Below are 144,179 nucleotides of genomic sequence, written 5' to 3'. Positions count from 1 at the left end.
CGCTAAGCATGATACCTTCTAGTTCCAAGAACTGAGATTTCTAAATGAGTCTTCTTTAAAAGTCACCACAGGAAATGACACCCCCCCACACCCTTCTAACAAGGGTGCCACTGATCAGAAGGTTTCGTTAGGGGCGCCTGGGTGGCTCAGTCGGTTAAGCAACTGATTCTTGGTTTTGGCTCAGGTCATGATCTCAGGGTCCTGGGATTGAGCCCTGCATAGGGCTGTGCTGAGTGGGGAGCCTGCTTGAGATTTTCTATCTCTTCCTCTGCCTCTACTCCTGCTCCAGCTCTCTCTCTGTCTCTCTCGAATAAATATAAATAAGTCTTTCTTTTTTTTAAGAGGTTTTGTTTGGTTCAGCTTGTTTTTCAGCTTTTTATAAGGAATAGCTTTTAGAGCCTTTGGAACATTCTTTGAATAGCCTCAGTGGTGGCCAAGCTGGGAGTGACATGCCGCAGATCTGACTTTCAGAAATAGGTAGGAGACACTCAGCGTGAAGTCTGGCTGGTAACTGGCATGATAAAGCTAGGTAATAACACACTGCAGGTAGAAAAATAAAAAAATAAATGTGACTCTCTGGAAACTGATTCTTGTCAGGCTCAAAAACTGTGTCTGGAAGCCAAGTCCGGAACTGGAAAGCCAAGAATGGTTGGAATCACAACAGCGTCACTGTGTGGTCTTCAAGAGTAAAAAGGGCAATACTCACCCGGGTGTGAAGTTGCAAAGAATGGCTAGGTTGTTAGACTCCACAACCTTTTTAGTCCTTGTGAACTGGAGAACCTCTGGTTTTATTTTTGTATAAAATGCAATCTTCTCACTTTGTAGTTGTGAACTCCCAAGAGGAGAAGGGCCCTGAAGCACAATCTTCCCAACCCCTAGCCTGCAGGTCATGATCTTGGAGTTGGGAGATCCTGCCCTGTACTGGGCTCTGAGCTCAGCATGGAGTCTGCTTGAGATTCTCTCTCTCCTTCTCCCTCTGCCCCTCCCCCAGCTCTCTCTCTCTCCAACCCCCAGTCTGTGCCAACCACACTGAGGATAGTTTAGCACCAGGATGACGGTCCAGCCTCGGGTACCTGCGTCTGGATTCAAACCCCAGCTCTGTCCCTCACTAGCTGTGACCTAGGTCTCTCTCTGCCTCAGTGTCTTCATCTTTAGAACAGGAATCATAATTGTGATTGTACCTGCTTCAAAGGACAGTTGTGAAAATCAAATGAGTTAGGGCACTGGAAGGCCTTGAGAATGGTGCCCAGCACAAGGTCAAGCTCAGTGAGTGAGTAACTTTCCCATGACATTGTTAGTTCTCCAGGAGCAGAGACCAGAGCTGTTTTTTCATGCTTCACAGTTCCTCACGTGGATCTTTTGACATGGTCCACCCTCAGTAAAACATTTTATTTTAACGTTAAAAACGTGTTAAAAATTGTTTTTATCTGTATCATTATATAGCTAAGGTTTGATTGTAGAGAAAAGATTTTATTGTAATAAAAATCTCTCTGGATTTAGAAACCTTTTTTTAAATTCTAAGATAAAGCACACACACATATACCTCTTAGAGCTCCGTGTCCCAGCACACAGGTATGCCTCCCCAGACAGCAGCCTTTTGCCCACATCCTTCCTTTTGGGTACTTTCACTGTGCTGCTGTCCACCCTTCCACCTTGGTTCCCCCTGGTATGAACAAAGGGAAGACTCAGAGGCTGTTCTCTGCTCTCTGGAAGGCAGAGTGAGCCAGGGCTGGAGTGGGAACAGAGGGCCCTCGATTTCAAGTACTTGCTTCAGCCTTTCCATGGGGACCATCTTACCACAATTTAAAATAGAGCCCCTCCCTCAAGCACCTGGGTAGCCCAGTTGGTTAAGGTTCCGACTCTTGGGGTGCCTGGGTGGCTCAGTCGTTAAGCATCTGCCTTCGGCTCAGGTCATGATCCCAGGGTCCTGTGTTTGAGCCCAGCATCAGGCTCCCTGCTTGGCAGGAAGCCTGCTTCTCCCTCTCCCACTGCCCTTGCTTGTGTTCTCTCTCTTGCTGTCTCTCTCTCTGTCAAATAAATAAATAAAATGTTTGAAAAAAAAAAAGGGTCCAACTCTTCAGCTCAGGTCTTGATCTCAGAGTCATGAGTTCAAGCCCTGTGTTGGGCGCCAGGCTGAGTATCGAGCCTACTTATAAATAAGGAAATAAATAAATATTAAACATTAAGTAAGATAAAATAGAGTCCTCCTGGTGGCCAGGGCAGGCTCAGAATGCCCACTGGGACCCCGCTGACCCTACACGGCAGTGGCGCTGACCCTGCAGCCTGCTCCAGGGAAGAGTGGCTCTGTTTCTGGGTCAAGGGGGCAGCTACTTACACAGTGGGAGCAGCCAGGGGCGGTGCTGAAAAGAACACTCTGGCTTCTAGAGGGCCACAATGCCTCAGAGGCCTCTCTTCACCCAGGAAGGTCTCAGGATCCCTAACCAGCTGGCTTCTTGCTGGCTTGGCTCTATTTTTAGACACTTGCCGCCGGTTGCATAATCTCCAGTCCTTGAAAACTCCCAAGCTACCAGCAGCATTTTCAGCAACTCAGACCAGCCCTTTTCCCTCCTTAGGACTGACCAGAAAGCAGAAAATGTGAAGGTCAGAGTAAAGGGTAGGAGGTCAAAGGTCAAAGGTTGGAGAAGCTAGGTCTGGGCCTGAGGTGATCTCTAGCTCTTCATGCTCCATGTGGTTCAAACACCCCCCAGGCCCAATTGCACCTAAATAGAAAGGTGGCCACAGTGTCAAGTCTCCAAGCCTTCTGCTCCTCACAGGCCTTACTCAAGCTTCCCTCACAGCCTGAGGCCTTCGAGCTGCCAAGTCCCCTCCCTTCCCAGCCCTCCTCAGTTCAGACTCCTCCTTCCTGGTCTCTTCCTTCCAGGCAGGTCTCAAAACATAGGTGGCTTATTAAAAATCACCTGGAGGGCTTGTTAAAAATACAGATGCCTGGGCCCCACTTTAAACTCATTTAATCAGAGTCCATGTGGCAGAGCCAGGCGTCTGAATGATTTACACCAGTTTCCAGGTGATTCTGATTCACGCCAACCTCAGAGTCAATGCCCTTACCAGTCACGTTCTCTTTGAAGCTCACTTCCTTGTTGGATTGGAACCGGAAATCCCCAAAGCTCAGATTGGAGCCAGACATCATTTGTAGCCTGCTAAAAAGTAAAGCTTCTGTTGAAATTATGCAGACACCAGATCTCCACAATAAAGAATTTCCTATTTGCCTAGGAAATTGTGACCCGAGTGGAAGTCAGACACGTAACGGACTGAGCTACCCCGGCACCCCTGTTAAGTCGGCTCTTGAAGTTCCAGTCAACCCACTCAGGACAAAATTCTCTGGAAGGATAGTGGGAATGTTTCATGCCATGTTTCTCCTTTTCAGAAAATAAAAGAGGATTTCCCAGGAGCCCCCAGCCCCCCATAGGTTTCCCTCATATTTCATTGGTTAGGATGTCATCCCATACCCAATTCCAAACTGAGCACTGGCAAAGGGACTGGGAGCCTCATAATTGGCTTAGACTAATTATGGTTCACTCCTGAGGTGAGTGGGGGTGGGAACAGTCACCTGAACAAAATCGGGGTTCTGTCAGCAAGGCTGAAGGGGAATGGCCTTTGGGGAGGCAGGCAACAGCGTCTGCTATGACGTGCTCTGTAGGAAATGAGAGCACATGGTGAAGAGTGATGGAGGGGGGTGAAGGCAACCATGTCAGACAAGGAGGCTGGGAAGGCCTGGCTGAGAAGGTGATATGTCAGCTGATCCCTGACTGACAGGAAGGACACAGTGAGAAAAACCAGGCATAAAGCATTCCAGGCTGTGGTACTTCAAAGGCCCCAGGAACCAGAACAAGCTGGCTGTAATCCAGCCTCGGGAAGCTCTAGAACCTCACCTTCCCTAGCAAAACCTACCCTGAGCTCCTCTCTTTTCTCCTCTAGTCCTCTCCTCCCTCTCTGCCTCAGTCTACCTCCCCGGAAATAAGGCTTAATGACAGCTCAGTCACCCCTGTGGGCCTGAGTCATCACCAGGGGTGGACACCAGTCTGTCTGGTCATAAGAGCAGAAACCCCTGAAACAATCATACACCTGAGGCATATGCCTTCTTCGTAGCCTCCTCTTTCTCAGACTGAATCCTTCCCCAGTAGGAAAGTGCAAAGCTCTATGACACCCCGTACCTGCTCACCAGGACACCTGGATTTTTCCCATCCTTCTGGATACTTTGGGAAATGTGTGCCTGGTCCTCCAGGGAAGGTAAGTTTCACGGGCCAGCTGTCTACACCTCTCCCCATCTCATTCCCGTCATCTCTGCCTGGGCAGGGAGCCGGGGAGAGTGTAGGGAGCAGACCCCGGTCTCTCAGGAGAGCTCTGGGGTATGTGTCCGGCATCAAGGAAGAGGCATGGCCCTGCTGAATGTCAGGCTCAAGGTCGTCTGTCCCGCCATTTCGTCTATCATTGTTCTTTTTTCACGTAGAAAATATTTCTTGATACTCTCATTATTTTTTAAAAGATTTTATTTATTTATTTGACAGAGAGACACAGTGAGAGAGGGAGCACAAGCAGGGGAGTGGGAGAGGGAGAAGCAGGCTTCCCGAGGAACAGGAAGCCCAATGCAGGGCTTGATCTCAGGCCCCCAGGATCATGACCTGAGCTGAAGGCAGATGTTTAATGACTGAGCCACCCAGGCACCCCAATACTCTCCTTATTAAAATGTGAGCAAATCGGTTAAGCATCTGCCTTCAGGTCAGATCATGATCTCAGGGTCCTGGGATCGAGCCCTGTGTCAGGCTCTCCGCTCAGCAAGGAGTCTGCCTCTCCTTCTCACTCTCCCTCTGTGCTCACTCTCTTGCTCACTTTCTCTCTCTCAAATAAATAAATAAAAATATTTAATAATAATAATAATAAAACATGAGCAGAAAGCCATCATAAATAGAGCTGAAAAGGTGCAGTACCTTTGGTCACATTGGTACAGCCACTCCAGAAGGTAACCTCACCTCATCAAGATGAACACGTCCTTAGCCCATGGCCAAGCAACCCCACTCCGAGGTGTGTACCCAGAGAAAGTTGTACACACTTGCAGCAGAAGAGGCACGCAAGGGGTGCCTAGGTGGCTCAGTCGGTGAAGTGTCTGCCTTCGGCTCAGGTCATGGTCCCGGGGTCCTGAGATCGAGCCCCACATTGGGTTCCCTGCTTGGCGGGAAGCCTGCTTCTCCCTCTCCCAATCTCCCTGCTTGTGTTCCCTCTCTCATTGTCTCTCTCTCTGTCAAATAAATTTTTAAAAAATTTTAAGAAAAAAAGAATACTCATGGTGGCATCGTTTCAGAAGCATAAAACTGGCGACCATGCCCACACCATCAAAGACAGAGTACCTGTGGGAACTGTCGTATATTCCTACAATGGATTCTTATAAGGCAATGAAGAAATGAGAGAGCGCTGCACTCACCAGCACTGGTGAACCTTACCATTCACTACTGAGTGAAGAAGGCTGGCCGGATCCCAATGATATAAGGTTTAAAAAATAATCAATTATTGGTTAAGCATACATGCATGTGTGGGAAACTATAAAGAAAGTGGAGGAAAGAGGTTTTCACGGGGACCCACCAGAGAAGGGGCAACCAGAGGCACTGAAGATGTGTCCTTTTCAGGCTAAGCAGAATGTAAATGGTGGTCATTTTGTAAAATTGTTCTTTGAAGGATTTTTGCTTCTCAGAAGATGTAGTAGACAAACCTTTCCCTGTTCTTCCCACTGCTGTAACTGAAAGCCCCAGACATTAAACAGGAAATAAATATAAGAAGACTTTGGAAGGTGGGTGGAAGTCAAGCCAGAAAGCGACTTCAGGTCCCAGAGAAGGACACTCGGGTGAGTTCCCTGGATCTCCTTTTTCCTCATGTATCCCAGAGGCAGGGCTGAAGAAGCCAGAAACCAGACAGGCGAATGGGCACAGATGAAAAATAAAAGTCCCCCCAAACAGCTGCTCTCTCTGACCAGAGAAGGGACCGCCTAGCAAGACAGAAAACTCTCAGACCATAAACACCAACTCCGGGGCAACACTGTGGGAAAAGCTGAAGCTCTCATAGTCTGGGGGAGAATATTTCAGGCTCTTTTGGTTACAAGGGACAGAGATTCCTCCAAGAGAAAAGAAGGAGGAGTGTTGTGAGAAGAGAAACCTAGGAGAAGCCCAATAGAGGACACAAGAGCCAGAAACTGGGGAGCCTTGTTTTCCCCCCAGATCTCATGGCCTTTCTCAGCCAGACTTTTCCTTCTTGCCCCACTCGCAGCCCTGTGCCCCCTGCCTTGGCGTGGTCCGGTCTTGAACACGAGCCCCAAGGCTTCCCTGACTCTGTAGCTGCTAGTCTTTCTTTCAGCTTCTGTCCCTGTTGCTAACTGGCTCAGTCTCTCAATTTTCTCATTGCAAATTCCCAGCAAAGGTATCTGATTGCCTGGGTTTATCTTTTTGAGGCGGCTGCAAGTCACAGATTCATGGGTAGCCTACAGATTGCCGTGCTGGGCTCGGGATCCAGCTCTGGCCCAATTAATCGTGCACTTAGGTAGCAGAGTCTCATCTGAAATATGGTTCCTTCCATGCCTGGGAGAGCAGGCGTTGTTCCAAAAGGGGAGACAAAAGGGTGTGTCCATAAAATATACCAACTTAAGAGGGAAACAAGCAAACACATAAATTATGGTAGACATGGTTGGTGCCAAACAATGAGTCAAGGTTTAAGTGAGTCTAGCTCTGGGGGGCTAAGGGAAAGCTTCACAGAGGAAAAGGTCATTTGAAGGAGGAGCAGGCGTTTGTTTGCCCAGGAAATACGAAAGGAGGGCGTTCCGGGGGGAGGAATGTATGGGCACATGGAAGTTGTCGTAGAAAGTCATGGGCTGTTCAGCACAGAGAGAAGTTCAGGCAGGCTGGAGTGAGACAGCTTGGGTGGCAGAGAGAGGAGGGAAGCAGGGAAGAGAAAGTGAGATCATACTACAAATGACTTTGTATACTGAGCAAGAGGGTTGGGGTTTTATCCCATAGGCAGTAGGGGCCAGCCTATGTGTATTAAGCAAGGAGGTGACATAACTGTTTTCTAGAATCTTCCTCCACATCCCGCATAGAATCATCACTTCCTGCCACAGCTGGGCTTTGCTACTATATCATAGCTACCACACCAGGCTTTTTGTCCTGTCAGGGAGGTCTTTCTTTTGGGATGGGGGACTTCTATCCTCCTCCCCTCAAGCCCATCAGAAATCCCTTTCCATGTCCTCCAGAAAGAGAGTTTCACAGGACTTTAGACCCAGGGGCTAGGCACCCATCTTTAGGGAGCCAATGAGCTTGGCAGCTGTACAAAAGGTGAATGAGAAGGGAGTATGGAAGAAGAGGGGTCAGGCAGCTGCTCTAATGGGGGAGATCGGGGCAGGAGGTAAAGACCTGACTCAGGCCAGCAGGAGAGAGGGCTGGAAGACCTTCTCCAGGGGGAATCCACCGCGCTTGATTACGGGTGGGGTGAGATGAGGCAGGGGGCAGAGGCATCTAAGCGGGGTGAGTAGGAAGATAAGACTGCTCTGAATACACATCGGGGACACTAAGGGAGCAGGACTGAGAGAAAGACAGTGGATGGGGTTTGGAGCATGTTGTTTGGAGATTTCCAACAAGCAGGGAGAAGTGTGCAGGGGGCTCGTGAGAGAAGCCTCCTCTTTCACCCCCATTTCAATCTACTCTGCATGGTCAGCAGAGATGTTCTCATTCATTTGCTCTGTGTATATAACTGCGGCTAGACCCTGCAATGCCTTCCAGGCTTTGACATCGCTTCAGATCATGCACTCAAGCTGATGTCTGGTCCTGGAACTGTGGCCTCTGTCTCTGCTGGTGGTGGTTCTGTACTTTTATTTTTTAAGATTTTTAAATTTGGGGCGCCTAGGGAGCTCAGATGGTTAGGTGTCTGCTGCGTTCGTTCAGGTCATGATCTCTGGGTCCTGGGATCCAGCCCTGTGTTGGACTCCCCACTCAGTGGGGAGTCTGCTGCTCCCCCTCCTTCTGACCCTCCACTCAGTCACGTGCTCTCTCTCGAATGACTAAATAAAATCTTTAAAAAATATTTTTTAATGTATTTATTTATTTGATGGGGGTGGAGGGGCAGAGAGAGAGACGAAGAATCCCAAGCAGGCTCTGTACCACACACGGAGGCCAACATGGGGCTCAATCCCACTACCCTGAGGTCACGCTGAGCTGAAACCAAGAGCAGAACATGCAGCCGAATGAGCCGCCCAGGCATCCCTGTTGTTCTGTATATTTTCTTTTCAATATCTACCCCCAGTTTTGAGTTTTTCCTGTTCAATCAACTCACAGCACTAGCACGTAGGCTCCCACATTGCCTGAGTGACTCCCCTTTCTGTGCCCCTCTTCTTTGGTAATAGCCCTGTCGTCTAAGTGAGGAGCTCTTCCTTTCACCAAAAAGATGAGTCTTTCTCAACCTTGGGAAGAAAGGAAAGGAAGGAGCAGGTGTAGAGCTCAGGTGTGGGAATGGCTGGGGCTCTTGCTTACTCTTCTTCTAGCTGGTCTGGAAATCCGCTGGTGGATCCATTCACATTCTTTTTTTTTTCCTTTTTTTTTTAAGATTTTATTTATTTATTTGACAGACTGAGATCACAAGTAGGCAGAGAGGCAGGCAGAGAGAGAGGGGGAAGCAGGCTCCCTGCCAAGCAGAGAGCCCGATGTGGGGCTTGATCCTAGGACCCTGAGATCATGACCTGAGCCGAAGGCAGAGGCTTAACCCACTGAGCCACCCAGGAACCCTTCCCTTCACATTCCTGAAGTCCATCAGGGCAGAAGCCCACCTTGAAAGCCTCTACTCTGTGACCTCCCCTGTCTCCAAGAAATTCATAGACACACAGACACACAGACACACACACAGACACACACACACACACCTGGGACCTGGTAGGAGTTAAACCAGGTTCTGTAGTCAAGGTTGGGGGATGGAAATAAGCATCTCACCCTCCACCATAGGCTACCTATGAAGTCTCCGTGCCTCTATTGCTTCTACCTTCATGCTTTCCTGTGGTAGAGATATTGCCCCGATCTCCCAGTCCTACCCCCTCCCCATGCCTTCTCTAAACTTCTTCCAGCCCTAGAGCTTCCCCCAACACGACTGATTCTGAGGAGGCTCAGGGTCTTAGCGTGGGTGGCTATAACAAAATACCATAGACTGGATTGCTTAAACAACATTTATTTCTCACCATTGTGGAAGCTGGAAGTCCAAGATCAAGTGCTGGCAGATTCTGTGTCTGGTAAGGCCCCTCTTCCTTGTTTGCAGTTGTCTGCCTTTTTGCTATCTCCTCATACGCTGGAGAGAGGGCACACTGGTCTTTTCCTTTTATAAGGATACTCATCCCATCATAAGGGGCCATTCTCATGACCTCATCCAAATCAAATTACCTTCCAAAGGTCCCATATGGATTTGGGGTGGATGCAAACATTCAGTCCATAGCATTCAGGCTCTTAGGATGAACGTGGGAGGAGAGCAAAGTTCTGAATACTTGTTCTCTAATACTTTTGACCTTGTCATGTTCTCTTTCAGAATTTTCTTATCTCTGCATATGTCTAAAACCATATATTGACTTGCTTTTGTTTTTTCATTACTGGATTGAAAAATCCTTAAGCACAGGTAATCCACCTAAATTAAACACATTTGAAGAGCCTGGCACATAGTCATCTCTCTATGGGAATCTCGACATCTAAGTGGATAGAGATGTGGACCATGACCTCTCTTGCCCTTGCAGAATCAGGAGTGGCCAGAATGAGAAGATCAAGGCTCAGCCCTGGAGGAGCAGTGCCACTTACAGGATGTGGTAGGCGATCCAACGTCTCCTCATCTAAAAAATTAGGGTAAATAACACCTGTACTGCTACACTACAGGATTCCTATGAAAAATTAAATATGGAAACATTTGTAAAAACCCTTTGTAAAGGGTTTGTGAGACACTGTGATCATTATCTGGGACACCAGCCCTGGGAGGTAAGGGTTGGACAGCCTCTTATCTATTTAGGTTTCTATGTCTACTTTGTGTGACTTAGCTCCTGGATATGTCCAGTGTGTCCATATTCTTGGCTTGCTAATGATCCAAAGCCATACCAGCTGGAGCCCGAGACAGAGAGAGATGGACAGAGAGACAAACAGGGAGAATGAGAGACAGAAACAAAGATAAAAGGACAGACTTCACCCAATGTCAGGGCTGAGATTTTGCGGGGTGGCTATTGGTACTCTCTGGGACTTGCTTACTCTTTGTCCAACAAAGAACAACTGTCATGGTTTGGGTTTGAGCTCATAGAGAGAGCACGTAGTTAGCTCTAAGATGTTTATCAGAAATCCATGGCAAAAAAAAAAAAAAAAAAAGAAATCCATGGTAAGATATCACAAAAGCACTTAGGACCATGGGGTTCATCATACTATTCTCTTGATTTTCTATAGATTTGAAAGAAAGGAAGGAAGAAAGGGAGAAAGAAAAGAAAGAATGATGGTGTATGAGCCAGGAACCCCAGGAAGACGCTGGGTTAGAGGTGTAAACTTGGAGGTGGTCTGAGTACACTTGATGTTAAAGTCATGGGCGTGGAGGAAGTCCCCTGGGAGAATCAAGGAACAGAGCTCTGGGAACCCTGATATTTAAAAGCCAAGAAGATAAGAAGTGGAGGGACACAGGACATGGAAGGATGTGTCCTGAAAGACAAGTGATGAAGCAGTTTTCAGGAGGAGATGATCACTGGGTCGACTAAGCTGAGGGCTGGGAATTGACTGTGACCTTGGTAAGCTGGAGGCTGTGGTTTCAGTGCAGTGGTGTGGGCAAGTCTGGATCAGGTGGAGAAAGAGACCAATAGGGGGTGTGTGTATGCGTGAACGATGACAGATACAGATAACACCATTGATGGGCTTTTGCTTGGAAGAGAATGGGAGTGGTAACTAGAAGAACAGTTTGCTTCTTTGTGTTGCAAGAGAAAAGCTATTAGTGAGGGTCTTTATGCTGATGGGAATGATCCAGTGATGGTGAACAGTGCTGATAAGAGACAGAGAGAAGGTTAACTGCAGAAGCACGGTGTTTGAGTAGAAAAAGAGGGAATGATACCAAGGGCAAAAAGATGTTGGAGATGGTACTAGGAACAAAGATGATTCATCCCTCACTCAGGAGAAGACAAAATATGTGTATCAGTCAGGGCTTAGTTTCAGGAAAGAGGAGTCACTCCAGCAGTTTCCAGCAGAATATGATTTAACATGGAGACCTGAAGGCTTATAAACTCATTGACACGTTTCCCAAGAGCTTCCAAGTAGATATCAAAGAACCAATCTTCCAGGGCCTCTGTGGCCTCTGCTATGAGCAGGAGAAGTAGGAGACATGTGAGCTCAAGAATATACCATGTAGTTAGGCAAAGATGCTTTACATATTAGACCAAAAGCACAATCCATAGAAGGAAAAATGAATAGCCCCATCCAGAAGCCATGTGTAGGCACTCTGGTGGCAGTCCTCATTTCTGAGTCATTGTCATCCTAACCCTGGCTCAAACATGCAAGGCAAGAGGAGGATTCCAGCTCCGAGTCAGCTGTCAATTCACTCCTGGCCTCTGGGTCTTTCTAGCTCAGTCTCCAGACATCATGGAGCAGAGACAACCATCCTCACCAGATCTGAACTCCTGACCCATGGAATCCATCCGTACAAGAAAATGTTGGAAGGAAGAAAGGGAATTAGTTCACTATATGAGTCTGTACCTCCAGGAAGGAAGAGGTTGGGTCAGAGATATCAAATTGAAGGTTGTCTTGTAAGGACCTATTTAGGGGACCCAACAGTCTGAGAACATTGGATGGTTTTAAACCACTAAATTTTAGGTTAGTTATGCTGCGCTAGTGACCATGATGGAGAGCGTGATCAGTGAAGTTCTCCGACGGAGGGGGAGGGTAAACACACCGCCTGGGTATACTGAAATTGTCAAAATTTTAAAGTGAATCTAATCAACATGATTTTGGGTTTTGCTTCAGTGACATTAGACTGAGCAAATGCAGAGTCACTGGACAGTCGGTGTGCTCATTTCCTAGAACTGCTATAACAAGTTATCGCAAACCAAGTGTCTTAAAACAACAGAAATGTATTCCTTCTCAGTGTTAGAAGCTAGAAGTCTGAAAAGGTATCAGCTGGGCTCTGCCCCCTTGAAGGCTCCAGGGCAGGATCCTTCCTTGCCTCTCCATAGCTTCTGGGGGCTGCTGGCCATCCTTGGCATTGCCTGGCTGGGAGGCTATCACTTCAGTCTCTGTCTCTGTGGTCACCTGGCATTCTCCCCTCCTGGGTCTGTGTCCAAATTTCCATGTTTCTATCAGGATATCGGTCATTGGATCAGGACCCATACTGATCTAGGGTCACTTCTTCTGAACTTGAATACACCTATTTCCAAATAAGGTCACATCCATGTATTCATTTCAGTATGTTTTTCAGTGGGATACAGTTCAGCCCATGACAGTTGGATTTGAACCAGAGTGGAAGAGACAGCAAGGGAATGTGTGGTGTGGTGCATGTTGTAATCCCTATAGTGATGGCAATGGGTGGAATTACATTCCCCAAATCCATATTTTTTATTATTTTTTAAACAGTTTTTTTTTTTAAGATTTTATTTATTTATCTGATAGAGACACAGCGAGAGAGGGAATACAAGCAGGGGGAGTGGGAGAGGGAGAAGCAGGCTTCCCACTGAGCAGGGAGCCTGATGCGGGGCTCGATCCCAGGACCCTGGGATCATGACCTGAGCTGAAGGCAGATGCTTAACAACTGAGCCGCCCAGGCACCCCCCCAAATCCATTTTTTAAAATTTTATCTATTTAAGTAATCTCTACACCAATATGGGGCTGGGACTCAGAACCCCGAGATCAAGTCACATGCTCTTCCGACTGAGCTAGCCAGATATCAACCCCCCAACTCATGTTTTGAAGTCCCAATCCCCAGTCCCTCAAAGTGTAACTGTATTTGGGGCTAACGTCTTTAAAGAGGTGGTTAAGTTAAAATGAGACCCTTAGGATGGAGCCCTGGCCCACCCCCACTGGTGTTTGTCTAAGAGGGAGACACACAAAGGCCACAGAGAGATGACTAGGTGAAGCAGCAGCAAGAGGGTGACCCTCTACAAACCCAGGAGAACGGCCTCAGATGAAACCAACCATGCTGACACCTTGACCTTGGCCTTCTAGCCTCCCGAACTATGAGAAAATAAATTTCTATTGTTTCAGCTACCCAGTCTCTGATATTTTGTTACAGCAGTCCTAGCAGACAAATACAGTGATGGACCATGGACTTTAAGGGAATCAGAAGCCGGAAGGACTCGAACAGGGCGTGACGGTGACACTGTAGTGTTACTCTGAGGAGGTTGAACAATTAATGCCGTGAAGGTCCCAGACCACAGAGCTAGCAAAGTAGGAAGTGAAGGTCAGAGTGACAGATTCTTGGATCCTCAATGTGTCAGGCCACCTCTTGGCTGGCTTCTCAAAGGGCCCCCGAGACAGCTGACCCAGCCCCCAAGTCACATGCAGACCCGCCAACGTGTCACAAAAGAGGAGGCACTATTTCTTCCACTGTGTTTTATTTTATTTTTTTTTTAAGATTTTATTTATTTGACAGAGAGAGATCACAACTAGGCAGAGAGGCAGGCAGAGAGAGAGAGGAGAAAGCAGGCTCCCTCCTGAGCAGAGAGCCCGATGCGGGTCTCGATCCCAGAGCCCTGAGATCATGACCTGAGCCGAAGGCAGAGGCTCTAACCCACTAAGCCACCCAGGCACCCCTTACACTGTGTTTTAGAACAAAGAAATCTTTCCCAGAAGGCCTGCCCTTGTCTCCTGTTTATGTCTCAGAGGCCAGAAATTGTAGCGTCTTCCATCCTGAAATCTCTAGCATGGGAAGAAGATAATTATTATTGGTTTAGCGAAGCACACATCTGTGTGAAGGAAGATGGAGTTCCCAAACAAAATCAGAGTTATCCTAGCTAGAAGGAAAGGGAGACTGCGTGCTCAGTACTTTCTGCTACCAAGGGATGGCAGCTGTCATAGCCTGATGGCTTATGCTTTGAGGAGATGGGGGTTCCAAGCAAGGAGAGAGAAGTGGTTTGGGAGCAATCCTGAGGTTACCTGACCTACCTCTAGACCTTATGGTATAGAGAATACGGAACTTCTTCTTTCTTTCCTCCCTCCCTGAATTCCTGCCACCCTGAACCACAAGAGCCCATCTAACATGTCACCCCGTACTCCAAGTACACCACTGTCTTCCCTCATGCCCTTTAATTGTGCTTCTCCTTCTTCCCTAAATTCCTCTTTTTCCCTATCCCAAATCCCTCCTTAGCCTAGCTCATTTAGATGTTCTAGCTCTCAGCTAAAGGATCACCTCCTCCAGGAAGCCTTCCCTGATTTCCTCGCTTTGGGCTGCATGTCCAGACTGAGCATCCCACACATGTAGCAGATATGAACTGTTCAACAACGCCGAGGGTGTCAGTTATGTTATTTTTTTGAAATGTGTTTGGCATTAATTAGAACCACCCCAAGCCAACCCACTTGGATTGAAAAGGAGTCTGATATCAACTGTTTCAGAGATGGGTTCCACCCTTTTAGATCACTGCTCAACCCTGGAGTGCTTATAAGGGATCCCCCAGACTCCTGGTCCTCCAGCAGAAAGAGGCCCTGATGTTTCTGCTGAGGCCCTCTGCTGTTTCTATTCTGTTTGTCACTGACCTTACAGGAGATCCCGCTGCTTCCTGGTTCAGCTTCCTGCTCAGAATAGGAGCATCTCCAACCCTCCTTCACGCCCAACAACTTTAACCAACCTAATTCAGTCCTCGAGGCTCTCCGGGAATCTAGCTTCAACCCCTTTCCAACTCCTTGAATATCCCACCCCTTTCTTGGACAATAAAATCTAATCTCGCTGATAGGAGATTACACCACCTCCTATTATCACCTCCTGAAGGTAAAGATTTCCTGGGAATCGCAATAGAGGCCTGCTTTACCATACTGGGAGGGGAACAGGTCTTTCATGCCCTGTAAGGCATCCACAGCAGCAAAAGGAAACAAGTTGATTTGTAGTAGACGACTTTGCTGCATATGTCATGAATTTACATCTTGTCCTAAAATCCCCCCCCAAAAAAAGGGAGGGAGAAAAAAAAAGAAAAAGATTTACCTGTCCTATAATTATGTATGTTTCAGTCTCCCTGATAGCCTTAGAAATAAATACCTAAGGACAGATATCTCATATCACAAATCTTTGAACTCCCCAAATGGGTGCTTAATAAATGTTGGGGGAATGAATACGTTGCCCATGAAATTCAGAACTCTTAAGACAATATTGTACTTAGTGGCTATGTTGCAAGGCATAAATACCAACATTTAACCAACAGAGTGCTCCTGATTTTCACAGCGTGACAAGCAGCTTATCTTCCTAGACTGGGGACAGGTTTGCAAACAGCTGCAAGTTTGTTCTGGAATTTTCTATCCTATCTGGCCAAGTCGTCGCCAGCTTAGGAAGATCAGTTCCATGTTGAGTCAGTAGACTGATGTTCCTGATTCCAGGCAGCTAATAGTCCATGTATTAATAATTTAACAAATACAGTCTCGTTTGAGGAAATTTTCATCCAAGGAAAACACTGGAAGACCATTTACATGATTGGGCAGGTTTTTGTTTGCTTGCTTGTTTCCTTGTATATATGGAGAATAATTGTTTTGTTTTTGTTTTGTTTGGGGCTTACTCCATCAAAACCCTGGCTTCGAGGTATTAATAAGACAGACCAAGTAATAAACAACTGAATCAGCCCTACCCCAGAAATCAAGTTACCATGGGATGAAGTGTTTCCACCCTGTGCTATAAATGAACATTATTAGCACAACTGACCACCACAAGTCTGGTTATTTCATCCCAGAAGGCAGACAGCCAAAGGAGGGCTCCTTGGCATAATATTCTGACTCAGTAGCTCCTTCCTTTCCCCTAGAAACAGAGGAGGGCTTGGAAACGCACTCAGTTATCTTAAGAGCAGATACATTGTTATCCCTCAGTGAGAGAAATTTAATGCCAGCAATCTGGTGTGGGAGCTCAAGGGACACCAATCAAAACCCAGCAGGGTTTGAGGGAAAGGTATCTAATAACCAACAAATATTTATTTTTCCAAAAGAAGTCGTACCAAACACATTTATAGGTTCTTTTCTTTTCTCTCCCTGACATAAATACTGATCTGGTAGATAGCCAGAATGCAGCGGGAAGCAAATTTGAACACTGAAGTATTCTCCTCCCTGTGACAGCACGCTCATGCTCAGGTTAGACGTAAGGTCGTCCTACTTGGGTGACAAGGGAGGGTGAGCGCTGGTGGGCCTGGCAGCAGAGGTCTCCTCATGAAAGGATGTGATGTGAGAAATCAGTGCCTCATGGGGACAGACAGAATGCAGCAGTGAGGGAATACAACAGAATAGGGAAAGGAAAAAGGATGGGAACTAATATTGTTGGATTGGATGGCTCTGCGGGAAATTTCAGGGCCTTCATCCTTAGATGGCGAGGAAGGCTGGCACAGAAATTCTCCACAGAAATGGGCCATGGCCACCTGAGATAGAAATCTATAAAGGGGCTTTAGTGAAATGAAAAGGGAGGTGAGGAACTCCATCCAAGAGTTTATGTAGTAAGTCCTTACTGAGCACTTGACCACATACACGAGTTGACTCTGAGGGGAATCTACCAGAAGAGAGACGGGTTTTTACCCTTCTGGAGCGTCTAGCTTTGCAAAAGAAATGGATATGACCTATCACATCCACAAAAACAATCAATGACATTCCACAAATATTCTAGTCTCTTGAACTGGCCACAGCTGTGCCTCAGGCCACAGAGTGTGGCCTGGAACTGTGGCCAAAGACCAATTTAGCTCCGGTATGACATTTTGAAGATCTCAGAGGATGGCTCCTTTCTTCCCTCAGCATCCCGGAGAGGCAAACTTATTAATGAACCAAGTTAAGTTCAGGGGCACTTGGGTGGCTCAGTTGGTTAAGGTTCTTCCTTTAGCTCAGGTCGCAGTCCTGGATTCCTGGGATTGAGCCCCATATAGGGCTCCCTGCTCAGTGGGGAGCGGGCTTCTCCCTCTCACTCTGCCTGCTGCTCCCCCTGCTTGTACTCTCTCTCTCTGGCAAATGAATAAATGAAATCTTAAAAAAAAAAAAAATTAGGGCACCTGGGTGGCTCAGTGGGTTAAGCCGCTGCCTTCAGCTCAGGTCATGATCTCGGAGTCCTGGGATCGAGTGCCGTATCGGGCTCTCTGCTCAGCAGGGAGCCTGCTTCCTCCTGTCTCTCTGCCTGCCTCTCTGCCTGCTTGTGATCTCTCTCTGTCAAATAAATAAATAAAATCTTTAAAAAAAAATTAGAATGTGATATACAATTACGTATATTAGATATACAATTAGTTACACATATTAGATATACAATACACATGTTAGAATGTGATATACACGCAGTAATAATTGAAACAAGAAAAAAAGGGAGGCAGCGAGTATCCACAGATCGATCAACAGTTAAACACATGATGGTACATCCAAATGATGGGATAATTTGCATCAGCTAAACACAGTGATAGGAGCAGGTGCACATGATTTAGTAAGTGAGAAAAATTGATACAAACTCATATACACAGTATACTTCAATTATGCAAAACCATGTAAACATAAAAATGAACTGTGCCAAATATCAAGGTATTTTTCTCTGGGACGTGGAATTATGGGTGACTGTAATTTTCTTTACCTGTTCTTTACATGTTCTAAGTTTTTCCCACTGGGAAGATACTTCATCTATCTATCTATCTATCTACATATCTATCTTTAAAGTAATCTCTTCAGCTAGAGATTGGGTCTAGAACATCTAGTGGGGCTAGAACTCATGACCCTGAGATCGAGAGTCACATGCTCTCCCAACGGAGGCAGCTGGGCACCCCAGAAGATACTACTTTCAAATAAATCAGAAAAGGATTATTAAAAATGAAAAATAATAATTTCAGGTGTCTAAGTAGCTATGGTTGAGTTTTAGAATTCTAAATTTTTCTTCCATTTTCCTGCCCAGTCCCCTTTTTTCTTTGTTCCCATTTGAGGAACTGTGGGCCTGCAAGGTAGAGGTGGATATTTGGTTAACCAAACTTTGAGGGGCCCCCTGGCACCCCTTGAAAAGAACTGCTCCCATTGGGCTCTTGGGTGGCTCAGTGGATTAAGCCTCTGCCTTCTGCTCAGGAGGTCATGATCTCCAGCTCCCACATCTGCACCCAGCTCTCTGCTCAATGGGGACCCCGCTTCCCCCTCTCTCTCTGCCTGACTCTCTGCCTGCTTGTGATCTCTCTCTCTGTCAAATAAATAAATAAAAATCTTAAAAAAAAAAAAAAAAAGAACTGCTCCCCTAGCCTTGGTCTCCCTCATCTTCCCTCTGAGGGAGTGAGGGAGTGGCAGGCCCCAGATGAACACCTTGCAGGCCTAGCAAGAGGCCTTGTTTTGGGGCCTCAAGAGGAAGCAAATAGCTCTGAGAGGAGTTGGGAAGTGGGGGAGGGAAGCTGCCCTGGGGGAACGAAGTGGGGAGGGGCAGAGCAATCGGAGAGGCCTCTGGGGACTTTCTGGCAGCTCCCCTGTGCTAAAGACAGGCATTCCCAGCAGCTGATGCACACCTCTCCTCCTTTGCAAGGTGAGGGATGGGTATTTGAGATATTTGAGATCACCTAGATGTCAAGAATGTAAAAAGGGAACGGAGATGATAGACCAGGCCTGGCTGGGTCTGGACTGGGCAATGTGCTGTGCCCAGCTGCTAACCGGTCTTGTTTGTAGGAAGAGGCCAGCCAGGCCGGTGGGTCTGAGCCCCTTACTGTGTTTCAGAAGCTCGGGGTAGCAGATGTCAGAGGTTTAGCCCTCTCTGGGAGCTGGTCAAAAATCCTGGGCAAGGAGGTACTTTAGATAATATATCACATACTGGGATGCTTGCTCTGCTGCAAGAGTGTTTCCTGTCTTTATTTAGTGACAAGGAATACCAAAAAGAGTTTCCTTTTCAGGAGTTCAAAATTCAAACATCGCAGAGGTGAACACAGCAGCAAACAAAGGCATAGGCACCTGTGTGCTCTGCGCAGCCACTGTCCGAGAGGAGGGGAGGAGTTCTGGGGGCCTCCTCGGGCAGCTGGGCTAATCTCTTTAGAGACGGGAGGAGAAGGAAAATGGCCTCAGAGGACCAGGAAGTCCACCGTGAACTTCAGAGGAGGCAGAGCCTGTGTGTTACTTCTGGGGCAGAAGATACAAATGATGAGAGAAATGACATAGATCTCTTAGGGACTGGAGTGGGGAGGTCTGAGGAAAAAACTTGGGACATTCGGTGGTCCTCTCATTCTCCCTTGTCCCCCTGTGCCAAATGATCTCTCTACTCAGATAAATCAGATTTATTTTCTACCTATTTCTCCACTAAGACACAGGAGGACACAGGGTGTCTTCAGCTCATTTCATCGATTCACTAATTTGTTCGACAAATATTTCTCAGATACGCTTCTTACATCCATAATCCCCAAACATTCTCGATTAGTGGGCCACTTCAGGGGGAGCAAAATATCCCTTATTGCAAGCATGATTTAGGGACACCTGGGTGGCTTAGTCGGTTAAGTGTCTGCCTTCAGCTCAGACATGATCCCAGAGTGCTGGGATCGAGTCTTGTATCGGGCTCTTTGCTTATCGGGGAGCCTGCTTCTCCCTCTGCCTGCTGCTCCTCCTGCTTGCGCGCTCTCTCTCTCTGACAAATAAACAAATGAAATCTTAAAAGACAAAAACAAAAACAAAAAAAATCATGGCGCGCCTGGGTGGCTCAGTGGGTTAAGCGGCTGCCTTCAGCTCAGGTCATGATTCCAGGGTCTTAGCATCCAGTCCACATCAGGCTCCTTGCTCAGCAGGGAGCCTGATTCTCCCTCTCCCTCTGCCACTCCCCCTGCTTGTGCACTCTCTCCCCCTCTCTCTCTGACAAATAAATAAATAAAATCTTAAAAAAATAAAATAAAATAGGGGTGCCCGGGTGACTTAGTGGGTTAAACCTCTGCCTTTGGCTCAGGTCATGATCTCAGGGTCCTGGGATCGAGCCCCGCATCAGGCTCTCTGCTCAGCAGGGAGCCTGCTTCCTCCTCTCTCTCTGTCTGCCTCTCTGACTACTTGTGATCTCTGTCTGTCAAATAAATAAATAAAATCTTTAAAAAAAATAAAAATTTTAAAAAGCATGATTTATTTCAATACTTCTCAGACTTTTTCATGTCATGGCACATGTCGCAATTCATGTCACAGTAGGCCTACCATAGGAAATAGTTTATGACATAAAGGATAAACTGATTTTGTGAGGCCAGAGGCAGTCATCAGGAGCCAGCTACTCCAGGGCTGTGGGAGCCATCTTTCCTCCACATACCTCTAACCCACATCTTGGCATACCATTGGGAATCTTCAGTCTAGCACTTGGAGCTTAGCCACTAAAAATTACAATAATAATAATAAAAATACCGAGAACTAATCAACTGAAGGCAAGCCTTTCAGTAACACAATGATGACTTGAGCTATGTATCTTAAATACTGGGAATGCATATTTATTTATTTATTTATTTATTTATTTATTTGATTATTATTTTAAAATTTTATTTATTTATTTGACAGAGAGAGAGAGAGAAAGCACAAGCAGACAGAGTAGCAGGCAGAGGGAGAGGGAGAAGCAGGCTCTCCATTGAGCAAGGAGCCCAATGTGGGACTCAATCCCAGGACCTTGGGATCTGACCCTAGCCGAAGGCAGTCCCTTAATCAACTGAGCCACCCAGGCGCCCCCTGGGAAGACATTTTAAATTTATGCCACAAACATGGAGCACCTGGGTGGCTCAGTGAGTTAAGCCTCTGTCTTCCGCTTGGGTCATGATCTCAAGGTCCTGGAATCGAGCCCCGAATCGAGCTCTCTACTAAGCAGGGAGCCTGCTTTCCCCTCTCTCTCTGCCTAGCTCTCTGTTTACTTGTGATCTCTCTCTCTCTGTCAAATAAATAAATAAAATCTTTAAAAAATAATAAATAAAAAAATAAAAATAAATTTATGCCCCAAACAAAATATGAACATTGTATCTTATTTTAAAGATTTTTTTATTTGAGAGAGAGCGGGCGCATACATGGGCATGAGGAGGGGGAGGGGCAGAGAGAGAAGCAGACTTCCAGCTGAGCAAGGAGCCTGATGTAGGACTCAATTCCAGTACCCTGGGATCATGACCTGAGCTGAAGGCAATGCTTAATCGGCTGAGCCACCCAGGAGACCCAAATATGAACATTTTAATATGACACTAGCATCCCTATTACCAGCGTCATTCCTACGAGGTCCCTGCCTGCCTGCTACAGCTGCACTATCTGGGAGAGCCACTGGCTAGAGGCAACCTGCTTGGGGCCCTGTCAATACCCCCCCCCCACCGGCTACCATAGGTTCTGAACTGAGAACAGGGTTTGGGAGTCAGACAAATTGAGATGAAAATATAGCTTTAGGGGCACCTGCAGGGCTCTGTCCGTTGAGCAACCTATTCCTGATCTCAGTGCAGGTCTTGATCTCAGGGTCATGAGTTCAAGCTTTGGGTTGGGCTCCATGATGGGCATGGATCCTACTTAAAAAAAAAAAAAAAAAAGAAAGGAAAAGGGCTGGATTGGAAGAAATATAACAGGTTCCTACATCCAAATGGGTAAATGGGTTTTCTGTTTTTCATTCCCTCAACTAAGCTAACACAGTCTTCAGCAAAGCAGCTGATAACTACAGGGCAAACACCCCCATCCTTCCTACCAACAACTGATGGCTCACCCAGTGGAGTGCAGGAGTTCAGAAGGATTAACGGTATTTTCCCAGTACCATTCCCTCCCAGAGAAGCAAGCAGAACTCTCCACTTCATGGGGCAAGGTAGGACGCAGAGTGATGATAACAGCCTTTATAAACCCTTTACTCACAAGTAAATGCATAGTTTATCTGCCTTGGCTTTCTGGAAAACAGAGCTTGAGGCAAAGCTTTAGGGTTAATGTTTCACTGGGGACGTTGCAAGCCCAAGGCAGCCAGTGTGGGGAAGAAAGATGAAATAAGGAAGGGAAGCAAATAATGAGGTCACGTGTTATCAAGCTGGCTGGGGCCTCCCAAGAAAATACACGTGGTTCATGGTTGTTGCTTAGTCACTTGGGATATCTCGAAAGATTGGAAGAGTGCGGTGAGGAGAGAGAAGGAGGGCAAGCCATGGGCCTGCAGAGGAAGAAGGAGAAGCAGGCTCCTTCTAGAGCTGGGAGCCCGACTCAGGGCTCCATCTCCAGACGCAGGGATCATGACCTAAGCCAGAGGCAGACACTTGAACGACTGAGCCACCTAGGTGCTCCAGCACAATACATTTCAGAACATCATTACCCCCAAAAGAAATCCCATTACCCATTAGTAAGTCACTTACCATTTCCCCTACCCCCAGCCCAGGAAACAACAAATCTACTTTTTGTCTCTGTAAATTTGCCTGTTCTGGACCTTTTGGGTAAGTGGAATCAGCATGTGGCACATTGTGATTGGCTGCTTTCACTTAGCCTGTGTTCAGGGTTCATCCATGTTGTTGTGTGTGTTAGAATTTCGTTCCTTTTTATGGTTAATATTCCATTGTATGGATATAGCACGTTAATTTTTCCATTCTTCGGTTAATGGACATTTGGGTTGTTTCGACTCTGGCTATTACAAATACTCCTATGAACGTGCGTGTACAAGTTGCATGTTTTCATTTCTCTTGGGGACACATCTGGGAATAGAACTGCTAGGTGATACATTAACTCTATGTTTAACATTTTGAGGAACTGCCAGACCGTTTGTTCCAAAGAGGACACACCATTGACTTTCCCAGCAGCTGTGAATGAGCATTCTAATTTTTACCTATCCTCACCAACCCTATTGTCTGTCTTTTTGATTACAGGCAACTTAGTGGGTGAGATGTGGTAGGGAACTCAGCGTGATTTGATGTGCATTTCCCTTATGACAAATGACATTGAGCATCTTTTCATGGGCTTATTGGCCACGGAGAAATTTCCCTTCTAATCCTCTGGCCATTTTTTAAAATTGGGTTATTTCTCTCTATATTTTTATTTATTTTTTTTAAAAGATTTTATTTATTTGACAAACAGAGATCACAAGTAGGCAGAGAGGCAGGCAGAGAGAGAGGAAGAAGCAGGGTCCCTGCTAAGCAGAGAGCCCCATACGGGGCTTGATCCCAGGACCCTGGATCATGACCTGAGCAGAAGGCAGAGGCTTTATTTTTAAGGCACCCTTTTATTTTTTAAATTGTAAGAATTCTTTACATATTCCAGGTAGTAGAACCGTGTCAGATATGTGTTTGCAAATACTTTTCTGCATTCTGTGGCTTGTCTTTTTCTTGTTGGGTCCTTTCAAGTATAAAACTTCTCTTTTAAAAAAAATATTTTAAACTTTTCAACTTATTTATTTAAAGAATTTATTTATTAGAGAGAGAGAGAGAGAGAGAGCACAAGCAAGGGGAGCAGCAGGCAGAGGGAGAGGAAGAAGTGGGCTCCCCCACTGAGCAGGGAGCCTGACATGACAGGGATCCCGGACACTGGGATCATGACCTGGCCCGAAGACAAATGCTTAACCATCTGAGACACCCAGGCGCCCCTCAACTTTTTAAAAGTTTATTTATTTCAGAGCGAGTACAAATGGGAGGGGCAGCGGGAGAGGGAGAGAGAGAATCTCAAGTAGACTCTAGGCTGAGCGCAGGGCCCGCTTCAGGGCTCTATCTTACCACCATGAGATCCCAAGTTGAACTGAAACCAAGAGTTGGACGTTCAACTGACTGCTCCACTCAGGTGCCCCTAAACTTCCCAATTAAAAAAAAAAAATGTATCTGATGCATATCTTTTTATCCTTTTATACATGCGTATATTGATGTGTATCTTTTTGAGATATAATTGATGTATAACATTTTATCAATTTCAGATGTACAACATAGTGATTTGATATATGTACAAACTGCAAAATGGTCACTTTTAACCAAGTAGAGTGAGACTGAATCACACCAATCATGGCATAGTTTTTTCTTTTTTTTTTTTTTTAAAGATTTTATTTATTTGACAGAGAGAGATCACAAGTAGACAAAGAGGCAGGCGGAGAGGGAGAGAGGGAAGCAGGCTCCCTGCTGAGCAAAGAGCCCGACGTGGGACTCGATCCCAGGACCCTGAGATCATGACCCGAGCCGAAGGCAGTGGCTTAACCCACTGAGCCACCCAGGCGCCCAGTTTTTTCTTTTTTGAAAGATTTATTTCATTTATCTTAGAGAGAGAGGAAGAGCATGCATGAGTTGGAGGGGAGGGACGGAAGGAGCGGGAGAGATTCTTGAGCAGATTCCCTGCTGAGTGAGGACCCACCACAGGGCTGACAGGGGGCCAACAAGGGGCTTGATCCCACGACCCTGAGATCGTGACCCGAAATCAAAAGTTGGATGCTTAACTGACTGAGCCACCCAGGCACCCCAGTCATGGTATAGTTTGGTAATAATCCTCTCTCCTTCCCCTTCCTGCCATCATGGGCCAGTCAGCTGAGGGCACATTTCCGGGACCCTTTGCCCTGTGACCACTGGAGGAAGGCCAAGGTAGCCAAAAAGCCCTGAGGGAAACTTCACTGACTCTTGAGACATTGGCAGAAATCCGAGAAGACAAATTTAGGGAGGTAAAGGGACTGGGAGTCCGGGTTTCTCGTGTTAGCTTTTTTCTTTGGTCAACTGAGCAAATTCATACATCTCACTTTCCCCAATGCAACTGCACCTCTCTAGCAAAATTAGCAGAGGATACCTGGCCAGCACTGAGAGGACTAAGAAGAATTTGGTTAAGTCCCATAACAAAAATGTTTTTTTTTTTAAGTTCCTGGTTCAATGTAAACTCTCCTTAAGTGTAACCTTCCTGGTATTAGCCAGTGCCTTCCACCCCTCCCCCCATAGTCCCTCAGGGGTAAGCAGATGAATTCCCCGGGGAAGCTGGGATTGGAACTCAGAACCCCAGATTTTGAGGCCATTTCCCTCAGGGTCAGTGCTTCCCCATTCCTTCCCAGAGGGCCAGATTGGAGCAGTGGGTGTGGAAACCCTGACTCCACTCATGCTGCCTTTTAAATGCAAACGTCTGTTGTTGGCACAGAAAATACAAAGATGAACAAGACCATGCACAGCGCAGCAGGGAACCTGGACTGGAACCGATAGCCACTCTGACCACATGACACCCACAAAATACAAGTGCTTTGTACACATGGAACCTGGCAATGGTGACCTGGACTCCAATAGATGGTCTCAAATGGGCGGCCATGTTTGCGCTCGACCTCCAGTAGCCCAACAGTCTGGGGAAAAGGGCTGGTCCCTCATCTGGTGGGACCATAGTCCCTCATCTGGTGGGACCAGACGGGACTTTCTCTCTCTCTCTCTCATAGCACCTTTCTTGAAAAGAAAAGTTGAAGTTCTTCTCAGTCAACAGACTAGAAGATAAAGGACCCTTCCACCATAGCAGGTGAAGCTTCCATTTCTCCAATCTGCCACACCTCTGCCATGTTCAAAAGGAAGGAGAGTCCAGAGGAGGCAAGATGGGAGAAGAGGAAGGAGGATGTTTGGTCAACATCCGTTCCTGCGGTGATCTGGAACAACCAGAAAGAACAGGACTGATTTGTTTTGTTTTTGTTTTTAAATAATACCCTTATTTACTTTTTTAGATTTTATTTATTCGTTTTGAGAGACAGAGAGGGAGCGTGAGCAGGGGGTGGGGCAGAGGAAGAGGGAGAGAATCCCCAACAGACTCCACACCAAGGGCAGAGCCTGACGCTGGGCTCAATCCCATGACCCTGAGACCATGATCTGAGCTGAAATCAAGAGTAAGATGCTTAACTGACAGAGCCACCCAGATGCCCCGAAGTAATACCTCTATTGAGCTAATTCACATACCATACAATTCACTCGAAGTGTATAATTTAATGGTGGTTTTTATTTTATTTTATTTATATATTTCTCAGAGATGGAGAGAGAGAGCACAAGCAGGGGAGCGGCAGGCAGAGGGAGAAGCAGGGTCCCCACTGAGCAGAGAGTCTGATGCGGGACTTATCCCAGGACCCTGGGATGATGACCTGAGCCAAAGGCAGAGTCTTAACCGACTGAGTCACCCAGGTGTCCCAATTTAATGGTTTTTAATACAGTCACAGAATTGTGCAATTATCACCACAATCAATTTCAGAACGTTCTCATCTCCTCAAAAAGAAACACTTGCACTCCCTGGCAGTCACCTTCCATTCTTTTTATTCTCCCCAGCCCTAGGCAACTATCAGTGTATTTTCTTTCTCTACAGATAGGCCTGTTCTAGACATTTGGTATAAAAGGAATCACACAATATGAGGTCCCTTGTGACTGGCTTCTCTTTGCAAAATATCTTCAAGGCTCATCCACGCTGGAGTGTATAGCAGTGTTTCATTTTCATCTCATTCATCGGTTTTAGGGCCGAATAATATTCCATATCCCATTGTATGGACAGACCACGTTTTGTTCATCCATTTATCAACTGACAGACATTTGGGTTGTTTCTGCTTCTTGGTATTAAGAATAATGCTGCTTATGAACATGTACGTACAAACTTTTGTATGGAGGAGTAGGACTTTTCAGTTAGTTATTATCAGTCATTTATTAACTGCCTATTGTAAACATAGCACAGAGATGGGAGTAAGGATGAGGGAGGGGATGGAGGAGGGCTGAGACCCCGAAGAGCTGTAAATGTAAAATATAATTCCCCAACTATCCTCTGACTAAAGAGATATAAAACCAAAATATATGAATCTTAAAGGATTCCAGCTCAAAAAGAAGAACTGGCATAGAGGGGACAGTAAAGAACATCGGGTTATCAGATGGTCATTACCTTTGCCATGGTGAGCACTTCGTAGTGGATGTAATTATTGAATCACTATGTTGCATACTTGACACTAATAGAATACTGTATATCGTGGCTCAGTGGGTTAAGCCTCTGCCTTCTGCTCAGGTCATGATGCCAGGGTCCTGGGATGAGTCCCGCATCAGGCTCTCCGCTCAGCAGGGAGCCTGCTTCCCCTTCTCTCTCTCTGCCTGCCTCTCTGCCTACTTGTGATCTCGGTCAAATAAATAAATGAAATATTAAAAAAAAAAAGGAATACTATATGTCAACTACACTTCAGTAAAAAAGAGATTTATTAAAAAACTCTGATTATGGACTAGAAACTAGATGGTGTTAGGGAATCATTGCTCATTTTCTTATGTGTGATAATGATATGGTTATCAAGGAAAATGTCCTTATTTGTAGGGTATGCACATTGAAGTATATAGGCCCGAAGTGTTGTAGTGTCTAAAAGTTACTTGCAGAAGGTTTAGGGAAAAAAAAAAAAAAAAAAAAGACACATTTTACACACACATGCCTGTAGGCAGATAAAGCAAATATAGCCAATGTGAACAGTTGTTAAATCTGGATGGTGGGTATTTGGGTGATCATTGTATTATTCCCTCAAATCTTCAGCATCTTTGAACATTTCCAAAATGCAAATCTGAAAAGATTACCGAAAAACTAAAGCGAAGGAAGGAAATAAAAGTAAGGGGTATACCTTTTAAGGCAGGGTGGTCAGGAAAGGGCTTTTTGAAGAAAGGACATCTGAATAAAGACCTCAGCATAGAAAGGAGGGAGTTGGCCCTGAGGATGTAGGGGAGGAGGATTCCAGGAAATGTCATAGCAGGTCAGAGGTCCTGAAGTGGAAATGAGCTTGGTGTGTTCAGGAATTCAAGAATTCAAGAACTAGAATGTCTGAGGGGATATGGGGCAGGTAGGAAATGAGGTTGAGAATGGAACCTAAACTGAGATTACACGCCATCTCTGAGACCATAGACTTGAGTTTATTCTGAGTTTCAGGATGACCCCCGGAAGGACATCAGGGAGTGGGGAGTGACTTGGGAGGAATTATATTTTATTTTATTTTTTTAAAGATTTTATTTATTTATTTGAAAGAGACAGAGAGAGAACACAAGCAGTGAGGAGCAGCAGAAGAAGAGGGAGAAGCAGGCTCCCTGAGGATCAAGGAGCCCGATGTGGGGCTCGATCCCAGGACTCCGGGATCACGACCTAAGCCGAAGTCAGAGGCTTAAACCACTGAGTCACCCAGGCGCCCCGGGATGAATTATATTTTAAAACACCTGTCTGGGGGTGCCTGGGTGGCTCAGTGGATTAAGCCTCTGCCTTTGGCTCAGGTCATGACCCCAGGGTCCAGGGATGGAGCCCCTCATTGGGCTCTCTGCTCAGTGGGGAGCCTGCTTCCTCCTCCCCCTCTGCCTGCTTCTCTGACTACTTGTGGTCTTTCTTTCTCTCTGTCAAATAAATAAATAAAATATTTAAAAAAAAAAAAAAAAAAACAGCTGTCTGGCTCCTGGGTGGAGAACAGACAGGGATGTGAGGGTGAGGGTCATGGGGGCTACGAGTGGCCAATAAATTGATTTATTGCAGGGAGGGTGGTACTTCAGATGAGGAGACAGACACGAGGAGAAGGAGTTGGGTTTGGCAGACACGTGGAGGTGAGCTTTTGGGGAGTTTGCTCATGGACTGGGTGTGAGGGTGAGGAACAGGACAGTTGAATAGTAATGCCATCTGGTGAAATGGGGAACACCTGAGACTTTTTCTTTTCAGAGGAACATTCATTTGGTTTAGAATGGCCTGGAAGTTAGTTAGTTAGTTAGTTAGTTAATTTATTCATTTAGCCTGGAAGTCTTCTGGTCAGAAAGGAGGTGAAATTTGGGTTGGGCCTTCAAAGGAATGAATTCAGTGTCAACAAATTACATTTTCCATTTGAATTCACTAACAGGGTGGCACAGCTGACTGCAAATGGCATGGGCTTTGAAGTTGAGGACCTGGACTTGAATCCTGATGCTGCCATTTACTGGCTAAGTGACCTTAGGCAAATTACATAACTTCCTGGAGCCTGAGGTGTTTCATAGGCAAATAACATCAGTCCTGCCAGGTTGTTGGGTCCTAAGTAACATACCTTGGCACCGTGCCTGGCACAGAGGAGGTGCTCAGTATATAGTGTTTCCTGACACTCTTCAGAGACCATTAGGAAAAACTAACTTTGTGGGGCACCTGGGTGGTCTCAGTTGGTCAAGTGCCTACCTTTGGCTCAGGTCAAGATCTCAGGGTCTTGGGATCAAGCCCGGCACTGGGCTTGCGGCTGAGAGGGGAACCTGCTACTCCCTCTCCTCTGCTCCTCCCCCTCATCTGTTTTCTCTTTCTCTCAAATCAATAAATAAAATCTAAAAAAAAAAAGGAACTAAGTTTGTGAGTTTCCAATGAACTGCTCTAAGCTGTTAAGGTTTTGTTGCCTTCTCAGCTAGAGCCTTCCCTTTTTCCTTTTATTCATTCAGTATTTGAACATTTACTGTGTACCACATGCTCTTGTAGGCGTTGGCCACAGAGCAGTAAGTGCAACAGACAAAATCCTTGTCTTCACAGAGCTTACATTCTGGTGGGGAGAGAAGATACACAGAGAGCTAAGTAAACTACAGTATGTGGCACGTGAGATGTTGGTAAGTCCTAGGGAGAAAAGCTAAACAGAGAAGGAGAAATGGTACTGGGATGGAGTTGGGACTGCAGTTTGAAATGGGGTGCTCAGGGAATGCTCTGCAGAGAAGGTGACATTTCTGTAGAGACCTAAAGGTGACGAGGCAGTAAGCCATGTATTTATCTAAGTGGAGACTGTTTTTGATTGGAAGAGTGGCAAGTGCAAAGGCTCTGGGGCAGGAACATGTGGGATGTGTTTGAGGAACAGCAAGAAAGCCATTGTGGCTAGACAGAAGTGAAGGAAAAGGGTAGGGGCAGCTCACGTAAGGCCTGGGAAGCCTGTGATGGCTTTGTCTTTGAACGAGTGAAACAGGAGTGAGAAGACAAGAACTGATTTGTGGTTTAAAAGGATCACTGGCTTCTATATGAATGAATTTGGAGGTTGAAGAGAGGAGGTCAGCTGGGAAACGATTATAGTAATGATGATGGCTTGGTAGAGACAGTGGGAAAATATATTCTGGATATATTTCATAGTAGAGCCAACAGGATTTTCAGGTAGATTGGATGTAGGGTGTTAGAGAAAGAGAGGGGTCGGGAATGGTAGCCCCAACTCTGACCTGAGCAACTGGCAGGATGCATTAGGTTGAACCAAATGAAGTGGCCAATATTTGACCGTTCTTAACTTCAGAAATGACAGTTTCTTATATTTCAACTTAATGTCTGCCATTTATGGACCAGGGAAAACTATATGAGAAAGAGGTGGGGATGGTGTCAGAAGTTTATTCTGGGACTTGAGCAGATAGCAAAGAGGTAACTGTGTATATGTGTCTGGAGTTCAGGGGCAAGGCTCCAATCAGAAACATACACTGGGGGGGTGCCTGGGTGGCTCAGTGAGTTAAGCCTTTGCCTTCGGCTCAGTTCATCATCTTAGGGTCCTGGGATTGAGCCGGCATTAGGTTCTCTGCTCAGCAGGGAGCCTGCTTCCCCCTCTCTCTGCCTGCCTCCCTGCCTACTTGTGATCTCTGTCTGTCAAATAAATAAATAAAATCTTTAAAAAAAAAAGAAAGAAAGAAAGAAACGTACACTGGGGAGTCAGATCATGCTTGGAAATTTAAACTGAGACTGGATGAGGTCCTCCAGGGATTAAATGTGGATAAAGAAGGACAGAGACTAGGACTGAGTCTGGGGCCTCCAGGGCTTCCAGATCAGGGAGGTAAGGAAGGGCAGGAGCCTATAGCTGGCAAAACAAAGACTCCCCACAGGGCAGCTGGCCCAGGTGAGTGCTCCCCCACCCCCATGGAGTAGTGGATCATCTCTCCAATCTTGCTCCCTCCTTGAGCCTTGGCACTGGGGTGTGTGGGTGTTTGTGTGTATGTATGGGGGAGGGGCATGATAATATCTTATATATGACTGGCACTTCGGAGGATGCAACATCTCTTCTATTGATCTAGGAAAGGTATGAGAGTACTCTCATCCCATTTTACAGATGAGTAGACTGAAATACAAAGGTTAGGTTCCTTGCCCAAATGACTGGAAAGGGTTGTCTATCTCTAAGTTCCATGCTCTCTCTGAATCATGCCGCTTTGGGGGGCTTCCTGTTTGTCCAAGGAGGACAGGTAGCAAGCAAAACAACCTGGGTGGGAGATGAAATCCTTCTGTCCTTGCTGCGTCTGACCTGCATGTTCCTGAGCTCCCCCTGCTACCTCTGCGGGGACAGATTGTAACAGGGTTACACAGAGATGGCTTGAAATGATTACATTTTTTTCTTTCCTTCTTCTTAAGTAGTCTCTACACCCAGTATGGGGCTCGAACTCACAATCCCGAGATCAAGAGATTGAGCCAGTCAAGCACCCCTTGAGGTGTTCTTTTCAGCCTTTATTTCCATAGCAGCAAGGAAACTGCTGTTACTTGGCTTCTAGAGGGGTCTGGACTTGTGATCTCAGATGCTGAGAGTGAGAGCTTGAAACGAACCTATTTCAGGGCACCTGGGTGGCTCGGTTGTGAAATGTCTGTCTTTGGCTCTGGTCATGATCCCAGGGTCCTGGGCTTGAGCCCCGCAGTGGGCTCCCTGCTCGGCGGGAAGCCTGCTTCTCCCTCTCCCACTCCTCCTGCTTGTGTTCCCGCTCTCACTGTGTCTCTTTCTGTCAAATAAATAAATAAAAATCTTAAAAAAAAAAAAAAGAAAAGAAAAAAGAAAGAAAAGAAACCTATTTCCCTGATAGAAAATGGAATCAGGAGGCCTTATTTGAGGCATCTTGGCCTTTGGTGGGGACGGTGATAAATTCATTTTGGCTTTAGAGCTCCTGTGTGAAACAGGTACCTTCAGAGGGAGGGCGGCTTTTACGCTACTTAGGCTGTTTGGGCGGGGGTCTTCCACTCACTCCATTACATGATGGCTTTCCTCTTGCTCCCTCTTAGTGTCTTGCCCAAAGCATCATATTCTCTCCCAACTTGTTTGCTTGCCTTTGGGAAGCAGCTCCTGAGATCGGAGGATCCATTGGTCAAGCCCGGCCCTGCCCTGGGGAGAGATAAACAGGCCTGAATACATTTCCCAGATTGCAACACTGGTGACTCAGGCTGACTGGACAGCTGTTCCCTCACAGCACCCTGGTTGTACCTGATAAGGAAAAACATGGTTCATTCCAGCACATTGCCATGTGTGTGCACACATATAAACAGACACTCCCAGGCTCCAGTGTTGTCTTAGAGTAAATTATAGACCTTCTGAATGGCTAAAACTTTGGATAAAAAAGGTGAGTAAAAAAAAAAAAAAAAAAAAGGTGGGCTCAAACTTAACATTGTTCGAGAGGAGCTCCAGGTTTTGTAAGCCAAAAAAAAAAAAAGAAGTCAAACAAAGACTGTCATTTGGCACCACTTTGAAGTCACCTTTTGAACCTACCTGGTCAAGGGCAGATTCAGGAATCTCCTGAGGCTCTGGGAAGGGGAGGGGAGGGCTTGCAGTGGAGGAGAGGGGACCAAGTCAGATTAGAGGAAATGGATTTACGAAGGAGCAAATGGCAAAGTGTCATAAAAACGTGAAGATACTTTAACCACAAAGAGAAAGAATTGACACTATGACATCTTAAAAAAAAATACAAAACCCCCACCTGAAGACCTTTCTCCTTAAATGATAGACAGTGCATAAGAAGTGGGTAAATGGGAGTTTGAGATTAATAATAAAATAATAATACCACCACCAATAATATATTGCATCTTGTAATCAACACTTCATGTTACCTTTATGAAAAGCAATTTATAGTTTATGAGGGGCTTTCACATTCATCCTTTCCATTTATTCCATCAACCCACTCAAGTGGGTAGGGCATTATGGGTCACATTTTACAGATGAGAACACTGAGGCTCTGGGAGGATATTTGCAATTAGCTGAGGCATAATTAAGGGCTGGGGAAGGGCAGGTTTGTCCTGAGTAACCCAGAGCTAAGATTCTTTCTAGACAATAACTCTTCTCTAGGTGATTGCTTTTCAGTGATGTCTCAGAGGGCTAAATCTCCATTGCATTTCTAGGTATAACAGCCCCACCTTCTCCAGTGTTGTCTGGAACAAGTTTCTCTAAACACCTCTCTGGTTATTTTTGCTTAGAGCTTAGATCACAGCAGCATAGCATCTGTAAAAATTAAAGCCCACCAGGGATCATTTCTAGATCCTCCCTATTCCCTTTTTTCTCGAGACCCATCCTTGAACTGTTCTTTCTGTTCTGGAAACACCTTTGGGTCCTCTGAGCCTGCCACCTTGCTCTCACGTGGGGAGGAAACATCCTTATTTGCACAGGATATTATGAAAACACAAGACTCACCTGGAGAGGTCAGGCAGGCATTTGGAAAGTGCTGAGGCCTATTGGCATCTTCAGACAGTGGTTCTCAAATTTTGACCTGCATCAGAATCATCTGGGGAACTTGTTAAAGATGTGGACATCCAAGCCTTGCCCCAGACCTTCTGAATCAAAATCCTCAGTGGCGGGGTCCCTGGACCTTTGTGAACTTAACAAGCTCCCCAGATGATTCTGAAGCACACCGAAGGTTGAGCATCATTGTCTTAACACTCGAATGGGGATTACTCAGGTGAAGGAGAGTGAGGAGCAGAGGAGGTAATAGCAACAGGAACCTGGAGAGCCTAGAGGAGACAGTCAAGAACAATTTTCTGCTCCATCCTGATCTCCCTTGAACAAAGTGGTCACATAAAAGGGTTTAGAAATCTCCTCGGGTCTTCCTTCTGACAGAATTGCTATGTGCAGTAGGAAAGACCAATGTACCCCTTTTAGGAGCAGTTAAAATAGCCTTTTTCTTAGGGGCACCTGGGTGGCTCAGTGGGTTAAGCCTCTGCCTTCTGCTTGGGTCATGATCTCAGGGTCCTGGGATCGAGCCCCGCATCAGGCTCTCTGCTAAGCGGGGAGCCTGCTTCCCCCTCTCTCTCTCTGCCTGCCGCTCTGCCTACTTGTGATCTCTCTGTCAAATGAATACATAAAATCTTTTAAAAAAATTGTCTTTTTCATAAAGTGGAGTAGAGGTTATCAGGGGCTTGGGGAGCAGGTGGAGAATGATTGAGGAATTATTGTCTAAAGGGTATGGAGTTTCTGCTTGGGATGATGAAAAAGTTCTTGAAAGGGAGAGTAGTGATGGTTGTACAACATTGCGAATGTATTGAATACACTGAATTGTGCACTTAAAATGGCTGAAATGGCAAATTTTAGTTTATGTATATTAAACACAGGCACAAATGACTAGTCCTTTGGAGGGATGGAATGGTAGGAGTAAAGACTCCTCAATCTTAGTTGATTGCTGCTGCCTCAGGTGTGTGTCGAGGCGGGTGGGGGGTTAATACAAAGGGACCCATCTCACAGCACATGGTCCGACAAAGCACAAGTGTATTCATAGGAAAGAGGAAACAGATAAAAATTTTGACAGCAAAAATGTGACATAAACATCAGGAGATGTCTAGATCACTCTTTCCTGCGCCCTTTGCCTGGTTGACTCCTTTGTCCCATACCACTTCTCATGGAGTGCTTTGTAGAGCAGTGACTCTCAAACTTCACTGCACATAAGAACCACCCCGGGATCTTGTTAAATTGCAGATTCTAATGCAGTAGGTCTGTGGTGAAGCTCTGGCCTGCATTTTTAACCAGTTCCCAGGTGATGCTGACACTTTAGATCCACAGACCATATTGAAAGGGCTGTGTATATTTAAAGTCTTCGTTCACCACGATATCCTCATGTCCAGCAGAGTGATTCACACACAGTAGGTGCTCAATAAATGTTTATGGAATTAATGATGGAGTATATAGCATTGGTACAGGAGTGTGGAGGACAGAACAATCTTTGTCCTTTGAACTACAGCATATTTGGGGTGTTTCTGCTTCTATCAGTCATTCGCTTTGTGAAATTACCTCATACTCTGTGGGGTAAGGATGCTAGTACCAAATTATTTCTGGTCTTGCCAACTTGCTGCTTCAAGTCTAATCCTTGAAATAGTGGGCCTCTCTATATATGGAGGGTGATGAATACTGGTTTGCAAGCTCTGAGGAAGCCTTGCTATAGTCTACTATCGCTGCAAACAATTCTCTCCATCCAAGGAGGGGTCAGGGTGCAGGGAACCCGCTCCTGTGGGAATTTTCTGATTTTGGTGCCTATCCTAGTAATTGCCACCTCAAATCAAATAAACAGCATTTTTCACAGTGTATATGAGAAGGTGGTTCATTACCCCAAAACACACAAATGTAATATTGCCATTATTTACTATTATCGTTTATGATGATGATAACGACACTGGCAGTTGAGCGATTAAGTGTGCGGAGGGAGTTGGGGGAGGGGGCACAGGGCTGGGAGGGCAAGAGAAAGAGGAACTACATCTCCCAGAATCACCCGGGAAAGGCCACGCCGCCACTGCGGCGCCCCACCCCCTTCGCCAGCTGGGCCCGCCCCGCCGATGACGTCACAGAGGTGACGTCACGGCGCCCAGAGCGAGGCTGGGGTAGAGAGGCCGACTGAGCAGGAGTCGTCCGCTTGTCGTGGAGGCTGCTAGGGAGTCGGCGAGAGGGTGAGCGGGCGAGCAGACAAGCGAGCTAGAGCAGGCAGGAGGGAGCGACGCGCGGCGCAGACTAGCGCCGGGGCCAGGCCGCGGAGGAACCCACAGCCGGAGAGGGGCAGCCCGAGCCGGGCGCCGCGGGGTCCCCACCCCCACTCGGCCGGACAGTGCCCGGTGTTCCCCCGTGCGGGGGGCGGCGGCAGCGGCTGACGGGACCCGACAGGACCGCGGGGGTGTTGCCACCTCCCCCGAGGAGCCGGCGCGGCCGCGGGCTCCTCAGAGCCGGGGCCCGGGGCCCGTGATAGACGGGCCGAGGAAAGGAGAGAGGCGGCGGCGCAGGCGACGGGGAGGCAGCGGCGACACCATGTCATCCCCCAGTCCGGGCAAGAGGCGGATGGACACGGACGTGGTCAAGCTGTATCCTTCGTGGAGGGGGGATTCGGGCTGTGAGTGGGGGCGGTGTGATGATTCCCAGGGCACCCCTGAAACCCAGCCAGGGGCCCTGGGGCACTCCCGGCCACTGTCCGAGGCTCCCTTCCTCGCCTCCCTCCCCCCAGTGCCTACGGCGGCTCCTTGGCACCTCCCAGGAGCCTAGAGCCTTTTCAGCTCCCCCTTTATCTGCAGCACCCCGAAATGTGCGTTGTTCCTCCCTCTTCTGCACCCTCATTGCCTGCGACTTTCCTCCACGACGTTTGGATTCCCAAGACGGCCTTTTTTTTTTTTTTTTTTTTTTTTTTTTTTTTTTTTGCAGGACCATCCACCTCTCTTGACCACCGTGCCCACCTCAGGGTCTCTCCTGTTCCCTCGCTCTGAATTTAGGGACTCCTGATAGAAATTCCAGAGAGTGAAGCCTTTCTTCCTTTCTTGAGATGCCTCCATTCCCTCCATTCACTATGCTTCTTGAACTGGGGTAACTCAAGTGACCTCCTTTATCCCTAATTCCTTTCTATATTAGGAAGAGTAGTCTGCTCCGTGCCCCCTGTTGTAATAAAGAGCTCTGAGTGTTTTAAATCAGAGACTCTTGTTAAGCTTTCTGGTGCCTAAAAGAACCCCACCGGCTTTTTTTTGTTTTGTTTTGGTTTTCACTGACAAAGCCTGTCCCACCCATAGTTGGATGCGGTGAGGACCCCCAGGCCCTCTAGCAAGCCACCCTCCATATTGTGGATATGACAGCTGGGGGAGGGAGAGAAAGAAGATCTCTCCTTGACAAAATAGCCCCTATACTGGCCAGTTAATCAAACTCCCTCTGTGAGGGTAAGGTTCTTGGGGAATAACTGCCCTGATTTTACCAAGTGACATCCTTTATTTCCACCCCCCCCCCCCCCAACTTTATGTACTCAGGAGGTAGCAGTGGGAAAGCTGTAACTGATAAGGGCCCTTCAGGCCGTGGTTTTGGTTGGAGTCCAGACTGATTATTGCCATGACCAGCTTGAGAAATTCGCGAAGGCTCCTGTGACAAATCTAGAAAATTTTTGAGGGGTAATTTAGAGCGTTGGGGGGGCTGGGTGGGAGAGGAAATGAGTCCAGTGTTCTGAACAGCTAATCCCTGGGGAGAAGGGGAACCGGGGATGGGGAGTGGTGGTGTGTGAAACGCAGTTAAAAAGTCCTGTCTCCTGCTTCTCTTTCTCCCTCACCCCCATCCCCCCACCATTTCCCCCTGTTGCAGGGTTTTGTTTATATAACTCAAGTTGTTTGGCTAGATTCTTCAGGTGAATTCCTTCTTTCTTCCTTTTATTTGGTACTGTTTTTGATAGGACGTTTTTCTTCTTTTTAGAGGTTGATGATTATTGTTAAATACTCAGTTATGGAATTCTCCGAAGTTTTAAAAAAGTAGTTTTTGTATTTGGTTTGGAAGTGGGGGATGGGAGGGAAGTTGCCTGGGCAAGAGATTTTTTTTTTTCTCTTTTCAGGAATAAGGTGTTTTTCTCCTTAGGAAAACTTAGCTAGAAATTAGGAACAGTAGTAGACTTCTAAGTTTTAGGGTTTGAAGTTTAGAGTTTTTGGGAGGTGGGAGGAGGCATTACAGAAAGGAGCAAATAATAAAAAACATGTTCCAAATATGTCTGGGCACAAGTGAAATTGATTCTTAGGAGCTGTTTGTGACTGTGATTGAGTTTTGTAAATGTGTGAATGATGCCAGTGATGTTGGCTTTTCATAAGGTTGCAGGAAAACTTGTAACTATGGTTGTGTGTACATTTTACACAAAGCAGTTTCGGGTTTTATTTTTGTTTAGAAACTAGGAAATGACATGGTGGCAGAATCTGAGTTATTTTTATCCTGAATTGAGAGTTACTGTCACACCTAATGCAAATTTCTACCTAATGTTTAATTGGGATGGAGGTGGAGAGAGAATTCCAGCTGTTTTTGATCAATGTCAGAGTCTCAAATTATATACATATATATTTTTAGAAGATTGAGGATAAAGGGTGAGGCCTAACTTGACCTGATGCCTTTTCCATACACTGCCTTTTGTTCATTTAGTAGTTGTGGCATCTAGAATGATTACCGCATTTAGGAGTCGGGGTGTGGGGGGTGGAGAGGGAGAGGAAAACAGACAAAGAACAGCAGGGTGTCTTTCTCTTTTTTCTTCCCCTAAGTGGCTTATTTCATAGCTTATTTTTAGTAGAATATGAAGAAAGGCAAAGATGCATTGGCCTTCTGTTCTTTCCCCACCTTCCTCCTTTCTGACAAAAGAAAGCAGAGGCCCTTTAAAATCATAGATTTCTGAGATAGGAGGACAACAGTCTCAGGACGTAAAAGCCAGAGGTTATCTTTGTTTCGTATTTGTTATTTTCTGGTCTCCCGCAGTTTGGAAGTTAAAATTTTTGTATTTCCTTTTGTGTGTGCCTGTGTGTTGTGGGGATGGGAGATTTTGTGGCCTCTTTTCTCTGTTGAATTCCTATTAGTAGGCCCAAATGGAGCCAATAATTTTTGAACAAGATATATTTAACAAAAAATTGAAGGACAAATTTTGCAGCCCACTATTAAAATTAGTACAATTGTGTGAAAGGGCCGGGGGTTGAAAATGAAAGATGGTGGAGAGGAAGTAGAGAAGGTCTGAAGGAATGTACTTGCTTTTGCCCCTCGGTGCCCCTTGACGATTTCTTTGGTTTGGAGGCCGATAGCTGGTTTCATTGCAGTCTCCAGCCCATTTTTGGATGTCTCCTGAGTGTAATTATGCGACCACGATTTACAGCTTGGCAGGGAACCTATATAGTAGGAAAGTAGCGGTGTGGGGGTAGGGAAAGAAGGGGATGTGTAACTAATTGGCCGCTGCTCTCCACCAGCTCGCTAGGTTCTTTTGGAGACCCTCTCTGTGGTGGTTGTTGGGAGTCGGTGATATTTCTTTTGTGACGGGTTGGTAGGAGGAGAGCTGACTCTCAAGTTATGCAGGGAGTGAGTGTTTTGCACCGATGCACTTAATAATCTGCTGGGCGATTATGTTCTGAAACTCTGACTCATTCATTGTTTCTGTTCTGAATCCTTTGCTGAGGGTTGTGCAAAGCTCTCCAGGAGCCTGGAGACTGATGTACTGACTTTGGGGCCCTGTAGGAATGTGTCCCAGTCAAAAAAAACTTGGTTTGCCCAAATCCTGTGGAATGGTTGTGAATGGTGTGGCCATTTGTTTTCAAAGTCAGGTTATACTGTGCCGTTCCTAGCCTGGCAAGCGTTGAGGTTTCCATCTCTGATTATTTTGATTGTCTGAGAACTGGGACTCTGGTGACCTTAAAGCGTGATTTGCCCTAAAGGAATATCGGTTTGAATTCTCCCTGGGTGGAGGAACAAACAGCTCAGATTACACGGGTTTCCTTGTTGGTGGGGGTTACTCGTCTCACCCTGTTGCACAGCCTGGTGATCCTTTTATCTGCGAACCACTGGCCCCTGCTGAAGGCTGGAGCTGCTTGTTTTGGAAAAGCGTATGCAGGCAAAAGGCCTCAGGCACAGCTCCTCACAGCTCATTGGCTGCTCTGTTACTACCCGGAAAAGGAGGAGGGGCGGAGCTACCAAACAGCTGATGGGAGTGTGTGACCGGAGTGTGTTTATATACAAAAGAAGTAGGGGCTGGGAGGCCTTGTGAGTAGTGTTACAGGATCAAGTATATTTTCAAGGAGTAGAAAGAGGAAAACCTGATTTTAGATTACAAGAAATAAATGTTCAAGGTTAAATCAGAAAAGTGAACCTGATAATAATGGGGACTTGGCATATGCTGTATTTGTTATTGGTGAGATTTTGGAATTTCATAATACTGAGTTTTCAAAGATTTCCCTTTTTCAGAGGGAGTTGCAGTAACTTAAAATAGGGTATGCTGCCACTTTAAATGTACTTCCATGACTCACGCAGGGTTTCAAAAAGTATGGTAGAAATGTAAATTTTCCCTGCAAAAGCTTGAAGAGTGCTAGAAAGGGGCATTGACCTCTACTAAATTCATTAACTGCGTTAGTGAAGTCTTAGAGAATCCTGGGTGTCTGTCTTAGGGTTTCAGAAGTTTTCAATAAGAAGTTCATCCCCATAAAACATCTGAGCACCCTCTTTTATGCCAGGCTTGGTGCTGGGGGTTTAGTAGTGAAAAATTTCAGTGTGGGTGGTCATGATGCTTATGTAACTAGTTAAACAATTAAAAAAAAAATCAAAGAAGAAGCTGTTTATAGTAGGTCAACTCTCTATGTAGCAGCTTTTTGAATAACTTGTATTTACTTTCAGAATTGACTTTTCAAGGAGTAGAAAGGTTAAAAAGTGAATTTTATGCAATGGGACAGACGTATGGGGATCTGTATTCCTAGTATTTTAAAGATAGATGTTAAAAAATGGAAACAAAAACATAGCTGTTTGTCTTTCACATCAACTTTGGTATTTTGTTGTTAATCAGTTATTCTATCCCCAAATCAGTAGTCTTTGTTACTCTTTAATTTGTCCTCAAAGTGTAGACAATTCTGTAATCTTTTAACTAGCTCCAGTGTCAATTGAGAGAACCTGTGTTTTGCTTTTATTTCCTGTGGCCTCTGTTTTTGTGAGATGAGATAGAAGGTGGAACCGTTTTATGGTCTTCAAGCTAGAAGTTAAAGCTTTGGCAACTCTCAGTGTTCTGAATTTGTCTTTTCTGCCTAGATTTTGGTGACAAATATAACATGCTGATACTTTGTTGAGCAGGAACCTACATGAGTAAGCATTCACAGCTTCAGAACAGGAGAGTCCTGCAGTGCAGGTCTAGTAAATTACACACAAGCCTAAAAATTCATCTTTTAGGGAAAAAATCTTTTGCAAATGTGACCCATAAAAGTCTCTTAACCCTGTTTGTGTGCATGTGTTAGAAAAACCTGGATTGTTGGTTTCCTAGTGTTGTGCAATTTCCGTAGCACCTTGACCTGTTTTAGATGTGTGTGTACACATGGATTTGTGTGTGTGTGTATATATATATACACACAAATATATATGAAATTAGTATGTTGTTTACCTTTTTTTTTTTTTCTTAAGATTTTATTTATTTGAGAGAGAACCAGAGAGCCCAGGCAGGGAGAGTGGGAGAGGGAGGAGCAGGGAGCTGGACAGGAGGCCAATCCCAGGGCCCTGAAATCATGACCTGAGACACCTAGACACCCCTTGTTCACTCTTAATAGATTTGATGATTCCAAGAATCATTGCATTTTTAGGCATGCAGTTCAGACTCATAAAAGTGCTTATGGTATAATAGCTTCTTGACTATAGACCCATAGTATACCTTTTAGTAAAATACTTTAATGAAGAAACTTAATTGAATTATATAAGTAGTAAGATAATTGAGCAAAGTATAGGTTACAAAAAGGGAAAGAAAACAGTCACCCATAATCCTGTCCTTTAAACAGTGGTTCTCAAACTTTAGTGTGATCTTAATTACCTGGAGGGTTTGTTAAAACAAGTTGCTGGGGTACCAGCTCTGGAGTTGTCTTGATTCAGTGGGTCTAGAGAACTTGCATTTCTCGCAGGTTCCCAGATGATGCTGATAGTGTTGGTCCAGGGACTGCAGTTCAAGAACCACTGTCCTCAAATATTAACATTATAGTGTTTTTTCTTATCAGTCTCCTACACCCCATATATTATTTTCAACCTGTTGATCATACTGTATGTGCCCTGTTTTGCTTACTACTCCTTGCAGCTTGTTTTCCTGATTAAAAGTATGAAACATAACGAAGAGGTCATGTAATAGGTCATTTCATGCCCTTGCCATTGATTTAATTCTTCACTATTTCTGTGATACGATTGAAATTAACATCTTGTGCATACAACTTTTCTTGTGTTTTTGGGTTATTTTGTTTTCTACTAGATTAAAGAAAATAACCATATGGATTAAAATATTTAATTTCTTTTTTCTGTCTTCTACATCAAAGAAAGTAACCATTGAATTAAAATATTTAATTAAAAATCGTGGGGCCCCACACTCAGTGTGCTCTCATTTTGTTCTGTTGTGTTTTAGTTGGTGTGATTTCAGCAGTGAAGCAATCAACCTGTCATAATGATGACAAATGAGTTCTGATCTCTTTGTTTTAAACTGTGTGTGTGTGTGTGAGAGAGAGAGAGAATGGTGATCCTTAAATTAAGGACGCTTTTGTACTTCTCAGAGTGCCTACTGTGAGTTGGTAGGTTAAATATATCACATTTGTGATGAGCTCTGACTGGCAAGAGCTATAGAACTAGTTTTGGTATCTGGAAATTTTTTTTTTTTTTTTTTTTTTTTTACTGAGGTATAATTGACATAACTATAAAATGATAAATTAGATAAGTTTTGACATAAATACCATCCATGAAGCCTATCAACACAACCATTGATTTCTGTCATTGTAGATTATTTGCATTTTCTGAAATTTTACATAAATGTAACTATACATATGTACTTTTATGTGAATTCTTTCATCAGATTTTGAGGTTCACCATGATATTTTTCTGCTGAGTAGTCTGACATTGTATTTGTAAATCACTATGCATTTACTTCTTTATGGGTGTTTGGGTTATTTCTAATTTGGAGCTATTACAAATGAAGCTGCTTGGATGGATGTTTTCATTAGTGTAAATACATAGGAGTGGAATAGCTAAATCGTGGAATAGGTATAAACTTAACTTTTTAACAGGTATCCTGAATTTAATTTGACTGATGATTGTATTTCACACACAATTAAATTGTGACATTAAACTATTTTTGTTCTGTATTTTAAAGGAATCCCGTTAAATAACATTATAGAGCACTGATTTCTAATCTGTCGAAACTAGTTTTGTAACTGTTTCTCCCTCTCTATTCAAAATTAGTGAATTAAATTTTCATTGTAAAATATTTTTTGCTTTGTGGCCCTTTGACATGGTAGTTCAGGAATTATGGTCACAAATAACTTTCATTTTTTTCATTTGTTAGGACTATCCTTTTCTGAAAAGATAAACACGCTTTTCGTTGATGGTTCCCTTTTATTGTAAAATATTGATAAGGGTTTTTGTTGTTGTTGTTGTTTTTTAACATGTTAGTTTTACTTAGCACATCCAGTTACATTTATAGCTGTTTACACATATTGACGTAGGACTCTTTTCAGGTCTTAATAGTATCTTCAGTTTTCATATGGACTAAATTCAGGAACCAATGGCCCCTCTTGCAGAACCAGAAACAGATTATATGTTTCTGTAATGTTTTCCTGAAAATTTTTTAAAGTTAATTTTTAACAAAACAGGATTTTTTTGATTATTTATTTGTTTGCTTTTTCACTTTTTGGCATTTGGTGTAAGTTATTTGATGGGTTGATAGACATTGCCATAAGAAAAAAAGACATTGTAGTAGTTGGTGTTGTCAAATTCTCATACGCGTACATGACAGACATTTGAATTTATGTGTAGGTGTATGCATGCAGGTTGCTTTAACAGTTCACAAATTACTGGCAGCTGGAACTTCTAACTTGGCTGACAAGAAAAAAGACAACCTCCTGGTTTCAGGAGGGGTTTCAGGTTGTAGTCAGTGACGTTTTATTTGGTGGGGAGACTTTGGTTCAGTCATCAGACACAAGGATGATGCTTTGAGCATGTTTATTAAGAGTGTTATTTTCAGATTGCCAAAACGTAATTAAAGTGCAATATAGGAAAACACGGAAAAGTCAGTGTGTACTTTGGAGAGACTGTTGTTACATTAGTGATTCTCAGGTGGGGTGGAGATATCCTGGTTTAGAAGAACTGTTAATATTTTTATGTGCAGGTACTATTGTCGTTTCTTCTCTGTACCTCACCAGATGCTTGCAAAGGGTGTCTCGTGGTTTGCAGGCTGGTGCTTGTGCAAACTGCTATGCCTGGCAGGACCCAAATCCTGAAGAGCCAGGTGGTGGAAAGCCCCACAGGGCAGCTGTATGCCGATGAAGGATCCTCCTTGCCTTCCCCTGCTTTTTAGGCATCTAGGGTGTTTAAAGGTAGGTGGTTTATATAGGTACCGCTGATCTTTTGATCTGGCCCTGGAGAGAAGTCAGGGAGGAGTAGGAAACCTGTGTGAAGAGGGGAGGCTTGGCTGGACCTTGTCATCCTCTGAAAGACAGGGCTGGTGGGTCTGTCTCTGGGCCCACCACAGGTACACTTGGAGGGACCATATTTAGGGATTTAGAATATTGCTTAATTGGTTGCGAATGGAATCTTTTTTTGACGGGGGAGATGGAATCTTAGGTCTTACCTTCAATTTTTTGGTCTCTAACTTGTAGACACTTTTAGGGAGGTGTATAAAAGTAAGAGATATTCCCTATGTGTGAAATTGTTACTGATATTTTAAGTTAAAAGTTTTCTGTTTAACATTAAGCAAAACCTTTATTTTTCCATGTATTATGTTTTTATCATGTACACTTTCCAAGGTTTCTTGGATTATGAAATCTTAGTTGAGGTAATATAAATAGAAAAGTAGATACAGTGTGTGCCTGGTTCGTGTTACCTCAGAAGCAGATGGGTTACTACTCAGCTTAGTGAAAATAAATTTAGTTATTTTGTTCTCATGGTCCCAGTATCACTGGTTATCTGGGTATTGCTCTTCAATCAGTTGATTTTATGTTGCATAGTTTCAGAAAGGTTGATTAATAATTTAAAAATTCAAAAATTTGGGTAAACCTTTGCATTGTGGTTACCTATAGGAAGGTGATTCAGTTAGAATTGTGTTCATAACAGAGATCACTGGGTGTAATATAGTTGGTTATATTGTTTTATGATCTTACAGACATCTGAATGTTTAGTATGCTTTTGCTAATCCTATTTATGTAAATCTGCATATAGTCTCCTTGCAGCACAGCCTGAAACTACATAACCCTTTTTGTTTCACTCCAAAGGAAAGAAATGATTTACTTTTTTTTTTTCCCGTTAACAGTCACTTTTATATGGCCTTTATATATATATATATATATGGTCCCACAACTGTGAATTAGTACTTGGTCAGACTGCTAATTTAGACAAAGGCTTTTATAATGAAATCATCCCCCATGATGTAGATCTTGGAGATTTGGGGGTTTTATTACACACTATAGTCACATTGACATATTCAAAGTACATTAAAATGTAGAACATGATACATGTTTGATAACAGAAATCACCAATCTTGGCAACAGAATTTGACATTATTAACATCCGTTAATTTTATCAACTTTCTCAATTTGCTACAGCCACCATCTTCATAATGAGTAAAGGGAGAAAAAAATGTTTCTTGCCCCTTTATTCATTTGTATCCTTAGAGATTAGAAACAAAAACAAAAACAAAATACTTTTAAGTCAGATGTGTTTTATGGGTGGAAGAAAGAGAGGAAGTAGACCTTTGAATGTGTTCTTTAGTTTGCTTGTCTGGATTGCTGCCCACTTCTCCTGGCAGTTAAGAAAGGTCTTGAATGCTGTCTTTGATGATCAAATGACATATATTTGAATATAACTGTATTGAATCACTTACATACTTGAGAACACTTACTTGCTTCTGTCTTGTCTTTCTATAGGCTCTTGGGTTAGAATAGTTAGGTGTACCAGATTCATTCTATCTTTGAATAATCAATGTGTTTCCTTTGAAATTTAGTTGAGTTTTATAACTGATAAACCATGATATGTCAGAAGACTGTTGGTAGCTCATCAAGACTATCATTTCCTTTCCTATATTTCCATTTGTATGTCTGTTTCCTTTTTCTGTTGGTATTCCTAATTTACACTTCGACTAATTTGTAGAAATCGAGCATAAGTTAAATACACGGGCAGAGAAGTACACAAATAAACCTTTGAAGAGAAGGTCTTTCCAGATCCTTCATGGTATCTTACCTTCAGTCTTAACCAGAAGTAGCAGTGAAGCCAGATCTTTTTTTTTTTCCCCTAGGAGTTTGGAAATCAGAGTATACTTGGCCTAATTCCTTTGTGAGGTTCAGCAATTATTTATCAAACTAGAACTTATGCTAAAAATATATAGTAGTTTACAACTTTGCTATGTGTGCTCTGAATAAAAATAGGTTGTGCCTTAGATCTGCCTTAGCTCTGTTTAGTGAAGTCAGACACGATGGAACATGACATAAATTTTGTGTTCTTACACTTTAAAGGTCCTAGTCTTTTTTTGCGTCTGAAGAATTCAGTGTTTCTAAGCTAGTTTTATATAATCTGGCCACTATTTCTGAGATTCAAAAACTGCTGACTCTGCTCTCTTTTCATAAGTCCTCAAGGTAGGAAGTCTTCAGGTCTTTCTCATCCAGCGTCCTCTTATGTTCTTAAGGCAGGGTAAATGGGAACAGTCCCTTACTCCTATGGGTGCTTATTCCCAGGATTAAGTTCTAGCCCCTTTGCTTCTTGTAATTCAAAGAGTGACTAATGAAATAACATGTTTACTTGTGCTTATTGTCCATTTTGGGGGCTGACTTGGTATGTAGGCACAAGACTTTGTACTGGATTATGGTTTTTCTTTTTTAAATAGATTCTACTTTTTTTTTTTTTAAGATTTTATTTATTTATTTGAGAGAGAGAATGAGAGAGAGATAGCATGAGAGGAGAGAAGTCGGGGAAGAAGCAGACTCTCCGCTAAGCAGGGAGCCCGATGTGGGACTCCATCCCAGGACTCCAGGATCGTGACCTGAGCCAAAGGCAGTTGCCCAACTAACTGAGCCACCCAGGCACCCTGTACTGATTATCTTAATTGACATAGATACGTACGTGTCTTACCTTTCCATTTGCTTAATGGGTAATAGAATTAGAAACTGTTTTTTATAGAATCAGAAATTAGTGTAAAATTTGTATGCTTTTAAATTGGGGCTTATTATTCATTTGAATGAATTGGATAAAACATAAGGATTTTAGTCTGTCAGGTCTGGCTGTTTTATTTCTTAAATGTCATTCCTACAGTGTTTTGTCAGCTCTGATGAAGTTCAGATGACATTTTATTATTTAAAGTTAAATTTTAGTAGATATTAAACTTACATAGGTTTTAGCATGTTCTTCTACTTGGAGAAAACCTGGAATGCGAATAATAGTATTAGAAAGCAGTGGTTGCTTTCTGATTATAAGGGCTTTTTGAGTTGAGATTAATTGTATTATTTCATGGCATTGTTCTTTGTGGCTTTAAAAAATACTTAAGATTTTTTTTTTAAAGATTATTTATTTATTTGACAGAGATCACAAGTAGGCAGAGAGGCAGGCAGAGAGAGAGGGGGAGAAGCAGGCTCCCTGCTGAGCAGAGAGCCTGATGCAGGGCTTGATCCCAGGACCCTGGGATCATGACCTGAGCTGCAGGCAGAGGCTTTAACCCACTGAGCCACCCAGGCGCACCCAGATCTTATTTATTTGTTTATTAGAGAGGGAGTGCATGTGCTTATGAGCAGGGGGGAGGGGTACAGGGAGAGGGAGAGGCAGATACCCTGCTGAGCAGGGAGCCCAATGTGGAACTCAGTCCCAGGACACTGGGATCAGGACGTATGCTGAAGGCTGATGCTTAACCAACTGAGCCCCCCTTCCCCTGCCTTTTGTGGCTTTAAGTAATAGTTTGAGAAATACTAATTCTTGGCTGTACTGCTTCAGATTAGGAGAGTAAACTCTGGTAACTTTGTTTTCATTATTGATATCAAAAATAGAAGCCAAAGTTGAAATAAGGAGTCTGTTTTTCATTCCTGACTTACAAAATCAGTTTTATTATTTAGTAGTCAACATTTGTTACATGAAAAATAGAATTAAATAAAACAGTGTAGCCTAGGGACGACTTGGGTGGCTGGCTCAGTCCGTTAAGCTGCTGCCTTTGGCTCAGGTCATGATCCCAGAATTCTGGCATCGAGTCCCCCATCAGGCTCCTTGCTCAGTGGGGAGCCTGCTTCTCTATCTCCCTCTGCCTACCACTCTGCCTGCTTGTGCTCTCTTTCTCTCTCCCCGTCAAATAAATAAAATATATATATATATAAAAATACCCAGTATAGCCTAATACCTTAGTTAATCCTATTTATGAATATAAGAATCCTGGAGAATGAAGAAAAATACTAGGTTTGTGGGTTTTTTTTTTTTTTTTAAGATTTTATTTATTTGTTAGCACAAGCAGGAGGAGGAGCAGGCAGAGGGAGAAGCAGGCTCCCCACTGAGCAGGGAGCCCGATGTGGGGACTCGATCCCAGAACTGATCATGACCTGAGCTGAAGGCAGGCACTTAACGGACTGAGCCACCCAGTCATCTCTAAGTAGGTTTTAATGTAAATGTTCTGGTGTCTCTTCATAATAGTAGATTAGATGGCATTGCCTTTATATTTTTGAGGTGTCTGAATTGTATGTGACCTATTAATTATAAAGATTTTATTTATTTATTTGACAGCGAGAGAAGGAATACAAGCGGGAGAGTGGGAAAGGGAGAAGCAGGCTTCCTGCTGAGCAGGGAACCCGATGTGGGACTTAATCCTAGGACCCTGGGATCGTGACTTGAGCTGAAGGCAGATGCTTAATGACTGAGCCACCCAAGTGCCCTGACCTGTCAATAATTAAAAAAAAAATAAGCCGTGTAATGGTGCCTGACTTACATAATTTTTATCAGCATAGAATGACACCATACTGTTCCTTTCAGAACTTTGTATTTAATTACCTAAATCATATTTTGGTTTTTAAAAGGTAAATTTAGGGAATGGAATACATGTGAGTAAAAGGATATGTCCAGAGCCAGGATAGGATCCTATCAGAGTTTAAAACAATTCAGTACTTAATATTTTACTGTTATGTCTTTTAATACACCCTAGGTATTTTGAAGATATTGTAGAAAACTTAGTTGCTAACTTTTTTTTTTTTTTTTTTTTTTTTTAAGTAATCTCTACATCTAACATGGGGCTCAAACTTACGACCCTGAGACTCATGCACTACAGACTGAGCCTGCCAGGTATCCCAGTTGCTGACATTTTTATTGATGTTTAAACTCTGGGTGCCTAAAATGGATCAGTTTTGCTCCATGTTACTGTAATTTCAGTTATTAGTCTTAAGACAGCTAAGCATGTTTAAAGACTTAGGATGCTTGCTTTTTAATTTTATTTCATTTATTTAAAAAATTTTTTTTATTTTTATTTTTTGTTTATTAAAAAGGTTTTATTTACTTATTTATCTGTCCAGGAGAGGGAGAGAGTAAGCGAGCACAAGCAGGCAGTTGGGGAGAGAGAAGCAGGCCCCTCACTGAGCAAGGAGCCGGATGTGGGACTTAATCCCAGGACCCTGGGATCATGACCTGAGCTAAAGGCAGTGGCTTAACTGACTGAGACATTCAGGGGTCCCGGATTTTTTTATTTTTTTATTTTTTACTATTTTTTTTTTTATTAAAGATTTTTTTTTTAATTTGACAGAGATCACAAGTAGGCAGAGGCGCAGGCAGAGAGAGAGGAGGAAGCAGGCTCCCCACGGAGCACAGAGCCCGATGTGGGGCTAGATCCCAGAACCCTGGGATCATGACCTGAGCTGAAGGCAGAGGCTTTAACCCACTGAGCCACCCAGGCGCCCCGTATTTTTTTATTTTTTAAGTAGGCTTCACATCCAGTGTGGGGTCTGAAGTTACGACCCTGAGATCAAGAGTCAAAAGCATGCTCTACCAACTGAGCCAGCCAGGCATCCCTGGATGCTTAATTTTTTAGAAGTTGAGGTGAAGGCCTGGGAAATAAGCAGCCTTTCTCATTTTCTGCTGTTTTTGCCTTTATGTTGGATAGCTTTTTACCTTTCTTTAGATAAGCTTTTAATTTTGGATTTACAGAAAATTTGCAAAGATTGTGTGGAGAGTTCCTGAACCTCACTTCAGGTCCAGTTATGCCTGTGTTGTTAGTACTCTTTTTTTTTTTTTTTTTTAAGATTTTATTTATTTATTTGACAGAGAGACAGTGCAAGAGGGAACACAAGCAGGGGGAGTGGGAGGAGGAGACTCTCGCAGGCTTCCCGCTGAGCAGGGAGCCAGATGCGAGGCTCGATCCAGGGATCCTGGGATCATGACCTGAGCCGAAGGCAGACACGTAACCAACTGAGCTTCCCAGGTGCCCCAGTACCCCTGTGTTATGTTATGTTACATTACAGAGGCACATTGGTAAGAACAACTAACAACGGTTGGTTGGTATGTTACCAGGCTTTCTTCAGAGTTCACCAGTTTTCCCAAGAATGTTCTTTCCAATTCCAGGATTGAATCCTGGATACCACATTACATGTAGTGGCCATGTCTCTCTAGTATCTCTAGTCTGTGACAGTTGCTCACTTCTTTATTGTCTGATAGAACATTGATAGTTTCAGAGTACTGGTCAGGTGTTTTTTTGGCGTATTCTTCAATTTCTGTTTACTGCCTCCCCCCCCTTAATTAGACCTCATAATAGTAAAGGTATTAAAATTGGCCAAACTCATTGTGGGGTTTTGGAAAGAATACCACAGAGGTGAAGTGCTCTTCTCATCACAAATGGGCTGTATGAGGGGCATACCTGTGTTCTTACGACATCACAGGTGATATTAACTTTGATCCACTGGGCCTTGGTGGTGCTTGACAGGTTTTTCCTGTAAAGTTACTATTTTTTTCCTTCAGTATTCTATTGTTTGGAAGATAGTCACTAAGTGTAGCTGACACTCAAGAACCCAAGGGGAATTAGGTTCTACTCACGGAAGGAGTTTCTGTTTTTGGGGTGTATGTGTGTGTGTGTGTGTGTGTGTGTGTTTTGTGGTGGTGGTGGTGGTGGTTTTATTTATTTTATTTTACTTTATTTTTTATTAACATGTAATGTATTATTTGCTCTGGGGGTACAGATCTGTGAATAATCAATCACGCTTACACATACCCTCCCCAGTGTCCATAACCCAGTCACCCTATCCCTGTCCCCTTGTTTTGTTCTTTACTTAAAATTTTTTTTTTTTTAATTTAGATTCCTCCTTCGATGTTGCCTCTTCTCTCCCTTTAGTTGTAGAGTTTGTTCTGTCAGTCTTCAGGTCAGTTCCTGAGGGTATTTAGGTGTTTGTGGGCTGAGGTGAACTTGTGGTCCTCCTACTCTGCTGCTGTCTTCCTGCTCCTGTTTTTGACTCTTAATTATAATATATCAGTGCATTAATCTGAATTACTAGCTTTTGTTCAGAAGTCACATTTGATTTTGAATGAAGTATAAATTGGTATGGCCTTGTGGAAACAAAATGGGATGTAAATATGAGGATGTGGTCTGGGAGCACACAGATTTGTTGGATTTGTTCAGCAATTTGCAAATGGCAAATTTAACTTTCTACATTTGGCTCTTTTCAGTTCTGTAATAACATTTATATGTGAAAATGAAGATAAACTTAAGAGTGGGGGGCAAAGGTATTAAAAGCTTCATAAGGGAAAGAATTCTGTAATCTTAAGAGTTTTAGGGTGGGGTACTGATAAAATGCTATTGCATTCTGCATGGCTTCTTGTTATTAACCAGTTATATAATTAACTCATAGAAGAAAAGATATTCTTACTAGCTGCTAACTTGAGCAAAGAATCATTGTTTTGGCCCATAGAAACAATTTATTCTAAAAGGAATTCATTTTTCACCATTTTGATAACTTTTTATTTTTAGCAGTTCTGTTTGTAGTTTCACTGAAGATCTTGACCTAATTGTAGTTGTCAGTTTTAACCAGAAATGCAATTTTTTAAAAGATTTTTATTTATTTGACAAAGTGCGAGCAGGCAGCAAGTAGGGGGAGCAGCAGGCAGAGGGAGGGGGAGAGGGAGGAGGATCCCCACAGATTCCAGGTTGCTGGGACGCAGGGCTTGATCTCACAACTGTGCGATCACAACCTGAGCCAAAACCGAGAGTCGGATGCTTAACTGATTGAGCCACCCAGGGGCCCTAATACATTGTTTTCCTGAACAGAGTATATTTATAGTTGAGGCTGTTAGGTAAGCAACCTCTGGAAAAATAATGGATACTAAAATTTGTCCAAACCCATTTGGTTTCTAGGCTAAAATGTTAATCTAAATTCTCTCCCTTAGGAGCTTCTTTGAAAATAGCAAGGAAGAAATGTAGGAATTGAATATTAGTTTTAAATGCCTTGCTAGTTACACATGTAGTGTTAACAAATACATTCTTCGAGATTATAGACGACAGTACAGAATTTGTGTATCAACTCATGGGGACACGTGGGCTTTTGTGTGGTCAGAAGTGTTTAAAACGAGCTGTTTATTGGCTTGGCAACCCCAATGGTAACACGTTTAGACCTCTGGCCTTAAATAATACTAACACCTGAATGTCATGTAGTTACTAAGAGTCAGTAGTGTGACACTTAGAGCCATCTTACTGGCTTGATAACTCTGTGCTGGATGTTGAGCTGGTTCTTTTGTGCTTCTCTTTTCTTTGCTCACTTTAAGTCCTTTAAAAGAAAAGAAACAAGACAATTTTTAAAGAGCAGTTTTTAGGCTTATAGCAAAATTGAGAAGGTACAGAGAATTTCCCATATCCTTCTGGCCCCACTCAGGCACAGCCTCCCCCATTATCAGCATCACCCACCAGAGTGGGGCATTTGTTACACAACAGATGGATCTGCACTGACACATCGTTAATCACCCAAAGGCGTGCACCCAAAGGTAGTTGCATTAGAGTTCATTCTTAGTGTAGTAGATCTGTGTGTCTGGACATATATCCCATCATTATGGTATCCTACATAATATTTTCACTGCCCTAAAAATTCTCAGTACTCAGACCTGTTCATTCCCCTCTTCCCCAACCCCTGGCAACTAGTTATCTTCTTATTGCCTTCATAGTTTTGCCTTTTCCAGAATGTCCTATAGTTGGAGTCGCATAGGATGTAGCCTCTTCAGATTGGCTTCTTTCACTTAATAATATGGATTTAAGCTTCTATTACGACATTTCATGGTTTGATAGCTCATTTCTTTTTAGTGCCAAGTAATACTGCATTGCTTGGATGGACCACAGTTTATCCATTTACCGTGGTGAGCTAATATTTTTCTAATGGTTCCTCATATTTCCAGATTCACCTTTGTACTTTAAAAAAAAAAAAAGAAAAAGAAAAACACTCCTTGGTAGCTGGTAGTTAACATTTTATACTGCTGGTCCATTCTATCCTCCGTGCTACCTTTCTTGACCCCTAATACTTACTCTGTAATGTGCCGCTTCTCATTCTGGTGTATTTCAGTTTATTCCTATAGCATCTTTGAGGTATTATGGCCCATTTTTCATGGATTAAAAACTTGGGGGGGGGGGCGCCTGGGTGGCTCAGTGGGTTAAAGCCTCTGCCTTGGGCTCAGGTCATGATCCCAGAGTCTTGGGATCGAGCCCCGCATCGGGCTCTCTGCTCAGCGGGGAGCCTGCTTCCCCCCTCTCTCTCTCTGCCTGCCTCTCTGCCTACTTGTGATCTCTGTCTGTCAAATAAATAAGTAACATCTTTAAAAAAAAAAAACAAAAAACCAAAACCTTGGGTTGCAGAGGTTGGCCGAATGCTGACGTCATAGGGGAGGTCCTTCTGAGCCCAGTGAGAGTTGGTCAAGCTTTTGTCCCTTAGCATACATTTAACTGGTGCTCAGAAAACCCCGTGAAGTGAATTTCGATACATGATATCCCATAGGTTTTTGCCAAGTCCTGGGTCAGTTTTAGATTAAACTTTGGCACCTGTATGGAAAGTCAAGAAACTTGTATACAGAAGTCGTGCCGGGGAGAGGCAAACCTTCCTCAAATGACGACTTCAGTTCTTTACATACAGATGCCGTTTGCCGTTTCGCGTCACTGCTCATTTTCCCATGTGAGATGTGCGCATTTGTGTTCTAAAATTGTCCTGAATGCTAATACTTTGTTTTGTTTTATTTTATTTTATTATTTTTTTAATATTTTATTTATTTATTGGACAGACAGAGATCACAAATAGGCAGAGAGGCAGGCAGAGAGAGAGAGAGAGAAAGAGAGGAAGGGAAGCAGGCTCCCTTCTGAGCAGAGAGCCCGATGTGGGGCTGGATCCCAGGACCCTGAGATGATGATCTGAGCCGAAGGCAGAGGCTTAACCCACTGAGCCACCCAGGCGCCCCTACTTTGTTTTATTTTTAATATTTATTTGATGGGGAGAGAACATAGCAGGGTGGGAGGGCAGGCAGAGGGAGAGGGAGAAGCAGACTCCCCACTGAGCAAGGAGCCTGAAAGTAGGGCTCGATCCCAGGACCCCAGGATCATGACTGGAGCAAAAGGCAGACACTTAACAACTGAGCCACCCAGGTGCCCCACTTTATAGTCATTTATAGTCATAATACTCATTTTCAGATGAGTTCTCTCTTAAGATTCTTTGATTGCTGGTTTTATTTAAGATCAAAAAAGCTATTAGGATTGTGGATTGGGGAAAGAAACAGTTGGAACTTCTGTTACTTTGTAAAAATAGAATACCTTAAACTCATCAAATCATAAAGCTTTTTAATAATCTCTGTACTTCGTAACGTGTCTCAGGTTGCCCTTTACAAATTAGTGGTTCTCAAGGTAGCTTTTACTAACTTTAAGATTTGATACTATCAACTTTTTGCCTGCTCAGGACCTGATGGAATTTATTTTTTGGGTTTTGTTGTTGTTGTTCTTTTTACCTTTCACCCATACTCTGAGGAAAGAGAAAATTTTATCTAGGAAATGTTGTAAGTGGGGTGCTTGGGTGGCTCAGATATGAAGTGTCTGCTTTTGGCTCGGGTCATGATCTCCAAGTGCTGGAATAGAGCACTGCATTGGGCTCCCAGCTCAGCAGGGAGTCCGTTTCTCCCTCTCCCCCATGCCTCTCCTGTTTGTGCTCTGTCTCTCTCAAATAAATAAAATCTTTAAAAAAAAGATGCTTTAATAGCTCACACCTTTTTTTTTTTTTTTAAAGATTTTATTTATTTATTTGTCAGAGAGAGAGAGCGAGCAGGCACAGGCAGACAGAGTGGCAGGCAGAGGCAGAGGGAGAAGCAGGCTCCCCACAGAACAAGGGGCCTGATGTGGGACTCAATCCCAGGACGCTGGGATCATGACCTGAGCCGAAGGCAGCGGCTTAACCAACTGAGCCACCCAGGCATCCCAATAGCTCACACCTTTAATTAAAATTACATGTAGCCTTTTTTAAGTTACTCAAAATGGGAAAATAAAATAGCGAGATGTTTAAAATCTCATACGGGCAAAACTTGAGGTTTAGTGATATATTTAAACTGTATATACACATAAATACAACTTTTTCTTTGTGTATGCATGAGGCGTTAGGAAAGGATTTTTACTCAGATTATTGATAAGTTCTTTAATCACTTGAATTCTCAGCATAGATTCCAAGGTATTGCCTGCAGACTCCTTGGGATCCTGGAGATACTTTCAGGGGGACTGTAAGGTCAAAAGTTATTTCATAGTTATCATAGTGAATTTTTTTTTTTTTTAGCCTTTTTTGTTACATTGACATTTCCTCTGATGGTGCAAAACCAATGGTGGATAAAACTGTTGATGCCTTAGCACACCAAACTGGTTATAGTCGACATACGCTTCACCAGCACACACCTACAGTTAAAAAAGGGCAGTTTCATTTGAGCATGTCCTTGATGAGGAGTAAAGATAATTAGTAAATTCTGTGTCTTTTAATATTCTGTGTGATGAAATGGGAAAAACTTGACATTTGCATGTCAAAAGTATGGGGATGTTTTCTAGAAGAAACAGCTTAGCTGATTTTGAGTTGCCATCTGAACTAGCTGTTTTTCTAAGGAATGTCATTTGTACTTGAAAGTATGTACTTGAAACAGTTGTATGTTGGAATAGCAGTTGTCATGTTGTACAAAGTCTAGGACATGCTTTATTTGGATCTAATGCGTAGTGTTCACAAAATAGTAGATCCTTTTTTCCCCCTAATTTTTATTGAAATTCTAGTTAGTTGACCTATAGTGTAATACTGGTTTCAGGAGTAAAATTCAGTGATTCATCACTGGCTCATCATAACAAGTGACCTCTTCTTTAAAAAAAAAAATAAATTTTTTTTTTAAAGATTTATTTATTTGACAGACAGGGAGAGAGAGAACACAAGCATGGGGAGTGTGAGAGGGAGATGTAGGCTTCCCTTCTGAGCAGGGAGCCTGACGTGGGGCTTGATCCCAGGACCCTGGGATCATGACCTGAGTCAAAGGCAGACACTTCACTGCTGTGCCACCCAGGTGCCCCACAAGTGCCCTCCTTAATACCCATCCCCCATCTAGCCCATCTCGCTCCCCCTCCCTCCATCAACCCTCAGTTTTCTATAGTTAGGAGTAGATTTTTTTTTTTTAAGATTTTTTTTATTTTTATTTATCTGACAGAGAGAGATCACAAGTAGACAGGCAGGCAGAGAGAGAGAGAGAGGGAAGCAGGCACCCCGCCGAGCAGAGAGCCCGACGCGGGACTCGATCCCAGGACCCCGAGATCATGACCTGAGCCGAAGGCAGCGGCTTAATCCACTGAGCCACCCAGGTGCCCCTGGAGGAGGAGTAGATTTTTTTAAAAGATCTGTTTATTTTTAAAAATGTGTGTGGACGGGGGAAAGGGGCAGAGGGAAGGGAGAAAGAATCTTAGGCAGACTCCTTGCTGAGCATGGAGCCCAACTGAGGGCTTATTAGTCCTACAATCCGGAGATGAAGACCAAAGCTGAAGTCAAGATTTGAATGCTGAACTGACTGAGTCACCCAGGTGACCCCAAGAGTAGATTCTTCTTCTTCTTTTTTTTTTTTTTTAAAGATTTTTTAATTTATTTGAGAAAGAGAGCATACATGAGCAGGGGGAAGGGGAGAGAGAGAGATGGACTCCCTACTGAGCAGGGGCCCTGATGTGGGACTCGATCCCAGGACCCTGGGATCATGACCTGAGCCAAAGGCAGATGCTTAATGGACTGAGTCACCCAGGCACCCAAGAGTAGATTCTTTAATAAAATATTCAAATTGGGTTGAATTGAATTCTACAATAAACAGGGTAAATACATATTTAGCCATCAAAGGGAAGTTGGTGTAATGTGAAGATGGGAAGTGTTTTCATGTCACTAAAGAATGTTAGAGTTTATACTAGTCTTTTATAGATTCTAACACGTTTTTTTCCATATCTCAACATCTTTAAAATTGAGATGTCTTAGAGTTGGTAGGGAATCAGTTTGTCAGCTTCTTTGTTTCTTGATGTCACCAAATGTAGATACAATGAAATAAGGTGGCATTTTTCCCCCCATGTTTTTGTTTGAGGCTGAGGAGGAAACATTGAATAGCAGTTTACTTCTTGGGCTACAGGATATGTTACGTTAATTTTTATTTTATCAGGCCCTGAGTTGACTCTGGGCAGTTGACAATGGGTCCAGTGTTTGAACATCCCATTCATACAGCATGTACCTTCATTCCAAGGGAGAAGACTAGATTTTACTGCCAGAATTCATGCTTTTAAAATAAAATATATTTTATTTATAAAATTTTTTTATACGCAAACTTTTTTTTGTTTAATCATTATTGTTGAAGGGAACATAATAGTGAGTATTGAGTTATTCCCATTTCTGTTATAAAGCAGGCCATAGGAGGTTTTTGCTTTGTAGCTCTGAATAATAGTGGGATGCCTGGGTGGCTCAATTGGTAAGCATCTGCCTTTGCCTCAGGTCATGATCTCAGGGTTCTGTGATTGAGTCACTCCTCCAGCTCCCTGCTCAGTGGGGAGTCTACTTCCCCCCTCTCCCCCTGTCCCACCCCTTGTTTGTGCATGTGCTTGCTCTCTCTTTCTCAAATAAATCTTTTAAAAAATGAACAGAAGAATTGAAAGACTTAAAAAGTTTCTTTTAAAAGATTTTCTTTTTTTTTTCCTTAAGATTTTATTTATTTGAGAGTGAGAGAGCGCACGTGTGAGGGGAGAAGGTCAGAGGGAGAAGCAGACTCCCTACAGAGCTGGAAGCCCAATGTAGGACTCGATCCTGGGACTCCAGGATCATGACCTGAGCCGAAGGCAGTTGCCCAACCAACTGAGCCACCCTGGCGCCCTAAAGATTTATTTTCAACTGTGTGTGTGTGTGTGCGCGCGCGCTTGCACAAGCTGGGGGAGGGGCAGAGGGAGAGGAAGTTTATCCTCAAGCAGCCTCCCCACTGAGCATGGAGCCCACTGTAGGGGCCCTACATGACTCTGAGATAATGACCTGAGCCACTCAGGTGCTCTTAAAAATTTCTTTTAATTAAAACAATTCAATATTTACTAATACTACACTGAAACTTGAAGAAGTTTTAAGTTTACTTTTGGCTTCTGTTACTCTGAACCTGAGCACTGTTAATATTTATTCTGTGTGGTCTTATGAGGACCTGGGAGATAACAGATGCTCATTTGTGTATCTTCAGAGCAATTTCTGTTCTCTCAGAGAGGTCTATTAAAAGATGAGCTGTTGGCTTGTATTATTAACCTTATGCCTCTAATTCTGTATAAAAATGAAAAGGACCATAACATGGGGATATAAAGATACTATACAAGTAAATAACATAAACATCCTTAATAATAAATTTAAAAAGCAGGTAGGACCTTGGAAAAAGTTCGGAGTCAATTAGATTTGAGAGAAGGCTTCCTGGAGGAAGCTGACTGTCCTAGAGATAGGTAAATAAGCAAGAGGGCACATGTGGGGATGTGAGGTGTTTGGTGGCTTAACTCAATTAGAAGATCAGAGGTTGTAAATTAGTCACTGTAAGCATGTATGTGCTAGAGCCATTATGTGTGACCAAGATTATGTGGGTTACTATAAGAAATAGGCTGACCTTTTTTGCCTTTTATGATCTAATAGACACTGGAACCAGTAGAACCACACCTTACACTTTGCTGGAGGTATGATTTCTGAGCTGTCAACTAAAGGAGGATGCTTGGTAAAGAATTTACCCATGGGGGCGCGCCTGGGTGGCTCAGTGGTTAAAGCCTCTGCCTTCGGCTCAGGTCATGATCTCAGGGTCCTGGGATCGAGTCCCGCATCGGGCTCTCTGCTCAGCAGGGAGCCTGCCTCCTCCTCCTGTCTCTCTCTGCCTGCCTCTCTGCCTACTTGTGATCTGTCTGTCAAATAAATAAAAAAAAATCTTAAAAAAAAAAAAAAGAATTTACCCATGGGGAGGAGGGCACCTGGGTGGCTCAGTCGTTCAGCGTCTGCCTTCAGCTCAGGTCATGATCCCAAGGTCCTGGGACTGAGCCCTGTATGAGGCCCCCTGCTCAGCGGGAAGCCTGCTTCTCCCTCTCCTGCTCCCGCTGCTTGTGTCCCCTCCCCCCGCTCAAATAGATAAATAAAATCTTAAAAAAAAAAAAAATTTAACTCCTAGAAATTGAAATCTGATCATGGGTTGCTAGAGTTCTAATGGTGTTCATAGAAGAGAATGCATGGGTTTGTAGCACATTATATGAGAATGATTAACATTTTGAAATGCGTGTACCTTTCACGTGTATACTGCATTAGAAAAGTAAGATAAAGTGGAATGACCATAGGCTTTAGTCACATGTTTGGATTTGCAGCTGCATTTGGTTTCTTCATCCAAAAAATGAAGAAAATACCACATGATAGGATTGTTGGTATATGAAATAATGTATGTGACTGCATTTAGTACATAGTTGCTTGGTGAATAACTGAGGAATTGTAGTTGGCTGTTAGTAAAAGATCTGAAATAATGTAGCTGTAATGTGGAGTTAAGCAGGTAAGCAGATAAGGGCAAGATTGAGGTTGTCAAGGACCCAGATTCCTTCTGTTTCTTAATACCCAGCCATATTTACTGTCCTAAAGGGATTGCTCCTACCATCACGTTAATGTTATATGCAGGAGGACGAAGAAAGGGGTAATTAAGACAAGCTTACAATAACTAGCTAAGACTGCTTCCCCCCCCACCCCCCATCTTTTAAGAAGCTTTTTTTGAGTGTCCCTCTCTACAAATGGCACTTAACATGCTGGGCCAGAAATGTCAGCTGACCAACCCTAACTGCAAGAGAGGCTGGGAAACGTCACTTTTTGACTGCCCTTAATAAAATTGCTTTTATTAGTAAGGGGAAGGGTGCCTGGCTGACTTAGTTGGAAGAGCATTTGACTCTTGATCTCAGGGTCACGAGTTTGAGCCCCATGTTGGGTGTTAGAAATTACTAAAAAATTGGAAAAAATTACTAAAAAAATGAAAAAAAAGAAGGGGAGAATATCTAAACTGTGTTGGGTAACCAGTGTTTGCCACAATGAGTATTTTTTCTTCTTTTTTTTCATATTTGGGGGTATTATGATTCAGGTTTGGCCTCCCATGCCTTGAATTTTGGTTTATAAATTTTATTTCTTGCCTTTATCCCATGTCTTCTAGATTCTGCTTTGCTGGAGGACTGGGTTTACATGATAAAATGTTTACTCTGGGGCATTAAGGGAGAGGACAAATCAGTAACTTGCCTCTTTTCACTTCTAGTTTATCTTCAGACTTTAACTCAGGACCTAATTTGGGAGGTTGGCAGAGGAGGGGCAGCATGTCAGTGTGAAAGAAGACTGCCTGGCAGACCATCAGCGTTCTTGCCCTTGACTGTCCTCTCAGTGCTGCGAGACCTTGTGCCTTTCACTTCTTGGGCATCCCTTTCCTTATCTATCGAATAAGAAGTTGGCTTAAATGATTCTAAGTCTTTGCAACTTGAATACTATGATTTTTATCTGCACACACTTTGCCTATAACTTAAATTGTATGTGTGTATGTATATATGTAAAATGTGAAAGATCTTCAGAGTCGGGTGTACACCTGGCATTGCCTTCTAGGGAATAGAGAATTGAAAATAGCTTTATGACATATTTTAAATCTTTGAATCTTCTTTTTCTACATATGTATTGTGGGGGTATTTTTGTTTGTTTTTTTAAGATTTTATTTATTTGACAGAGATCACAAGTAGGCAGAGAGACAGGCAGAGAGAGAGAGAGAGAGAGAGAGGAGGAAGCAGGCTCCCCGCTGAGCAGAGAGCCCGATTCGGCGCTCCATCCCAGGACTCTGGGATCATGACCTGAGCCCAAGGCACAGGCTTTAACCCACTGAGCCACCCAGGTGCCCCTCTAGATATGTATTGTAAAAATAAGTTCTACAACTTAGGACTTTCTTGGTTTGCATTTTTCCCTCAGGCTTTTTAGAAGCCCTTGACATCTTTATTTCTGACTTCCTGAGATAAAATTTTGCTTCATGTTTACAAACCTGTGTTAATGTTAAGTTTGAGTAGGAAAAGCCTCAGTCTTAGGCCAGTAACAGTTGTTGCACTTTCATTTCTAGAAATCATTTCTAGATTCCTGGAGGGGCACCTAGGTGGCTCAGTCGGTTAGGTGAAACAGACTCTTGGTTTTGGCTCAGGTAAGATCTGTGTCGTGAGATCAAGTCCCATGTCCGACTCCATGCTTGGTGCTCTCTTTCTGCCCGCCATTCCCCCCTCCCCCGTCCCACTCTGTCTGCCTCTGTCTATCTCTCCCTCTCAAATAAAAATCTTTTTTAAAAAAGTAAAGAAGAGGGGCGCCTGGGTGGCTCAGTGGGTTAAAGCCTCTGCCTTCAGCTCAGATCATGATCTCGGGGTCCTGGGATCGAGCCCCGCATTGGGCTCTCCACTCAGTGGGGAGCCTGCTTCCTCCTCTCTCTCTGCCTGCCTCTCTGTCTACTTGAGATCTCTGTCAAATAAATAAATTAAAAAAAAAAGTAAAGAAGAGGGGCACCTGGGTGGCTCAGTGGGTTGAGCCTCTGCCTTTGGCTCGGTTTGTGATCTCAGGGTCCTGGGATCGAGCCCCGCATTGGGCTCTCTGCTCAGCGGGGAGCCTGCTTCTCCCTTTCTTACTGCCTGCCTCTCAGTCCACTTGTGATCTCTCTCCCTCTGTCCAATAAATAAATGAAATTTTAAAAAGTAAAGTATAATTTTAAAAAATGGATCTGTGGGATTAGTTGAAGGATTATGAAAGTACAGTTATTAAAACACTGTTCAGGGGCGCCTGGATGGCTCAGTTGGTTAAACAACTGCCTTCAGCTCAGGTCATGATCCCAGGGTTCCTGGGATCAAGCCACACATTGGGCTCCCTGCTTGGTGGGAAGCCTGCTTCTCCCTCTCCCAGTCTCTGTGCTTGTGTTCCCTCTCTCGCTGTCTCTCTCTCTGTCAAATAATAAAATCTTATAAAAAAAAAAAACCAACAACAGTATTCAGTGTTAACTGATCACCTGCTCACTTGAGAATTCAAATGCTTTGTTTACCATGTTTAAGTCATACTTTGACTATGAATAAATCAGTTGTTACCATTATTACAGATGGTGGAATTAAAGCAAGATGTTACAGTCCTTGTCTGTTAATGGGGAGCTGCCAAGTTAATGCCTTCTGATTTTGTCTGGTGGGGTGAGTTATCTGTACCCTGTATATTTTAGGAGAGGGGGACTTGTGGTTCACCCATGTCATGTTTCAGTTCCGTTTTTCCTGTAGAGTATCTTGTGAGGGGTAGTATGGTTTAGTAAGTGGGACAAGGCCATTGTTAGAATTCTCTGAAATGGGCCCCTGGGTTGGGGCTCAGTCGGGGCTCAGTCAGTTGAGCATCTGACTCTTTATTTCAGCTCAGGTTATGATCTCAGGGTCTTGAGGTCAAGCCCCACATGCGATGCCTCCCCACTTAGTGGGAAGTCTGCTGCTTTTCTTCCCCATCTCCTTCTGCCCCTCCCCCTGCTCTCCCTCTCAAAAAATAGATAAATCCTTAAAAAACAAAGAATTCTCTGAAAATATTTAATTTCAAGATCTGATTTCTCTTTCATCTTTGTTCCCTGATTCCTGGTGTTATGAATGAACAATAGATTTTAGGTTGCTTCCATGTTTTAATTAATTAATTAATTTTTAAGATTTTTAAAATTTTGAGACAGCAGAGCGAGCAAGAGAACCAGGAGGGCAGGGAGGGGCAGAGGGAGTGGGAGAAGCAGGGTCCCTATGTGGGATGTGATCCCAGGATGTCCATATGTATGTATTTATATTACTTTTTAAAGATTTTTTCTTTAATTATTTTTGTTATTTTTTTTCTTTATTCATGAGAGACAGAGGCAGAGGGAGAAGCAGGCTCCCCACTGAGCAGGAAGCCCAGGACCCCCGGATCATGACCCAAGCCAAAGGCAGATGCTCAACCATCTGAGCCACGGAGGTGCCCATACTTTTTAAAGATTTTTATTTGAGAGAGAGCACAAGTGAGGAAGAGAGAACATGGTGCGGAGAGGCAGAAGGAAGCAGACTACCTGCTGAGCAGGGAGCCAAATGCAGGGCTGGATCCCAGGACCTCGGGATCATGACCTGCAGTGAAGGCACATGCTGAACTGACTGAGCCACCCAGGTGCCCCAGTTATAGATCCTTTTACTGAAGTTTGGTTTATTAGTTGGAAATGCTATTATTGAGGAAATAGTAACAGTTTCATGATTTTTCTAAATTACTGCATAACTTCAAATCACATAAAAAGAGTCTTAAGTTTGGCCAAGCTACTTTAAGTTATGATTAATAATGCAGAACTGATTTTAGGTTGGCAGGTAATATTTACTGGTTAAAATGTAGTGGTAGGCCTTTAACTTGCCCAGATTACAGAACTTTCTCTTTCAGCTGCCACATTATTATGAGTAAAACTACAAAAGCAGAGAAAACTTCATTTTCTGGAAGTTGGTTGATGAGGGTAATTTAGATAGAATTGCATAATGTTGGCATTACTAAGTTTTTTGTTCAACAGCTAGTGACTGGAAAATTTTCTTTATAGTTTACTATGAAAAATCTGAGATACATAAAAGTGGAAAGAATAAAATAAACGAATAACTGTCTTCCCACCATGTAGACTCAATAAATAGTTTACTACATTTGCTTTATCATACAGATTTTTTTTTTTAAAGATTTTATCTATTTATCTGACAGTCAGAGATCACAAGTAGGCAGAGAGGAAGGCAGAGAGAGAGGGGGAGGCAGGCTCCCTGCCGAGCAGGGAGCCCGATGTGGGGCTCCATCCCAGGACCCTAGGATCATGACCCGAGCCGAAGGCAGAGGCATAACCCACTGAACCACCCAGGCACCCCTGTCATACAGATTTTTAGTTGAGCCTTTTCCAAGTAAGTTGCAAATACCATATTTCTGCCTAAACACTTTAGTACACCCCTTCAAAGAGTCAGGACTTTCCCTCTGTAAGCACAGTACCATTATCACATTAGAGGATATTAACAATAATTTTGCTGGTATCATGTGATTTTTTTCCATAATGGAAATATTCAAGTGATGAAATTGTTAATTTATCCATTTTCAGAGTAAAGCATATATACTCTTACTCTAAACAATATTAGAAAGACAGAGTTAACGCCGAAACGATTGTTTTAAAACTCATGTTATCCTAGTGGGGAAAATATTTTTCCACACATTCTGGTGATTCATAAACTAAGCTTTTAGAGTTTAAATTAACTGTTACAGCTGCCCATTTTATCTAAAGATTATTAGAATGCGTGTACCTCTATACACAGGCATGCCTGGGGGGGAGGGGCAGAGAGAGAGAGACACTCAGGCAGACTCCCTACTGAGCAGTGAGCCTGGGAGCAAGGAGGTGGGGCTTGATCTCTCAACCCTGAGATCAGGACCGGAGCTGAAATGAGTCAGATGCTTAACTGACTGAGCCACCCATGTGCCCCAATAGCATCCCCCTTAAAAAAAAAAAAAAAAAGATTAGCAATTTATATAGCATATATTTAAGGTGGACCCAGTTCATTGATTTTTTTTTTTTTTTAAAGCAGAGTGGAGGCTAGATTAGCTTTTGTTATATATATATAAATTTTACACAAACTGTGAAGGGTAGGGTACATTAGTAAAATTTCATTTGGATGAAGCTTTGGAATAGATTCTTTGGATTCACAGAGTTCAACAGAAGAAACCCTGTTGATTTGAATCCACATTACAATCTTTCGGAAATAGATTAATTCATTTTTCTGCCCTCAGAAAATATGGAGTGGTGAGCATAATTGGACCCTCAGGATTAAAGACCCAAGACAGTGATGTAGTTAGCCTGATAGAAAAAAAATAGTACACAGAGGGCATTGTGCCAGTGAAGTGAGATCGGCTTTACAGAAGGTCTGACATGTAAGCACTCAAACGTTAGCTCAAGAAAAAAATAACGTGGGCTATGTATTGATTTGGAACAATAGACACCAGGACATTTTCAAGATGGAGTTTTGTTTTATTTATTTTTGGTGTGTTCTAGTATTTCCTCATTTAAAGTTTTTTTTTTTTTTTTAAGATTTTATTTACTTGAGAGAGAGATAACGAGAGGGGAGAAGGTAGGATGGAGAAGCAGACTCCCCACTGAGCAGGGAGCCCAATGCACGACTCGATCCTGGGCTCCAGGATCATGACCTGAGCTAAAGGCAGTTGCTTAACCAACTGAGCCACCCAGGTGCCCCTTAAAAATATTTTTTTATTTTTATTTTTTAAGATTTTATTTATTTAATAAATAAACAGAGCGCAGCAGGCAGAGGGAGAGGGAGAAGCAGGCTCGCCCTGAGCAGGGAACCTGACGTGGGACTTGATCTTGGGACCCTGAGATTATGACCTAAAGGCAGACACCTAATGACTGAGCCACCCAGGCATACCTAAAAAATTATTTATTTATTTATTTATTTTCAAAGATTTTATTTATTTATTTGACAGAGAGATCACAAGTAGGCAGAGAGACAGGCAGAGAGAGAGGGGGAAAGCAGGCTCCCTGCTGAGCAGAGAGCCTGATGCAGGGCTCAATCCCAGGACCCTGGAATCATGACCTGAGCCAAAGGCAGAGGCTTTAACCCACTGAACCACCCAGGCGCCCCTAAAAAATTTTTTAAATGGTGAAATAGTTTGAGTACCACAACAAATATTATGAGGAAATACGATGAGGATAATAGAAGAGAATCCATTATTCACTTTTGTCAAATCTTAACATTTTGCCATATCTGCTTCAGAAATATTTTAGAGAGAAGACCTGTAGTTATATTGAAACCCCCTGTGTAGTCTCCTCTGATTCTACTCACCACTTTTTGCTTTCTGGAATTCTCTCTCTCTCTTTTTTTTTTTTTTTAAACTTTATGTATATATGTATATTCATAAGTAACATGTATCATTGTTCTGCATGTTTAAATAAATGGTATCCTACACTCTCGGTCACTGGTAGAGATTATCAATACTGACGGAAGTAGCTCTCCTTTATTTATACTCATTTATAAAAGTCACATGCAGTACCCTATTTTACTTATTCATCTTGTTAATGTACATTTAGGTTACTTCCAATTTTTCACCACTATATATAGTACTATAAAGAACATTTATGAATGTCATTTTGAGCACATACGTGTTTCTGTAGGGCAGTGTTTTACAGGCTTTTTTGTTCGTTACATACTGTAAGGAAATGTATTTTATGTTGAGACTCAGCATATATATACACAGACACACGTATATACCTGCATAATGGAAACTACAGTTTTAAAATATTTTATTTATTTATTTGAAAGCTGGGGGAGATAGAGAGGGCACAAACAGGGGAAGCAGCAGGCAGAGGGAGAAGCAGGCTCCTGGCCGAGCAGGGAGCCAGATGTAGGACTCAATCCCTGGACCCCGAATCATGACCTGAGCCAAAGGCAGATGCTTAATGACTGAGCCCCCCAGGTGCCCAACTACAGTTTTATTAATTTAAAAAGTATTTAGCTGAAAAAATTAGCCATAAAATGTGAGAGATGCATCCTTGAGGTATGTATATATCCTCTCATTCTAGTGCTTATTGGGACCCACATTTGAGAAACAATGACCTAATGTGGATACCCTGAAGCAGAATTGCTAGTCTTAATGGTGCACATCTTCAGCTTTGCTAGAGATTTAAGAAAAAAAAATTTACTCTTTTTTTTTTTTTTTTTTTAAAGATTTTATTTATTTATTTGACAGAGAGAGAGAGAGATCACAAGCAGGCAGAGAGGCAGGCAGAGAGAGGGGAGGAAGCAGGCTCCCCGCAGAGCAGAGAGCCCGATGCGGGGCTCGATCCCAGGACCCTGAGATCATGACCTGAGCCGAAGGCAGCGGCTTAACCACTGAGCCACCCAGGCGCCCCTAAGAAAAAAAAATTTACTCTTTTTTTTTTTTTTTTTTTTTTTTTTTTTTAAAGATTTTATTTATTTGACAGAGAGAGATCACAAGTAGACGGAGAGGCAGGCAGAGAGAGAGAGAGAGGGAAGCAGGCTTCCTGCCGAGCAGAGAGCCCGATGTGGGACTCGATCCCAGGACCCTGAGATCATGACCCGAGCCGAAGGCAGCGGCTTAACCCACTGAGCCACCCAGGCGCCCCAAAAAAATTTACTCTTTAAAGTGGTTTTACCAAAAAAAAAAAAAAAACTTTTTTTTTTTTTCAGAAGATTTTTTTTTTTTAATTTGACAGAGACAGAGAGGGAACACAAGCAAGGGGAGTGGGAGTGGAAGAGGGAGAAGCAGGCTTCCTGCCAAGCATGGAGCTCGAAGTGGGCCTCAGTCTCAGGACCCTGGGATCATGACCTGAGCCGAAGGCAGACGCTTAAAGACTGAGCCACCCAGGCACCTAAAAAACTACATCTCTTTGAGACCTGTTTATTCATATCCACACCAACACTTAATTGTCTGGCTTTCTAATATTTGTTATTCTGATGGATGTGAAATGGTATGCCAACGTTTTTTCAGTCTCTTTTCTAATCAGATTATTTTGAGTGCCTCTTCTCTGTCAGACCCTTGCAAAGCAGTAAAGATGCTACCAAGAAAAGCAAGACCTGGATCTTGTGTTCTAGGACAGAGAGGTGAACTTTGTCCATTTGTGAGTGGTAGAGGGACACAGAGGAGGGAGTAATGTGCAGCCCACTTGGAAAAGTGGCTCTTGCGAGAGATGAAAGTTGACCTTGGTCCTGAAAGATGAGTAGGCATTTTCAGACAGCACACAAAGTTGAGGGACATTCCTGGTGGAGAGGAAGGAACTAGGCAAAGGCATAGAGCTGTAAAACCACATCATTCAAAGAACTTACTAGTGTTACTGAATGTGCATAGAGTCCTAGGATTGGAAAGGCCAGGGGAGAAGCAGACGAGATTCTGCAGACGTGTGGGCAGGCTGAGAAAGTTTTGTTCTGCAGGCACGGGGAGTCCTTGGTGAAGCTTTTAAGCAAGGTATTAACAGAAAATTATTTTTTTTAGGTGTAGGTATGGAGTTTGGTATTTTAAAGATTATGTTCAGTCAGGCTTTGGTTTTCATTTCCGTTTCAAGTTCATTAGTTTGGCTCTTACTTAATATGCCCTTTTGAAACAAGTAGATAATAGAAATTGGTATTTTTCTTTTCAACTGGAGTTGGTCATTGCTTTCTACAGTAGAAATTATTGGAGCCTGTAGCCTGGGATGCATTAGCTCTCATCTACACTCCTTGGTCTGAGGTGGGACAGCAGATGGTCGTCTTGGTATTAGAAAATATTTTGTCTATCGTCACATTGGGATAGGTGTGTGTAGGTTTGGTAATTTTAAGGATTTGTGGTTTTGGATCTTATCCTTCATAGAGGGTATTTTTGATCTTTGCTATATACATCATAGGAAGTGTGAATATAGTTGTATGAAATTCTTCTAAAAAGCTTGAGTGCCTCTTGTTTATTAGCTGTGTGTGTGTGTAGTTGATGATACGAACTGTCCTTGCTGCTTTTGGCGTTCCTGAGCTGCCAGTCCTTTTTTTCTTTTTAAAAGTAATCTCTTTGCCCACTGTGGGTCTTGAACTCACTTAATGTTAGATCAAGAGTTGCATGGTCTGCCAACTGAGTCTGCCCGGCATCCTTCTGCCAGTTCTTTTTAATGGAAGCATTTGTCTGTCTTTAAGGCATGAAAGTTGAGGCCAGCAGCACATCATTTAAATAGAAGCATTAGAAACTAGGTTGGAGGTAGTTGTAGGATTTTGAAACTCTTCAGTGCCTTAAGAGAATAAATGTTACGTGTATAGCACAGAACAGTAAATAGTTTTAGCTCTTGGTAATGAATCTTACACTTAGGTTTGTTTTAAGGAGAGTATTCAAATGGTATGTTCATTGAGATGTTGAGGCAACATTGAGTACTACATAGATGTGTGTGTGTGTGTGTGTGTGTGTGTGTATTTAAAGATTTTACTTATTAGAGAGTGAGAGACAGCATGAGCGAGCATGAATGGGGTGAGGGGAGAGGGAGAAGCAGACTCCCTGATGAGCAGGGAGCCCGATGCAGGGCTTGATCCCAGGACCCCAAGATCATGACCTAAGCTGATGTTTAACCAACTGAGCCACCCAGTTGACCGATGTTATTTTTAATTTAGGAAGATCATATGCAAGTAGATTTTTTAAAAAAAGAGCTCTTCTAAACCTTACCTTTCAGAGTTGAAGTTGTTCCTACTTCCTTGATGTTTTTTTTTTTTTTTAAAGATTTTATTTATTCGACAGAGAGATCACAAGTAGGCAGAGAGGCAGGCAGAGAGAGAGGAGGAAGCAGGCTCCCTGCCGAGCAGAGAGCCCGATGTGGGGCTCGATCCCAGGACTCTGAGACCATGACCTGAGCCGAAGGCAGCGGCTTAACCCACTGAGCCACCCAGGCTTGATGTTTTAAAAACATCATTTAAAACACCCATTCCTTGATGTTTTAAAAATACCCACACCCCCGGGGTGGCTGGGTGGCTCAGTCAGTTAAGCATCTGCCGTCAGCTCAGGGATCGAGCCCCGCATCATGTGCCCTGCTCAGTGGGGAGCCTGCTTCTCCCTCTTCTGCCCTTCCTCCTGCTTGTACCCTATTTCTCTGTGTCAAATAAATAAATGAAAAAACTTAAAAAAAAAAAAGGTACCCACATCTCTCCATGGTGTCTCTAAAAGACTTTTTATTAGTTTAGGACTTAATCCAGGGAGAACACTTTCTGAGAGCACCATGCCTGGGATTAAAAGAATTGGACAAATTTGTATTGCCCATTCCTGCCTGTGCCCTTTCCTCTCAGAACCGCCCCCCCCCCCGCCGCCGCCATGTTGGTTCTCTCAGCCTTGTCCTCTCCTGTAACCCACCCAGCCTCTGACACACACAGTTCAGCAGGTGGGGAAGGAATTAGGGATGTGAAGGGTCTGTCCTCTGTTGTATTTACTTCCTGCCTTTGGCAAATGTAACACATGTTAACATCTTGGCAGCAGAAAGTGGGCCGGATCAGTTGGATACAAGGTGACTGTTTCTAAAATAAACAAAATGAAACAGCATCATCTTGAATTTGTGGGCAACATGTGGGACTGAGCAAATGAGACTTTTGCAGGTGGTTTGGCCATTAGCTGTGAGCATGGAAGCCGTGTGCTAGGCAAGTGGACAGGATGTTCTCTGTGTGTACTGTATAACCTTGGAGCCTATATCTATTTCCATTGCCCCAGGAATGAAAGCTACGTTCCTTCTCCTTAGCTTTCAAAACAAAAGCAAATCTTTGTAACCTAGACTGTTGTACAGTGCTGGAGAGGATGGTTCTTGTCCTGAACTTGATTTTTGGTGGGGCTTTCTTTTTTTAGGGGGAAAAAAAACCCGTTCTGTTAAAACTTGAGGATGAATGGTTTCTAAAAAGTGAGCAGCACAGAACTTATCACTTGTGATTCCGGAGCAAATGACTGGGAAATTTTAAAGCAAATCTGTTAAGATCTATATAAGCTAAGCATGTTAATTTCTGTGGTAGGTAAAGCCAGTGCTGTGTGTCGGAAGACTGTTTTCCTATTTTTCTTGTAACCCCCTTGACCTGGATATGTTTAATGGCAGAGAACTTCTGTGTTAAGCCAATTATAGTGCCCATTAAAAGTTTGTTTAGAGTCTTAGAGTCCTGGACGAAATAAATGTGATTATCTGCCTCTTATTTAAAAAAAAAAAAAAAAGAAAGAAAGAAAAGATGAAGTCATTTAAAGAAAAATTAATAGGTGCAGGAATACAAACTGAAAACTTGCACCAGAGGAAACCTTCTGTGAGTCAGAGGGCTCTATGAATTTCTTCTGTCATGACGTTAATAATTGAACTTGGTGTAAAAGGCACATTTTAGCTGGATGGATTTAGGCTGGCAAAGGACAAGGAATTTTTTTTATTATAGATTGTCTTTGCATTGCCTTTGATCTGTTTCTAAATCCAGAACTCATAATTGAAAGAAAACTCTGGAACTCAGTATACTTATGGCTTTGGAGGTGGGGGGCCAGGCTCAAAGGTTACTCTGTTGGGGATTAGGGAGTTCTTTTGAAAGACAGGCAGACTGGGGTTTGGGTCTCTTAGCCTGTTGGCTTGGGCTTTGGCCACAGGTGCAGGTAGGCTGTTGCAAAGAGTTAAAATTCTGCTGCTCAGCAGATGCCCTTCCAGTGTTTCTTTCTGGTGCTCTAAAAACCGTACGTGGGGAAAAATAGTCGTCTTCTGTTTGGAGGTTAGGGGCATTGTCTGCCTGAAAGCACCAGTAGTATTATTTAATACTTATTTTAAAGTTTGAGGCAGCAAATGAAGAAAACTTCGTACCATTTAACAAATAGAACCAAACCATCCTTTTTTTTTTTTTTTTTTTTTAATGTGTTTCTCCCACCCCTTTAAAGCTATAAAAGTTACTTTCATAGCCTCAGGGAAAGAGACTGCTTCCACTGAAGGTCAGTTCCAGGAGGGCTGGAAGTGGAATTGTCAGTCGGTCTATAAGATAAACTGATGATAAGCCTCTTCAGGTGCTTACTGTGTGTGCCAGGCACTGTGCTTTCAGCACTTCAGAGATCTTCTCAATCCTCAGTAACCCTGAGCCGTAGAGCCTTTTGTCATTCTTCCTGTTTTACAGACGAGAAACCTGAGGCTTAGGCCCCAGTCTCATTGCCAAGTAAGTTGCAGGGCTGGGTGATAAACTTGGGCCGTCCTACTCGAAACCCACTTAGTACACAGCAGTGCTGATACTTCCCCAGACCGCGTGGAAAGGAGGGTGGTCTTATTTCCCCAAGGGAGCGGGCTCCCAGAAGATAGGTTAATGCCATAGGCTGGTGCGGAAACCAGAACTCAAGCCTGGGTCAGGTTGAAGTGAAAGCCTGTATTCTTTCCACTGACTCGGTGTATTGTATTACCTCTTAGAGCACATTACTCTAGTATCTGATTTACTAAGATCTTTTTATTTCTGGTGCTGGCTGCTCTCAGTTTATAGACAGGGTTGTTTAAAAAGTTCATAGGTGCTTTGGAAACCAGAATACATGGTCTGCTGGCAGGACGTGCTTGTACCTGGTGGTGGTTCTGAGGCCGGAGCCCGCTGGGACAGCTGATACGCTTCCCCTTCTTGGCGCCTGTGATAGCAAAGCCAGTTCAAGACCTCCTCTGAGTTCTGAGGAGGAAGAGAAGCAGATAACCGTGTCCCTGGTTGTTTCCAGGGTCCGTGTTGTGTCTGCGGATGTTCTCTGCCTTAGTGCAAGTAACACAGATAAGGTATGGCGTTGAGGGTGAGCACAGAGGCTCTGAGGTCACACTTGCTTCTAAGTGTGTCTGGACCAGCTCTGGGTTCTCACATTCACTCAGTGATATGAGATGAGGCTCTTAATTTCTCAAAGGCTCAGTTTCCTCATCTGTAGAAATGTGTGTGTGCCCTCCTTGTAGGGCTTTTAAATGAGATAGACGGGCGTTAGGGCTCAGCATAGTTACCTGGACCTGGTAGGTGTTCAAGAAACGACGGCAGTCGTGGTAGAGATGGGAGTGATTTAACCTGCTTTATGGTCCACCCATCTCTCCTATTATCCAAGTTTTTGTCCAGGTGAGTGCTTATTGGAGTAGAGTGTGGTATAACATTCTGAATCGGATTTAAGGTTAAGATTGGGGTTCCCTTTATTTTGTAGTCATGGGAATCAGTAAATTGAGTTGTAATTTAAATACTGTGTCCTCAAAGTATATGTTGTGAATTTTTATATAGTTTAAAATCTTTTTTTTTTTAAAGATTTTATGTATTTATTTATTTGTCAGAGAGAGAGAGAGAGAAAGCACAAGCAGGCAGAGGCAGAGAGAGAAGCAGGCTCCCTGCTGAGCAAGGAACCCCACATGGGACTCGATCCCAGGATCCTGGGATCATGACCTGAGCCGAAGGCAGTGGCTTAACCGACTGAGCCACCCAGGCGTCCCTATAGTTTAAAATCTTAACTTTAATTAGAAACATGGTTGTATTGCACAACATTTTTTTCTTTAAGATTTTATTTGACAGACGGAGATCACAAGTAGGCAGAGAAGCAGGCAGAGAGCTCGGAGGAAGCAGGCTCCCTGCTGAGCAGAGAGCCCGATGCTGTGCTCAATCCCAGGACCCTGGAATCATGACCTGAGCCAAAAGGCAGAGGCTTTAAGCCACAGAGTCACCCAGGCGCCCCGCGCACAACATTTTTTAAGGGTTGAACATAAATTTAGATGAATGACTTTGATAATACCAGTCTTCATGAGGCTTCTGAGTTCTCGCTGCATTTATTTATTAAAAATTTTATTAGAGAGAGTGCACATGAGTGGAGAGAAGAGGCAGAGAGAGAGGGAGAGGCAGGCTCCCCTGCTGAGCAGGGAGCTGGCATACTTTTTGTTTTAAAAGAAGAAACTGAGGTAGGAATTAGGGATGGGCTTTGCCCAAGAGTTATTGATTAAAGGAGGGGTGGGCCAAAAATACTATATAAAGGGCCAAATAGTAAATATTTTAGGCTTTGTGGGCCATTATGGTCTTTTTTGCAACTCTGCAACTCTGCTGTTGCAGCACAGAAGCAGCTCTCAGTAATACATAAATGGATGGGCTTGGCATGGTACAATAAAACTTTATTTACAGGGGCGCCTGGATGGCTCAGTCATTAAGCATCTGCCTTCGGCTCTGGTCACGATCCCAGGGTCCTACGTCAAGCCCACATCAGGCTCCCTGCTCAGCGGAAGCCTGCTTCTCCGTCTCCTACTCCCCCTGCTTATGTTCCTTCTCTCACTGTGTCTCTCTCTGTCAAATAAATAAATAAAATCTTAAAAAAAAATAAACACAAAAAACAGCTTAATTTACAAAAACCCACAGTGCCATAGTTGGTAGACCCATGGCCTAAAGAAACATACTCCATTCTGTTTCGCTGGAAAGTCTTGCCTTGGTCTCAATCTCTGTCCCTCATGAAGATCACCCAAGACTGACCTCTGGGATCCTTTTCTGAGACACATACCTCCTGAGCATTCTTCCTTTTCAGAGCCTTTGTGGATAGACTATCACTATTTGGTTTTTCTCTGAAGCCCATTTCCCTAAAGTCCAGGGTGCATTTCTGACTGTGCCTTGCATCCCCGTCACTGTCTTGAATCAGTGAGCAAAACGTCTGAATGCAGTGTCCTATCTGTATGTCAATGTAGATTTATTAAAGGTTGTTTTTCCTGAGGCTTCATCCTTAGTCTTCTTTTCAGGTAAACTGCTTTAGGATAAAATGATTAAGGTGAGTTGTTTCCCAAACTCTAGATTGATACAGCTTCCTGTCTTTCAAACCTCTCTCCAGAAGTATCCTAACTGGTCCTGAACACTTTAACATATATGATATTGATTTCTATGTTACATCTTCCAAAGTCAGACTATGGGGTGTGTGTGTGTGTGTGTGTATTTTCACTCATTTGTTACCCAAGTGGGAAACCTGAATGACCCCTTAACTCCTCCTCCATACTGTGTGTTCTGCCTCCTTGGGATCTTAACTCTCCCCTCTTCTCTCTACCCCTAGCACCACTGCTTTATTCAGGCTCTTGTGATCTGCCTGGACTGTTAGAGATCATCTCAGCTTCAGGGCACCTGTGGCTAGTCTCTGTCTCCTTTCAGCCTACCTTTCATTTTGCTGCTAGACTGATCCTGTTTTTAGTACATCCGATCGTGCCACTTCCTGCTTAAAGCCTCTTTCTTGCTCTTCAGTGCCTGTGGTTTAAAGCCCAACCTGGGTATAGAGGATCCTTTTCGTAGAGAGGGAGGGGTAGTGCCTTCCTATGGTGAAGGCCCAAGATGGGGAGCTGCACCCTCCCAGCAGGTGACCAGCCTCTCAGAGGACAGTGGCTGGTTGTTTCGCAGGTTCCTGTTTCTTCTGGCTAAGTTGCCTTTATTCTTCAGTATTCACCTCAAGCTTTGCATTGTCCTCAGAGCCATCCTGGAACTCCCACACCCATCTCCATATCTACTGTAGGTCCTCTTCCTGTCTTGTGTGTGCTCCAGTAGCATTCTTGGTTTTGGCCATGAGCAGTTACACTTCATAATCAACAGTGTGTGTGTGTGTGGCTTCAGCTCCTTCACGCCCCCCTTGTTAAGCTGCTCCTTGGAGTGTAGATCCTGTATCTTTTATACCTTTGTCCCCAGCTCTTAAACCGTACATTATATATCAGAGCGTGGACATTTTGAAGAATGGTAAGCATTAGTAAAGAAATAGGGCCACAGGTAATGTCTTTCTTTCTTTTGGGGGGGGTTCTAATTTCTACTCTTCTGGGGCAGTTAAAAAAGCCTAAGGATAGTGGTAAAAGGAAACGATCCTTGGACCGGGGTTTATGGTACCAAAAAATGCTCAGTGGACAGGCCTGGGGCTTGTAACGGATCCTTGAATGCTCTTCCTGGCCTGGCAGCCCCTCCCTAAAGCTGCAGCTCTTCATTTGGAATGCTGGTCAGAACTCCCGGGGTGCTTCATCAAAGTGTGTGTGTCTGATGAATGCTTACCACCCTCCCCACACCCCCAGTTCTCTGTGGGGCAGGAGAGGCTAATACCCTGGTGATCCTTATGTATTTCTTCTCACATTTCCAGTCAATGCTCCCCCACACCCCGACATTTCTTCATGCTCCTTATGTTCCGTAATTCTTAGGTCAGTCTTAATTCCCTTCTTCTGAGATAGGGGTTTTAGGTGCAGGGAAGTCCACATGATGAAGATGTTTGCATCTCAGTTTAGAGCCCTGAATGCAGGGACACCTGGGTGGCTGAGCGGGTTGGGCCTCTCCCTTCAGCTCAGGTCATGATCTTAGGGTCCTGGGATCAAGCCCCACATCAGTCTCTCTGCTCAGTGGGGAGCCTCCCTCTTCCCCTGCTGCTCCCCCTGCTTGTGCTCTCGCGCTTGATCTTGCTTCATCTCAAATAATTAATAAGATCTTTGGAAAAAAAAAAACGAACCCACCCTGAATGCATTTGTATTTTCTAGTAGAAACTTGGGTAGAGGGGGATTCATGTTCCAAAGTAAAATAGTGTACTTCAGATACAGGTGAGTTAAATTGGCTTTTATTCATAAGGAATTAACATTCTGAATTAAGTAACGGGCTTAACTTCTGAAACAAAACTCAGGTCTGCTAACTAAGTAAGGAATCGCAGAATCGGACATGCCTCGGTGGTCAGCACACTATACCTCTGGGTGTACCTGCCTACTATACTCTGATTTCTTTCTTTTTTTTTTTTTTTTAATTTATTTATTTGACAGAGATCACAAGTAGGCAGAGAGGCAGGCAGAGAGAGAGGAAGGGAAGCAGGCTCCCTGCCGAGCAGAAAGCCCGATGCGGGACTCGATCCCAGGACCCTGAGATCATGACCTGAGCCGAAGGCAGCGGCTTAACCCACTGAGCCACCCAGGCGCCCCTATACTCTGATTTCTTAACAAGAGCTCTGAGAAGCAGCCTTGAACCCTAGGTTGGCTCCTGGAAGCTGGGGTGGGAAATAGGAAGGAGATGCATGTTTGTATTTCTCTGAAGTTAAATCGCAAATGTTCAGTTATTTGCTGTCATATTGAGACGTATATTTGGCTGGTTTTGAGATTGAGCCTGTGCAGATAGTTAGCTGGAGCCTCTAAAGAAGAAACCTCTTCATTGTTAAGTGATTGCTTAGTAATCTACATAACAAATGAGCCCTTTTGCTTCAGAGATGTGAAATAGGCATCTATAAGTGAATAGTTCTTGAAACTAAAGTTGTTAAGACAAAAGTTCATCTTTTCACGGCAGGGTTTCTCTAGAAAGTGCTCTTTGCTCTATTAAAATGCAACTAGTTTAAACTAGGAAAGCATATTCCAATAATAGGTCCATGCAATTAGTGTTTCCTATAATGGAGTGAATGCTGGAATTTTTTGTGCATTATCATCATCCATTGGTGTTAGTCCCAGGGGTACCACATAATAGCTAGAAAACCCTGATTGAGAGATGCACACAAAGGTTTCGGTCTTAATTCATAGGCATGCTTTAGCTCCTCAGTCTAATAAAATGTTAGGCTCTTAAACCTAATATTTTTTGGTAAGCATCTGCTTAGGATGAAATTAAGAAACGGTGCTTCAAAACTATGTCATTATTTCAAATTAGAAGAAAATGTTGAGGTACTCTTCGTTCAGTGCCATGTTCATATTAGACCTTGTATTGAAATGGCACAGTGGTGTGCTGGTGGATGTTGCACAACTGCCCGGGGGGAATAAAGCCCTGATTTGTAGCATTTGCTGATTTCCGAAGTGTAAATACTCCACCATGGCTGGTTTCAGAGAACAGGTGTGATGTCACTGAACTTGGGAAGAAATGCATAGAGTGGGGGTACCTGGGTGGCTCAGTGGGTTGGCCTCTTCCTTGGTCTCTGGTCATGATCTCAGGGTCCTGGGATTGAGCTCAGCAGGGAGCCTGCTTCCCCTCTCTCTCTGCCTGCCTCTTTGCTGCTTGTGATCTCTCTCTGTCAAATAAATAAATAAAATCTTAAAAAAAAAAAAGCATAGTCAGCTGGCTTCACACTGCTGAATTTACCTCCGCGGTCACACGTTCAGAATTTTAGAGCCCATGTATTTGCATCTGTTGGCGGCTTGTAATTTTAATACACTCTTACCCTGTTTTTCCATTTGTTGTTGTTGTTGTTGTTTTCAAACTGGCCTTACTGATGTATGAATTATGTGTAGTAAAATTCAGCAGTTTCAGGTGTGCAGTTTGATGAGTTTTGACATATGTATACTCCCACCGCAGTCATGATATTACCGCTTCTACACACAGTTGCCAGATTAATCTTTCCAAAATCTTGGATTTCTAAAATCTTCCACCACCACCTCTGTGTAAAACCATCCCTGACTATACACTGCCCATAGGATAAAGTATAAAACTTCGTGCCTGGCTCTTTGCGATCGTCTTCTACGGTCTGGTTCTCTGGCCTTACTATTGCCTGGCTACAAGAATCCCTTATTCCAAAAATACTGATAGCTGGTTCCTGCATTTGTGCCTTCGTTCATATTTCTATCCTGTTTGCAATACTCCTGTTACCTCACTTTGCTGCCTTCCCCCCCCCCCCACGTTGCTTCTTATCTTGACTGTTTTGCCTTTCTTTAAAAGTCTGGTTCCCACCCCATTTTCTTACACAATCCAGTCTTTAGTAATCCTCTTTAGATCTATCTTACCACTGTTTTTATTCATGTATTTATTTTTTAAAGATTTTATTTATTCATTTGTCAGAGAGAGAGAGAGCGCGAGTGAGCGAGCAAGCACAGGCACAGAATAGCGGGCAGAGGCAGAGGGAGAAGCAGACTCCCTGCTGAGCAAGGAGTCCAATGTGGGACTCGATGACGCTGGGATCATGACTCGAGCCAAAGGCAGCTGCTTAATCAACTGAGCCACCCAGGCGTCCCAATTCATGTATTTATTTAAAACAGAGCGAGTGCACACAGGAACGGGGAAGGGGCAGAAGCAGGCTCCCAGCTGAGCAGGTAGCTAGCTGGTCTCAGTTCCAGGACCCTGAGATCATGACCTGCGCCAAAGGCAGCTGCTTAACCAACTAAGCCACCCAGGCACCTCTGTATCCTCTCACTATTTGCACTTAACTCTGCAACTTGTATCGAAATCCCAGGTGTTTTTGTGGAGTATTTTGGTCTTCTCCAGCAAAACTGTCAACTATGATAGGTTAGGAAGTGTGGTACAGTTCAATTTTTAGCACTTGGCATTCTTCTCAGTAAATACTTAGCTCTTGATGACCGAGTTTTCAGCTCAGTGAGTCACAAACCCAGTGACACTGTTGGGGAGAATACTGTGCCATATCTTAAACCTCTTAGAAGATGAGGGTTTGGCTTGTTCTAGAGTGTAAGTTTGTAGTTAATGTCTCTCAAAACCAGTGTTAGTCATTAAAACACACATTGGAACTTTTATCTCTGCCTTGGAAATTCATTCAAAGGTAGGTAGTTAGCATCATGGACTTTGAACTCTTGGCAAGATTAAAACATGTAAAGTAGGTCCCAAAAGAACATTCTGTGTTCTTTCAACAAGCTTTATTTCACTTCTTGAAGTACTGGTGAGAAGTCAGGAGGGTGTATCTCATTGATTTCCTTCCTGTCCCAGGAAGCCGTATTATGGTATTCTGAAAGAAATTACGTGTCTTTTTCAGTAACTTTAAATTGTTTTTGTTTTAAAGATTTTTTTTTTTTTTTTTAATTTGACAGATAGATCACAAGCAGGCAGAGAGAGAGGAGGAAGCAGGCTCCCTGCTGAGCAGAGAGCCCGATGCGGGGCTCAATCCCAGGACTCTGAGATCATGACCTGAGCCGAAGGCAGTGGCTTAACCCACTGAGCCACCCAGGCGCCCCTTGTTTTTGTTTTAAAACTTGTACTTTCTCTGTCAAAAAATTGCAGATGGAGTTGTTGAAATCTGACATTGAATCACCACCTAACAAGTGTAAAATCATTCTAGATACCGGTCTTTGTTTCACAAGACTACCCTGCAGGTTCCTTTTCTCTGTCCTTTAAATACTGGGGTTTGCTCAGGTTCCACAGTTGGTCTTCATCCCTTGTTAGTTGATGTACTTTCCTTGGGTGATTTAATCTATTTCCCTAATAAAGGTGTCTCCAAAATTTAAAAATTCCTTCTCTTTTGAGTTCCAGTCTTGGATGGCCAGATGGCTACCGGACTTCTCCACTAAGCTGTCCTTAGGAGACTGCAGATTCAACATGTCCTAAATAGTCTTCATATCCCTCTCGTTGTTCTTGCTCTCTTGCTCAATGGTATTGGCATTCCCAAATAATTCAGTTCTAAAATACTAGAATTATTCTTGGCTTGGCCCTCTTCCTTCACCTTCTCCTTCAGATCCACCTCAGATGTTTTTCTTAATTCCTAAGCATTTTTCTTCTGTTTGAAATCAGGCTAACATCTTCCTTTGTTGGGAGAGAGTCTCCCAACCTCCAAGTATATAATTGGTGAAATGAGGGCAAAGCCCTGTCCCTGGCCTGAGATGAACCAAGCTCATGAGTCTGAAAGGTAAAATTGGAAAACCTGTACATTATTTACAGCATGCTGGCATGGTGCTATCTCCTTATAGGCGGACATCGCTAGCAGCCCATACCATAACTAGAAGGTTATCTGAGAAGGAATCAGAAAAAAACAATGAGATGAATCAAATGTTTAATGGCTTGTCATAATCTGATGATGCCATCATCTTGTAATGGAGAAATCCCTTGTGACCAGAAAACTGTCTTTGAAAACTGCTCCTCCTCCCCTGCTCAGTTTCTTCAGTGGCCCCTGACAACCTTTTTCTCTAATTTTCCTTTAGTGCTTATAGGGCTGACCCTTTCTGTTGATACCTTTTTCTTTGCATACATAAATACATTCAGTTTGGCTCAGGATGGCTTGCACGCTTTTCTTCTTGGTTATTACGCACTGGTACTGAGTTGAGCTTTGGGGGTCATCTTCATGTGTTTGGAGCAAACTTCTGTAGTTGCCATGTAAGAACAACTTTTAGGAGGGAGCATCACTCCCTCCTAAAAACACCCTCTCCCTTCCCACTCTCTGAGGTTAGGAACACCTTCATTAAGCCTCCTTAGTTCCACTGGGTAACTTTTTTTCCTATCCATTTTTTTTTTTTTTAAAGATTCTATCCATTTATTAAGAGTGTGGACAACAGGGAGAAGGAGAAGCAGACTCCCTGCTGAGCAGGTTGCTGGATGCAGGACGCAGGGCTCAATCCTAGGACCCCATCGTGACCTGAGCCTGAGCGCTCATTGTAATCCAAGCAAAGAACAAATCAGATAAAGGTCCTGTCCTCTTGGAACTTGAATTTTGTTGGAGGTGAAGGAGGATATAAACAAAATAGTAGGGGCGCCTGGGTGGCTCAGTTGGTTGAGCAGCTGCCTTCGGCTCAGGTCATGATCTCAGTGTCCTGGGATCGAGTCCCACATCGGGCTCCTTGCTTGGCGGGAAGCCTGCCTCTCTCTCTGCCTCTGCCTGCCATTCTGACTGTGTGCTCTCGCTCTCTCTCTTTCTCTCTCTGACAAAATAAAATAAAAAATCTTTAAAAAAAAACAACAAAAAACAAAATAGTACTTCTTGTAAGACCTTCGCAGAAAAGGCTGCAGATGGAGAATAACGGGGGGTCGGTTGGGCTGTGTACTTCAGGTGATCAGAAAGGTATCTGAGGAAGTGGCATTTGAGACACCGTAAAGGATAAGAGGAAGCAAGCTATGTGTAGAAACAGGGAAGTCAGCTAGCCAGAAGTAGCAACCCATTGCAAAGGCCCTGAGGAGGAGGAGGGAGAGCTTGTTGAGTTTCAGGAAATGAAAGAAGACGACCATTGTGACTGGAAAGGCTGAGAGGAAGAATGTGGTATGAATCTGTCTTTGTAATAATAACTTGTCTCCCTGGCTGATGTGGGGGTTCAGAGTTAGTACAAAAGGCTTAGAACAGTACTCAGCCCATTTGAGTGCTAACAGGGGTAGCTTTAGTATTTGTGACTAAGAAGGGTAAGTAGCAATTTAAAAAATTGGAAAGGGACTTCACCAGCATAGAAGTTAGTAAGAATGCCATTTTGGGAACAAGTTATAGGTTAATAATCCCCTCGTTAATAATTTCTAACATCAGTATAATAAGGATCTAAGCAGGGGTGCCTGGGTAGCTCAGTCGTTTAAGCGTACAGCTCTCGATTTCCGTTTGGGTCCATGATCTCCGGGTTGTGGGATCGAGCCCTGCATTGTGCTCCACGCTGGGGGTGGAGCCTGCTTGAGATTCTCGGTCCCTCTTCCTTTGCACACCCCCTTAAAAAAAAACAAAACAAAACTGAGCATATTCAAATTAAAAGTCACTCATGTATATAACTCTTTAGTATTTGAGAGATGTAGTTTGTTTCATATGTTAGTAACCAAGGCAGACTAAAATGATAGCTGTCCCCTGCTAAAGCTGCAGATACGGTTTTTGTTTTTTTTTTAAAGATTTTATTTATTTATTTGACAGAGAGAGATCACAAGTAGACGGAGAGGCAGGCAGAGAGAGAGAGAGAGGGAAGCAGGCTTCTTGCTGAGCAGAGAGCCCGATGCGGGACTCGATCCCAGGACCCTGAGATCATGACCTGAGCCGAAGGCAGCGGCTTAACCCACTGAGCCACCCAGGCGCCCCGAAGTTTTACGGTTTTTACTAATAGCAAATACTGAGCCTTTCCTTAATCTTGTATTTACTGTACTTTTTTTTACATTGAGATAAACAAGGCATACAGAGATTTAAGTGACCTGCTCAAGACCACATGGCAAGTAAATGATCAAGCTGAGATTCACATTAATGAGTACACTCCTCCAACCACTAGAATCCTGAACTTGTATTCTTACAAAGTCTGTGTTCTTGGAAAAAAGCCCTCTTCTTTCGAGTTCCTAGGGAAACCCTGAAACCAGTGGCAGAGAGGTGGCTTGGCCTTAGGACTTCAATGGTGTCCTGTCAGTCTCCAACATGTGACTCTACAGTCCTAGATTTCATGATCTCAATAGTGCAGATGTTGAATATTTTCTGTTAAGTGCTGTTAGTGGTTCCTTTTTAACAGAGAAATTAATACTCCTGAGCACATTGTGGTCAGGGATTAATCCCTTTCTGGCTTCCTTCAGCTAGCATATTTTGTGAGTCCCCTTCCTTTGCCTTCCAGCCAGCATGTGCTTAGGTAGTGGCATGCATGCTACCTGCCCAAGCCAAAGAGGGAGAGAGGTAAATTTGTAAGGGAAAACATTCAAATACAAATACTTGTCTTGATGTGTTTAAACATGTTGAGACAGTTCTGAGTTGAGGGACAGATGAATGATAGATACATTGGTTTCTTGTTTGCTTAGTTTAAGGCAGTGATTATTTCCTTGGGGGAAAAATACTGAAAAGAAAAAACTTGGTTATATACTGTATGTCTGTGTCTCAGCACTGAATAATACTTACATGGTCATTAGGAGTGTGATCTCTGCATAGGAGTTTGACCAGCAGTGGTGCTGTACCTGTGTTCCATGGACAGGGAGAGGGAATGTGGGGGACGGTGAAAGTTCTGATACTCCATAATGAGAAAGTCAGTTGATAGCATTTGTAATGAGAAAATCAAATAGTATATAAATAAATAGATACATGGAAGGTAAGTACCATTTTATGTCTGAATTATTTCCTACAGGATCTCTTGTTTTAAGTAGTCGAGTAAACTGCGGCTTTTAGTAAATTTGGAGACCAGAATTATTTCATAAAATGTTAAATAGCTGTTGCTAAGATACTCTCTGTAAATCTGTATAAATCTTCATGAGTATTATTTTGTATCCTCTCATATAGCAAAAGTAGTTTGGCATAAGGAGCTATTTAAAATATTAGGACTACCCAAGAAACAAGAAATTAATTTCACATCCTCTTTGGGGCATAGATATAAAAGTGCAAATACTTTATGTATTTAGAGAGAGAGGTAAAATACAGTGCTTGTCGTTTAATCAGATGATGTCATGTCAGACTAAACTCCTCCCTTTTTTTCACCGTTCTCTGCCCAGGTTCTGGAGTAAACCTGTCTTATAGGTTAAGTGAGATTTAATTGGCTAGTCTTGTCTTTGAAATGGCTAATGAAAGGTACTTCATCTCTTAGTGCATTTTTGTTTATGAATCCTAAAGGGCCACCTTCACATGCAGGTGCTGTGTTAGGCAAGGAGGAAGGTCAGTGGAGTGGATCATTTTCCCTTGGGGCACCCAGCCAGGGCTGCAGTTGAATTGGTGAACAGCAATTGGCGGTATAGATGCCAATTGTCGTACTGTTTAAAGATGAACTTTGTTGGGGCACCTGGGTGGCTCAGTGGGTTAAGCCTCTGCCTTCGGCTCAGGTCATGATCGCAGGGTCCTGGGATGGAGCCCTGCATCGGACTCTCTGCTCAGCAGGGAGCCTGCTTCCTCCTCTCTCTCTGCCTACCTGTGATCTCTGACAAATAAATAAATAAAATCTTTCAAAAAAAAAAAAAGATGAACTTTGTTTCAGCATGAAAGCTTTTTTTTTTTTTTTTTTTCCAAAGATTTTATTTATTTATTTGACAGACAGAGATCACAGGTAGGCAGAGAGGCAGGCAGAGAGAGGAAGGGAAGCAGGCTCCCTGCTGAGCAGAGAGCCTGATGTGGGGCTCGATCCCAGGACCCTGGGATCATGACCTGAGCCGAAGGCAGAGGCTTTAACCCTCTGAGCCACCCAGGCGCCCCTCAGCATGAAAGCTTTAATACCAGTATTGGTGAGGGTATGATGAAAACAGGTTGGCTTTTAAGATGGTGATTAGAAAGTAACTGAATGCAATCTTTTTGAAGGACATTTATCAGAATTAGGTATATATCCCTTTGACTTAGAAGTTCCACTTCTGGAAATTGCAAACAGAAACTTGAAAAAGTAGAGCAATAGGCATGTACCGGGGTGGTCATTGTGAAGTTGCAATAGTGTGAAAAACCAAACAAATGGGTGCCTGGGTGGCTCAGTGGGTTCAGCCTCTGCCTTTGGCTCAGGTCCTGATCTCAGGGTCCTGGGTTCGAGCCCTGCAATGGGCTCTCTGCTCATCGGGGAGCCTGCTTCCTCCTCTCTCTGCTTCTCTGCCTACTTGTGATCTCTGTCAAATAAATAAATAAAATCTTTAAAACAAAAAATACGGACAGTGAACTACCAGTTCACTAATGGCTGCTTAAGTTTATGACTCTTTGATTAAGGGGCGGGGGGGCGGTGCTTAGGTCTGTATGTACTGCTAAAGATGTCCTCCATGTGTTACTTGGAGAAAGGTGTTTACAGAACGCTTTATGCTTGTGTGTCTGTGTGTATTGTGATGTGAATGAGTGTGTGTGTGAGCACTTGTGTGCATGGTAAGCTGGTGGCATCTGGGTGGTGAGACTGTAGAGTGAAGGGGTGGGAAGGCTGCTTTAGGCCCCACTCAACATTTTAAAAGACAGTTGAGGAAGGAAACCTAAAACTCTGTATTCACCAGCGGAGGTTATTAAGTCGTATCAAAAGGTGTTCTCCAAACAGCACTCTGCCCTGTGGTCGTGGCACCAGCCAACTGTTTGTCTCACTTGGTGGCATCTGAACCTGTCAGTCCTATTTGACCCTGTGGTACAAACATAAGAGAAGGAAACCTAATAGTTTTGTCACCTTTTCAGTGCCAAATTTTCTTACTATATATACACTCACTGTTCTGTGTATCTAGGTTTGTTTTCTCTGGTTTTGCTAAAAAAAAAAACAACAAACAAAACAAAAACACCTTTTTTCTTTTCCACATTGTTTAATTATTCAGGAAGCACTCCTTGTGAGAAACGTGATTTTTCATTTCCTTCCTGTACCTCTTAACAATACAGTCTTTATTTCTTACAGCTTATGTGTATTTAAACCTCAGACTTTCTACTTGAAATTATTAGGCTAGCTTCCCTATCACTGTGTATCACTTGCATACTTCCTAATTGTACCTGATAGCCTGTTTCTTACTGCGTGTTAATCGTTTCTAAGGGTCTTGAGCGAGCAGTCTTGCTGGCATGGCAAGAAAGCGTCCTCTTTCGGCGCTGTCACCTGTCACTTGTATGAAGCTTAGAACAGCTCCAGCCGTGTTTGCTGTATCTCACTGCACACCTAGTGTGCAGTCCCCTTTTCACCCCTCAGCTCTTGGCTTTCCAGGATTTTCTGCTTATCTAATCATTTTGGGGTTATTTTCTTATGGTAGGGTGTTTAAAAGGTACTTTAAAAAAGTACTCCCCCTTCCCCCATTTTAACATTTCTTTTGCTTATTTTCACTATGGACTTTTCTGGAAAAAAAAAAAATTCCACTTTCTTCTGAAAGTTGTCATCCAAGTTCCATACTAATTACTCATGAAGATGATAAATATAGCTTGTAATAGCTACTTGAACATATCAAAAGGGATATTTGCCTACTACCTTTCATAAAGTTGTTAGCAGAATTTCAATCAAGACATTGCTATTTTCCCTATTACATTAGATTACATTTTAATCTGCCCCCCCTTATTTTTTTGGCCTTTATTAAACTTCCAACATGGGGCACATGGGTGGCTCAGTCAGTTAAGCATCTGCCTTCAGCTCAGGTCATGATTCCAGGGTCCTGGGATCAAGTCCCTCATTGGGCTCCCTGCTCGCCGGGGCCTGTTTCTCCCCCCCCCCCCCCCAACTCTGGCAAATAAATCAATAAGATCTTGAAAAAATAAGGGACACCTGGATGGCTCAATCGGTTAAGCTGCTGCCTTCAGCTCAGGTCATGATCCCAGGGTCCTGGGATTGAGTCCTGCATTGGGCTCCTTGCTCAGTGGGTAGCCTACTTCTCTCTCTGCTTCTGCCTGCCACTCTGCTTGCTTGTGTGCGCTCTCTCTCTGTCTCTGTCCCTGAAAAATAAATAAATAAAATCTTTAAAAAAAAATAATAAAAAAATAAAAATACAAAATAGGGCACCTGGGTGACTCAGACACTTGATGTCTGCTTTCGGTTTAGGTCATGATCCCGGGGTCCTGGGATCAAGTGCTGCATGGAGTTCCCTGCTCAGCAGGGGAGCCTGCTTCTCCCTCTCCCGCTGCTGCTTCCCCTGCTTGTGTGCTCTCTCTCTCTCTCTGTGTCTGTTTATTTAAAAAAAAAAAATCAGTAAATAAAAAATAAACTCCCAACACATAATTATTGCTGCTACCTCTATGACTCTTCCAAATGGGTAATAGAAACTAGGCTCAGTTGAATACAGACATAATCCATTTGTTTTGGAATGCAGCATTCTAGGCACTGGTAGACCGTGCTTTAACTTAGCATTCTATCCCCTTTGTAGTTCTGCTTTATTCACTATAAAATCATGACCGTGAACTTGAACCAGTTACTTAGTCCTTTGCACATGTATTGCTTTAAAAAGCCCGAGTCTGTGCTGCTCTCTTCCCCTTGCTAATTTTTCTGAAATCAAGGTTAAGGTGTTAATATTTGGCATCTGCTCTGCTTAATGAACATGAAGTAGTAAAGGAAACAGCAGGTGTTGGTCCTTCATGTTCTGGAAAAAACTAGGGAATGAGGAGGTACTTAGGACTGGAGCTTTAGAGCAGTGATTTGTAAGGGCACACTAATGGTTTGCATGTGCATGTGAGTTCTCTTTCTCCTTTCCTCTGCGTTAACAGGCATTTATATTTGAATTTTAAAGAATTTGCTTTAAGAAATTCTTGAGTTTATTGATGTTACAAAATTACTGTGGGGAATTCTTAGTGTCTGGGGACACAAACTCATAATTAAGACAGTATGGACAAGGAAAAGGAAAGAGAATCATCCAGGTTATGAACCAGGATCTCTCTGTAAGTAGCTCCATGACTTTTGAGATGACTATAAAAAGAAACGGATAACCACATATCTAAGATCTCCTCTTGCTCATCTTCTGTGATCCATTGCTTTTCACTTTACCATAATCTTCATCTGTAGAATGGGTATCACTGCTTGTATTTATTAATTTTTACACAACACTTCGCAGTTGTAATATAATTATATTACTTGGAGAGTGGCAAAGAAAATACTTCCTTTAAAAATGTTACTGCTGGGGTGCATGGCTGGCTCAGTCAGCAAAGCATGAGACTGCTGATCCCAGGGTAATGAGCTCAAGCCCCATGTTGGGCATACAGCTTACTTAAAAAAATAAAAAAATCCACTGCTTACTGTAAATGATTCACATATGCCTTGATTAGAATGTCTGTGGGTAGGGATTATTAAACTCTTTAACTGTATTCATTGAGTGATGCTGCAATCTACATCTCAAGTGTTAGGGTGAAAACTGGTCTACTATGTTTAAAACAAAGGAAGTAAAGTTTTCAAAGATGATTAGAGAAGAACATGGATACCAGATACACTGCATAGATATTCCATAAAGCTGTATTAAATTTAGCTTACTGAGAAGCTGCTTCCTGATGCAGCTTGTCCTGAAACTGTGGATGGCACAGTAGAGAAGCATGCAGCCCAGAAGGGGAGATAGGATGTATTTTAAGTTTGTTTCCATTAGGATTTTGCAGAGGGCCACCAGACTGTTTGCATGTTTCTGTATCATTTATGGGGAAATTATATGTTTCAAAGTTCTCAAGTTCAGGTGCTGTTGTCATTCTTAAGGTTGTGATTCATTTGTTTTTATTCTCCAGCCTACTGTGATTAGGTAGTCTGCCTCTGGAATGACAGGGTTCTTTCTGTTTACTTCTCTGACATGTGGACAGTGGCTTCATCTGCCTCCATACTGAGAACAGGGGACCTGGAAGTTGTAATTAGGTACCACTATCTTTTAATATGTCCTACATTAAAAAAATTTTTCCCTTAAAGAAATTTTTTTTTTTTTTTTTTTTTTTTTTTAGAAAGTTGGGGAGGAGCAGAGGGAAAGGAATAGGCAGACTCTTAAGTGGGCCCCACAACCAGCACGGAGCCTAGTGCAGGACTCAGTCTCATGACTGAGATCATGACCTGAGCTGAAATCAAGAGTTGGATGCTTAATGGGTGCCTGGGTGGCTCAGTGGGTTAAGCCTCTGCCTTTGGCTCAGGTCGTGATCTCAGGGTCCTGGGATCGAGTCCCGCATCGGGCTCTCTACTTGGCAGGGAGCCTGCTTCCTCTCTCTCTCTCTCTTCCTGCCTCTCTGCCTACTTGTGATCTCTCTATGTCAAATAAATAAAATCTTTAAAAAAAAAAAGTGGATGCTTAACCTACTGAGCCATCCACATCCACAAGTTTTTCCAGATCATTTGTTTAGGTTTTCATTGTGAACTTGATGTTTCTGGGGTGTCTTTGGTCTTGGGAATCTTTTAAGTAGTTTTTCTCTGCAGTTCAAAGCTATACTTTAAATCTGTAGATTTTAAACTAGTTCCTTGACAGTATCACCTTCCATAGAAGCAGTGTAGTTGGATATATATAGCCTTCTGATTAAAAAAAATAAGACAACACGATAGGTATTAGAAATTAAAGTGAATTTTATTATGAAATTTTTCAACTGTACACAAAGATAGGTTTTTTTTTTTAAGATTTTATTTATTTATTTGACAGAGATCGCAAGTAGGCAGAGAGGCAGGCAGTTGGGGGGGGCAGGCTCCCTGCTGAGCAGAGAGCCCAATGCGGGGCTCTATCCCAGGACCCCAGGATCATGACTTGAGCTGAAGGCAGAGGCTCAACCTACTGAGCCACCCAGGCACCCCTGGAAAGATAGTTTAATGAATCTTTGTCACTTAAAACTTTGTAGTTATCAGGACTTTGCCACACATCTTTTCTTCTCTGAAGTACTTTAGGGCAAATCCCAAATGTCATTAGTTAACAACTACATACATCAGTTGACCCCTCTTAAAAATAATGATGGTTAGGTAAATAGCCATAACGTCATTATCATCCATAGGATTATAAGGGGTTCTTTGGGTAGATGGTTTGTTTTTAACGTAGTGTTTTTTTTACCTTTGAATCAAGCTATAACATCATGGAAAACTTTTTATTTTTCTTAAGGTTTTTTTCCTTAAAAAATCTTAACTTACTTGACAGAACACAAGCAGGGGGAGGGGCAGAGGGAGAGAATCCCCAGGCAGACTCCCGACTGAGTGGACCGAGCAGGACTCGACCTCACAACCTGCGAGATCATGACCTGAGCCAAAACCAAGAGTTGGATGCGTAACCAAGTGAGCCCCCCGGGTGTCCCTACAGATAACATTTTAAAGGATGGTAGCCCAGTGACAGCTCTTAAATCTAGCTATATAACAACAACAACTGTGCAGGGGGGCACCTGGCACCTGGCTGGCTAAGTCGATGGAGCATGGGACTCTTAATCTTGGCATCATGAGTTCGAGCCCCATGTTAGGTGTAGAGATGATTTAAAAAAATAATAAACTTAAAGAAAAGGAAAAGAAACTGCCAACGCCCTCAGCATACAGTATGGGAAGTTTCTATTTTAGAAAATAAACATATGCCCTGTTAGTTCCTATGGTATCATTGTATTTTGTGGTGCTGTACCGTAACCATTATTCATAATAACAACATCAAGAAAGGTAGGGGTGTGTGTGTGTGTGTCGGGGGTGGAAGGGAGTCTCAAATACGTAGAAGAAAACAGTTTTGTTTTTTTTTTTTAAAGATTTTATTTATTTATTTGACAGAGATCACAAGTAGGCAGAGAGGCAGGCAGAGAGAGAGGGGAGGAAGCAGACTCCCCGCTGAGCAGAGAGCCTGACATGGGATCATGACCCGAGCCGAAGGTCATGAGAAGACCCACTGAGCCACCCAGGCGCCCCAAGAAAACAGATATTAAAAGAGACATTAAATAATTGTTGCTTAAGTAAATTTTAGTCCTGTGGAAACTAATTTTAGTCAGTTTTGTGTATTTTTTACATTTAAAAAATTTTTGAATTTTTTTTGGTGTCAGATGCTGGGCCAGGTACCTTTCTTTGTAGGTGTTTGAGCTTCAGCATCCCTGTGAATGAGGTAGTCATCTCTCCCCAGCCCCCTCCCCTTGCCTAGAGATTGGAAAACAAGCTGAGAGTTAAGTGATTTGCGAGGTGACTCCTTTTAAATCACCAGTTTTCCAGCTGCTTATAGTATATGGCCACTTGGCTTATCCATTTATACTTTAAATGGCTTCTGTGTTCAGAACTGAACTTAGCATCTTCCATAAAAAACTTGTTCCTTCTGTCCTGTGCTCCACTTCGCTGTTAATAGTATCACCTTCCCTGTCTGACAAAGCTAAAACTATACTTAGATCTCAGACTGGCAGTTCCAGGCTGTGCCTGTCTGGCAACTTCATTCATGTGTTCATTTAATGTAGTTAATTGAGTGCCTACTGTGTGTTGAGTACTCTTCTAAGCTCCAGGAACGCAGCAATGAACAATCCTTGCCTTTAGAAGCTTGCATTGTAGTAGTGGGAGACCAGTGATAAAGTAAAATACATAGTATATTAGTTGGTGACAAAGTAGCAGTATGTGGTTGTAAGTAGAAGTAGAAGGTTGTAAGTAGAAGGCTTTGCTGAGAGAGACCTTGGAGCACGTGCTCTGTTTGCATTTAGAAATTAAGATACTGGCTTAGAAATCTAGTTCTTTGGTTTCTCATGAAAGTGAGATATTCTAGCAACACTGGAGATGTCTTTTTAAATTTTTTTTTTAAGATTTTTTTATTTGTCAGGGTGCATGAAAGAAAAGAGCACAGCAGAGGAAGCGACAGAGGGAGGAGCAGGCTTTCTGCTGAGCAGGGAGCCTCATGTCAGACTTGATCCTGGGGCCTTGGGATCATGACCTGAGCCAAAGGCAGACGCTTAACTGACTGAGCCACCCAGGCATCCCTAGCAACACTGGAGCTTTCTACTAGCTGTGCTATATCTAGTCAGTTGTAAGCTTCTGAAGTCTCTGATCTCTCCCATCATTCCAAGGCATTAGTTGAGGCCTTGAATGTTTGCTTTCTTTCTTTCTTTCTTTTTTTTTTTTTTTAAGATTTTATTTATTTTATTTGACAGAGATCACAAGTAGGCAGAGAGAGGGGAAGGGAAGCAGGCTCCCCACCAAGTAGAGAGCCCGATGTGGGGCTCAATCCCAGGACCCTGGGATCATGACCTGAGCCGAAGGCAGAGGCTTTAACCCACTGAGCCACCCAGGTGCCTTTTTTTTTTTTTTTTTTCTTTTTAAGACTTTATTCATTTATTTGTCAGAGAGCACAAGCAGGGGGAACAGCATGCAAAGGGAGAAACAGACTCCGTGCCCAGCTGAGAGCCCAGTGCAGGAGTCAATTTCAGGACCCTGGGATCATGACCTGAGCTGAAGGCATATGCTTTACCAACTGAGCCACCAAGGCACCTCTGGCCTTGAAGGTTTCTTTTCTGTTCTTTATTTGCTTTAACTGTTTAATCACACCTTCAGCTGTTCTGCACACCATGGCTCAGTTACCTTTGTGTAAAGGTTTTGTTTTTTTTTTTTTTTTCTTTTTTTTCTTTGTGCTGTCACATTTCACTAAAGAGTTAACTATAAAAATTCTCCAAAAAGCTCACTCTAACCTCAGGTAAGAGTAGACCTTTTTCTACCCACACTTTAATGCATTTTATAAAATATTTGGTATCTCTATAAGCTGTTTATAAAAATAGATTAATTCAGGCTTGGGGTGAGTTTGTTCTGATTCACAATGTTCTATTCCTTCAACTAAAGTCACAACTTAGCATAGAGGACTTGTTCTTTTAGGACCAATGCTGGGTCAGAAGTAGAAACTTTGTTGGGTGCCGTTAACTTTTTACAAAATTGGCAATCAAAGCCACACTTTACAGATCAAGTGGGTGAGCAGGGGCCACACATAAGAGCATGTGTGTGCTGAACCCCTAGTAAAGTGACCCTTGGGGCATGAGCACAAAAAGAGCCCCAAGGAAGCCCACAGGTGACAGGCAGGTGTTTCCCTGGAGCATGTGGCCCCAACACCAATCAGAAATGAGGGGCTATCGGACGCCTGGGTGGCTCAGTTGGTTGAGCAGCTGCCTTTGGCTCGGGTCATGATCCCGGCGTCCTGGGATCGAGTCCCACATCGGGCTCCTTGCTCATCAGGGAGCCTGCTTCTCCCTCTGCCTCTGCCTGCCATTCTGTCTGCCTGTGCTTGCTCTCTCTCCCTCTCTCTCTCTGACAAATAAATAAATAAAATCTTAAAAAAAAAAAAAGAAAGAAATGAGGGGCTATACCTCTGCTTTGCTGCGCTACACTTCCCACTGCTCGGAGAGCCCCTGCCCTTACAGGGAAGAAGGTTTACACTCTGTTGACTGAACACACGGGCAACTCCTGCTCTGAGGGGGGACACCAAAGAGCACTAAAAGTTTTATGCTAAGTTGTGCGGTGCCCACTGTAAGTTGATGTGTGCTGTGTGTGCTGTGCCTAGAAATAACCAGCTAGTTCACCAGATAAAATCCATGCTTTGGGGTGGTTGGTAATCTGGTCTTTGGCCTGTTTTCTAACACTCCCCAGGGTCCACTTGTCAAAATAAAAATGTAGTTCTCCTTATTTTGTGGACATAACCCTGTGTTTTTCTGGTTTTGTTTTATTTTATTTATTATTTTATTTAATTTATTTATTTGACAGAGAGAGATCACAAGTAGATGGAGAGGCAAGCAGAGAGAGAGAGAGGGAAGCAGGCTCCCTGCTGAGCAGAGAGCCCGATGCGGGCCTCGATCCCAGGACCCTGAGATCATGACCTGAGCCGAAGGCAGCGGCTTAACCCACTGAGCCACCCAGGCGCCCTCTGGTTTTGTTTTAAATGTGTCTCCCATCTCTACAAATCCAAATCCCATATCCCATGCTGGTTTTTTGTTTGTTTGTTTGTTTTTTGTTTTTTAAGATTTTATTTATTTGAGAGGGAGAGCATGAATGGAGAGAGGGAGAAGGAGACTCCCTGCTAAGTAGGGAAGCCAGTGTGGGGCTCAGTCTCGGGAACCTGAGATCCTGACCTGAGCCAGAGGCAGACACTTAACCCACTAAGGCACCCAGGCAGCCCTCCTGTGCTGTTCTGAGGCCTGTGTAAATTCACCTCTCTCTCTTACCCACAAACTGAAAGAAATCTATTCCCTAGTAGCAAACTGCTTTTGCATTTACTCTTTAATGTACAGATCTCATGTTCTCTTGCTAAACTTTAAGATTCTTGGAGGCCGGCTCATTTAAGAGTAGTTTTTCTTTGGGCGCTTGGTGGCTCAGTTGGTTAAGCGACTGCCTTTGGCATAGGTCATGGTCCTGGAGTCTCAGAATTGAGTCCCACATCAGGCTCTGTGCTGGGTCGGGGGGATGAGGAGGTGGGGGCGAGTCTGCTTCTCCCTCTGACCCTCCCCCTTCTCATGCTCTCTCTCAAATAAATAAAAGTCTTTTTTTTTTTTTTTATTTTTTTAAAAGATTTTATTTATTTGACAGAGAGAGAGAGAGATCACAAGTAGGCAGAGAGGCAGGCAGAGAGAGAGAGGAGGAAGCAGGCTCCCTGCTGAGCAGAGAGCCCGATGCGGGGCTCGATGCGGGGCTCGATCCCAGGACCTGGGATCATGACCCGAGCTGAAGGCAGAGGCCTTAACCCACTGAGCCACCCAGGCGCCCCATAAAAGTCTTTTTAAAAAGAGTAGTTTTTGTTTGCTTTATGGCTCTTGTGTGTGAGTGTTTATAGAATATTTAGTAAACCAACTTTTAATAGAATAAAGACTGATCCTTTGTGGACTTAAGAAATGCTAACACTATTCTCTGTAGCTCAGTTTAACAGATTTCTATCACTTGATGTGGAAAGCTTAAAATATTTTGTCTGGGATTAGGTAATAAAATTACTTGACTTTAGGAGATACTGACACGTGTATGTTGTTGTGCTGATTGCTCTCGACACTGTATTACTGCTGCCCAGAGTGAGATGAATGATAAAAATATGCTTTTATTTTTTATTTCATCACTGGTAGAAGGATTTTTCCTTCCCTCTTATTGTCTTGCATCCTTTTCCCCATGATTATTTTCTCGATGGCTTTGATTTCTGCTGCTTTCATTATTTGTCTTTGGTATAAAAGTCTTCCCTTCAACTAATGTAAAGAATACAAACCTTTCAAAACCTTTTTTTTTTTTTTTTAATTTAAACTTTAATGTCACCCAGGAGCTTCTGTTACTGTACATGACTGTTTTTTTGTGTGCTTTTTGTTGTTTTTTTTTAACAGATGTCCTTTTGTTTAAATTATAATTATTGGGGTGCCTGGGTGGCTCAGTTGGGTGTCCCAAGTCTTGGGTTTGGCTCAGGTCATGATCTCATGGGTTGTGGGTCAAGCCTTTCGTGGGGCTCCACACTCAGTGGGAGTGTGCCTGAGATTCTCTCCCTCTGCTCCCCCCATGTATATGCCTACTTTCTCTCTCTCAATCTATAAAAAAGAGCTACATCATCTTAGTTCTACACTGTTAGGCTTGTTAAATGTTGAAGTTCCAATAACTGACTACATTCTTAATTTTTTTTTTTTTTTAAGAACTTCAGTGGAAAATTTCAAACATAAAAGATCAGTGTGATAAATCCCCAGGTACCCATCATTCACATTCCGTTAATTCCCACCTCAGGGCTTACAACATTTCTTCAGTACCTTTCTTCTAACTCTTGAGGCAAATTGTAGACATCATATAGTTTAATTAGTAAGTATTTCAGTGTATGTCTTCAAAGGAGAAGTATTCCTTGTAAACATAACCCCAGGGGCCCCTGGGTGTCTCAGTCATTAATCATCCACCTTCAGCTCAGGCCATGATCCCGGAGTCCTGGGATCGAGCCCCACACATCGGGCTCCCTCCTTGACAGGAAGCCTGCTTCTCCCTCTCCCACTCCCCTTGCTTGTGTTCCTGCTCTTGCTGCATCTCTTTCTGTCAAATCTTTAGGATTTGATTTGATAAGATTTGATAAAATCTTTAGAAAAAAAAAATAACATAACCCCAAAAGTATTATTTTCATGATATTTTGCACATCCATGGGTTTATAGACATGCCACGTTCTTATCAAGAATACTAGGTAGTGAGTAAAGGTTTGCAAATTTCTTCAGTGTTTGTAGTATGATTCATCTCAAGGAGGGTTGGAAACAGACTGGTCTGAACATAGAGAAAGCCATAGAGATTGCGTCTACCTTCTGCACAGAAGCGCATTCTTCTCCCCATTCCCTTACTTCCATGGACACAGCTCAGGGAGGCCACCCTCATTTATTTTATAAGCTCATTATCAGTCAACTTAGGACTAACAGTGCTGTCTGATTCGTAGGTCTTTGACCTGTTAACATCAATCCTGTGGCACAGGCTTTTAGCCCTTGGCGCTCTTTCTGGAAAATTCCAGAACTATATAAAAGCCATTTCTGAAATCCCGATAGACACGTTTTGCCAAGAATGTCAGTTATCTCTTGACAGTTTGGCATTAACCTTTAAATATTAGATTGTGTAATCATAATGCCATTCAGGGAAAATAAGGTGGTGGGTGGCTGGCATTTTAAAAGTGAAACGAGCTTGGGTTCCCATGAATGTTAATCATTATTATACTGAAAATGCTGAGAGTCCTGAAGAGTGAAATGCTATGTAAGTAAAAAGCAGTATTTTGCGAATAACTTAGATCATAGGTGAGTAAAACGTGGCTTTATGTGTTTATTTAACATATGTTTACCGGAACAGTATCTGAGGGATATTTTCTGTGTTCAAGCTTTGTAACTGAGAGAGTAATCAAGAAACCTTCTAGTGCGTTCCCACCAGTCTACTAGCCTGACCAGCACGTCTCAGAAATAGATAATTATTTTTGTCATTGTAACCTGCCTTCTCATTTGCCTTCTTTGCCCTTGACTTTGCAATGGAGAGGAGAAAGAAACCCGTGGCCACTCCCATAAATACACATGGTAACAGCAGTCAAGTAATTCCATATTTTTTGTGGGCAAGTCATTCATTCGTGGTGATGAAATGGCTTATTTTTAACACAGTTTTCTTCCAACTAAACTAAAATTCTTTGTTTCCATTTGACTCAGTGGTCTGTACCATTCTAAGGCAGTATAAATTTAGCACAGCTTCTTCATTTTACCAACTTGGTAGGAGTTTTAAAGGTTTCATTCAGTTTTAGTTTTTCAAACAAAATGGACTATAAGAACTCTTCAGTTTACAGTATAATGTGTAATTAAAGACAGACCCAGTATATCTGACAGGAGGGTTGTACCAGGGATCGTGGGAAAGGAGAGGTTTGGAGCATTACTTCTAATCTCATTTTAACATGACTGTTGGGAAAGGAGAATTTCTTTGGAAAGTAGATAAAAGCATGGACTGACTCTCAGATCACAAAATGGAAGAAGCCCAGATTTATTGCATACATGTCAAGGATAGAAATATCTTAAGTTTTCTGGAAAAGACATCCATGTGAATAACTCATAACTTTAAATGATTAATTAAGAGTAATTACTGTCCACCAATGCTATTCATAGCAGATTGGTTCTGACTAATGAGGAATATTGCTTCTATAGATTTTTAGGTTGGAATTAGTTTATGACTTCTTTTGTTAAACTCTCTGAATCCTCTACCTTACTCTGTTCTTTTCATTTTCCTTGTGAATTTATTTGGTTTTGTTTAATGACAGGGATATCTTTACCTGTATTACTTTATTCAGTTGCGTATTTCTGGATATCTCAAGTTGAGCAGAAACATACATTAGAGGAGCTCTGGGTGTGGAGAGGGCACCAGTAAACACTAGTGGATATAGTGGCAGCCTGTTGTATAAAATCACTTAATGACCCATTTAAACAGTTCCTTTTGATAAATATTTAATTTCCATTTTTAAATTTCACATATTCCAGTAAACATATTTGCACATTTCAGATACACTTTGTCTTTTTAGTAAACTTTTTGTTAAACAGTAGCATATACATGAAAAGTCCACAAATCTTTGTAGCTCAGTGATAAGTGGAACAATAAATGTTTAATCAGCACCTGAGAAGTCCCCCTCGAACCACTCGAAATGATCGCTGTCCCCACTAGGGTGACTACTATCCTAATTCCTAACACCATTGATTCATTTAGCCTGTTTGAAATGTGTAGCGAAGGAATCACATCGCATGTGCTCTTTGGTATCTGGTTTCTTTCACTAATATCTGGGAGACTCACACTCGGATGTTTGCAATTCATTTATTATTGCTGTGCAGTATTCTGCTGGGTGACAACCATAGTTTATCCTTTTTATTGACAAGCCTTTGGGTTGTAACCTAAATTTTGGATATTATAAATACTGCTGTGAGCATTCTGAAACCTCTGTGTTGGTGGTCATCGCTATAAGGCTCTCTAGTGGGAGTAGTGTTCTTGGGCGTAGGGTACATGTATGTGTACTTTCCACGCCCACAGTTTTCCAAAGTGGTTGAAACTGTATCACGCTCCCACCAGCAGTGTCTGGTTATTTTTTTTTTTTTTAAATAAACTTCATAAAAGTGAAATTTGAATAAAAGAATTTATTTTGAGTTTTGGAACACAGTGCTAAATTTATCCTCAGGAATGTGAATTTATACTCCACTGAACACTAGGTTTTCATCAGCCCTTTCATTTTCTTTCTTTTTTCTTTATTTCTTCTTCTTTTTTTTTTTTTTTGCCCTTTCATTGTCATAATGAAAAATGTCTTATTTTTAAACTAATGAGTTGAACTTTTTTAAAACTTAATTTTGTTCATTCAGTTTTCTTGGCTGTCGTGGTCTTTTCTCTGTCAAGGTGTTTGTAATTTTTCTTTTTTTCTTTTCCTTCTTTTTCTTCCCCCAAGGGGGCAGGGGGAGGAGCAGAGCAGGGAGAGAAAGAGAACCAGGGAGAAGGGGAATAGAGAGAGTCTTAAACAGGTTCCATGCCCAGACTCTGAGCCTGTGGGCTTCCATCTCACAATCCTGAGATCATGACCTGCGCTGAGATCAGGAGTCAGACACTTAACTGACTGAACCACCCAGGTGCCCCTTTAATTTTTCTTACTGCTTTGTAATAACCTTTTATATTGTAATCTACATTTTTTGGTCATATGCTATAATTTTTTCTTCCTAGTTTTCATCTTGTCGTTTACAGTATAAAAGTTTTAAATGTTCGTGTGCGCTTATATCTGTGAATCTTTTCCTCTCTGGTTTCTGACTTTGGTGTTATTCTTAGGGAAGCCTTTTCACCCCAAGATGATTTTATAAAAAGTCTGTTTTCTTCAAGGGTTTTATTGTTTATATTTAATTTTGTTTATTGTAACTAGATTTAACTTGTAACTCGAGGTGCTTTTTTGTTTGTTTTAAAACAAATTTTAACCTATTAATACTTTGGAATATCTTGCCGTGTCAGAGGGTGACTGGTCAAGAAGAGTTTTGTACACCAAAGCATTCATGTTTGTGTCATTTGACCAAGTGAGAAACGAAGTGTATTTTCTAGGGCGGATACTATTTGAGTCCTTTCAGTGTGCATGCTGTTAAAACAGTTTTCATTTAGAAAAGAATGAGATCAAATTAGTATAGGCTAAATTGTCCTATTAAATATCTCTAGTGGGGATTGTTCAAGACTTTTGAGGAAGGACTTTGCCAAAAGTACACCCAGCCCCTCTGTTCTTTGGCCTGTAGGACAGAGGATAGGAGAGCCAAATACGTAATTTCATATCTTTAAAAATACTGTTTTTCTCTGTGTAAGACAACATTTTAAAATTTCTTTGGGTTCTTTGTCTTTGGTATAATAGTTCTTGTAATTAAAATGTGATTTGCGTGGCTGTGGAGAACGGTGAGGCCAGCTTATCTTTATTGGGTTGTTTGGGGTTTTCTTGTTCAGTTACATTGTGACATTCGAGGTCCCCTTTTTCATATGTGGTCGTTTGGGGTTTTCTTGTTTAATTTCATTGTGAGGGTCCCCCCAAAGAAAGTTCAGTACCTAAAATCCCCGAGTTATTATTTGTTTAGACCACAGAGAAGAAATAGAAAACAACAGGTCCAATATTAGACCAGTAGTCACCTTCTCTACTGATGCGGGTTGGTTTGGTTTTTCAGTTGAATCTTAGTACCTTAAACATCTAAGAGTCTCAGGGGCAGATAAGTTTCTGAGGAAGAGAACACACAAGTACTCCTGTGATTGGAGCCCCAGAACATCCCAGAAGCTAGAGGCCGACCTAAGCTGGAGAGAGGTTTGGAAGGGGAGGGAAAAGGTAGGTGAAATAAATACTAGAGATAAGATTTATTGATTGATTTTGCTGCTGTTTTGCATTTAATAGTACCTGTAGGAAGGTGGCATCACAATTATTTGATTATTCTCTAAGCCAGGGGGAAAATGAGTGGGGACTTTGCTTAAGTAAATCCATAACTTCAGGAGCATAGCATTTCGAGTTTAGGAGAATTGGTAATTTGCTAAGTTTTTGAATTTGACCAAAGGGAATAATGGAGTTTATGTTAAAGGTTCACTAGGGGTAGATTAGCAAGGAGAGACTACAGAGGGGAGAAAAACTAAAACTAAGTGCCTATTTTTCATTTATATTATCTACAAAATGCAGTTTCCATGTTTTACATACTTAACCCATTTGATCCTCACAGAAATCCTATGAAGTGGTTTTTCCTGATTGACAAAGATAGCAAAGGCTTGGGGAGTGAGCTTACATTATGTTGTGCAGGCCCACAGACCCAGTACGTGGCTCTCCTGGGATTTGAACACCTGTCTCTGAATCTGAAGTTTATTCGCATTCTTTTCATAAGAGTATATATTGCCTTCTAAAAGACCAGAACGACTATGTATATTTCATATTTTATCAGTTTCATTTTTTTTTTTAAGATTTTATTTATTTATTTGACAGAGAGAGATCACAAGTAGGCAGAGAGGCAGGCAGAGAGAGAGGAGGAAGCAGGCTCCCCGCGGAGCAGAGAGCCCCATATGGGGCTCGATCCCAGGACCCTGGGACCACGACCCGAGCCGAAGGCAGAGGCTTTAACCCACTGAGCCACCCAGGCGCCCCCATATTTTATCAGTTTCAAATCAAATGTTGGTAACACTTTACATAGCATATCTTGGGGATATCATCTTTAGTTCTTCCAGTTACTACAAAGCCTGTGTACTTTCCTTTACTTTTCACCTTAGCATTGAGAGTAAGCATGAGGTTACGATCCTGGGAGGACTCAATGAATTTGTAGTGAAGTTTTATGGACCACAAGGAAGTAAGTACATGTGTTCATATATGTGTTCTTCTTTTTCAGTTTCTCTTTTCCTCTTCTCCTTAGTAGGTAATGAGAATATCAGTGGAGGTATGTGTAGTATTTGAACAGTAAATTTGATGAAACTCTAGAACCAGTCAGGAAATTTTGCTTTTACCATAATTACTTTATATGACAGTTTAGAACAAAAATTGTGAATACTGTTTTTTGGTTTTTTCATGGATGGTTTTGGGGAAATGTTTTCCCCCCCCTTTTCTGTCTTTTGTTTTTGATGGGGGGTGGGTCAACAGGGCAGATTGAAATAGGAAGCTGTTACTTATGAACTAAGTGTTTAATACTTTAAAAATCGGGTAAATGTAGGAGAGAAACGAATCTTATTTTCTAACTCTACATCTTTTAAAGAAAAGTTATTTTAATCTGAACATAGAATACCATCTGATTAATTAATGTGGAATTAATTAATCTGCAAGATTTTCAAAAGGAATTAATCTGTAAGATTTTCAAAAGATGCTAGGATTTAATGTTTCACTTAAACTTGGGTTTATTTTTTAATGTGGAGACACAGTTCTAATTTCAACATGTTTACTTTTATTTCAGCACCATATGAAGGCGGAGTATGGAAAGTTAGAGTGGATCTTCCTGATAAATACCCTTTCAAATCTCCATCTATAGGTATGTAACTACTCAGTTTTTCTCATTAGAGAGTTTTGAAAGCACAGAGAAAAGGAAAAAAAAAAAAAAACCCGGCATTTTGTGAGATAATTCCAGAAATGGTTACTTTACCAAAGCCTAAAAAGGAAAAATTCCGTTAATCAGGGATTTTTTGTGGGACTTCACAGTGTGATAGATGATTAAATATACCTTTGCCTGATTGTAATGATTATAATTAAATTTTTCTGTCAGGGTCAGATGAAACCGTTTTAAGGCCCAGTGTCTATTCAGGCTAAGCAGTAAAATAATAAACATACCTTAAATCTCATTTTAATTGCTCAGTGGTTGGAATTAATGTTAATATTTATTCTAATTCTGTCATCAAAAATCCTCTCTAGAGCCGCCTCTGCTTTTGTTCACTGCAGCTGTGGGCACCTAGCAGTGAACTCCCCCTTTCCTGCTCTCTCTGCTCCTCATCTTTTTAGCCCCCTGAACAGCCGAAGAAAGTAGAGTAGGAGCCTCGGTGGGGTTGTATAAAGAGGTACTTTTTTTTCCTCCTTCATCTTCTCTCTGCCCTAATTGGCGATACTACTATAACCCGTCCCTCCAACCCCATTAAGGCACTTAGTGACAATGTAGGTCTGTTAGCATCAGATGCTATAGAGGTACAGCTGATTGAAGGCTGACCCCCCCCCCCTTTTTTTTAAGGTTCTGAGATTGTGGAATGGTAGTAACTCAGCGAACTTAAGTCAGCTTTTAAAATTTTTACTTAGGGGCGCCTGGGTGGCTCAGTGGGTTAAGAGGCTGCCTTCGGCTCAGGTCATGATCTCAGGGTCCTGGGATCGAGTTCCGCATCGGGCTCTCTGCTCAGCAGGGAGCCTGCTTCCCTCTCTCTCTCTCTCTCTCTCTGCCTGCCTCTCTGTCTACTTGTGATCTCTCTCTGTCAAATAAATAAATAAAATCTTTAAAAAAAAATTTTACTTAAAGATGAGTTTGAAATACTATAAAATACTGACCAATTTTAAGAAAGAAGAAAAAATAAAATTGGAATATATTCATTCTTAGTCACACTGGACCTCATGTTCAGAATTGCCAGGGTTGGTATGTCTTGCTACTGCCGTGGGGTTATCTTTGGAACTCATGCCAGGCCTCTTGGACTTCAGACACCACACACCCCACTCACCTTCCAACAAAAAGACTTTCTGTTTTGTTTGTTTTGGTTTGGTTTTTTAAGGAGGTGGACCAAAGTCACCCTCAGCTTTACATTTTGATTCTAGGCCTCCAGATTTCTGTCTAAGATAAGTAATGTGGAAAAGGTAGGATCATCGTAGACTAATTCTTAGTCAAAATGTAGCAGCTTCTGAGAACTCCACTCTCCAGCTACCCTACTGCTTTCAAGCTTTGTGCTGTAAAAGTAATACAGAGCGCCTGTAATTCCTTCTTATGCCAGGAACTCTTAGCGTTCATTTTAAGAATAAATTGGTGATTTCCTTTTAAGGTCCCTTGGATGATTTTTCTAAGCTCAGGAATGGAGAAGATACTTTATGAATGATTGAATTGGAAATTTCCCCCTTGCTACAAGGATCTCTGAGGTGAAGGGTTATCAGATGATGAAATAGGAAGGGAGCTTGAGATAATCCCCAAATATATCTGACTTAATGCCTGTAGGGGTGGGACAGCAGTCATTCCCAGTCCATTCTAGGGTGATGGAATGGTGTTACTCAGCTTGGGTTGGGTTGGGGAGGGAAAGGGGGTGCTTTTCTGTCACGTTGTGGTCGCCTGTCCCCTGATGATCCATTCTTTCTGTACAGGCATTTGAACTTGGAGTAGTATGATTTTTAAATCTTTACGAATGGAATGTATAAACCATATAAATTCAGATATATTTCATATATGTCCATTTGCTTAAAGACTAAAAATTGGCATGCTGATAGTTTTGAGCCCTAAATTCCTAGTCAGAAAGAAATCAATATAACTGTTTAACAGTGAACTATACAGAAAAGCAATTATATATCCTGCAGAAATGTAGTTATTTCTCAAACCTTATCTTAACATATTTTTCCAGATAATGTAATTATTTCATCATAACTTTCAAAGTAAACATGTCTAAACTTCAGACATTGTTTATTTATTCACCAGTGACACAGCAGATGCCCATGTACTTTTAATGATGTAATATGAAATTGCTTGGGACAAATGACTAGGCTGATTTAACTTCTTCATAATTTTTCTTTTGCCTTTGTATGTGCTTTCAGAACTTAGAAATACCTACAGATGTGTACCATCTTCTCTTAGGGAAGTAGAAGTAGTTGAAATATTTGTACAAGCTGTGCTTGTTTCCTTCAAAGGAACATTGCATAAGAGAGTTATAATCAGTTGGGGGGGGTGACCTATTTTCAGGTCATCAACAATATAATTACTGTTGAATTTGCTTTAAACATTTTGAAAGCTAGTGGCTCATTTAGAATAGGGAAGGTTTCCTTTTTGAGTCGTATAGGTAGTTGTAGAATTATATAGAAGGGCAAGGAGATTAGATAATCCCAACCTTAGATTCTTTTTAAATTCTGCCTCTATAGTATCTAGGCATACCCTTCTTCCTGAGCCAAATTGAGCTCTTAAATATTAAGATGTGCAAATTTAGATTAAGCTTCCTTACTGCTTAGATCTTGGAATGTTAATATGTGTATATATATATATATATATATGTTTGATTGCTACTTATTTATTTTATTAAACGCCCCATAGTCTTAGTAGGAATGTAAGCAGGTCCAGGTGACCAAAAATAAAGAAAAAATGTCTCATAATTCTGTCCCTCAATGGGTATTATCATTTACATTCTGATGTATTTACTTTAAAACAATTTTCTAGGCATTTTTCAGTATATATCCAATGTTATTTGACATGCTCACCTTTTGGGGTACCTCTAAATAAATTTTAGAGAATTTTCAGTAGGTACACGATTGCCTAACTAAAAATACCCTTTAAAAACAATTTATATCATTATACAAGTTTGGGTTTTTTTCCCCTCAAAATGGCAATAAAGCTATCTCTTTGGGAAGAGAAGGAATATAAAGAGGTTATGAAGTTTTCAATGCTATCATTATTTCTGACATCTTAAGCTGATCTTCTAGAATGTTATATTCTCTTGGAGTATCATTAGTGATAATGTTTAGGAAGTCATCTTGATGCTGTGAAGCTGGATATCAGTTTTTGAAATGGCTAAAGTTCGTTTAATTTCGCAGAATAAGATAAATGGAAAAACTGAGTGACATCAGTTGGGGTGTAAAATGATACATGATTCAGAAATTTCCTTAAGTTTAAGAATTATGATTTTCTTATGAACTGGCCCTAAAGGCACTTTCAAAAGAGAAATTACAAAGCTCCTCTGACCAGTTGTAACATCATTGAGATATTTGCATGGCTTTCCAGAGAGACCACTTTGAAATAAATCCTATCTGAATCTTTAAGTTCTGATTTATTTGAAAGTTCAGACTTTCGGGGCACCTGGGTGGCTCAGTGGATAAAGCCTCTGCCTTCGGGTTGGGTCAGGATCTCAGGGTCCTGGGATCGAGCCCTGCATCAGGGTCTCTGTTTGGCAGGGAGCCTGCTTCCCTCTCTTTATGCCTCCACTCTGCCTGCTTCTGCCCTCTTTCTCTCTCTCTCTGACAAATAAATACATAAAATCTTTTAAAAAAAAAAAAAAGTTCAGATTTTTATCTTTTTCATCCAGAAAGGTTCCTAGCATGCTAGTGCTGCTGGCATCCCCAGCTACGTAGAGTTGGGAGAATGCACTTGATCCGTGGACTGGTGATCGGGAAAGAGTGCTTCTGGCCCTGGTTTTCCTTGACCAAGAGAATGATACTCATCTGGACGGTTGTGTCCTTTTCTAGAAAATGAGATGCTAGAATTAAGTGAACTCTGCATGTTTGATAGTGACTAATGTATTAGACACTCGGGATAGATGGCAGTCTTCTAATAATTAGGAAGGTCACAGAAGGCTCTCACTAGTTAGGAGAGAAGACCCACATAAATAAAATACTGCATGGGCTTTAGTGACAACATTTCATTGCTTTTTAGGAGAGGTGTGAGTTAGTACCTTAGTCAGGGAAGAGAGTGTACGGAAGGAGATAGGCTTTTACAAGAAAGATTTTGTTTGGTGTGTTGAGAATATAGTTTTAGAAAAAAGCTTCAGAGTTGTGAAGGTGTGCATAAGGACTTCAGAAATAATACTCTCTCAGAACTCCCAGTCATCCCCCATCAGTGAAGATTTTGTTTCATGCAGAGAAGCTGCTCCAGAGACTGCCGTATGCCATCCTTCCCCAGATGGCTTCCAGCAGGTGCTCGTCTATTAAGAGAATGCTTTTTCCAGAGAAAACACAGACTCGCAGTTGCTGTGGGGGTGAAATAAAGATGAGTGATCCCATCTACGAAGAGGGGGAATGGAGCAGTTTTGAATAAAGATGGAAAAGTAACCAATAAGCATAGGATACAAAACAGTTTTATGTCTCTTCCAAAGAATGCATATTTTTAAAAGTGAGAGATACAGATCTTGTCAGATTGGCAAGTGTCATGTAGCTGACTTAGCAGTATATGTTGATTGACGAAGATTTTATATCCTTTTAGTGATTTTTGCATAAATTATCTTACGATTCAGAGATGTGCACTAAGATTATCAGAGTATGCAATTTGCAGTGTTGTTCTTAAAACTTGTTTTTAAAACTTTGAAGCAACCTAAGTGGCCCAGTAGATAATAAAGTAGTTAAATTATGGCATATATTAATGGGCAAAATGCCTTAAAGTCATTCCTAATGTTTTAACCCCATCTTTAAAGGAACACATAGGGACGCCTGGGTGGTTTAGTCCATTAAACCTCTGCCTTCAGGTCAGGTCATCATCCCAGGGTCCTGGGATCGAGTCCCACATTGGACTCCTTGCTCAGCAGGGAGCCTGCTTCTCCCTCTGCCTGCTGCTCCCCCTGTTTGTGCTCGCTATCTTTCTCTCTCTCTGACAAGTAAATGTAGTCTTTTAAAAATAAATAAAGGAATACACAGAAAAATGGTAATCTTCTATAGTGTAACTTGTAATTTTTCCATGAAATTCCAAGTATGAATGCCAAAACATTGATACAGTTATCCATGGGTGTTAAAGGGATTAAAAACATTTTTTGTGTAATTTCTAAATACAATAAGGTCCTTTATATTACAGAAGGATGTAGTTTTAAACATATGGCAGATGTGTAACTTTTGAATGTCCCTCTCCATCTTTGTCTGGGTCTACACTTTTCCTGTCCTTTGTTCTAGAAGGCCATTAAGCTTATCCTTGGCCAGAATTCTCACCTGGTAGCTTGCTAAGAGCCTGCTGGCCCTCATGTTTCCCCACCAGTTTCCTTTTTCCTTTTAGTTTTAATGATGTGTGTGTGTAAGGGTACAGACTGTTCTCTTTCCTTTGTTTTTCTGCTTGCAGTTTCGTTTATTGTATCTTGGGCACTGTCTTTACACCTTTACACGTGTAACTTCATTTTTTTTTTCTTTCTTGTCCTCTTGTCCCTTCTCTTGGGTTGCTGCTGCAGGCAGTCCTCTTTTTTTGTCTGACTCTTCCACTTGTCTTCCCCGCCTTGCTCCATTTTTCTCTTCAGATGAACCAGAAAAGGCCCTTGTTTGTAGCTAATAAATAATAATAATATTTTTGATAAACCTAAGCCCTGGGGGGGATTATGTCCTCCAATAAAATGCAGACATAAGATACTAGATTTAAGGCTTTCAGCCTCTAAAAGTCTTGAAAATACCTTGAAGTCTGCCTTCAGGATCTGTAGTGGTCTCCATCACACCACAGCTACTTAAACAGAAGCATTCAAGAGAAAATTAAGAATTTGTCATTTTATGTTATTTTATGTCCTCTTTCAGAAGTACAGAGTATTTTAGAATCTTTTATAATAACCATAAACTTCCCTTAGTGTGGGAACTCTGTCACCACTTAACACTTATTTTTATTTTTTTCATATATACTTTTTTTTTTTAAGATTTTATTTCTTTATTTAACAGATCACAAGTAGGCAGAGAGGCAGGCGGGGGGGGGGGGGGGGGGCGGGGGCGGGGATGCAGGCTCTCTGCTGAGCAGAAAGCCCAATGTGGGGCTCGATCCCAGGACCCTGAGATCATGACCTGAGCCAAAGGCAGAGGCTTTAACCCACTGAGCCACCCAGGCACCCCTCATTTATACTTCCCAAAATAGAAAACTATGTTGTAAGATCCAGGTAACAAGCCTGGAAACAAACTTTTGAAATACTGCCTGTGTACATCTCCACATTAGCAGTGAGGAGGACTCTCTCCCAGGAGCAGGCTGCAGGCATTGTGTGTCTGGATTGAAATTTGGTGATACCAGAGCAGAGTAAGAGGAATGGTTAGTTGAGAACAAGGTACTGGAGGGACTGCTTAATGGTTTGCTTAATGTCGATAAAATGGCCGGGGTGGGGGGGAGGGGTACCATGCTCATTCTGCAGTGGAATTTGATGCCAGTGGCATATAGCAAGAGCTAGCCAAACCGTATGAGTAAATGGAGACCAAATGGAAAGGTCATGGGCAGTGACAATAGCTGGAAAACGATGCTGAGCTCTCCCAGTGGCCTTTATGGTTAAGTCAGCTCTTCCCTAAATAGAACGGTTTAGATCTTCCTGTTTCAAGGAAACTAGATTAGATAACCTGTCACAGTCCCTTCTAAGTCTCCCAGTCTGCTAGAGGTTCTTAATTAGAAGATATTCTGATAATCAGTGCACCTTATTAGTTGTATTTGTGCCAGCAGTTAAGGAAAGTGATTGAACCTTTTTCGTTGTCAGAATAGCAGACACTTCTAGCATTATACGTTTTTGTTTCACTGTGGCCAGAAATTACCTCACAATATTTTTGGAATGGAATTTTATGATATGACCAAACTATAGGGTTTAGAATGTTTACCATTATACTTTGTGTCTTCCTAGATGGAAACATTGTACAGTTACCTCCTCAGTGTGTTGTCAGGGGTGGATCAGGATTTGGAGTAGGGTATCTCGTTTCTGAAAGGGTTTGGGCTTAGTCATTTAGCAGAGGCTTGTTTGGACCATTATATTTCCACAAGTAGAATGAGTTCTAAGACTGAGGAAGCAAAATTCCATTCAGATCACCTCTATACTTCTCTACTTTCATGAACTTGGTTTTGAATTTAGTTTCTGTCTCAGTTATATAATTGCTACTTTGTAGTGATCTATATCTTTGGAATTCCAGTGGAGAGAAACAAGGTTCTAGTGGGAAGGTTTCATTAAAATTTTTTTGTTTTGCTTTTTCATTTTTTTTAGATGATGCTATGAGAATGTAAGCCATTGTTAAAAGCTCCCTTTTTACTGCTGTTCGGAAAGTGAAATTTTGCAGTTAGTTTGTTTTAGAGTATATCTGGCAGCTGAAGCAGAACCTACTTTGTCAGAATATGGATACACTTTACGCTATTTCTTCTAATCAGCTCCACAAATTTATTAGCTACCAGCTGTATACGAGGGATTACTCTAGGTGCCTGAGATACAGAGGTGAACAAATTGTTCTCTTGACCCTTACATTCTTTGAGGGGTAAAAAGATAAAGCAAAAATTTAAAATGTCTGATAGCTTTATAGAGAATTGATGTGATGAAATTGACATAATAGCTACCTTAGATTAGGTGTTGAGTAAGGGCTTCTCTGACAAAGTAAATTTAAGCTTGAGGTTTAAATGAAAAGGGAAAAATAAGCCATCCCTGATCCTCAAATATCAGCGAGGAGAGCATTCCAAGCAGAAGAAATTGTGAGGGCAAAGGCCCTAAGGCAGATGGGAGCTTAGCATGCACAAGAAAGGTGGAAGGATGGGTGAACAGTGAAGTAGAAGAGAGGGTCCAAGTGGCAAGTACGGGAGGTCCTGTAGGGCTTTGTGGGCCAGGTTAAATAAATACTTGAGTTTAATTTTAATGCAGTGGAAAAATCATTGAAAGGTTCTAAGCAGGTTTTAATCATCACTCTCTTATTGTGGGAGAAGAGTAGAAATCCTGGTGGTTTGGATCAGGGTGCCAACATTGAGAAACTCTGATGTCTATAATACATTGTCTCGAAGAAGTTTGGCTGTATGGAGGAAAGCACACAAACGGGGGGAGATAAAAGGAAGGTTTGTGTTTTACTACTGAAATGGGAGATTCTGAAGGACGCCTATGTGCTTACTCTAGGGAGTTGTCCAGAAAAAGAGGGAAATCTTGGTGATGCTGGGGATCAGGAGGGGGCTTGAAGGTACTGTGCCTCTGAGATGTTAGAAGGAACAAGATCAGAACATAAATGGAGGACTTGTATTTTGGAAGACCTTAAACATTTGAGTGAACAATTGAGGCAGGAAAAATGAGCATGTGTGCTAGGAGGATTTTGATGGGAAAAATGAAGAATCCTGCCCATTGGTCCACAATTTCTCAAAGAAAACGGGCAGGGCTTTGAAGTCAGAGTGAAAATGGAGGAGCAAAGGGAACAGAAGATTTGTAGAATAACGGTAAAATCCCTGAGTCATTGGAGAATGGGGGAACAGGCCATTAGTGAAAGGAGAAAGGAAGATTACTGGTGATGTTGAACCCACAGAAGGTTACTGAGTATACTTTTAAAAGTTGGTGCATATGCTGTGTGTCTCCTGCCTACCAGCCCAGTAGATACAAACTCCATGAAGGCAGGCCCTGGTTCTGTTGTACTAACATTCTTTCTTCCCATCTCGGGGTTTGAGACACTGCCTGCTCTGTATTGAGGTGAGGGCATGAACAAGTGAATGAATGAGTGTTTAATGGCACCTTCACGTCCAAGTACAGCAGATGTGAATGATGGGTTTCCTCATTATAGATGGGTGTTTTGGAGGGACGAGGGCACAGGATTTGCAGAGGGTTGTTACAAAGCAATAATGGTGATGGCTCTTAAATCTTAAACTAAGCAAGGATGGGTGAAGATAGGAGGGCTGGTAGGCGGGAAGAAAAGGGAGGGTCAGTGGATTCTCATTCATAGGAGACTGTGGTGGCCAGAGGTGTCTGTGATTTTGGAGGTAAAGCTGTCTGTAAGATGACGAAGTTTGGGTATGTCCTGGCAGTGTGAATGAGATGTGATAGAGGAAGGGGACACTGAGGGGAAGCTTCAGGGACTGAGACGACAGGGGGTGAGGAGTGTGGTCTATATGGGTGATAGGTAATATCTCTCTATAAATGATAGATAGAGACAGACAGATTTGGGGGCCAGGTGCTGAAGTTCTAAGTGATAGAAGAACCTAGTGGTCAGATTGGCCCTATTAATGGAAAAACCCCTGTTAACAGTCTGTAATATCTAAATTCATTCACCTTCATCTGGCTCTTACCAGAATAAAAATAGTAGTGAGCTTTTCCTCCCCCTTGCCCCAGGAGGGCCTTGCCTCGGTACAAGCTTGCTTCTGTCAGATTTGTCCATTTCCTTCTTGAAGCTGGCTTATATCAGTTTTAATTCTGTCTTTGGCGATTCGTTATTATATAATCTTCCCATTTGTTATATAAAAATTCTGCCTAACTTGCTCTTTAGATTAGTTCCTACTTAATTATAGTAGGTGACCTCTAGCTTTTGAGCTGGTTATTAATTTTGACATCTTTTTGGCATTAACTCCGTTCCTTCTTTTTTGGATTGTTACCATAATGAAAACATGTATTCTTCTTGGCTTCCTCTATCTTTAGTTAAACTGTGAGTCTTCTAAAAACAAATAAGAGTAATGTCTTAGTTCCCTTTGAAAAACTTGTTCACTGTAATTTAAGATTTGTTTCATATTTCTGGTGGTGTGAAAACCTTATTGCTAGAAGGAATGTCACATATATCACCCAGTTGCCTCATTTTAGGGATAGTAAAAACGAGGCTCAGGAAGGTGGAGATAAATCACTACTAACTAGTTGCAGAATCTGACTTCTGGTTTCCAGTCTAGTATTTCACCCCATCCCAAATGCAATTAGAATGGTCTTTTTAGTAGTAAATGTTGGAGTAACCACATTTGCTATTTCCTGCGTGATGGGCTTATGGGAAACCCAAAATCCAGTAATCAGCACAGCCTCTAATGCTCTGGACAGTTGCTAAAGGATTCAGAGACGAGGAGATAGGGGCAGATATTTTCATTCTTAGGACAAGGAAAGTGAGATGAAGTTACTTGCCTGAGCTCATGAAGCTGATAGTAACCTTGAGTGCTTACTGTGGGCCGGTTGCTGGTCAGGTGCTGTATGTAGATTCATTGACTCTTCATAACAGCCCTGTGATGTGTAGATAACCAATATTTAATGTAGCTTTATGAAGAAAGAAAGAAAGGCAAAGGGATTCAGTAACTCTTGGCAGAGGTTCACAGGGTAGAACCCAAGCAGTCTGACTGGAGCCTCATCTTTTAAACACGACTTTGTTGACTCAGAGTGGCCGTGTGTGTTCTCTACTGCTCTGACCATGAGAATTAATACTGCCTGATTTCAGACACTGTGGTTATAAGAATATTAGGAGAGTGAAAGATAAATTGTGGAGAAAGGAAAGAGATTATAATCTTCCAAAGATGAAACTACAGGAGAGTAGATTTAAGGCTGCAGGTCTTAATCTGCTAGGTTGGTAGCAGGGTTTGGCTGTGGAAGGATAACACTTCTCCTGTTCTTAGTTATAAATGAACTTTTCTTATCCGTCCAGCCCATTCCTCAGATTCCATATTGTCAGAGAGAAAGGAAGAAACAGAAAAGAGGACCCCTTGTTGAGTTTAGATCTCCTGAACACACACAGGATCAGTCAGAAGTTCCCATGACACAGGGCATTGACAGTGAGCTCCTTGCTTGGTTCCTCACCTAAGAAGAGACCGGCCCAGGCCCATCTCTCCTGAGTCGGAAAGGCTCAGCTCTCTGAAGAGACTTCTGCCCGGGTGCAGGCTGCCACGGGCTGGGCCTGGCTGTCTGAGGTAAGATGAAACTCTCTCTGAGCATGTGCTCGTGCGCAGAGCTGGCAGGATGGCTGTCGCTGCCGAAGCTGGCGGCATCCCCACCCTGGTCACCTCCTGCATGCTAGGAACGGAGACTCAAGTTTGTTACCCTTAAAAAAGGTGTAGTCTGAGACACTGCTGTAGTGTAGGGATGATAAGATTCGATCTTTAATAAATATATTTTGAACAGTTATATCTACTTTAAAAATTAGAATTAATCAATTCAAAATTGTCTACTTTATGTGGGCATCTATCATGAAGATGGAATATCAGAATAATTGAATATATTCACTTACTGTTTTCTCACAGGAATTCGTAAACTTTAAATTGCATCAGCCACAACTGCCTCAACCATCTGCAGTCCAAGCTCATTTTACCCCTGGGATAGAGCTACCATTTTTGCCCTTGGTACTGCTGTTTGCCTACTTACCTTAGGGTGGATTTACCTTGTTTCATGAGTCACTTGTTTGACTTCTCATTTCACAAGATTATTCCGAAGGAAATTTCTGTATTAATAACTGGCCCCAGGTATTTCATTCTGTCCATAAATTTGATCATTAAAAATATCCTCACAAGTAAGAGGTGGTGAATTTTTCCCACTCTTATTTACATATTGACCCCAGTATCAGAAGTTACTCGAAAGTGCGTACAACTCTGTACAGATCCCCTCCTGGGATTAGACAACAGAAACAGACTAAAATAAAAACCAGTTTTCAGCATGACTCGGTGTGATGTCATTTACTTTCTCTGCCTATTAGCCTGTGGGTCAAAAGATTTGTTATTCCAGAACAGTTGAGATTGGAGTATAACAAGCAAAAGCATGGCATATTTTTCTGTTTTAATAGTCTGTTCTTTTCCTTTTTAAGATATGTAGTTTTTTGGTGGTTGTTTTTTTTTTTTAACCTCAACTAAGCATGATTTGGATTCCTCCTCCAGAGTTATAAATGACCTGATTCCCTTCTGCCGAAAGACCGAGGATGAGGTGGTGAGCTGTTTCGCTAAACCTTTTGTTCCTAATGTCCTCCCTTCTACAAGTGCCTAAAGTCATGCCAGAGAATAATTGTCTAAAAGATTTGAAGGCGTTCTGAATTGTATCTGGTCAAATCACTGAAATATATATATGATTAGACAATGTCTGGTGAATAAAATCTTAAATCAAGTAGATTAAAAATGACTTGCTACTTCCACTTATCGTGTTTTCATAAAAGCAGTTTTCAAAATATATTTTCTTAAAATATCTTCAAAATAGTTCCTGGTTGAATGGAAACAAGTGTTGGGAAAATTCTCTTACTGCAGACGTATTCATTAGTGTGGTGATAGCATTGCCAAAAGGAAGGAAAATGTGCCAGGGCAAACACACTCAGTCCTGAGAATGTTCCTTCTCTGAATTCTGAATTCTTAGCCTGTTCTTTCTCTGTCTCCTCCCCTTCTCGTCCAGAAGTGCCATTGTTGCCATCGTTATCTAAAATGTGAGTGGCTTTGCCAGCAACGCTCTCCACAGCTTGTCTGAGAGCAGATGTAAGAGATACACTCCTTTCTGTTTATTTGCTTTGGGTGTTTTTCTAACAGTTGAAAAAGCCTGGTATAGGAAGAGATCATTGTAGTCTAGAGATTGTTTTTTGGGTAGAATCGGTCTGGCTGAATTTGTTCCTCCAAGGCAAGGTTATAAACTCTCTTTCTACCTACTTTGGAGTAGTCCGTGGATTTTGTATCTCTTTATGGTATTTTAGCATGTTGTTAGCCTTGTATTACATGCTCCAGAATATTTCTGTACCTAAAAATGTGCCTTGCAGAATTAATTTCCTTTATGGACTTAACTATTGGACATTTCCTCTAAATTCCTCTGTTGCCAGAGCTCTGGCCATTGTACTAAATCCTGGATTGTTAGAGCTGATAGTCCCTTTATTAACGGAATGAAGAGTGGAGATTTTGGAGATCATACAGTCTGGCTATTTCATGTGAAGACCTAGACCCACAGAAGTGAAGCGATCTAGCCAGGGCTTGCAGTTAATAGCAGGGTTGGGACCAGAACTGAAGTCCTTGTGAATCCTTTCCTATTTCCCATCTGAGTTTGCCCTCTGTCTCAGAGCGCAGATGATGTTTTATACTTAGCAGGGGCACTGGGGATTAGGCTCCAACCCATTTATTACTAAGAGTATGTTTACTAAGTCCTTTTTGGCACTATTATGTACTCTTGGATTCAGCCAAGCCAGAATCTTGACTTAATTGAAAACAGTGTGGAAACTCTATTGATTCCAAATGTAATCTCCAGACCTTGTACCAGGAGGGAGGCACCTTAATCTTTCAGAGACTGTTTTGGTAAACATTTAAAGCTCTTTTGTCCCAAGCTGTTTTCTTAACACCTTTGGGGTTCCCTGTGCCATCAGATTGTTTAAACTTCATTTTTACTGTGGGAGAGACCGCCCACTCCATTTTGCTGGAGACCTTTGTTCTGTCCCCAGCACTAAGGTGCTGTGACCTGATTGAGCTGTTTCCTTATTCACCTGTTTTGTTTTGTTTTTTCTTAGAGATAAGACTTTTGTTAGAAACAAAAATTTTACAGAGGGATTGTATGTATCACTGTTTTAGCTAAGTCTCTGGCTTCCCACCTCAGAATGACTTAAAATCCGTACCCTTAAAAGGGCCCACAAATGCTCATCACCTCTCTGACCTCGCTTCTTGGCTTCTCCTTACTCACTGCTTCAGCCTCACCAGTCTCTGCTGGTCTTCAGACACAACAAGCAAAGTCCTGATGCATTTTGCGCTTGGCTGTTTGTGTTGTATAGATGCTCTTCCCCTAGATACTGAAGGATTCCTCCCTTACCTCCTTGGAATTGACACCTCCCCGAGGCCCTCCCTGACCATCCCATTTACAACTGCAGCCCCCACCCCAGCATTCCTGTCTGGCACCTTCTAGCAGAGTACTCTTCTGTTCATAAAGAGCTCTCCAGGGGCTTCTTAGATTGTAGCACTGGGGACCTCTGCTGTAGATGTTGCTTTCCTAGGTGTTACTCATGAACCATGTAGCAGAAGCAGGATTTAAGCATCAAGAACAAATTTTAAGTTTTTAATTGTGTCCTCAAGCCAAAGTACTTTTCACAGAAGTGAAAAAGTACTTTTCACAGAATAGAATGAGTCTGTTGAATTAAACCATCTAGTGGCTAAACATACAGTGTTTCCCACTCATCCGGAAGTTTCTTGGCAGTTGTGATAGCAGTAGATTCCCGTTTGTAACTGATCTGGATGATCACATGCCTTATAACCTGAAGATCTTTTTTGATTTTGGGGGGGGGTAATGAATTTATAATACTTAAACAAGAACGTGTTTATTATTTTATTTTATTTTATTTGTTCTGAGATCAAATAAAATAGTTGATTTTCCTTAAAATGGTTCAGCATAAGATAACCTATGTATAATTGGGTCTGCTTTAGTATGTTTGCTACTGTTTATAATTTTTTTTTTTAACTTGAAAGGGTTTCTTTTTTCCAACTATTAAAATGACACAATGTAGAAATTTTGGAAAGTCAGGAGAGTAATACTAATGCGGGAGTCTCTCAAAGTTGACTACTGTTGACACTTGGTTGTTTCCTTCTAGCTTTTTTGACATTGCTGTGATCCTACTTTGGGTATGGGATTGGGGAGCGGGGTGGTGATTCGATTTGAAAACTATAATGGAGACAGTGTTCCCACCATGAAGAATTAACCACTGTTAACAGTTGTATATGTTTGCTTCTAGTGTCCTACATATGTGCACACTTAAAAAAAAAAAAAAAGGAGCAAATAATATACAAGCCCATTACCTCTTTTTAAAAGAAATAGTGTTATAGATTCATCTTTAATCACCATTCCCATTCTATTCCCTGTTCCCACATGATCTTGACCCTGTGCCCTCACTGAAATAGTTGATTACTTCGGTAAGTTCGTTTTATGTTGGTCCAGTACAGTTTTCTGTACTTTTGTTATCATAGAGATAGGTAGCATTGCCTTGTTTTAGTGTATCTAAATGGTATCATGCTACAAATAGTATTCTACAACTTTTTTTTTTCCCTCCCCTCAGCTATGGGTCTATCCAAATTGATACTTAGCTAGTTCATTACCATAGGACTCCCAGCATATGGACTCTCCAGTCCCTTTGATAGGATTGCATTTGGTTCTTGGCCTTTAAAATAATGCTGGGACAGATACCCTCATGGTTCTTCATGGATACATTTATTAGTGTTTTTCCAAGCTCATATAGAATTGTTATCCTCTTAACATTAAGACATGAACATTTATATTGGCTTAGTTTAATCTCTTCAATAAACACGTACTTAAATCTAGACTTGGAAGCAACTTATTTCCTTAATGAAAAATTAATATGAAATAGTAATTGGATACAAGTCATTTCTTTTTACATCGGAGTAATCTAAACATTGTATGGGCTTTCGAGAGAATTAGAGAAAACAAGCTATTTCAACATGAAAGAGTAAAAAACAAAATTTAGAAGCATAGTTAGTATTGGAGTGACTAGAGCAAGGAAAGAGTGAAATACTTAACCAGGATTTTGTATATCTGTTTCCTGAGTCTAGAGAAGTTTTTTAGATTTTTCCAAGATGACCTTTGTTGAAACTCGTCCTTGAGGATCCTTCTCCAATACCGCTTCTCAGCACTTTCCTGGTACCTTCCTCTTTCCCTCTCATGCCCTCAACTATGTCAGTTCTTTGTGCGCTCTGCCCTTACTGACTTGTGTCCCGTCTCGCCACTGCGGTGACCTCCTAGGGAAAGTGTGCTGCCTGGCTACCTTTATGCCCTGAACCAGCACAGTGCCAGACAAACAGGTGTTAACCAAGTATATTTTGAATGAAGGAAAGAGAAATGGGAGGTGGGGCGGGGGGAGGGGTGAAAGAGGGTGGGATTGGGAGGGACATAGTGACTGTCACTGTAGTAGGGAACTTCAATTTATTGAAATTGTAAAATGGCATAAAGAAGTCTCGAGATGATAAAATGACAGCTTTGACAGTGGACCTCTTCTTTAGCATATTGCCATTTACATATATATAAACTGATTAAGTCACTGATTCTTTTTTTTTTTTAAGGTAATTCTTTTTTTTTTAAAGATTTTATTTACTTATTAGAATCATAAGTAGGCAGAGAGAGAAGGAAGCAGGCTCCCCACAGAGCAGAGAGCCCGATGTGGGGCTCAATCCCAGAATCCTGGGATCATGACCTGAGCCAAAGGCAGAGGCTTTAACCCACTGACCCACCCAGGCACCCCAAATCACTGATTCTTAATTAGAGAAAAAATTAGTTTTTCCTTGGAACTTAAACATCAATATTTTGTTAAAGTCTAGTCGATAGTAGAGCATGTGACCCTTGATCTCAGGGTTGTGAGTTCGAGTACTGCATTGGGTGTGGAGATTACTTAAAAATAAAATCCTTAAAAAAATTATAAATACATAATTTGTTAAAAGTCTCTCCTTGTTTTTCTAGAATAAATCAAAAAGCTTGAATCCCTGACAGATACAGCCATCTGACAGATTTTTTTTTTTAAGATTTTATTTATTTATTTGACAGAGAGATCACAAGCAGGCAGAGAGGCAGGCAGAGGGAGAGGAGGAAGCAGGCTCCCTGCTGAGCAGAGAGCCCGATGCGATGCGGGGGCTCGATCCCAGGACTCCGAGATCATGACCTGAGCCCAAGGCAGTGGCTTAACCCACTGAGCCACCCAGGCGCCCCAGATTTTTTTTTTTTTAACTCCTTGCCTCATTTCTTGGTTGCCCCAATTTTAATCAAAAAACTGGGTTTCCTGGAATGAGTAGACTGAACGTAAAGGAAATATTTTGGTCACCGTTCTTATGAAATCCTTTGTGGATTGGAAGCGATGCTTCTTTAGTGTTTTCAACAGCTTCATTCATGTTCCGCACACAGTGTAGCCCAGCAGTATACCAGTAACTGAGCCACAGAAGGAGAAGTTCAAATGCAGAACCTCTAAATTTAGAGATTGAACAACAAAACCTTTGGGAGGGAAGTCAGAGTAGCTTTCTTAACTTTCTGATAAAAGGAATCGGCACCAGTTACAACCCATTTAGGACTACACATATTCTTGGCAGGTACCCTTCATAGCTCAGAAAAGTGTCTCAATGATTATTCTGTATATAAGAAGCTGCATTGCTCTCAAAGTTTGCTCATTTTTTTTAATAGAACTCTGATGTGCTTTAAGTAATTGACACTGTCAGGAGAATATATCGTCTTATCAGTAACCAAGCATATAAGATTAAAAGTAATCAGTTATGGGTATCATCAACTTTTTCCAATACTGAAATTGTTTCCAGTACTGAAATACTTAAAAACGAATTGTTCTCTGGACACTTTTTTGCTGCTAATTAACATCTCTTTTTACAGGATTCATGAATAAAATTTTCCATCCCAACATTGATGAAGCGTAAGTAACTGTTTAAAAATGTTTAAATCTTAGCAGCAACTGCTCTTTTTAGCATTCATCTCTCTCTCTCCATTATTAAAAATTATCTTTTTCTCAATTATCTTTTTGGATTTTATCAGCGGAGAGGACTGTGTGGCCACTTACACTATGGAGTCCAGGGTTCTGATACTCGAAACCACCTAGTGCAGGTCCTGCTGTTGGGCTGCTTAGTTTTTTTACATTGTGCGTGGGTCCTTCATTCCCTGTGAGACCTAGCTAGCATTTGCCCTGCTCCACGGCTCTGTTCTCTTTGTGTGGACACAATTCACAGATCAGTTTTCTGTATACAAATGTACTGTTTCCAGCCCCTAAGTGTTTCTGGGTTCTTGAGAGTAAAGCAAACGTGAATGACTGTAGTTTCATTTAGTTAATGACTCTTACTTACCCTTTCTTTCCTTCTAATATTTTATTAGTGATGCTTTAAAATGTGCCTCCTGTTGTGTACTTCCGATGCTGTTTGCAGTACATTTTTTTGTTCCGCAGTTTTTCCTCGTCACAGCACTAAATTCTGCTGTTACACACATAACACAGGAGGTATTTTGAGCTCTGAATGGGTCATGCACACACATCATGCCCGTTGTCCCCACACACTCTGTCCGTCACTGGGGCATGATCCACAAGGATGCTTTGTTGGTCACCACAGCACAGTCAGATGCAGGAATTGAATACAGCCCAGTACTACTAAATCTACTGCCACATTCAGCCGCACGTACCTTTTTGGCACTACCCGCCCCCCCCATCCCCGCCCCCGTCAGTGAAGGATCATCAGCCCAGGACCATGTATTGCATTTACTTGTCATGTTTCTTTAAACTACTTTAATCTGGAATAGTTCCTCAGCTTTTTTAAAGTTGACATTTTAAAAGAATATAGATCAGTTATTTTAAAGACCGCCCCCCAGTTTGGGGTTGTGTGGGGTTTCCTCCTCATTAGAGCCAGAGGATGCATGTTAGGCCTGAAGTGCCACATCCTGGGCAGGCGCACAGGGTTGTCTGCCCCCCTTCTGCCGGGTCCTCCCTGTGAATCCTCAGCACCTGTTTAAGGTGTTGTCTGGTTTCTCCATTGTGTAGTTGTGGGTTTTCCCTTTCAGTCTGTAAGGAAACACTTAAGATTTCGTATATATTCTGCTCCTCATCGTACTTTCCCTAATTGGAATTCTTTCTTTTTCTTTTCTTTTCTTTTTTTGATGGTCTATTAAAGGTACTTTTCTTGATAAGTAAAATTAGTTGCCAGATACATGCGACTAGCTTTCTAATTTTTTAAAAAATGCCATTCTTTCCATCTGTTTCAGGTCAGGAACTGTGTGTCTAGATGTAATTAATCAAACTTGGACAGCTCTCTATGGTGAGTTTGGCCATGGAATATTTTTTAGAGATGTTGAGACACTGCCTAAAAAATGTTGTTTGGCTTTTCTTCTCTGGTTTAAGATGTTTTGTTGGGTATGGGAAGGGATGATGAGGGCCTGGATGGGAAACTTTTTTCAGTGAAAAAAAAATTTTCTCTGAAATACGAACTTCAATTTAGCAGGGGAAGTTTAAAATAATCTTGTGGGATTCTGCACTTAAGGTGTAGTGATGTACGAATGCAGACCTGCAAATACACACATGTAAACATTGTGTGTGTGTGTGTGTGTGTGTGTGTGTGTGTGTGTTCAGAAGCACACTGTCTACCTGTTCACTTGTAATACCTTTGAATTTCGGAAAAACTCCTAGGAATGTCCCTGTGAAGTGAGATGGTGTATTAGGAGGTTTGGGAGTCTTCTGTTTTGAAGCTCAAAATCTCGTTATGAGACAAAGAATAATTTAACCTTGCCTCAGTGCTGAAATCAACATCTCTTCTTAAAATGAATCATGATACATCGCGATACAATGCTAAGTATCACAGAGAGATACAAGGAGTATCACGCCTTCTCTCCCTGAGCTTGTAACTTGGAGAGTTAAGAATGTTTTGAAATATACTTAATTAGGGATACAACAAACGGATCTGTATACCCACACATGTCCAAGTTCTCAGGTGTCACAGACTCTGCTCTCGTGCCCCTCCCCATGAGGCTTCCCTGATGCCCCAGCTGCAGGCAATCTCTGCACACTCCTGCATTTTATATCCCTTTTTTCATGGCCCACTTTGCTTTGTACCTGTGTGTGTTGTTCATGCCTTTTTGTGCCACTAGATGATTTCCTGCCACAGGGGTCACTGGGGCGCATGTGTGATTGGTCTGTATGTCCCAACACTTCCTTATACAGCACCTTGTGCCCATGTGTGGTGAAAGAATGGGAGGTGCACATAATGAACAGCTGCGCAGAGGTCCAAGGAGATCACTGTAGGCAGGGCTTAACCAGAGGTGACCTTTCTTACCGAACAGTGGGGAGACATCTTACTCCAGCCGTAATCTGTAAGCTACCTTGCCTGACATGCCTGTACTAGGTGCATCAGACTCATGGCAGAAGGCTGGTCACTGGCAGCACATGGTTAATCTTTTTTTTTTTTTTTTTTTTTTTTTTTTGCTTTTTTCTCCTGTTCTCCCATTCAAAAATTATTTCCTCTGCCTGCAGTTGTGGTCCCTGGTCTTTGTATGGCTGGGCTCCTTCTTTTCTCCCCTCAGACATCTCTCAGAGAAGCCTCCTTTCCTAGATACCCCATGTAAAACAGCATTTCTCCATAGCATAGCACTCTGTTTTAAAAATCTGTCTTTAAAACCAGCATTTATTGTTTATCTTGTCTTACTAGATTGTAAGCTCCACAAGAGCAGGGACTGTGTGTGTGTGTATGTGTATGTGTACACACTGGTATACAAGTGCCCAAACAGTGCATGGTGTACATAAGGGTTCAGATATTTGTTGAGCTAGTGACTGAATTAATCATGCCTCATATTGTTAAACATGAGAATTTTAGGGATATGATGGCTTATAAGGAGATGAGGCAACAAGAAAGAACATATACTCGAGGTTAGTTAAATGGGTTCCTTTTAAGATTTTTTTTTTTTTTTTTGGTAAAAATGTCTCATGGCAGGCTGCCTGGAATAGCTGATATAATGATGTATTTTCTTAAACTGCATTCACATTTTAGAAATGTACATAACAATACTGCGAGCTGGTTCCAATTACAGTAAAATAAATTGGACTCAACTAACTCTTTTACTGTTGACTAGAAAAGCTTTGTGGAAGAAATTTGCTGATTCTCAAGTACTTCACATCTTAGAAACAGATTTTTTAAAATAACAGCTTATTGAATTATAACTCATACACGTGAAACTCACCCATTTAAAGCATGTAATTTGATAGTTTTTAAGCAAACTCAGTTGTATACAAGCATTAGCACATTTTCATCATAGATTTTCTTCACCTTAAAAAAAAAAAATCCCTTAGGGGCGCTTGGGTGGCTCAGTTGGTGAAGCAGCTCAGGTCATGATCCCGGAACCCCGGGATCGGGTCCCACATCGGGCTCCCAGCTCCATGGGGAGTCTGCTTCTCCCTCTGACCTTCTCCCCTCTTGTGCTCTCTCTCAAATAAAATCTTAAAAAAAAAAAAAATCCCTTAGCTATCACCCCCGAAGCCCCCAACCCTAGGCAATGACTGATCTACTTTTTGTCCTTATAGATTTGCCTATTCTGGAATTTTTAATGGTGGAATATATAATACGTGGTCTCTTGTGACTGTTTTTTTTTTTTTTTTTTTTTTTTTTTTTTTTTTTTTTTTTTCAGTTCACATCATGTTTTCAAGATTGATCACATTGTAGTGTGAATCAGTACTTCATACTTTTATAATAACAGATAATACTGCATTTTACAGCTATCACATTTTTATCCATTTGTCAGATGATGGACAATTGTGCCGTTTCTACCTTCTGGCTTTTTTGAATAGTTTGTATTTGGACATAATGTTTTCATTTCTCTTGGGTGTCTGCCTAGGGGCAGAATTGTTGGGTGACATGGTAACTCTCTGGTCAGCCATTTGAGGAATTGACAGACTATTTTCCAAAGTGGTTATACCATTTTACTTTACTTCCGTTGGCTGTATGAGATTCAGAACAGAACTTGAAAGCAGAAACCCAGCATGACTTAAGATTTCATCACATCTGTAGAATGTTAGGAAAGCTTTCCTTTGTGAAGCACTTAGTAACAAGGATTAAATCACATTGGTCGAAGTGAACTTCTGTTTCCCTACTACATGTGTATGAGTTACCATTCAGTGTTCCATAATATGTAAACGTGGACAAGACTAAAACGTAGGTAAGTGCAGGAACCCAAGAAGGAGTATTATTAGAGTGTAGTCAGAAATACGCTCATGGGCCACCTGGGTGACTCAGTCAGTTAAGCGACTAACTCTTGACCCCAGGGTCTTGAATTCAAGCCCTATATTACTCAGCATGGGAGAACTGTTCTGACACTTTGCTCAAACCCAAACTTCTACTCAAGAAAATTCATTTTTGTTCATGGAAAGTTTTAGAACAGGTAATTATAATTGATATAAAAGTACACAGAAATGGTTGGTACAGATGACCTTGAAGTTTCTTTTAGACTTCCCTGATCCTGAGATGGAAACTGAATTTTTACTGCGAACTGCTAAAGCCTCTGGCATTGAAAGTTAATCTATAATTGGTGAATTTATTGGAGTCATTCAGTTTCCTGCTGTGATTCTTCAGAGAATCTTAGTTCTGAGGACAAAAAAAACCCGAATTTAATATAAAACAACTAATAGGAGAAAGTTGGCGTGTTAACACATATACTCAACTGAAAACCAAAAGGCTTAGCCTGGCAACCAAAACTTGTTTCAACACCTCTGCTATATAATATGGTAAGGAGCAGGGAATTACTTGTGAAATTTCCTGCAATTAACTTTGCCCCAAGGCATGTACTCCGCAATGGAAGTACATAGTTTTCGGGTAGCAGCAATTCCCAGTTGAAACTTCGGATGTATACTTATCATAACCTGCTATTAATCAGGGTCCCTGTTTATGGCAGCTATAGTCCTCTAGTCCCCCGACTCATTGCTTCTGTTCTTATTTTGTTTTCCTTTGCCAGGTGTCCATGTAGTTTGTTATTCAGAAGCTTAGAATTGGTATGATTGTAGTGTAATCACCCAGTAATTTTCAGTTTTATATTATTTAACCTTGCAAGAGAGCTAATTATAGTGGGTAATATGGTTAATTTTGTAAAGATGCTTGTCATCATATGAAATTATTGAATAAAAAGTTAATATTGTTACTGTTGTGACCTTAAAAGGAAAGTAGCAGATGCCACCCCAAAATTGATTTATTTTCATTTCCTGTATGATAGCATCTTTTTCTTTCTTTGTTTTCTTTTTTCTTTTCTTTCTTTTTATCGCATCCCTTCCTCCTCTTCCAGACAGCAATGATAAAAGCTCTGGAAAACTTAAAATTCATCCAAGGGGATATGGATGTTAGTTTCAGAAACAACTGTAATTTTAAAGCTTGATGGAAGGAAAGTTCATTAAGCCGCAGGTAGCTTTTTAAGTGTCCCTACTGTTTTCCACTTTCCCTTTTTATTTTTATTTTTTTTTTTATTTTTTTTTATTTTTTTTATTTTTTTAAAGATTTTATTTATTTATTTGACAGAGAGAGATCACAAGTAGACGGAGAGGCAGGCAGAGAGAGAGAGAGAGGGAAGCAGGCTTCTTGCTGAGCAGAGAGCCCGATGTGGGACTCGATCCCAGGACCCTGAGATCATGACCTGAGCCGAAGGCAGCGGCTTAACCCACTGAGCCACCCAGGCGCCCCCCACTTTCCCTTTTTACTTCCAAATATATTTTATCCATAGTTGGCTTTTCTACTTACACTCCTGGAAGCTCTCATACTTAGTACTGTACACCTTTCATTTCTCTCCCACCCTTCTGGGCCATGCATCCTTTACCCCTGTAAATTGTGTTTCTCTCCTATTTAATTTTACCCGTTTTTCAACTGACTTGGTAGATGACTTATTTTGTGGATTAAGTTGTGGACAAGTAAGGTCAAAAACAATTTTCTTATAAAATTGGGCAGTTTACAGTTTTATTCTTTCTCACGTTAGGGTTGCTAGCCAATGGACTGGATACTCCTCTTACTTTGCTGGTGAGAAAAATCAACATTTGGGAAATTACTTCCCCTAGAGTCATCTGGGGAGTCAGTCACAGACAAAATGAAGTTGACTACAACAAAGGGAATGGTTCAGGGACTTTGAGATTAAAATTAGATGAGAAATAAAAATTTCTTTTACTAGGCATTAGAAAATTTTAAACCATAAATTTATTTAATAGTACTATACTGTGGGCCTAGTGAATTTAAGCTTTCTCATGTTGGAAATATTTACTTTATTCCTCTTTTCAGTCAGGTAGCCTGTGAATCTTTCCAAACAATTAAAACTCTGGCTGAAGGTAACTGTGTCTTCATATAGTGCTTTATGTTGCACTAGGGATTGCTAACTGTGTTCCTAGCCATTTTAGTGCAGTTACACAGACAGGAGATACATGGGTTTGTCTACATGGGTGGTTGATTGGCCAACAACTACCGTCTGAGAACAGGCTAGAGAACTCAGTATTGATCTGTGAGTGTTGGAATCATAAACATCATCCTGCCTTCGGAACAGCTGGATGTCCTTGTAGCTCTGCTAGACAGAGGCCAGGTGGAACAGATTCTCTTCAGCACTATGGGGGAAATGTCAGCTGTAGGAAGTAAAGGTAACTTGCTCAGTCTGGCATTTGATGGCCTCCATAGTACTTAGCTAGCTCCATAGTCTGCCAGCTCTGTTAGTCTGCTTGGAGATACTCAGATGTGGTGTTTGGCCTAAGAGTTTAATTAGCTGTACGCAGAAAAACAGGGTCGTCCTAGGTTAAACAACTACATTCACGTTCACTGGTGGTCAGCATGAGGCTCACGGAGCGGTCCGGGTTTCATGATGGTGGTGTAGATGAGCCAGGCTGTGGCCTTGAAAGACAGCCACAGCGCTGTTCTACCTTCTTGGGGGTCGTAGTTCGAGGGCTCAGTTGTGAGGGTGTGCATTTGTTTTGTTTCCATTTGCTTGTGATCACTGTGTACAGGTGAAGTCTTTGCCATGTGTGGCCACTTACCTTGTAATTGCGTGAAGTATCTTTTTTGATGTTAAAGACAAACTAAATTATTGTCTAGTAAGTAAAAACTTTAAGAGGAGTTTTAGTATGACTATAAGAGTACCAACTGGCTCATTGTACATTAACTGCCCTTATTTCTGGAAAGTTAATAACAAATCCCATTACTGTGTTTCAGCTGGCAGTCTTCTGAGGTGAGCAGGATCATACCAGGTCTGAATTAGGACGAACGGCCTTTAAAGAGCATCCGAGGGGGGCGGAGGTGTGTGAGACCAACAAGATGGCAAGGGAAATGGCTTTGGGAAACAGGAGCCTGTGTGCTTCATTCTCATCTCTGTGCAGCAGTCATTTTGCTCTGCAGACCTCCACAGGTTACGCGCTTCAGGGGAGGGAGCTGTAGTGGATGGGAGATGATTTAAGTCTGGCGGAGTGCTTTAAAATGTTCCGTGTTCTGTAACGACAGCACCTCTGGTTGGTGGCCTGGTGATCTGGCCCTTAGCGGAACAGATCTGGTATTCCTCCAGGTTTTAGTGCCCTATGTCTTTGACCTTGCCCTTTCCAACATACAACAAAAATGCCTGTGTTTACCTTGAAATTCTTAAAAATCGTAATGCTACCCCTAGTGAGATGAAATCTTATCAATTATATTGCAAAAATTCTTTGTTTACTAATTCCTACTAATTGCACTACCCCCCACTTTTTTTTTTGGTGCGAGGAGGGAGGTGTGTTTTGTTTTTTTGCTTGCATGACCCTCTTCATAAGATCTTATTCTGTCTTTAAAAGATCCTCATGGGGGGTGCTTGGGTGTCTCGGCTGATTAAGCATTTGACTGTTGATCTTGGCTCAAGTCTTGATCTGAGGGTTGTGAGTTCAGGCCCCACATTGGGCTCCACATGGGCACGGAGCCTCCTTATAAAAAATCAAAGATCCCCTTGGACTAACCTGAGAACACTTAAAAATCTGATGAATTCAGACCTCATATATTTCATGCACACAGAAACCCAGAAGACCCTCTCAGTTAAGTAATTGGATACATTCTTGGATTTATCTCCTAGCAGATTGGTGGCTTGATACATTATTCCATTAGCGACATGTCAGCCTTCAGTAAACGGAATATGGCGTGGCAAGCCTTGTGGCCAGCTGGTTCTGTGCCACAGGACCACAGGAAGTCTCTGTGGTGGTCTGCTTCTGCTCACCACGTGTGTGCCCTCAAAGCAGCTATAGGATTAGGCTATCCTCATTGAACAGTGGGTTCAGGTTAGTTATTTTAGAGAATGTGATTTTTGTTTTCAGAGCCATTTCTTTTAGCAAGTCCACCGACCTATCTGTGGGCGTTCCTCCTGACCAGCTGTTATGAAGATTTCCTCAAGATGTCTCTCACCTTTTAGAGCCCCGGCTTACCAGGTCCTTCTTGGCCGCACGAAATGCCATTCTTCGGGTTGAAGAAATACAGGTTTCTGACTCCTTGTGTGTGAGGGTAGAATTTCACTTTCTTTTAGTGTTCACAGACTGTAAACAAGAGAAATTTTAAAAGCCATTATTAATATTCCAGCTTCTTAGGAGCTAGTAAAAGAGTGGAAAAGTGAACATCTGTTAGTTAACCAAAATTTATATTAAATAACTAAAGGAAATCTGGGCTGTTTTGGTCTTATAAAAATTTGACTAATGTGTATTCATACGGGTTTTTTTTATGTCTAATAGGTAGCTCCTCCCCTTCCCAAAAAGAAAAAAAGCTGAATGAATGAAGTGGAATTTTATGGTTCATTTTATTTTGAATACATATTATAAATTTATGACTTGCTTAGCATTTCATGACGGATTGATTAAGTTGCTTATAAGATGAGCAAAAGTCAGTGGAGTTTTGAAAGGTCAGCTGCTTATTTTTCTCTAATAAATGAAGGATATGGATAACATGGTTAATTCTCAAGTGATCTCAACTATTTAGCTAGTAGCTTTAACCATAATGGCCCAAAGTCCCTGGACAGAGATGATCTGTGTAAGTCCTAGAGAATCATTAGCTCTAGACCACTAGACTTAATTTGTGATTTTCCCCAATTATGAGTAGGACTTTTATTTATTTTTTAAAAAGAAGTTATTTATTTGAAGATTTTATTAATTTACTTGACAGAGAGACAATGAGAGAGGGAACCACAAGCAAGGGGAGTGGGAAAGAAAGAAGCAGGCTTCCCGCTGAGCAGAGAACCTCAGGACCCCCAGGATTGTGACCCAAGCGGAAGGCAGGCGCTTAATGACTGAGCCACCCAAGCACCCCTGAGTAGGACTTGAATTTCATTCCTCTCAGCCCTGCTCCCTGTTGAATTACGGAACACATAATACCTTGAGTTGTGGCTGGCGCAGTGAATCTCGACTTGAGAAGCCAGGGGTTCTCCGTCAGACAGGAGGGGACCAGTGAACTATAAGTTTGTTTGGATAGCATGCTTCTGGAATATGAAGAGTTTTGAAGGAAAACAAGAGGAACTTGCTCTTGATGGCAAATGACCTGAGTCATTGTTTTAAGGAAGCTTCCTCTGATTACAGAGGCAAGAGTGTGGAGCCTGGAGGCCAGACCCTGATCTGAGGTGGAATGGTACATTGGGCCCTATACATGCCAGGGAAGACAGAAGAGGAACTAGAGGCATTTTGTTAGGACAGGTAGTGAGTCTGGAAAACCAACTGAGTAATGGAATAAAGGAGAAAGCCTAATCAAAGTCCTTCCAGAGGTTGGGAGCCTGCAACAAGGGTGTTGGAGTCTATCTAGATATCAGGAGAAAAGTGTGTCAAATTTGACAAGACCAGAAATAAAAAGGACCAGTTAGAAAGATTTGGTAGTTATCAGCATTGACTTCTTTAAAATTGTAAGACGATGAGCTTCCCAGAGTAAGAGTATATGAAACTCCTGCTTACATTACCAACACCACAGAATCCACACTGCTGTGCAAGTGTATGTTATTTGTTTGGCTTTTAAAGGCAGGAACCCAGGGCACTGGGGCATCTGGGGGAGTGGGATAGGTGGCCTCTGAGGAGAGAGGGAGTGGCTTTGATGACTCGGCCTCTAGCCATAACTACTGTGTGATGGTGGTGGTTTCTAAGTTACAGCATTTGGGGTGTTAAGTCTGGAAAACAGGTGAATATTATGCAAGTTAAAGTCTCTGGGGTGAATGCTGGCTTGGTAATGACAGGTCCTGGTAGGGCAGGCCACGTCAAGCTCGGGGCATCCGTAGGGCTTTAACCTGAAAGGTAGCAAGCAGCATGCTCTACCAAAATTCCCACTTTAACACTCACAGGAAATAGAGGAAGAAGAAATAATATGATCAGTGGCTTATAAACAGCCCAGAATAAAACATGATCTGTGATTCATCCCCTCCTATGTTTTTTCCTTTAAGCCATGTACCATCTTTTTGTGAGTCACCTGGAGTAGGGGAATTGGCGCATTTTTTCCCCCATTGTGACTCATTTTAATTAACATATATCCTTTGAGGGATACAGGTAGCTGAAATTTCTACTCTAAGAAAGTGGCTTTTTTTTTTTTTTTTTGAATACTTGAGCCTAGTCCATTAATGACATATGAAGCCTACTTTATAGTCCTTTTTAGTAATGTGTTAATTCTCCCGTGTAAGGAACTGCAGTATTATACTTCTCTTTTTTGCAGATGAAGAAATTGAGATGCAGGGAGGAAGAGACCTGCCCAAGGTCAAAGAGCAAGTCAGTGGAAGGCCTGAGATTAGACTTGTGGTCTTCTAGGTTTCCCATCTGTTGTTTACCACTTTCGCTGGAAACAGTTCAGTCTAATGGAATTTGCTCTGCCCAAAGTCTATAGTGTGTTAGATGATCTCTCTCGCTGCCTCTTTTACTCCAGAGCAGCCCGTTAAAGCCCCTTGCAACGGATCCACTTTCTTCTACCTTCCATTTGGAGTACCTCCACGTGGAGGAAGTGAGGGTGACAGCAGAGTACAGGAAGGAGCTGAAAGGCTCGGGGCGTGGCCCCCCACAGCTGCCTGAGCAGTTTAGTTCAGAGCCCCGAACAGGCCAATAGCTGTCTTCCCGTTTGTTCCGGGTAGGGGTGTGCAGGGTAGGTAGCATTTCCTGGCTCTGCAGCTGCGCACACACACGTATGCCAGTCTGTCCTGAGCCAGAGACCATGGTGTAGGTAATGAGGCCTCAGTGTGCAGGGTTTGGAAAAACTCCACAGGTAATTTTGATGGACAAACATTGAGGATCTGGACTAACTAGGAACCACGGCTCTGGGCTGAAGGGGGTAAATAGTGCTGCTTTTGATGAGAGAGCAGTATGATTTGGTGTTTTTAAAAATTAAATATGAATACAAATTATTAGTTTAAGTGCCTAAACTGAGGAATGAGTGTTGTAATATTGTTAATATTAATACTGTAAGGTCAGGCTGAAGAACCACGTCTTAATGGACTGCATTTTTGTAAGTGCTGATTTAGTCCAAAGCAAAAGTAAGAGCTGTTTGCTCGTCATAAACCATACTTTCAGGGATCTTTGGACTTCCTTTAAAAATTAAGGCAGCCAGTAATGGAACCATCTGACTGTAATCTTGAGATTGGGGTGTTCTGTGTGTCTGGTTCTCTCCCTTTCAAAAAGTGGACGATTAATATATTTTTTTAAAGATTTTATTTATTTGACAGACAGAAATCACAAGTAGGCAGAGAAGCAGGCAGAGAGAGAGGGGGAAGCAGACTCCCTGCTGAGCAGAGAGCCCGATGCAGGGCTCGATCCCAGGACCCCGGGATCATGACCTAAGCCGAAGGCAGAGGCTTTAACCCACTGAGCCACCCAGGCGCCCCCGATTAATATTTTTTTAAAAGACTTTTAAAGTGAGAGATGTTCATATTTTATTACCATTATTAAAAACTGTAGGGGGAAAACCCCCTCATTTTATAATGTATTTTTCCAAAGGAAGGTTTCTTCATTTCACTTTCAGTTTACAGTCTAGGTTTCTTCTTCTCTTTCTTGTTTTAACATTTTTATTTATTTATTAGAGAAAGCACAAGCAGGGGAAGGAGCACAGTGAGAGGGAGAAGCAGACTCCCCACTGAGGTTAGGGAGCCTAACATGGGACTCGATCCCAGGACCCCAAGATCATGACCTGAGCTAAAGGCAGATGCTTAACTGAGTGAGCCACCCAGTCACCCCAGTTTAGATTTCTTCTGTCAACACTTAACTTGAAAGAAGATTTTTATCTGTAACTTTGGAGAGATGTTTCCTTGGAGAGGACCCTCTCAGTAGTAATCACTCTGTTAGCCACTCCCAGGGCTGTGTTACTTGTTCTAAAAATGGCCGTGGCAGAGCACCTGCCTGGCTGGCTTAGTTAAGGGTCAGCCTTTGGCTCGGGTCATGTTCTCAGGGTCCTGGGATCGAGTCCCATGCTGGGCTCCCTGTTCAGCATGAAGTCTGCCTCTCTCTTTGCCGCCCGCTCCCATTCTGTCTTTCTTTCAAATAAATAAATAAAATCTAAAAATAAAAAATAAAATGGCCATAGCCACAACACCCTGGTCTTCAAATGCTGTCCTCTTCACCCAGAACCTGGGCTGTGTACATTTTCTGCTCTTCTGTTTTACAGGCATGACTCAGCACATCTGTAAAATGGATCAGAAGTGTGTTAATGCAGGAAGACAAACATAGGAAGGTAGAACAAATAATTGAGGGTTCTTTACTTTTGGGGAACAAATACCTAGGCAGGGTCACTTCTGGTAGCTTAAAAAACTTAAAAATAGTGGGGAAAAGGTATAAAAATCCCTTCTTGGAACACAGAAAACACCTAGTTATAAAGCATGTCATCTGCTCTATTTCTCAAGTCCTCAAGCACTTCTGAACATTACTTAAAGAGAATAAAACCTACACTTTGGGTGGTGTGTGTGTGTGTGTGTGTGTGTGTGTGTGTGTGTGTGTGTTTTAAAGGTTTTTGTTGTTTGATAGGAATATTCATCAGCTAATGTTTCTGAGTAGCTCCTGATATGACAGGAGAATGCCCAGATCACCATGTGTGGGTGTCTCTGAGGCCGTGGGCTACTTTCTGTGGTTTAGGTCCTTGAAAGTAAGCACATGACCTCTGCGAAGTATCCCAACAGAGCCACAGAAATCCCTTAACATTCTCTGCTTAGAGAACATTCTATGGGCCTTGAACTTGAGAGTAGGGAAGACTGTGCACGGGGTGGGGGTTGGGGTGGCCATCTGTGAGGATATGCAGTTTTAATGCCAAGATGTGGGTAGCTTGTGCCTTCATGAAAGTTTCGACACTGCTCATTTCATCTATTGACAGAGGCAGCATGGTGGATAAGCCCAGGATTGAAATGCAGTTACCCAACCTCTCTGTGCCTCAGTTTCCACCATATGCAAAATGGAGATAGCTGGTACCGAGGTCGTTGGCTGTAGTGAAACTGTAGTGAAACTGAGTGTGCACGTGTAAAGTACTCAGAGAGGCCTGGTTTGGAGTGAGGGCTTTGTAAGTGCAGGCTGTTGCTGCTCCCGTTCCTGTTAGTGTTGTTAGTGCTGGTGTCAGTCTTGTTAACTCTTCCCTGCTCCCAGATCATACTGAGTTTGTAAAACTTCCATACCCTTGTTTTTTTCCTTCTGAATGTATTTACCTTGATTTTTTTTTTAGACTTATGTTTTACTGAAATATTTCAAACATATGCAAAAGTAGAAAGGACGTATTCATAGGAAAATGCTATTTTTAAAGGGTAAAAAAAATCAGTGTCACTTGATGTGTGAAAAGGAGAAGTCGCAAGCATATTGCCTTGAGATAACTTTTTAAATATCCTTATGCACATGTATTGTACATAGTTACAATTCTAGAGAACATACCATTTTAAGGACTTCATCCCCCAACATCAGTTACGTGTTTTTTTCCGACTCTTTAGCCTTTTGAGTAGTTTTCATTGGTTTTGTACCATGAGTAATTACTGGTTTGTTGAATATGTTGCTTCCTTTTTAAAAAAAATTTTTAAGTATAACGTCAGTGAAAATCTTACTACAGGTGACGGGGGGTTATCTTGGAGGATTATTTTTGTTTTGCTTTTTTGTTGAGGAATCTCTCCATTTATTTCCTGACACGTGGGAATCTTACTATGACATGGTTCTTTGGGAAGTTAGCCTTAGGAAGCTGAAATAGCTCCAGTCCATGGAATAATACCAAGTCTCTGTTACTTGATGCCTAAGGTAAACCTCTATGTCTGCACGGTGCATGGGAACAGGTGACGTTACTGTCTAGACCTGTACTGTCCCATATGGGATCTACTAGCCATGTGTACTAACTTAAATGTAAGTTAGAATTAAATAAAATGAAAATTTTAGTCACACAGTCACACCAGCCATAGCGCGTCCATAGCCACATGTGGCCAGCAGCTGCCATATTGGACGGTGCCGATGCAGAACATTCTCATCATGCGGAAAGTTGCGTAAAAAGGTGCAGCTCCAGCTTATTCTGCAGCTGCGCACCCTGACCATTAGGGAAGCCTTACACTGATGAGGAAGAGCTGTTACTCATGGGGTTTTCTAAAGCAGAGAGTGGCACACGTTTGCCTGGTTTTGTATATAAAGTTTGATTGGAACACAGTCACACCCATTTTGTTTTCCCATTATCTATGAGTGCTGCTGTGCTACAGTGGCAAACTAGGTGTTGAGTTGTTAAAAGAGAGTCCAAACCTGGCCCATAAGGTCTAACGTATTTATTCTGGCCCTCTATGAAAAAGTTTATCAACCCCTTTTACCTAGACCAGGATTTCTTAACCTCAGCACTGTTGAATTTTGGCCCAAATAATTATTTGTTATAAAGTGCTGTCCTGTGCATTGTGGGGTGTTTAGCCGCGTCCCTGCTTCTCACCAGGAGGGCTGCTAGCACCACTGGTTCCCCCTCCGCCCTCCAGATGTGACAACCAAAAATCTCTCCAGACATCACAGGATGTCTGCCAGGGAGCAAAACCATGCCTCCCTGAGAACCACAGTGATGTGACATGAGCAGACATTCACTTAGAAGACTGCATCAGAGTGCTCGTTGTAAAGGCGAAAAAATACCGTAAAAGAGCAGAATAAATGTTAGGAGTGGTTCTTATGCTGCTGTGCTTTAGCCTTCCCCCCAGAAACAGAAATTTTTCCACAAAACATGATAGAGTAACTGAAGGAGGGCAGAGAGCTGGAGGCACTAAGATTCCCCAGTTGACTGCTGAGGGCCAAACGGAACGGACGTTACCGCATCTCTGAAGTGATGGAAATGTGTAGTTTATTTTACAGGTTTGCAAGGCCCATTTCCTTTACAAAGCACTATGTGGCTGCGAAGTTCTTGCTGACTTTGCCGTGTGTGAAATGTTATCGCTGTACACCCAGCACCTTGTGCTGCATCTGGCAAGAAGGGAGCTAATATGTGTCTATTAAAATGATTATTAATAAATTCAGTAAATTGGTACTTCTCTGTCTCATGATTATCTGTGATTTTAAGTGGTCTATGTAGGTTCCTACCTTCATTAGCCAGAAGAATGAAAAAACTGGTTCTGTTTACCTCCATTAAAGGTGATGAGAATTGAATTAAACATCAAGGCCTATAAAACTTCTTTTGAGATCTGGCGCTTGAATACTTTCCAGAGTGGGAATTTTCAAAGCTGTAGTAAAAGGCAATATTAAGAGATAACTACTCGTTTTGTAAGACTGTAGAGTGCTGTGGAGTTTCAGGGCATGCATTTTAATTAATGTCTGTAGTATTTCTGAATTCTTGGTTTAGAACATGGACTGAATTAGAATTGGGACAACTGCCTTTGGAAGTGAATATCAGACACACCTTCATCTGATTCTTCAAAGCAAAATTAAATTTTAAGTTTTAAAATTGATACTGAAAAGCCTGTGTACTAGAGCTCACGTGTAACAGAGCACACTATTATGGAAAACGTCCATGTGGCTGATTACTTCGGAAGATAAGCAGTGTTGACTACTGAACTCAAGTGAATTTTAGGTGAACTTGTTTTATTCCATGCATGATATATTTCTGTTTGTTTTTTCAGATCTTACCAATATATTTGAGTCCTTCCTGCCCCAGTTGTTGGCCTATCCCAACCCCATAGATCCTCTGAACGGTGATGCTGCAGCAATGTACCTCCACCGACCAGAAGAATACAAGCAGAAAATTAAAGGTGAGAGAGCAAATAGTTTAACCTAGAGACAGAAAAACTTAACATGTATTGGGCTTTAAGTGCCTTTTAAGATCATTAAATGCCTTTCTTAGTTAATAATAATTTTTCTCAGGCCTTAAAAGAGACCGCTGTCTGTGGGCTGGAGCAGAACTCACTAGCCCCTGGAGTTCCAAGGGGTCATCCACACCTTGGGAAGGCTGAAGGTCCCAGCAAGGAAGACGAGAAGGAGTGAGAAAGAGCCAAAGGAAAGATGAGAAAGTGGGGGAGGGCACTTACCAGGTGTGGTGGAAATCCCCACAGACCCCTGTCCAGCAGAACCGCGGCCTTCATTTGCTTCCTCTTGTCTTGTAGAATTAGAAAATTGGGACTCAAGAATGAAGGATTAAAGGATAAGGCATAATCTCCCATTTGTTTACAGACCGCATCATCCTGGCCCGTCAGGAAAGCTGTTAACTTTAGACGTTGAGAAACGCCAAATCTATCCTTACACTTTTTTTTTATTGTATCATTTTACCTGTTGAGTTAAGAATATCCAGCTAGTTTCTTTCCCTGGCCCCATACTGATTTTCTTTCACTTTGGCAAGTTTACACCTGGGCGCATTTCTTGTCTAGTGCAGATAGCTGGCCCCAGGGCCCAGTTTTCTATTAAAACTTGAAATGTGCTGTGCTAGGTAGAAATGTGCTCGTGGTAGGAGCGCTCATTTGCTCATCCTTTACGATCTGGAATCCTCCTTTCTCACTCTGAAAGTTACCTGCTAATGGGACATGAAGTTCATTAAAATGAACTTGTGGTTTTGAAAGAACATCTGTAACTTCACGCCGGTTTACTGGTATTCATTTTTACCTCTCCGTGTGCTTGAGTACCTTCATAGTGAAAAGTCTAGATAAGTTCCACCAGAAAGGAAAGGAATTCAAAGTCCATGAAAGTAGGCCTGCTCTCTTTACCAGATGGCGGTCATTGTTACCTAATTATTAGCATGACTTGCCTGAAGATTGTCAGCTTCTGCCGGTGTGTGGCCCCTCTGAGGTCCGTTTGCAAGAGGTGGCAGTAGAAGTAATTTACAAGAGCCTGGAATATATATGTCTTCACTCTTAACTGTGCAGGCATGAGATAGGCGCATCTGAGGCTTCCCTTTGGTTTTCTCGCCCTTTTCTGATTCCTGTAGGGTACTGTTTGGTACTTCTGTTGAGATAAATAAATCTACTTCAGTTATATACTTGGGTTTCAGGTGTCCTTGGAAATTAATATCTAATTTATGTAGCAGAATATCTGTATAGCCAAACATGTATTTCAAGAGGAAAGAAAGCAGTCCGTTTCCACCAGATGAAATTCTGTTATGAGACTGTATTAAACTTGGGACACAGGAATCCCTTAACAGTGTCTGCAGCCCACAGACATCTTGCTGTGGAGATATTTCTATAGTTCTTACATTCATTATGCCTCAGCAATTTAGCACTATTCCTGTTTTAGTACATATCTGCTATAGTACCAGTTACAGAAGGAATCCAATCTACATTTTTATTTTAGAATGGCAAGCTCTAGCTTAGGGAATTTTTGCTTTCTGAAATGTCAGTGTTGGCTATCATTTTTGTCTTCCTGAGTAATGAAAATCAGGACTGTAAGAACTATCCTGATGGCTTAGACGTGCTCCCTCCCCCAGCCAGGGGGCTTGTCCTCCCAGTTCTCCCCTGCCTCCCACCACTGGGTTCTCCTCTGCACCCAGCCTGTCGGAGGCATCCCCCACTCAGAAGCTTTTGTCTGCTCCTGTGGACCTCTTTAGGAGTCTTGCTCTTGATTTCCTGTCATTTTCAAACTTCTTAACTTCCTCGCCCTAAACCCCTGCTAGCTCGTTTTCCCTCCTCTTCTGATAATCTATGACTCCCTTGTCTCCCTAATCATGTGCACTCTGCTCAAGACATGTTTTCCTGACTTCTCTGCAGCTTTTGTGTTCTGCCCTTTCCCTTCCTGAAAACCTTTCTCATTCCATTCCCAGACATGGTCATTGTCTTAAGCCTCTCGGGTCATTCAGCCCTCCCTCACCCCCATCACCACTTGGGGAGCTGATTCACCCCTCACTGCTTTAGGTGATTCCCTCCAGGTAGGTGGTTTCCAAAAACATGTCTAGATGGGACCTCTCTCCCAGGCTGCTACCAGGAGACATTTCTCTGCCTAGCCTCACAGGTCAGCGTGTGTAACTTTTCTTACCATGGATTTTGTTAGCATTCACATTAAGTTGACGTTTTTTATCATGTAGATAGGAGCTGCATGTAGGAGGAGCACCAGGGAACTGTCTAAAGATACACACACTCCGCATCTTAGCCTGCCATTCATGGCTCTCTCTCACTGTGTGTGATCTCCATCTTCACCTTCATTCCTAAATGTAGCAATATGTGACCATCACACTGGATGAGTTTCAGATACTCAGCTACATTCCCTTCCATAGGGTAAGTGTCAACCTAAAAAAAAAAAACCCAGAAAATAACCATATACTCACCATCCAACTACAGTAAGACCTACTGTACATTTTGCCTTATTTGCTTCAGAGAACAAATGTAGTTCTTGGCCTTGTGTTTTCACATCCTGGCCATGTCCTTCTCCCTTGTGCTTTTTTTTTTTTTTTTTTTAAGATTTTTTTGAGAGCACACAAGCAGGGGAAGCAGCAGGCAGAGGGAGAGGGAGAAGCAGACTCCCCTCTGATCGAGGAGCTGGACCCTGGGATCGTGACCTGAACTGAAGGCAGATGCTTAACCCACTGAGCCACCCAGGCACCCCCTCCCCTCTTCTTTTGGTGAGGCTGTGCCTTTCACCTGGAATGGCATGTCCTGTGCTACAGCTGAGAATTCCTTCAAGGGTCAGTGCAGATGTGCCTGCCTTCCTAGCTTTAAGAGGCCAGAGACCTTGCCTTCATGCTCCCCCCGATCGCACTTGGCAGCTGACTCCTTTCATCGGCGTCTGGCCTCCCGCTCAGGAATGACCTTGCTCTTAATTTTTCTGTCTCCTGAAAGGCCATGTCCTAGTATGCTAAGCACTTAAAACATATTTATTTCCTCGAATATACTAAAGAAGACTAATAATACCACCTTAACAGTGTCCATGAGAAATGTCAAAGTGCAGCAGCTGCTTTCTACAAATGCAGCGAAGTAGCTGACCGATTAGAGGGTAAAAATAACCTTTCTGAGACTATAATAAACATTTCTAAGAGGTAAATTCAGGTGAGTTCTTACCTAATCAGGAGCTTTTGAAGTCTCTTCTCTGCCTAAAACTTCATGTAATGAATTTGTAGGGTTTTAAGTCAGAAGTCTGCAAACTTTTCTGTAAAGGGCCAGATGTGACCACGTGTAGTCTCTGTCACGCATTCTTTTTTTTTTTTTCTTTTTTTTTTTTTTTTCTTTTTTTTTTTTTTTCCTTTTTTTTTTTTTTAAACAACCTTTTAGGGGCCCTTGGGTGGCTCAGTCATTTGAGCATATGCCTTCAGCTCAGGTCATGATCTCAGGGTTCTGGGATCGAGCCCTGCATCTGGCTTTAAATATATCAGAAATACTCTTAGCTAGGCCCCTGTGTTACATTATTCAAACTTGGCCAGCTCCTTTGGCCATTTTCCTTCTCTTACTCTTGTGCTCGGTGCCTGTGACTCCGTAGGAGAGAAACACGGCTTAAGGACATGAGGGCGTGTTTCTCTCCTGCTGACTCTCTCAGTAGGTCCTGTCTTGTCTCTTCATACTGTGTGTAGGCCATTTACTGAAAATCAGTGTGCGCTTAGAGTTTTTAGGAACAAGTTGTTTGTTCAGCAGTTCTTAAAACTTTGTTTCAGCCAGATCTTCAGGTGAGTAGTAGATGATCGAGTTGCTCAGGCTCGCTGTGTCTCCAGATAGCAGCTCGTTCCCGAGCGGATGGAGAGACCGTTTTCACCAGCTGCTTCAGAAACCTGACAGGCAGGATCTGTTTAGACTAAAATCTGTTCCTAAAATAATGGATTTGGGCTGACTGTAATTATATAAGTGCAAGTCTGAAAATGATGGGGGATTTCCTTATAAATTACTGTGGAATCATAACTAGTCCTGCTCTGCCTGGGAGGTGAATAGTTTTTTTAACACAGAGATAAGGAGAAAGTAGGGGGTCCACATGTCCCCAGTCCTGCAAGTTTGGAGGAGCGTGGTCATATGGATAAGCCAACGAGGCAAGAGCGAGGGCGGCCTGGTGGCCGAACTGGAGGCCAGTTCACACAGACACCGTCCTGGACATCTGCCGGCTCTCCCCTGATTCGCAGCCAAGGCCCGGGGCGGTGGGCTGCCTCGGACACATGCACCTGGGAGGTGATGGCACTGGGGAGTTTGGGGCTGGAGGTGCAGTCTGTGTCTCTTCCCTACACGTCAGATGCTCTGCTTCGCCTCTCTTACGAAGGGGGTAGAATGCACGAATGCCAAAGACATCCTCCGTGGGGTCTCCCCTTAGCTATAGTGACCATAGCCTGGCAGGTAAGGAAGGCCTGAACTTCCCCAGCCCCGCGCCAACTTTGGGGTCACCAAACCACAGACCTGCCTGCTCACTGCCCCTGTGTTTTCTTCCTCCCCACCCCCTGTGCAGAGTACATCCAGAAATACGCAACAGAGGAGGCACTGAAAGAGCAGGAGGAGGGCACCGGTGACAGCTCGTCGGAGAGTTCTATGTCTGACTTTTCTGAAGATGAGGCCCAGGATATGGAGTTGTAGTAGAAAAAGCACCTGCTTTTCAGAAAGACTATTATTTCCTAACCATGAGAAGCAGACTATAATATTCATATTTAAACAAAGCAATTTTTTTTATTACTAAACAAGGTTTTTATGAATAATAGCATTGATATATATATATTATATATCACCCTTTAGATCTTGATTTCTTGGTCATTTCTCAATCTGAGGTGCATAGCATATTCCCACATTCCATTTTGGTAGCAATATGCGGTCTGAATGCATGCATTCACAAGTCCACTCGGCCAGGTCAGCCTGTGCGCTGCTCAGCTGTCAAATAGCCACTCCGATAGATAGACGTGAGTAAGGATAACAGGAAAAGAGTTGCTTCTTTTATTGATGGTTCCAAAGAAACAAACCAAACCATCCAGCTCTTGGACGTGAAGATAGAATAGTGCTTTTTCAAAATGGACGGGAGGAACTGGGGGAGGACCAGGCCTGCTGTGGGAGCACGAGGAGCCGGCCGCATCCGAGCCGGAGCCGCTCCTTCCTGGGACCCCCAGGTGGCCCCGTTTCTGTGGAGTAATAGTAGAAAACAGGGAGCTAATTGGAGTATTGAAACGTAAAACAATTTCTGACTCTGGATTTTAAGTACATTTTTATATGTAGATTCCTGCCCGACTCACTAGCAGGCCCTGCAGCCACAAGTGTTTTTGCTTTGGAGAACCTCTTGGAAGTGTTTTCTGAACCGGATTCTTTTTCTTGGGGTAGCGCTTATAATCCGTAGCTTTCTGAGGGGACAGGACAAGAGAAGTAGAGTGACCGGGAAGGTGCTTTGTCTCATCCAGCACCTGCAGAGTCGCCTCCTTGTCCTCTAGGCCACTTTGAGACTGCTGCCCTGGACTGAGAGCTTTAAATTTGAGGGTGGTTGTGGGTGTTTTTGTTTGGGTTGGAGCTTTTTTTTTTTTTTCTTCCCCTTCCTTTCCTCCCCCCAGCTCCCCCGCCTTTATTTTTAAAATGGTGTGTGTGTGTGAATTGTGCTTAGGTTGCAAATTTAATCTTCACCTACCAAGAGATGGCCTCCTCCTTGGACAGCCACTCAGTGGACCATTAGACTCGGCAAGACCTGTCTGGTGGCTGTGACTCCTAAGTACTCTCCTCCCCTTCATGTTTTTGGTTTTGTTTTCCCTTCTGCTGCCGCTCTTGGCGGCAACCTGGTCATCATCTGCTTGTGGGAGTGGGAAATGGGTATTTTAGACCCAACACACATTCTAAATTGAAAATGAGTAATAATTGGAACAAATAAAGGTCCTTGTACCCAAAGTGACTCTACACAGGAAAAACAAACTGCTTTTTTTCGGAGTGTGACTGAATTAAGAGGAAAGCGTTCGGAAATACGATGCAGTAGAACAGGTTTTGAAGGAAGAACATATTCTCTCCTGTATGTGTTAAGAGGAAATCAGACAGTTTAAAATGCCTGCTAATCAAATGTTTACTCAGCTCACCATATGTCCAGGTTGCCGGCAGAGTTTCTTTCGAATCTGAGTGTTGCCTGCTGAGTTTGGAGAACCTTAGACAACAAGTCTGTATCCCTTTTTTGCCACAACCAATAGGACAGTAGCAGAATTAGCCAATCCTAAAACCTTCTAAAGACCATTTTTTAATGTCCCACTGGGATAATTGAGTTTTTCTTTCTGGTGTGTGTTTTTAGTTTAGAAGTGCTATCTGTGTTCCACAAGATTGGAGTCAGTGAGGTTGGAAGATACCCTATCTTTTTTTATTCAAAAAGCACAATCAATCTTTTCTTTGAAAATCTATATAAAGTACAACTTGCTTTTAGCATGATTATTTTCCTAAAAGACAAAGAATTTTCTTAATTTATGTTAATTACGGGCATGAAGCAAAAGGTTTTCTTTAAAAAAAAAAAATTTAAAGTGCAGTTATGTAGGGCTGTGGTTAGTTAACCGTACCGAGTTTATCTATCTAGCATTTGTGGCTTGTTGGAGGGGTAGTGTTAACTATTTAACATGGAATGGTGTGCTTTAACTTCTCTAGCGCGTTGTCTTCTCTTACTTTGGGGGAGGGAGGGTCTCTGCTGGCGCTGTCTAACCTGCTTACCTGCTGAATTAGCAGTTTGCTTGTGCTATAACCGTTTAAATTGTAGGTGCGACTTAGGGTAGGCTTTAAAAGTGCTGGGTGGTGATTTGAGTTCAAACAATAAAAATTGTATTTTTTCAATATTGTATAAACAATAGTGTTCTAATTACCTTAAAAAAAATAATGTCCAGATAATAATTGCTTTTAATCTTGTCAAAAACAAGACAAAACAAAACAAGTAGAGCCAAGTTTGGGGGAATGTATGTGAGCCACAGCTCTGCTCCCCGACTAAATACCTTTTTCTCAAAAAAGACATTGGCTCGCCGCGGATTGAACGCTCTGGCACTGGGAGTCTGGTGGTGCAGAATATCCGAATGAAGACGTGTCGCGGGAGGTCACAGGGGTTAAGAAGCAGATCCCAAGTATGGCTGCAGCATGTGTGCGTGTGTGTCTGTCCATCCAAGTCTGTCTGATGAAGGTGTACTGAGGCTTCCCTGTTAGTGCAGGAAACTCCTGGAATGGCTATGGCTACCCAGATCACGCTGTACCTGCTGGTTCCGTGCAGATCTGTCCTTTCTGGGCACTAACCTTGGTCCCATGCATGCTTTTGGCTCCATGTGGGGCTTTCCCTCTCGTCTGAGAAACTGGCTTTTGATGAGTTGAACAGAACCCTCCTTACGCTAACTTTTTGTCCCTTCCTGTACCTGAGGGAGGTAGCCAGGAGAAGACGACTGTGCTTCTAGGTACAGAGGGAGCTGGAAGAAAGCCTGGCTGGGAATCAGAGGACCCTGGCCTCCAGTGGTTGATGATACAGTAAGGCTAGAAGAGGGGGTGTGACAGCTCCGGAAACTTTTCCAGACTTCCCGTCATAACACTCAGAAAAGCATCCAGAGCCCCTCAGTGGGGCTGAACATGACTGCTTTTAAAGGTGGTGGTGGTAGGTCAGAGTTGCTTCTGGCAGTTTCCCTCCCTTTCTTAGCATACCCATAGTTTCCAAGTTTTATCTTGTGGTTGACCAGCGCAAGCCATCCTTTGCCCCTGTTCAAATACCGAGCTCCAGCTCTCGCCAAAACTGACAAGCGAGGTGGCTGCAGCCGCAGCCCGGAGCCCGCTGCTCGGGGTCTGGCAGGTTGCATTTCGTGGTAGCCAAGCTAGATGCTGGCATTGTGCTCTTTTGTCTTTGATCTTGTCACCCTCCTTGAGGTGACTGTGCAGTTTCAACCAGCATTTTATACTAGTAAGGTAGTTTTCAGAAGTTGCCATATGTCTCTCCAGTACCTAACGTCGTCCTTCCACTTCAGAAGCTGTTCTCATTGCCAACTGGCTGATCTAAGCTCCTGAGGAGTGTCTCCCCTCGAAGGAATTTTTTCCTCCTCAAAATGCTCTCTGAAGTTGATTGGCCTTGGCCTGACACTTGCTTTTCATTAGGCCTCCTGTTACGGCTAGAATCATGAAAGACAGATCCTCTGCTAGCCTTCATGGGGGAAGTTTCTAGACACCCAAGTTTCTGGGAACTGGTGTTTGATTTTTAAATGGCTCGTGGCCCTTCTACATTCTAGGGACTCAATCAGAAAAAATGAAAGCCGTTAGCAAGAATTCTTTTACCAACTTCTAACCGGGTTCACGGCCTTCTTGACTAAAATCAAATTATTCCTGATTGGGCACAAAGACCTGTGTTTTCTTTGGACTTCTGAATCCATGTTCGTAATTTCTCTGGCCACTGAACACCTTAGTAGTTCCATCAAGGATTGGCGTGGAGGCCCCTGGGGGAAGGGGGAGCTCACCCTGATCGGGCAGGCGGGGTCTCCACCCACCTGAGGAAGGGCCAGGACTCTCACTTAGGCAAATACTCGTCTTGGCTGTGGGCTTGGGAAGAAATGGCCATTATTTACTGATTGTATTTGGTACATATTGTGTGATACTTGAAGAGAGGAAAGGGACTTACCAGCCCTTAATTGAAATCTAAGCTTTTTATCGCTTATTTTCTCCTTGCCCTCTCCTCCCTCCCACCTTTCTCCATGCATTGTGATGATCTAGCGGGCACTTCTGTCAACAGGACAAATGCCTCCTCTGACTATAACCTCTTAATAGTTGTGTATAATGAAAACTGTAAACTTTTTTAAATAAAATGTGTATATACCTTGGCACATGGCTGGACCTTGATCAATAAGATGATAGCCTCAATGATTACTCAGCCCTTTCTTAAAAGCAACAACGAACACCCTCCTTGTTCATCTGACTCCTCTCAGCAGCAGACTCTGGCTTGCTTTTGTGTCTGAGAAGCCCTTACAGAGGAAGATGACTGGGTGGGTGTGGGAAGGGAGTGTCACCCTAAGACAGTGGTAACTAAGAAGCCCCACCTC

At 42.5% G+C, this 144,179-nt stretch overlaps 1 protein-coding gene across 3 annotated transcripts; it reads left to right on the top strand.

Moving 5' to 3' along the window:
* The first annotated feature begins 35,533 nt into the window (after positions 1–35,533).
* Positions 35,534–143,960, top strand: UBE2H (ubiquitin conjugating enzyme E2 H). Of its 3 annotated transcripts, none has more exons than XM_047696143.1 (7): positions 35,536–36,029; positions 100,699–100,775; positions 101,370–101,444; positions 118,777–118,816; positions 120,145–120,197; positions 134,923–135,051; positions 139,637–143,960. In XM_047696143.1, exons 1-7 carry the CDS (start codon positions 35,977–35,979, stop codon positions 139,759–139,761), a joined length of 552 nt encoding a protein of 183 aa, XP_047552099.1. In that variant the 5' UTR covers positions 35,536–35,976; the 3' UTR covers positions 139,762–143,960. The 3 variants fall into 3 exon arrangements, with proteins under 3 accessions (XP_047552101.1, XP_047552099.1, XP_047552100.1); XM_047696144.1 differs by lacking the exon at positions 35,536–36,029 and adding an exon at positions 36,491–36,522; XM_047696145.1 differs by lacking the exons at positions 118,777–118,816; positions 120,145–120,197 and having other exon boundaries at positions 35,534–36,029.
* Positions 143,961–144,179: the final 219 nt, after the last annotated feature.

This window comes from Lutra lutra, chromosome 11, assembly GCF_902655055.1.
Source record: "Lutra lutra chromosome 11, mLutLut1.2, whole genome shotgun sequence".
NCBI classification, from domain to species: Eukaryota; Metazoa; Chordata; class Mammalia; order Carnivora; family Mustelidae; genus Lutra; species Lutra lutra.
The sequence above is the reverse complement of the archived record's forward strand: the minus strand, read 5'-3'. Positions and strand labels throughout refer to the sequence as shown.

Excerpts from the sequence above, each read along its gene's own strand:
- UBE2H (XM_047696143.1), top strand. The coding sequence starts at position 35,977 with ATGTCATCCCCCAGTCCGGGCAAGAGGCGGATGGACACGGACGTGGTC. Across the intron at positions 118,817-120,144 it reads CATCCCAACATTGATGAAGC|GTCAGGAACTGTGTGTCTAG; the intron begins GTAAGTAACTGT and ends CATCTGTTTCAG. Across the intron at positions 135,052-139,636 it reads ATACAAGCAGAAAATTAAAG|AGTACATCCAGAAATACGCA; the intron begins GTGAGAGAGCAA and ends CCCCCTGTGCAG.